This window comes from Acanthochromis polyacanthus, chromosome 24, assembly GCF_021347895.1.
Source record: "Acanthochromis polyacanthus isolate Apoly-LR-REF ecotype Palm Island chromosome 24, KAUST_Apoly_ChrSc, whole genome shotgun sequence".
In the NCBI taxonomy this organism is placed as follows: domain Eukaryota; kingdom Metazoa; phylum Chordata; class Actinopteri; family Pomacentridae; genus Acanthochromis; species Acanthochromis polyacanthus.
Genome location: NC_067136.1, coordinates 5,339,459 through 5,482,173, shown reverse-complemented (window position 1 = coordinate 5,482,173; position 142,715 = coordinate 5,339,459). Strand labels below are relative to the sequence as shown.

General features: G+C 44.4%; 6 protein-coding genes and 2 long non-coding RNA genes across 81 annotated transcripts in view; 6 read left to right on the top strand and 2 right to left on the bottom strand.

Moving 5' to 3' along the window:
* Positions 1-30,363, bottom strand: part of LOC127532550 (uncharacterized) — a 34,288-nt gene extending 3,925 nt beyond the window's left edge. Inside the window, exons 1-5 of one of the 4 annotated variants that reach the window (XM_051944376.1) lie at positions 30,248-30,363; positions 11,283-11,765; positions 7,103-7,606; positions 6,447-6,846; positions 4,715-4,789 (exon numbers count right to left, since the gene is read on the bottom strand). In XM_051944376.1, coding sequence (XP_051800336.1) covers positions 4,715-4,789; positions 6,447-6,846; positions 7,103-7,606; positions 11,283-11,756 — 1,453 coding nt within the window. In that variant the 5' untranslated portion in view covers positions 11,757-11,765; positions 30,248-30,363. The other 3 variants (XM_051944375.1, XM_051944378.1, XM_051944377.1) reach the window with 3 other exon arrangements.
* A 128-nt stretch (positions 30,364-30,491) lies between these two features.
* Positions 30,492-38,035, top strand: LOC127532558 (tumor necrosis factor receptor superfamily member 19-like). Of its 50 annotated transcripts, none has more exons than XM_051944413.1 (10): positions 30,492-31,146; positions 32,317-32,392; positions 33,473-33,592; positions 33,961-34,062; positions 34,178-34,214; positions 36,483-36,568; positions 36,658-37,038; positions 37,090-37,129; positions 37,161-37,342; positions 37,394-38,031. In XM_051944413.1, the coding sequence occupies exons 1-7, from the start codon at positions 31,132-31,134 to the stop codon at positions 36,672-36,674; spliced, it is 453 nt and encodes a 150-aa protein (XP_051800373.1). In that variant the 5' UTR covers positions 30,492-31,131; the 3' UTR covers positions 36,675-37,038; positions 37,090-37,129; positions 37,161-37,342; positions 37,394-38,031. The 50 variants fall into 50 exon arrangements, 49 of the variants coding, with proteins under 49 accessions (XP_051800373.1, XP_051800386.1, XP_051800385.1 ...); XM_051944426.1 differs by lacking the exon at positions 37,090-37,129 and having other exon boundaries at positions 37,141-37,180; positions 37,212-37,342; positions 37,394-38,030; XM_051944425.1 differs by having other exon boundaries at positions 37,212-37,342; positions 37,394-38,030.
* Positions 38,036-39,849: 1,814 nt separating this feature from the next.
* Positions 39,850-47,535, top strand: LOC110969589 (2-acylglycerol O-acyltransferase 2-A-like). Of its 2 annotated transcripts, none has more exons than XM_051944397.1 (9): positions 39,850-40,083; positions 42,759-42,937; positions 43,059-43,119; positions 43,245-43,388; positions 44,643-44,773; positions 45,271-45,314; positions 45,403-45,587; positions 46,082-46,190; positions 46,920-47,535. In XM_051944397.1, the coding sequence occupies exons 1-9, from the start codon at positions 39,990-39,992 to the stop codon at positions 46,972-46,974; spliced, it is 1,002 nt and encodes a 333-aa protein (XP_051800357.1). In that variant the 5' UTR covers positions 39,850-39,989; the 3' UTR covers positions 46,975-47,535. The 2 variants fall into 2 exon arrangements, with proteins under 2 accessions (XP_051800357.1, XP_051800356.1); XM_051944396.1 differs by having other exon boundaries at positions 39,853-40,083; positions 45,403-45,493.
* A 140-nt stretch (positions 47,536-47,675) lies between these two features.
* On the top strand, positions 47,676-56,176 carry LOC127530211 (TSC22 domain family protein 4-like). 2 transcript variants are annotated; one of them, XM_051944399.1, is made up of 6 exons: positions 47,676-48,679; positions 51,126-51,257; positions 52,918-53,623; positions 53,866-53,999; positions 55,258-55,306; positions 55,573-56,176. In XM_051944399.1, exons 3-6 carry the CDS (start codon positions 52,958-52,960, stop codon positions 55,726-55,728), a joined length of 1,005 nt encoding a protein of 334 aa, XP_051800359.1. In that variant the 5' UTR covers positions 47,676-48,679; positions 51,126-51,257; positions 52,918-52,957; the 3' UTR covers positions 55,729-56,176. The 2 variants fall into 2 exon arrangements, with proteins under 2 accessions (XP_051800359.1, XP_051800358.1); XM_051944398.1 differs by having other exon boundaries at positions 47,852-48,679; positions 55,255-55,306.
* Positions 56,177-66,507: 10,331 nt separating this feature from the next.
* On the top strand, positions 66,508-97,571 carry LOC110969588 (phosphatidylinositol 4,5-bisphosphate 3-kinase catalytic subunit alpha isoform-like). 3 transcript variants are annotated; one of them, XM_051944369.1, is made up of 28 exons: positions 66,508-66,917; positions 79,127-79,254; positions 79,649-79,752; positions 79,831-79,993; positions 80,089-80,298; positions 80,814-80,881; positions 81,000-81,128; positions 81,270-81,323; positions 81,528-81,637; positions 81,722-81,863; positions 81,962-82,047; positions 83,927-84,032; positions 84,508-84,660; positions 84,745-84,876; positions 85,278-85,402; positions 86,459-86,540; positions 86,776-86,940; positions 89,004-89,107; positions 89,238-89,352; positions 89,659-89,730; positions 91,269-91,375; positions 91,606-91,727; positions 93,305-93,383; positions 93,476-93,646; positions 93,730-93,847; positions 93,977-94,128; positions 94,363-94,511; positions 94,690-97,571. In XM_051944369.1, the coding sequence occupies exons 2-28, from the start codon at positions 79,170-79,172 to the stop codon at positions 94,812-94,814; spliced, it is 3,228 nt and encodes a 1,075-aa protein (XP_051800329.1). In that variant the 5' UTR covers positions 66,508-66,917; positions 79,127-79,169; the 3' UTR covers positions 94,815-97,571. The 3 variants fall into 3 exon arrangements, with proteins under 3 accessions (XP_051800329.1, XP_051800331.1, XP_051800330.1); XM_051944370.1 differs by having other exon boundaries at positions 66,509-66,917; positions 89,253-89,352; XM_051944371.1 differs by lacking the exon at positions 81,270-81,323.
* On the bottom strand, positions 84,005-84,368 carry LOC127532573 (uncharacterized). The gene is made up of 3 exons (XR_007940077.1): positions 84,282-84,368; positions 84,159-84,248; positions 84,005-84,125 (listed from the first exon to the last, which is right to left on the bottom strand). It is a non-coding gene; the product is annotated as an uncharacterized LOC127532573 (long non-coding RNA).
* A 3,212-nt stretch (positions 97,572-100,783) lies between the features above and the next one.
* Positions 100,784-135,543, top strand: eif4e2rs1 (eukaryotic translation initiation factor 4E family member 2 related sequence 1). Its single transcript, XM_051944406.1, has 7 exons — positions 100,784-100,948; positions 107,592-107,682; positions 108,730-108,864; positions 115,365-115,469; positions 115,613-115,765; positions 120,776-120,912; positions 135,293-135,543. The coding sequence occupies exons 1-7, from the start codon at positions 100,932-100,934 to the stop codon at positions 135,330-135,332; spliced, it is 678 nt and encodes a 225-aa protein (XP_051800366.1). The 5' UTR covers positions 100,784-100,931; the 3' UTR covers positions 135,333-135,543.
* A 1,788-nt stretch (positions 135,544-137,331) lies between these two features.
* On the top strand, positions 137,332-140,528 carry LOC127532568 (uncharacterized). Of its 18 annotated transcripts, none has more exons than XR_007940055.1 (5): positions 137,338-137,432; positions 138,141-138,206; positions 139,067-139,132; positions 139,330-139,395; positions 140,418-140,528. It is a non-coding gene; the product is annotated as an uncharacterized LOC127532568 (long non-coding RNA). The 18 variants fall into 18 exon arrangements; XR_007940054.1 differs by lacking the exon at positions 137,338-137,432 and adding an exon at positions 137,502-137,596; XR_007940064.1 differs by lacking the exon at positions 137,338-137,432 and adding an exon at positions 137,502-137,596 and having other exon boundaries at positions 139,067-139,165.
* Positions 140,529-142,715: the final 2,187 nt, after the last annotated feature.

Sequence of the window (142,715 nt, the reverse complement as noted above, 5' to 3'; positions counted from 1 at the left end):
ATGTTTTATCTCATTATAATTCTGTACTGTTCTCAGAGAATCACCTTTGAATGTGGAAAAGAGCTGCACAGTGTAACAGGATGGATTGATTAAAATGTGATTAGAATAAAAACTAAAAAGCATTAAAACATCAGCTTGATAACAGAAATAGTCTTTGTAACAGTGTTTTGGTAAATGATCACTTCTGGTAGCAGTCTGTTATAATCAGGTTACATTCTGAAATTTTTATCACCATTTAAAGGTATTTTTATGTTTAACTGTAAATTACAGTCTGCTGTCTCACACTGACCACAAATCACAGACATGTTAGTCTTTATAACTTTGAATCTGTTTGTCAGATTTTCTCTTTTCTATTGTTCCACCTGCTGACAGAAAACACTGTTACCATAGCAACAGAATCTTTCTCAGTCTAAGGTTGGTATAGTGTTGTTCTGTAAAGTTATTATACAGGTGATGATGTGTGGCATGTGGAGCTTCTTATTGTTTCATAGTGAGTTAAATCCCATCAGATTCATCCTGTAGCACTGACAGGACTTTTAGCTCACATCCTTTAATTACATCCATTAAACCAGAGATAACATTTATTAAGAAACGTCACATTAACACGTAAACTAGAGACGTACGGCAGCTTAAAAAAACACCTAAATAATTAGATCTATAACTAGAAGTTTGACCAAACTTGGACCGCCCGGCGACAAAGATGACCCCTGTGACCTTGAAAATGAGGTCACGGTCACCAAATGCGAACTTGACCTGTGTCTTATTATGGTACACCTGTGTACCAAATATGGTGAGGCTACGTCAATGTTTTATGGAGTTATCGCGCGGAAACCAAAGCGTTACAGACAAACAAGCAAGACCATGCAGCTGAAAACAATACCTTCTGGAAAACGCAGTTTTGCCGGGCAATAAAAATATATGTTATTGATCACTGAGGATGTACAGCAGAAACACCCTGCTGACTGTCAATCAATCAATCAATCAATATATCTATAATAATATACACTAACAGCAGAAACACCCTGCTGTCTGTCGATCAATCAATAGATCTATAATAATATACACTAACAGCAGAAACACCCTGCTGAGTGTCAATCAATCAATCAATACATCTATAATAATATACACTAACAGCAGAAACACCCTGCTGACTGTCTATCAATCTTCTTCTTCTTCTTTTCCTTTCAGCTTTTCCCTTCAGGGGTCGCCACAGTGAATCAGTTGCCTCCATCTAACCCTGTCTGCTGCATCCTCTTCTCTCACACCAACTACCTTCATGTCCTCTTTAACCACATCCATAAACCTCCTCTTTGGTCTTCCTCTAGGCCTCCTGCCTGGCAGTGGGAAACTCAGCATCCTTCTACCAATATATTCACTCTCTCTCCTCTGGACATGTCTGAACCATCTCAGTCTGGCCTCTCTGACTTTATCTCCAAAGCCTCTAACATGTGCTGTCCCTCTGATGTCCTCATTCCTGATCCTATCCATCCTGGTCACTCCCAAAGAGAACCTCAGCATCTTCAGTTCTGCTACCTCCAGCTCTGCCTCCTGTCTTTTCCTCAGGGACACTGTCTCCAGACCAAACAACATGGCTGGTCTCACCACAGTTTTGTAAACCTTTCCTTTCATTTGAGCTGAAACTCTTCTATCACACATCACACCTGACACTTTTCTCCAGCCGTTCCAGCCTGCCTGTACACGCTTCTTCACCTCTTTTCCACACTCTCCATTGCTCTGGACTGTTGACCCTAAGTACTTAAAATCCTCCACCTTCTTGATCTCTTCTCCCTGTAACCTCACTCTTCCACTTGGGTCCCTCTCATTCACACACAGATACTCCGTCTTGCTGCGGCTAACCTTCATTCCTCTCCTTTCCAGGGCAAACCTCCACGCCTCTAGCTTCTCCTCCACCTGTTCCCTGCTCTCACTACAGATCACAATGTCATCTGCAAACATCATAGTCCATGGAGACTCCTGTCTAACCTCGTCTGTCATCCTGTCCATCACCATAGCAAACAAGAAGGGGCTCAGAGCTGATCCCTGATGTACTCCCACCTCCACCTTGAACTCCTCTGTTACTCCTACAGCACACCTCACCACTGTCTTACAGTCCTCATACATGTCCTGCACCACTCTAACATACTTCTCTGCCACTCCAGACTTCCTCATACAAAACCACAGTTCCTCTCTGGGCACCCTGTCAGAAGCTTTCTCCAGATCTACAAAGACACAATGCAGCTCCTTCTGACCTTCTCTGTACTTCTCTATCAACATCCTCAAAGCAAATATTGCATCTGTTGTACTCTTTCTTGGCATGAAACCATACTGCTGCTCACAGATGTTCACCTCTGCCCTTAGTCTAGCTTCAACTACTCTTTCCCATAGCTTCATCGTGTGGCTCATCAGCTTTATTCCTCTGTAGTTGCCACAACTCTGCACATCTCCCTTGTTCTTAAAGATGGGCACCAGCACACTTCTCCTCCATTCCTCGGGCATCTTCTCACTATCTAAGATCCTGTTAAACAACCCAGTCAGAAACTCTACTGCTACCTCTCAGAGACACTTCCATACCTCCACAGGTATATCATCAGGACCAAGTGCCTTTCCACTCTTCATCCTCTTCAGTGTCCTCCTCACTTCATCCTTACTAATCTTTGCTACTTCCTGGTCCACAACAGTCACCTCTTCTACTCTTCGTTCTCTCTCATTTTCCTCATTCATCAACTCTTCAAAGTACTCTTTCCATCTTCCCATCACACTATTGGCACCTGTCAACACACTTCCATCCTTATCCTTTATCACCCTAACCTGCTGCACGTCCTTCCCATCTCTGTCTCTCTGCCTTGCCAACCTGTACAGATCAGTGTCTCCCTCCTTACTGTCCAACCTAGCATACAAGTCATCATAAGCCCCTTGTTTGGCCTTTGCCACCTCTACTTTCACCTTACGCTGCATCTCCCTGTACTCCTGTCTACTCTCTTCAGTCCTCTCAGTGTCCCACTTCTTCTTAGCTAACCTCTTTCTCTGGATCCATTCCTGCACCTCCTCATTCCACCACCAAGTCTCCTTATCTCCTTTCCTTCCAGATGACGCACCAAGTACTCTCCGACCTGTCTCCCTGACCACATTTGCTGTAGTTGTCCAGTCATCTGGAAGCACCTCCTGACCATCCAAAGCCTGCCTCAACTCTTTCCTGAAAGTCATACAACACTCTTCCTTTTTCAGCTTCCACCATTTGGTCCTCTGCTCTGCCTTTGCCCTCTTCATCTTCTTCACCACCAGGGTCATCCTACACACCACCATCCTATGCTGTCTGGCTACACTCTCACCTACCACTACTTTGCAGTCACTGATCTCCTTCAGATTACACCGTCTACACAAGATGTAGTCTACCTGTGTGCTCCTACCTCCACTCTTATAGGTCACCCTATGTTCCTGCCTCTTCTGGAAGAAAGTATTCACTACAGCCATTTCCATCCTTTTTGCAAAGTCAACCACCATCTGTCCTTCTGCGTTCCTCTCCTGGATACCAAACCTGCCCATGACCTCCTCATCATCTCTGTTTCCTGCACCAACATGTCCATTGAAGTCTGCACCAATGACAACTTTCTCACTTCTAGGGATGCTCTGCATCACTTCATCAAGGTCCAACCAGAATTTCTCCTTCTCCTCCAGCTCACATCCTACCTGTGGAGCATACCCACTAACAACATTGAACATCACACTTACAATTTCTAGCTTCAGGCTCATCACTCAATCTGACACTCTTTTTACCTCGAGGACATTCCTAACAAACTCCTCCTTCAAGATAACTCCTCCTCCATTTCTCTTCCTATCTACACCATGATAGAACAACTTGAACCCTGCTCCTAAACTTCTAGCTTTACTACCTTTCCACCTGGTCTCCTGGACACACAGTATGTCCACCTTCCTCCTCTGCATCATGTCAACCAGCTCTCTACCTTTTCCTGTCATAGTTCCAACATTCAAAGTCCCTACTCTCAGTCCTAGACTCTTGGTGTTCTTCTTCTCTCTCTTCCTATGAACACACCTTCCTCCCCTCCTTCTTCGACCAACAGTCGTCCATTTTCCACCGGCACCCTGTAGGTCGACAGCACCGATGGCGGTCGTTGTTAACCCGGGCCTCGACCGATCCGGTATGGAAGTCATACATTTGATTTGGCCAAAGTTTTACATCGGATGCCCTTCCTGCCACAACTCTCTGTATTTATCCGGGCTTGGGACCGGCACAATAAGACACTGGCTTGTGTCCCCTTGCGGCTACATTCTATCAATCAATCAATCAATAAATCTATAATAATATACACTAACAGCAGAAACACCCTGCTGACTGTCTATCAATCAATCAATAGATCGATCCGGATCAATACCCGTTGGTTCCTGCAGGTCTGTCTCTGTTCTTCTGTTCTCTGAGCTGGTCCATGAAGACATCAGGAGCAATGATCTGAGAACATCAACGGATCCATCCCTAAACCCTGAAGAACCACCAGGACCAGGTCAGGACTCACCTTCTGGTCTGAGGTTGGACCAGGACCGGGTCAAGACTCACTTTCTGGTCTGAGGACCGGGTCAGGACTCACCTTCTGGTCTGAGGTTGGACCAGGACTGGGTCAGGACTCGCCTTCTGGTCTGAGGACCGGGTCAGGACTCACCTTCTGGTCTAAGGTTGGACCAGGACCGGGTCAGGACTCACCTTCTGGTCTGAGGTCCTTCTGGGTGGTGGTCTGGACCAGACGTTTCTTCAGCTTGGTTCCTCCCTCTGGAGCAGCTGCAGGAGAGACGTAGATGGAGTTAAACATCTTTAGACCGTTCAGAAGGCCCTCTGAGCAGACGCTCTGAAGGCCCTCTGAGCAGACGTTCTGAAGGCCCTCTGAGCAGACGTTCTGAAGTCCCTTTGAGCAGACGTTCTGAAGGCCCGCTCTGAAGGCCCTCTGAACAGATGTTCTGAAGGCCCTCTGAGCAGACGTTCTGAAGGCCCGCTCTGAAGGCCCTCTGAGCAGACATTCTGAAGGCCCGCTCTGAAGGCCCTCTGAACAGACATTGTGAAGGCCCTCTGAACAGATGTTCTGAAGGCCCTCAGAGCAGACATTCTGAAGACCCGCTCTGAAGGCCATCTGAACAGACGTTCTGACGGCCTGCCCTGAAGGCCCTCTGAGCAGACGTTCTGAAGGCCCGCTCTGAAGGCCCTCTGAGCAGACGTTCTGAAGGCCCGCTCTGAAGGCCCTCTGAGCAGACGTTCTGAAGGCCCTCTGAGCAGATGTTCTCAAGGCCCTCTGAGCAGATGTTCTCAAGGCCCTCTGAACAGACGTTCTGAAGGCCGTTTGAGCAGACGTTCTGAAGGCCCTCTGAGCAGACGTTCTGAAGACCCTCTGAGCAGACGTTCTGAAGGCCCTCTGAGCAGACGTTCTGAAGACCCTCTGAACAGACGCTCTGAAGGCCCTCTGAACAGACGTTCTGAAGGCTCTCTGAGCAGACATTCTGAAGGCCCTCTGAACAGACGTTCTGAAGGGCCTCTGAACAGACGTTCTGAAGGCCCTCGGAACAGACATTCTGAAGGCCCTCGGAACAGACGCTCTGAAGGCCCTCTGAGCAGACGTTCTGAAGGCCCTCTGAACAGACGTTCTGAAGGCTCTCTGAGCAGACGTTCTGAAGGCCCTTTGAACAGACGCTCTGAAGACCCTCTGAACAGACGTTCTGAAGGCTCTCTGAGCAGACATTCTGAAGGCCCTCTGAACAGACGTTCTGAAGGGCCTCTGAACAGACGTTCTGAAGGCCCTCGGAACAGACATTCTGAAGGCCCTCGGAACAGACATTCTGAAGGTCCTCTGAGCAGACGTTCTGAAGGCCCTCTGAACAGACATTCTGAAGGCCCTCTGAACAGACGTTCTGAAGGGCCTCTGAACAGACATTCTGAAGGCCCTCGGAACAGACATTCTGAAGGCCCTCTGAACAGACGTTCTGAAGGTCCTCTGAGCAGACATTCTGAAGGCCCTCGGAACAGACATTCTGAAGGCCCTCTGAACAGACGTTCTGAAGGGCCTCTGAACAGACGTTCTGAAGGCCCTCGGAACAGACATTCTGAAGGCCCTCTGAACAGACATTCTGAAGGTCCTCTGAGCAGACGTTCTGAAGGCCCTCTGAACAGACATTCTGAAGGCCCTCGGAACAGACATTCTGAAGGCCCTCTGAGCAGACGCTCTGAAGGCCCTCGGAACAGACATTCTGAAGGCCCTCTGAGCAGACGTTCTGAAGGTCCTCTGAGCAGACGTTCTGAAGGCCCTCTGAACAGACATTCTGAAGGCCCTCTGAGCAGACGTTCTGAAGGCCCTCTGAGCAGACGTTCTGAAGGCCCTCTGAGCAGACGTTCTGAAGGCCCTCTGAACAGACGTTCTGAAGGCCCTCTGAGCAGAAGGTTCTGGTCCTACCTGGGTCTGGGCCTGGGTTCTGCAGCCCCAGGTTGTCCCACTCCCTGTCCAGCATGTAGTAGAAGTCGGTGGTCCTGGCCGCTGCCTCCCAGTCTCCGTCCAGCAGATTCTCTCCGATGGCGATCTCACACACCGTCTTCAGCGTGGTCTTCACCGCCAGAGGAGGACGGCTCCACCGGTACCCGGCCGCCTTCCTGGAGGCCGCCAGCGCCAGGCTGAGCCGGCCCGGGGCCAGAAGGTCCTGGAGATTCTGGACCTCAGAGTCCAGGGACTTGGCTGCCAGCAGCAGCCGACCCAGTTCCCTCAGCTTCTGGCTCACGTAGTCATACCTCCTCTGGAGGCCATCCTGGTTCCCCATCAGCTTGTTACCGTACTTACAGATCAGCCAATCAGACTTCGCCTGGACACAGAGAGGCAGACAGGTAGGGAGACAGGAAGAAAGGTAGGCAGGGAGACAGGTAGGTAGGGAGACAGACAGGAAGACAGGCAGGTAGGGAGACAGAAAGAAAGGTAGGCAGGGAGATAGGTAGGTAGGGAGACCGGTGTACAGACAGACAGCCAGGTAGGGAAGGAGACAGGGAGACAGAGAGACAGAGAGAGAGACAGACAGGTTTACAGGCAGACAGGTGTACAGACAGACAGGTGTCCATGGGTACCTGGTGGGACACGTTGTCCTGGTTCATGCGGTGCAGGATCTCGCTGCAGCTCTCTGAAGCTCCACTAGAGATGGGGAGGAGGCGGGACGCTGCTGCCTGGACTCTGGTCCTTTTTCTGGGCCTAGAGGCTGCCGGTTCAGAGGACGGGTTCTGGTCCTCTCCGGAGTCAGAGGTCCCGGGACGTTTGGATCCTCCATCAGAACCACTAGTCTGCTCCGTGGTGGGCACGTCTGAGGGCTCAGGGGACGTGTCCTCTGACATACCTGTGGCCGGGTCAGAGGACGTCTCTGTGGATGGGTCAATGGAAGGGTCTCTGGACGTCTCTGTGGACGGATCTCTGAACGGGTCGATGGACAGCTTCTTCCTACAGGACACCTGGTGCTTCCACAGGTCGGCCCTCAGGAAGAACCCCAGACACAGAGGACAGGGCAGGTAGTTCCTGGCATCCACGTCCTCTGAGGGCTGACGCCACGGGACGATCTCCCCACTGCCCTGTCTGATCACCTGGAGACAGACAGAGAGACAGGTAGACAGGGAGACAGGTAAAGAGGTCAGGAGCCAGGTAGGAGGACAGGTAGACAGACAGGTAAACACAGGGATTAAAGTGAAAAATAATAATCCTAATCCTGAACTTAGGTTCTCTCTCACTAGTCATAACTTCAGATGATAAACTCCAGGTGACAGTAACACCTGGACAGGTCAGCAGGAGGAGGTAGTTCTCCATCTGACTACAACATGATGCAAATATATTATTAATAACCAATCAGTTAAAGACATGGAAAAGGACATTTATTCACCTTATGACAATATCTGCTCTATTTACTCTGAAATACAATTATGTAAACAGCTAGAGTGAAACAATAAAAGTAAATATAGTTTATAACAGCAAACTGTAGTTCAGTTCAAATAATAACACAAACATTAAGAACTGGTGACTGAAATAATCAGAAATAAGAAAATAAACAGATACAATTTACTACAGTTAATAAAAACATGTACCGTGTTACTAGAACTGCTCATTAATCTGTTTATTCTCTCTGACATCTTTCTCTTCCTCTCTAGGTGATGAGGTCATGTTCACCTTTCTGTCTGCCAGATGTGGAGCTCCTCTGGAAACATGAACACATCCAGACAGGTGTCCAGCTCTGACTAGAGGATTCATCGTGTTTAAATAAAACACATTTACTGATCTGTTCAGGTAGTCTTTTCTTAATGCTGCTGCTCTGCCAGCTGTATTTATAGAACCATGAAGATCTGACAGTTTACACAAAACATTTTATCTTCAGATTAACGAGTGGCTGAGATCCGGTGAACGTGTTCTGTAAGGAACGAGCACACGCGTGTTTTAAATCCCAAACCGGTCAGTCTGATATGTTGTAGTTTCAGAGGACAGCAGCTCTGACCGCTGATGTGGTCCAGAAACACCACACTCCTTCACTTACCTACACCAGCTACCAAAGGGTTTTGTCTGTTTAACTCTAACAACCACACCAAGAACCTTTGATTTTTAGGTGGAGTTATGTGACGATCGGCGTCTGTCTGTCTGCAACATTCCTCTAAAACAGACCAACAGATCTGGATGAAATGTTCAGTGAAGCTCAGAAATGACTCAAGGACCAAGTGATCAGATTGTGTGATGCAACTTATAGTCTAGATCCATGGATTGGTTAAAGATTTCTGTATCACAGCGTCACTGTAACCATGACAACCAGTGTACACTACATCAGCTGATTGTGATCCTACTACAAATCCACCTCTGAGAACTAATCAGGACTTATCCATCAGAAATGATATAAAGACTGCTCTCTGAGGGCCGTATGGACTCAACCACAGCTGGATCTCACCGTGTTTCTAAGCCCCGCCCCACTCTGGTCTATTGGCCAGTGATATTAGTTTAGTTGGGAGCACAAAAAAAAGCTAGAGAAGCTCTAAGGGACTGCTTTGAATCAACAGACTGGAACGTGCTTCTGGAAACAGATGAGGACAGTATGAACATTGACAGACAGGTTGATTGTTTTACAGAATACATCAGCTTCTGTAGAGACACAGTCAGACCTGCAAAGACTGTTCGCTGTTTCCCCAATAACAAACCATGGATCACAAGCAACATAAAGGCAATCCTCAACCAGAAAAAACAAGCTTTTAGAGATGGTGACAAAGAACGGCTCAAAGAAGTGCAACATGAGTTGAAGAGGAGACTGAAAGTGGCAAAGATGGAATACAAAAAGAAGATAGAGAGGAATTTTCAACACAGTAACATCCGTGATGTGTGGAGAGGAATCAATACCATCTCTGGACACAACAATAAAAAGAGGAGGGAGCCAATAGTGGGTGATGTAGAAAGAGCTGATGAACTCAACTTGTTCTTCAACAGATTTGACACTGTGGACACACCTACTTCCACTGCTGCTCCTCCTTCTTCTCCTCAACATGTGGAAATCCCCACTATAGCTCCTCCTTCTTCTCCTCCGTCTACTACACGTCTCCATTGTGTAGGACTGTGCTGCACAACTGTGTCAACCTCTCCACAGGATCTTCAACCTGAGTCTACAGCTGGGGCGGGTGCCTGCTCTGTGGAAAACATCCTGTATCGTACCGGTACCAAAAATCAAATGTCCGGCTGAACTAAATGACTACAGACCTATTGCTCTGACCTCACACATCATGAAAACTCTGGAGCGGCTGGTTTTACGTCTCCTGAGGCTTGAGGTCAAAGACAAACTCGATTCCTTGCAGTTTGCATACAAAGAACACATTGGAATGGATGATGCCATCCTCTTCATGCTTCACCGTGCCCTGTCTCATCTGGAGGAACCTGGAGTTTATGTGAGAATCATGTTCTTTGATTTATCAATGGATTCAACTCCATCCAACCCACCATCCTCAAAGACAAACTCACAGAGATGGGAGTGGATCCTTCCTGTGTTTCATGGATCACAGATTACCTGACAGGAAGGCCACAGTTTGTCAGGCTGGGGAACTGTGTTTCTGGGACATTAATGAGTAGTACTGGAGCTCCACAAGGAACAGTCCTGGCTCCATTCCTGTTCACTCTGTATACATCTGACTTCAAATACAGCACTGAGTCCTGCCACATTCAGAAATACTCTGATGACACTGCTATCGTGGCATGTATCAGAAATGGACATGAAGCTGAATACAGAGATCTGATAAGTGCCTTCAGTGACTGGAGTCACAGAAACTGCTGCTACTCAACGCCTCAAAGACAAAGGAAATGATCATAGATTTCCACAGATCCAAACCCCCTCTTCAGCCAGTGAACACTTGTGGACATGGAGATGGTGACATCATATAAATATTTAGGTGTCCACCTTGATAATAAGTTGGTCTACAAATGTAGACTTCATCCACAAAAAGGGCCAGAGCCGACTTTATTGCCTCAGAAGACTTTGATCTTTAGACATCTGCAGTAAGATGCTGCAGATGTTTTATCAGTCTGCGGTAGCAGGTGTCCTGTTTTATGCTGCAGTCTGCTGGGAGGCAGCATAAAGCAAAAGGATACAAGGCGTCTGAACAAACTGATTAAAAAAGCTGCTCTGTCTTTGGAATCACATTGAACTCATTGGAGGATGAGGTGGAGAGACGGACACTGAGAAAGATGGAGGCCATTCTGACAAACATGGATCATCCACTTCACATCTGCCTCAGAGAACAACAAAACACCAAAGGACAGCTCATATCCCTGCAGGACTGGAAGATTCAGAAAGACTTTCTCCCATCAGCAATCAGACTGTTTAAATCTAAAGTAAACAGATGAGAACCCTGACAACTGAATTTCCCTTCAGGGATAAATAAAGTGATTCTATTCTAAAAGCTGCGTTACCCTCATTCCACTGGTAGATTACTATTCGTAATGTAGTCTTTTTTTCTTTTGGAGCAAAACACTGGAAATACTTTAAGTCATGCAGAGAGACAGGTAGACAGACAGGCAGGCAGGTAGACATGATGGCAACACCTTTGACCAATCGCTCTTGAAGCACTTTTTGCACTCACTACAGGTTTTTCCTTATGTCTGAATTCTTGCTTGTGTTGTACGTGGCTTTGGAAAAAAGCATCAGCTAAATGAAACTGTAGAATTGAGAATTGTAGACAGACAGGTAGACAGACAGGTAAACAGGTAGACAGACAGGTAAACAGGTAGCCAGACAGGTGAGCTGACCTCGATGTTGTGCAGGTAGTTGCCTCTACAGCGCAGGTGTTCCAGCAGCAGGTGACGCTGTTTGGAGCCTGTGGGCAGGGCACTGGCAGCGACTACTTCCAGTTCGTCGGCGTGCTTCCTGAGCAGGTGTCTGGCGATCTTCACTTGCGGCCGGCGACAGAACACACAGTACTGCTTCTTATCCCAGCGCCGCTTCCCTCCGCTCCATGTCCTCTTCACCGTCACGCCCTCCTTCTCCTCTTCCTGGCCCCACCTCTTCTGCTTCTGGCCCCGCCTCTTCTCTGTGGGGCCCCGCCTTTTCTCCACAGGGCCCCGCCTCTTTCCTCTCTGACTCCGCCTCCCCAGGGCGCGGCGGCGGGGCTGACGGGAGGAGATCTTCACCTCTTTGTCTGGAGGAGCCGTCTGGTCCTGGACATCCATCCTGTTCACCATGGCAACATCAGCCTGGTCCTCCATGGTAACCGCTGTTTCCATGACGACCTGCTGGTCAGACAGGTGAGGTTTAGTCCTCGTTTATTACCAGTTTGTCATTATTATCATTATTATTATTAATATTAAATGGTAAATGGTTGTATTTATATAGCACTTTTATCCAACGCTTCACATGATACGTCACATTCACACATTCACACACTGATGGCGGAAGCTGCCATTCAAGGCGCTAACCACGACCCACCAGGAGCAATTAGAGGTTAGGTGTCTTGCTCAGGGACACCGCGACATGAACACAACGGGCCGAGGATCGAACCGGCAACCAAAGTAAAAATCACCAAAGTAAAAATCACCACAGTAAAAATCACCACAGTAAAGATCACCACAGTAAAGATCACCACAGTAAAAATCACCACAGTAAAGATCACCACAGTAAAGATCACTACTGCTTCTTATCCCAGCACCGCTTCCCTCCGCCCGTAAACAGCACAACTCACCTTTGAAGGCTCAAAACTAGTCACAGATGAAAATATTAGGGCTGGACCCGAATATCCCGAATATCCGTTCGCTATGGTACTATCCGGATATTAATTTGGTATCTGAATATTCGCCCCCCCCCCCGCCGCCGGACGTCACCAGGCGGAAAGAATATGCTGCGTTACTGTCTTCCCTCCGCCTTCTGCCCACATCGGCTCATCTCGTCCTGTGATCACATAAACATATACACATATATGTCTATAACATATACACACATATGTTGATGTGATCACCCCCTCCTCCCCCCAGACAAAAATATTTGGAGCTCGTCCTTCGGCCCATTTCGGCTCATTCCACCGTGTTCTTCGGCTCATTTCGGCTCCTCCATTCGTGTTTCTTACCACCACCCGAATGTCTGGGTGGCTGCCGACTCCGAAGCCACGCTTCACTTCGTTGCATAAACACGAGACAAGATGCTGAAGACCGGTGTTTTCTGAATTCTTCAGTTTAACTAAAGACTAAACGAGGGCAAAATGTGGACCCGGGAGACCAGACGAACGGATCCGACTATTCGGGCCGTCTCCGCTGCTGCGCCGCCGCACGAACCACACGAACGGATATCCGGATATTCGTCTTTAATAGGGCCCGAATATTCGGAGGCCAGAAACCACTATTCAGGCCAGCTCTAGAAAATATTCCACAAAAAACGGCCATAATCCAACCTTGGACATCCAGACAAAACAAGCCAGTAAAATATTTTGTCCAAACCATGTCTTGAAATCAGCAAATCCACAAATGGCTAGTTTTCGTGAACGTGCACCTTGCGTGTCCCATATTTGGGATAGGCTCCAGCAGCCCCCTCAACCCTCATGAGAATCTAAGCTTTCCATGGGTGTATAATGTTTTTATTCGGGATGGTTCGATCCGATCCGCTGGATCGATATCAAATTCAATCCAGACCAAAATGACTGCATCGAGCATCGGAGTTTTTTTATTAGAACTCGTTCGATCCGATCCATAAGCCCAATCTGTCTCATATATCCTCATCTTGACTTTTCACGACATGCCGTAACACAGACGAGCTGTTGCCATGGTTGCCATGTGCCCGTGTTTTCGACACGTGAGCAGAGAGTGAACAGAAGCCTGCAGAGGCTGTGGGCTGTCTGTCGTGTGGAATTACAAACGGAGGAGAAAAGTAAAATAGCTGAGTGCAACGTTTGCAAAATGAGTGTCTCAAGGGGTGGCAGCAAAACCGGACATTTTAACACAACGAACTTAATAAAGCATCTGCAGAAGCATCATGGAAAGCAGTACAGAGACTTTTACAGGCGAGTGCGAAACAAAAAGTGAACCACGGCAGCCATCGTTGCAGGAAGCACTACAGAAGAGTACAAAACTCGCTCCAACGCCAAAATATAACAGAGAAAATTGTTGAGTTCATTTTGCTGGATGACCAACCACCTTGTGTGGTGGAAAATGTGGATTGTTGTAGTATTTTTTGCATGAACGTGTGTGCCTTACGTTTCACTCTGTGGCCACTTGACGGCTTTTCTGTTGTACGTTTACTGTTTTTTTGTTGTTGTTTTCTACTGTTTTTCGGGTTAAATGTGATTAGGTAGTGAACTGTGGGCATGTTTTCGTGTTAAATATGATGAGGTGACAGGTCTCTCCTCCTCTAAACAGCATCAGAAGGAGATCCTACGCTGCTCTCAGCTTCACTCGCATGAGAACGTTAGGACAAGGTTTAATCCCCAGATATTGTTTATATTCCATCAGTGTTGTACACGTGTCAATAAAATAATTGTTCACTGTGTTTTACATACAGTACAACATCAGCGGCTGCATGCAAAAGAAGAAAGACACTAGATTGGTCTATCACTGTTTACCCTTGTTTTTCTGTTTTTGTTTTGGTGCAGCAAATCAGGTGTATAGCCTAGATTTTTATTGTTCTGATTGTGTGTCTTGAGAAGCCATGTGTAACTTACTGAGTCCTACCTACATTGTTCTAGTGGAGATGCTATTATTTTATGTTAATTCATAAAATTATTTATTGCAGCCTTGCAATACCATTGAGGTGTAATGTGACTTTTCTGTTTATACACTGGGATTATTAACCCAGGAATACTGATCAACCACTCTCTGGACCCTTCAGACACCCCTTCAGATCACTTGAAACACATCCACACCACTCCGATGATCTTCGTTTCACTAATTGTGAGACTAACCTACTAACCCACTAACCTGGGTGTCATGATTGATGACCAGCTGACCTTTAAGGTCCACGTGGCCTCAGTTTCTCGATCTTGTCGTTATGCCCTCTACAACATCAGGAAGATCAGACCCTTCCTGACCCAACAGGCCACACAACTTCTGGTTCAGGCTCTTGTGATGTCACGCATTGACTACTGCAACTCTCTTCTGGCAGGTCTCCCTGCATGTACAGTCAAACCTCTACAGATGATCCAGAATGCAGCAGCACGTCTGGTCTTCAACCAGCCCAAAAGAGCTCATGCCACTCCCCTGTTCATCTCTCTTCACTGACTTCCAGTTGCAGCCAGAATCAAATTCAAAACTCTCCTCCCGGCTTACAAAACATTTACAAGAACGGCCCCAGCCTACCTGGATTCCCTGATCCAGGTCTACTCCCCTTCACGCCCACTTCGCTCTGCATGTGAGAGACGCCTGGTGTTCCAGCCCAGCATGGCTCGATATCTCTAGCCAGACTCTTCTCCTCTGTTGTTCCCAAATGGTGGAACAAACTACCAAACTCTGTGCGTTCTGCTGAGTCCCTTTCTACTTTTAAGAGACAATTGAAGACTCAATTGTTCAGAGAACACCTAGGCACTTAATCTGACTCCACCTTAGGGGTAGAATAAGTCAGGTGGTCCAAAACCCAGCATTTATTTAGCGCTGACAAAGATTTAAAAAAAAACAAGGGGGGGGGGGGGGGGGGGGGGGGGGGGGGGGGGTTGGCAATTCTTCTGCAACTTGATGGCAACACCTTTGACCAATCACACTTGAAGCACTTTTTGCACTTACTGCAGGTTTTTCCTTATGTCTGAATTCTTGCTTGTGTTGTACGTCGCTTTGGACAAAAGCGTCTGATAAATGAAACTGTAGAACTGTGAGACTATTGGCAACAATTTGATGGACCTCTATTGAATCAGACCATTAAATTAAAAAGGGGGTAAATAATTATGCAAACAATTACTTTCATTTATGTAATTTTCTTTCATTAACATTACTTTATAGAAATCTGTTTTCACTTTGATATTAAAGAGTTTTTCCAATAAATGTTTTTGTTAAAAAAGCTAAATTTTATTGACCATGATTGATTTATGAAAGCAATAAAAGGGTAAAACATCAAAGGGGGTGAATACTTATGATAGGCACTGTGTATATATATATATATATATATATATATATATATATATGTCACACCATTTTTTTCCTGATTATATGTATATATAATAACTTTTCATTGTGCAATTGTGGTAACGGATATTTACATTTTTATTTTCAGCCTCAGAAAATAGGAAGCCACCAGCTCGCAGGGAAGCTTATCCTAGTGAGATGCCCCAAGCATATGGAGAAGATCAATGTTCCCCCCAGAAGGAAGGACCAGTCTCAACACCAAGTACATCAACACTGGATCACAACTACACAGTTGAAAGCAGCCCCAGGACACTGAAAAGAACGTTAGATCATGCTGTAGACAATCTGGACAATGCAAGAAAGAAGTTGAAATTTTCCAATCAGAAGGTACGCAGGTTAAGAAGACAAGTTCTCTCCCTTAAAACACTTGTCAAAGAAATCTGACAGCGAAAACCAATTACAGATGGAGGGGCAGAAGTGCTTGAGAAGACCTTTTCTGGAATACCTCGTGAGGTAATGAGACGGCTTCTAGCTCATAAGGGGAAAAAACAAGTAAAAAAAGCTTTTCTCCTCTACTTTGGTCATTTGCTCTCACACTACAATTCTATTCCACCAAGGCTTACAACTATGTTAGGTCAACTTTCAACTTAGCATTGTCACATCCAGCAACCATCAGAAGTTGGTACAAAGGGATCAGTGGTGACCCTGGGTTCACAGATGAGGCATTCACGGCACTGAAGGCAAAGGTTGACCAGGCAAAGCGAGAAAATAGAGAAGTTGTATGTCCTCTGATGAGATGGCCATAAAGAAGCACATTGAATGGGACGGAAGGAAATTTTCTGGATTTGTAGATGTTGGGACTGATATAGACGATGACACTACACCGATGGCAAATGAGGCACTTGTTTTAATGGTTGTCTGCCTCAATGATAACTGGAAAGCTCCCTGTGCATACTTTTTAATACAGGGAATGTCAGGAAGTGAACGGGCGAATCTCATAAGGCAGTGCCTCATGAAGCTGCACGATGTTGGAGTGCAAACTATTTCGCTGACATGTGATGGCCCTTCATGTCACTTTAACATGTTTACAGATCTTGGAGCCTCATTGGATGTGACCACTATTGTTCCCTTCTTTGACCACCTAGTTGGGTCATCTACGATGGTTCCGTACCGTTGAGCTTAAAGGTTCGTTTCTCGGTGGATTCGTCATCTGTGAAGAATAAATAAAAAAATTTGGCCCCCATGCCCCTCACGAAAATGTGGGCATAACCCGTGAGCACTGCAAATCCAAAATGGCTGCTGTGAGCTATTTTGAAAAATATCTTTTCAGTGGTTTGGCCTACAGAACCCCACAATATATGGTTTCTGACAATTTTTGGGTTCAGGAATTCATATTTGATGTTGATTTAAGGATTGAACCTGTTTTTGACCTTCAAATCCAAAATGGCTGCCGTAAAATCCAGGCATGGATGAAGGATTTTGATGCAGAGCCCTTTAACATGTCAAAACCTACACTAAGATCCCTACAGTCAGGCCTTGTCGCCTCACCAGATTTAGTTCAGGACCTGAGAACTGCACTTCTAGATGGCCAAGCTCAGGTGGAAGCCTTCCTGCAAGAGCGAGTGTTCACAAAGAGTAAGCCTCTAAGTGCAACCCTTCACAGGAATAAGAGGCAAAATTTTGCCAGTGAACAGATCTGTGCACCGTCTGGGGCACCCATGAAGGTGGCGCAGATGGAAAAGTCAGGGCTCGCAGCTCTTATAGATCTTGCAGAAGGGTCAGGTATGATCCAACTTGAGTCAGCCCTTGAGAGAAGAGTAACTGAAGAGTGTCTCTCGCTCTATAATGTAGATGGGTCTATCCGTAAGACTGTGAAGAGCAAGTTGTTGCAGCTGTTCAATTTCGACCCCGTGACTGAGAAACCACAAGACTATATCAGCCTTGTGGACATGGGGCTGATATGGAGGCTAGCAACTCCTACACCCGAGGACCGTGATGGTAGGAAACGAGATGGCTCAGAGTACACTTGGAGTGACTACCTGGACAAGATATCTGCTATCATACTCTCACACCACAAAGATGCTCAGCAAATTATACTGGTAAATGACCGGTATGACCTTCCCTTCTGCATCAAGGATGATGAGCATGATCGACGGGCAGAAAGACATACACACATCCCAAACGTTTTCCCCAAGCCTGAAGATGCATTCCCAGGAGCTGCTGAATTCAACAGACTAATGGTCAGGAAACAAGGTCAGACTGCAGAAGCTTGTGAAGGAACAATTGAAATCACCAGTGACTTCTCAGCGTGACATCACATACTGCGAAGGAGAGACATCCACTGACTTCAGAACCAGCAAAGTCAGTGAAGACTATGCCTTCAAGCATTCAGAGGCAGACACGATGCTTCTTTCAGCCTATGCCACACTGAGGACCAGAACTATGCGGAAGCAGTTGTACATGTTATTCCCGAACTGAAGTGCGCCGATTTTGATATGTGCCCTGCTTGGGGCAAGAGAAACCATGAGTCGAGCCACGGAGATCGGGAGGAGAGCGAGGGAACTGGGCGGAGGCATCGCCACACACGCCGCTCACCTGAGCCTCAGAGTGGGGACGGTACGGGTTGCTGGCGGCGGAAGTGCAGACACCAAGGGAAGCGGGAAGGGCTGCTCGTGAAGCTACGTAGCCGCCCGTCGAGGATTCCGCTGCCATCCATCTACCTGGCAAACGTCCAGTCACTGTCCAACAAGACGGATGACCTGTTGTGCTGCATCAACACCCAGCGCGAGGCCCGGGAGTGCTCCGTGTTGTGCCTGACCGAGACATGGCTTCACAGCAACGTGCCGGACTCTACTTTCCAGCCACCTGGTTTCTCCGTTCACCGCTCGGACAGAGTGGAAAAGCGGACCGGGAAATCGAAGGGAGGAGGTGTGTGCCTTCTTATTAATGAAAGCTGGTGCACGGATTGTATCATCGTTAACAAAACATGTAACGCTAACCTGGAATGCTTGGCTGTGAAGTGCCGCCCCTTTTATCTCCCCCGGGAGTTCTCTGTGTTGCTTCTGGTGCTGTTTACATACATCCACGGGCGGATTCTTCCGCTGCTCTGGCTGAGTTAAGTGACATCTTACATAAATTTGAGAACTCTCATGCTAACGCCGCGGTTATAGTAGCTGGTGATTTTAACAAATGCAATCTTAAAACTGTTATTCCCAACTACTATCAGCACATTAAATACCCTACTAGAGGAGCGCATTTTCTGGATCATTGTTACAGCAACGTCAAGTCTGCTTATCGGTCGAGCCTCAGACCAGCTTTTGGAAAATCTGATCACTCCTCTGTACTCCTTCTTCCTACCTACATACAGAGGAGCAGACAATCAAAGCCAGCTCTACAGACTGCCCAGTGCTGGACAAAAGAGAGTGAAATTAAACTACAAGGGTGCTTTGATGCTACAGACTGGTCTGTGTTTCATTCAGAGGATTTGGATGAATACTGTGAAGCTGTCACTGGGTATATTGAATTTTGCACTGACTGCTGTGTTCCTAAGAAGGTAATTAAAAGACATGCTAGTCAGAACCCTTGGATTAATGCTGATGTAAACATTAAAATTCAACAGCGGAATGCGGCTTTTAAATCTGGTGATGCTGTTGCTTATAAGCTATCCAGATATTCTTTGGAACATTCCATAAAAGCTGCAAAGCGTGCCTATGGGCTCAAGTTAGAGGGACATTTCATGCAGGGGGATTCACAACGCATGTGGAGGGGCCTGAACTCCATTACTTCCTGGAAACCAAACGGAGGATCCGCTGTGATTTCTGACCCCTCTTTGCCTAACAAACTTAGTCAGTTTTATTGCCGCTTTGAAACTGAGGACATTGAACCTGTTGTTTTTTCTGCTTGTAATGTGCAGTGCAGTCAAGGTTTTACTGTTCTCTAGGAGGACGTCCAGAGGGTTTTGTCTAGGACCAAGGCTAGGAAGGCACCTGGACCAGATCGCATTCCTCCACGTGTCCTTAAACTGTGCTCTGAGCAACTTGCTCCTGTTCTTACAGACCTTTTTAACATGTCACTCAGGCAGTGTACTGTACCACTCAGCTTCAAGAGGTCAATCATAATCCCTGTGCCCAAGAAGACACTTGAGACATGTCTGAATGACTATCGGCCAGTGGCCCTCACATCCGTTCTCATGAAAACCTTCGAGCGTTTGGTGTTGGAGTATATTAGAGATCAGATACCTCTGTCTGTGGATTCGATGTAGTTTGCATACAGACAAAACAGAAGTGTTGAGGACGCTATTTCCTTTGCTTTGAACTCTGTCTATAAGCATCTTGACAAAGGGAAATCATATGCAAGAATGCTTTTTATAGATTATAGTTCAGCTTTTAACTCGATGGTCCCATCAAAGCTTGTTCGCAAGCTGAAATCTCTTGAACTAGATGATACCATTTGTAAGTGGATTTTAAATTTTTTAACTTGTCGACCACAAAAGGTCAAAATCAATGGCTGTATTTCTGATGAGTTATGTGTCAGTACTGGTTCCCCACAGGGATGTATTTTAAGCCCACTGCTGTTTACCTTGTATACACATGACTGTAAAATATCGCATGAGAGTAATGTGATAATCAAATATGCAGATGATACAACCATCATTGGACTTATTAGTTCAAACGACTAATCACATTACCGAGAAGAGGTAGAGAATGTTGTTTGCTGGAGTAAAGAAAACAACTTGTTGTCAGGGCTCCCTCCTCACCCCCGTCCTTCCCACCTGACATCCCCAAATACCCCTTTTCCCCCATCTGTTTCCTCCCTTTCATGCTTCTCTCCCCCTCTCCTGTTCCTCTGCCCTGCCTGTCTTGCCTGTCTCCCATCCGCTCCTCTGCCCTGTCTGTCCTGCCTGTCTCCCATCCGCTCCTCTGTCCTGCCTGTCTCCCATCTGCTCCTCTGCCCTGTCTCTCCCCCTGCAGTTCGGTGCCTGAGTGGAGTCTAGCTTCTCAGCTGACTCCACTCAGGCAATCAACCACCTCCACGGCTCCCGGGCAGCTGACAACCATCACACTAATGACTCACCTCTACAATAAGTACCGGCTCAGCCTTCCACTCCCTGCCAGAGTATTGATCAAGAACTACTCAGTTCAGTTTGCTCTCGAGCCTCTGCAAGATCTGTTTTGAGTTTCGGCCGTGTTTCTAACATTGTTTTCTCCTGTTTCTACTCAGTCAGCTGTCCGTGATCCCCCGTCATCCTCCTTTCCCTCCGGCTCTCCCCGACAAGCCTTCACCGGTTTCTCCTGCCTGGACCCCCCACTCCTGCCTGGCCCCCCCACTCCTGCCTGGACCCCCCACTCCTGCCTGGACCCCCACTCCTGCCCGGAACCCCCCGCTCCTACACCCTGGTTTTCCCCCACCTAGCCACCATTTTCACTCCCAAACAATAAATCACTTGCATTCAGCCAGCCCTGGTAGTGTGGCTTTCTGCTCGGGTCCACCCGCTCGCCGTGACAGAATACTCTGGCCAACAAACGGACCCGGAGAGCCCACTACCGGGGTTTGGACCAACCCTCTCCCCTCCACAGCCCTCGCCGTCCTCATAAACTGGAATCCCTCTGCTCTGCTCCTCGTCTCATCGGCCCCCCAGTGAGTTATTCTCCTTTTTTTGTTAAACCTAGCCAAGTGCACCCCACCTCTCGCGAAATCATGTATGCGGAAGCCCCTCCTGGTAATCTCCTAGGGTAAATCCACCAGACTCTCTGAAAACTCTGATATTGACCTGTAAATTATGCAGCCATCCCAGAACCCAGCAGGCATCCTGTCCAGTACCCAGAACTCTCCCCTGATGGTTTTTTCCTCCAGCGTGGAAAACAGTATATATTTTAAAACCATTAGTGACTTATGGCAGAAATGGAAGCGGGACCCAAAAAATATTACGGTCACCTTGGGTCGCAGAATTGCAGCCCAACGACCCTGGTTGATGGACCACTTACCAGCTGAAATTAAGGACTTTCTGGAGACCCCCCTTCCATACCAGACTATTCCTGACTCGATATTCCACCATCCCTGTACTGCACCCACCAGTCTGCCCGTCTCTGAGCGAGTCGCACCTTCAGGTAGCACCCCACCCGGCAGCCAACCAGAGTTTCTTTCGCCACTAACCACAACTTCACCGGCAGAGAAGCCTGCCTGTCGTAGGCCAAACGCCCAGAAGCGTCGTGGTCCTCCAGCTTCAGCTCTGGAGGGTCCCTGCACCTCCACTTCTCCTAAGCAGGGTGACCCAACTGCCGCTCCCAGCCCAGGAGGACCTGGTGGCGCTCCCTCACTTCTGGAGACCCTGAGAGCGGCCTCTGCAGTCGCAGAAAGGCTGTCAGCTGCCTTACCCCGACTTGGAGGGTCCGAGGCCGTCTTCCCCACCTATGAGGCAATCAGCGCTTTCATCACCGGTTTGGAGGGGCTCAAGGTTAACTATGCAACCCATGGGGAGGTACTAGCTACCTTTTTAGAACCCAGGACGTTTACATCCTTCCTGGAGGCCTTGGCTAATGCTTCTTCTGCTCTGGAAGGACTTGATGCCGCCCCACTCCCTGCACCTGAGGTTAGGCAACAAGCCGCGTCACTCCTTTCAGTTCCTGTGGGGACCATTGGCCTGCCTTCTGTCCTTAAGGGGTCCCCAGCTCAAGCCTTGCTCTTGGAGGATCCTCTGCCCCCGGAGGGGCTCCAGTCCCCGGCTACCGGCTCCGCCCCCGGAGGGGCTCCAGTCCCCGGCTCCTGCTCCGCCCCCGGAGGGGCTCCAGTCCCCGGCTCCTGCTCCGCCCCCAGATTCAGTTCCCGCGGAGGTCGACGACGCTCCGCCCCCAGATTCAGTTCCCACGGAGGTCGACGACGCTCCGCCCCCAGATTCAGTTCCCGCGGAGGTCGACGACGCTCCGCCTCCAGTCCCCGCGGAGGTCGACGACGCTCCGCCTCCGCTCCCGAGGACTTCGGCTGCCTTTGAAAGGTTTAAAACCTCCCTCGAGCCCCCTAAGAGGCTCTGCGCCTCCCCTCCAGAGCTGCCCCCGGAGGGGCCCCTGGATCCTGCGCCACCCCCGGAGGGGCCCCTGGCCCAGTGTTCAGTCCTGCCCCCGGAGGACCCGCCGGACCCGGCTCCGCCCCCGGAGGACCCACCGGACACGGCTCCGCCCCCGGAGGACCCACCAGACCCGGCTCCGCCCCCAGTCCGGCCTCCAACCCAGTTGTCTGTCCGGCCCCCGGGCCGTCCGCCGGAACGGACTCTCCGTCCTGCCCGTCCACAGCCAGTCCGGCCCCCAGGCCGCCCACCGGAACGGACTCTCCGTCCTGCCCATCCACGGCCAGTCCGGCCCCCAGTCCAGTTAAATCCAGCCCAGAGTCCCCTTTAGTCCCTCTCCCATTTCTGTCCTTCCTGTCCCCCATCCTTCCTTCCCTGCCAGCCTTTCTAGTTTCCCCTTTGGGCCCTTCCAGTTTCCCCTTTGGGCCCTTCCAGTTTCCCCTGTGGGCCCTTCCAGTTTCCCCTGTGGGCCCTTCCAGTTTCCCCTGTGGGCTCCTGGCTGCCCTTGGTAGCCGGGGGTTCTCACCCCGGCTGGCTCCATAGGGCGCCAGGAGGCGCCCATTGAGGGGGGGTACTGTCAGGGCTCCCTCCTCACCCCCGTCCTTCCCACCTGACATCCCCAAATACCCCTTTTCCCCATCTGTTTCCTCCCTTTCATGCTTCTCTCCCCCTCTCCTGTTCCTCTGCCCTGCCTGTCTTGCCTGTCTCCCATCCGCTCCTCTGCCCTGTCTGTCTGTCTGGTTGTCTCCCATCCGCTCCTCTGCCCTGTCTCTCCCCCTGCAGTTCGGTGCCTGAGTGGAGTCTAGCTTCTCAGCTGACTCCACTCAGGCAATCAACCACTTCCACGGCTCCCGGGCAGCTGACAACCATCACAGTAATGACTCACCTCTACAATAAGTACCGGCTCAGCCTTCCACTCCCTGCCAGAGTATTGAACAAGAACTACTCAGTTCAGTTTGCTCTCGAGCCTCTGCAAGATCTGTTTTGAGTTTCGGCCGTGTTTCTAACATTGTTTTCTCCTGTTTCTACTCAGTCAGCTGTCCGTGATCCCCCGTCATCCTCCTTTCCCTCCGGCTCTCCCCGACAAGCCTTCACCGGTTTCTCCTGCCTGGACCCCCCACTCCTGCCTGGACCCCCCACTCCTGCCTGGACCCCCCCCCCCCCACTCCTGCCTGGACCCCCCACTCCTGCCTGGACCCCCACTCCTGCCTGGACCCCCACTCCTGCCCGGAACCCCCCGCTCCTACACCCTGGTTTTCCCCCACCTAGCCACCATTTTCACTCCCAAACAATAAATCACTTGCATTCAGCCAGCCCTGGTAGTGTGGCTTTCTGCTCGGGTCCACCCGCTAGCCGTGACACTTGCTTCTAAACACTTCAAAAACTTGTGAGTTGATTATTGATTTTCGTCACAAGAGAAACCATTTGCCCATTACAATTCAGGATACTGAGGTGCAGATTGTTGAAAACTGTAAATTTTTGGGTGTCACTCTTTCAAATGATCTGAGTTGGAACTCAAATACTACCAGCATTGTTAAAAAGGCTAAACAACGCCTCTTCTTCTTGCGCAAACTTAGAAATTCACCCAAAATATGAAGATTCTTTTAAACTTTTATCATTGTGTGATTGAAAGTGTGCTAACCAGCTCTTTCATTGTGTGGTTTGGTAATCTCACCTTGAAAGAAAAGAAAGCTTTGGACAAAGTGGTCTGTTCAGCCAGAAGGACAATTGGCTACACCTTGCCGCTCCTGGAGGCCACATATAAAGCGACTCTTAAACCGAGCTTTACAGATTGTAAAGGACTCCTCAGGCCATCCTGCCAGGACCATGTTTGAAGTCCTTCCCTCAGGGAAAAGATATCGCTCAATCAAATGTACCACGTCTCGTCACTTTAAGAGCTTCTTCCCACAAGCTGTGATCACTTTAAATAATGTATCTTGTTTTTAATATGTTTTTATTTCTGTTCCAAACTATTTATTGGTTTTTAGCATTTTACTTTTAGGTATTTTATGTGGCATTGTTTGTTATGTTCTCTGTTATGTTATTGTTTTACTTTCTTCTGTACTGCTGTTGTTTTTTAGATGTTGACAGTGCACTTTGAGCTCTTGCACCTTTTTTCCAATGTGGTTTTATACTGCAAATGGCAAATAAACTTGAACTTGGACAATGAGGACACTGATGTGTATGTCCAAGCAGCCTATTTGTCACAACAACTCAAAGGCGATCTGCTGATGAAACACAAGAATATCTTAGTCAACTGCTATGCCATGCATTCAGAAGAAGTTGCAGAAATTATTATCCCTTTCCATGTCATCACAAGCAGTGATCACACTTCAGCTTTTTATGGTCATGGAAAAAAGCCACTGTTACAAAAGGTAGCTGCAAATTCTGAAGCAAGAAATTTCCTTAAGCAAGTAGGCAACAGCTTGGTGCTGAAGGACGAAGTGAAAGCTGATATGCGGTCCTTTGTCCTCTCCTACATTTATGGTGAGGGTACAGATGTTACATGTGGTCAGGCAAGAGCTTCAAAGTGGAACAAGCTGAAGACGAAGAGCATGATCTGCCTCCCACCTGATGATGACACCTTGTCTCATCATCGAGAGAGGACAAATTACCTCACATATTGCCAGCTACATTACAGTCTGACTGAGCATCCCTCTCCCATTGGCTTTGGATGGCAAATGGTAAATGGGAAGTGCAGACCAGTGCGGCACACCCTTACCCCCTTACCCCAGCAGCTCTGTTCTCGATGTCCAGGTGTGAGTGGGGATGAGAGTGATGATGAAGAAAGTGAGTACGGAGATTCTACTGACTCAGAAGAAGATGAATCAGTGTTCCAGTAGGTCTCTTCCTGCATGTACTTTTGTTAATCAAACAGCAGTCTGCATCAGCTTTGTGCTTTGGAAGTGAAATGGAAGGTCCATCCTACCACTGCTTCTGCTACATATTTTCTATCAAACAACAGTCTTCTTTGCCTTTGACCTTTGGAAGTTAAATGGAAGGTCTGTCCTACCATTGCTTCTGCTACAGCCTTTTGATCTGAACTTACTTAGTGCTTATAAATTCTGCTTTGCTCTGTGGTATGGAAGTTAAACAGAGGTTATCCCCATCTAGCTGTTTCTTCTCTTGCTACTTAGCATATTCACAAACATCTACTTTACTGTAAATTTCAAGATAAACAAGCAGTAAAATCCAAGATTATCATACTGAAGGTCACGGGAGAGTAAAGAGTAGCCATTCATCTTTGATATGTCAACATTCTAACATTTTAGTAGGCAAGTACCATATCTAGAAAGCTAAGTTTTTGTTCAAATATATTACAAAATAAAAAAAACAAACAAACAAAAAAACAAAAACATAAAAACACCAAAAACCCCTTGTCAAGTCGTAAATACTGGGCCTCATCGTGGCACAAGGGTGAACACCTAAAGTGGTGGCTAACAGCAGTATTACGCATTTTTACATTTTCAATTTCCTTGAGTCTTTATGTTTGCTAAACTTTTTTGTTGCGCCTTTCATCACATCAAACCTTCAAGCAAACACTAAATACTTATCCTACAACTTTAAAAAGTCCAAGAAACTATCCACGTTTGAGCCATGTGGTTAAAAAAATAGAGATCATTTCTGATATTAATGATGGCGGCCAATTTGGATTTTATGGTGGCCATTTTGAATTTGAAGGTCAAACACAGGTCCAATCATTAAATCAACATCAAATATGAGATCCTGGACCCAAAAAATGTCAGAAACCATATGCTGTGGGGTTCTGTGGGCCAAACCACTGAAAAGATATTTTCCAAAATAGCTTGCGGTGGCCATTTTGGATTTGCAGTGCTCACGGGTTATGCCCACATTTTCGCGAGGGGCATGGGGGCCAAATTTTTTATTTATTCTTCATAGATGACAAATCCACCAAGAAACGAACCTTTAAGCTCAACGGTCACGGAACCATCGTAGATGACCCAACTAACCCATCGGATAGCACTCGCAAAGTTTATATCATGCTCGATATCTGCCACACGCTCAAGTTGATACGGAACACCCTGGCATCATCAAAAATTTAGGGCTGCAACTAACGATTATTTTAATAATCGATTAATCGGCCGATTATTTTTTCGATTAATCGATGAATCGGATAAAAAAAATATTTTTAATTTCCGCCTCTTTATTCAGAAAGATTTGGAATGACAGAACAAATAAGATCATTGTAGTGAAGCCTTCATCTTCAACCATCAGAGGCCTCATGTCAGTGACGTTCATGTTGAGGATGCTCTCAGTCAAACAGCTGCTTGCTGTGGTGGACATGATGTCTTTCTATCATAAAGTCTGTTAATGTAGTTCATCCTGCCTCACTCCAACACAGACCAGTGTCTTCACTCAGACTGTCAGAAAATTAAAACTTGAGGCTTAATCTTCAAATTATTACCACATAGTGTGCAAGTTCCATTTATTTGTAATGCATATCCAAACCCTGCTTACGCTGATTAAAGTGAAATAAAAAGCATCTCTCACAGTCACGCATGCCCTATCACTGTCATTAATCAGTTAATAAGCTAACCCTAGCATCAGACAAGCTACCAGAGAGACTGATGTTACGTTTCCTCACTTTAAAACAGAGCAAATGTAGGATAATGTAGTGACTTAAGGTGTGTGTCCACGAGATGCGACACATCACATGTGACCGGTTGGTGCGTTTCCAGCTGTGATCCGGTGTGTTTAACTGCAGCTCATTTTTATAAAGTAGACTCTTCTACTGTCCTTAAACATCTAAACTAGCCGTCGGTGAACTAAAACCAGGACAGGTTCAGCTGCTGCACAGATTATGTCTCGTCTCAAATGCTTTAGAAATACTTTTCCCTTTAGTGTTTTCAAAATAATAGAGAAAGTTTGTGGCCCAGCCACTGTGTTTATCAGACTCATCTACCGGACCGTCAAGCTGAAAGCGCGGTCACGTGACCACATAGAGGCCCGCTCACAGCAGTGCGATTTTTAGATGCGTGCATTCACATGTAGTGGACACGCAGCATATCTTTGTTTTGTGAAGCGTTTAATGCTCCCATACTTTTGAGGACTTCGGTCAAACTGTTTTCTCCGTGCTGGTCATGTTGCATTTGTTGAATTTACTTTCCTTTGAAAATACCTCCTCTGCTCTGCCTCCACCTCGCTCTGTTCAACTCGCTCTGCAGGTGAAGTAGACGGCTCTGCGTCATGACGAGTGACGTATGAATCACGATACACAATGAATCGATAATGCAGTTCGTTGTCAACGCTTTTAATAATCGATTATTATCAATTTTATCGATTCGTTGTTGCAGCCCTACAAAAATGATTAAAGACGAGCATGGTGAAGATGTGAAACGGAGCTATTTCGAAGAGCTACATAAATTACAAGATAAAGAGGGTCTTCAACTTGGCAACAAACTCAAATCTTCCCATATTATGTGGCAGAAGCAAAAGATGAAGGTGAACCTAGCAGCACAAACCCTAAGCATGAGTGTAGCAGATGCTATGGAGTTTTGTCGCGAAAATCTTGAATTGCCCCAGTTTCAAGGCTGCCAGACAACAGCTAGATTCATCCACATCTTTGATCGCTTATTCGATCTGCTTAACAGTCGAAATCCAGTAGCCAAGGGGTATAAAGGACCAATGAGAGCGAGTAACCAGAAGTTCTGGGAGCCATTCCTGGATGAGGCTGAGACCTACATATCTCAACTTAAAGATGTAAATGGTCACCTCATGACAGGCAGCCAGAAGAAAACTCCTTTCATTGGATTCCTGAGTGCTATTACAAGTATCAAGTGCCTTTTCCAACAGCTTGTTACTGGTGAAAATCCACCCTTGAAGTATCTGTTGACATACAAGCCTAGCCAGGATCACGTAGAGCTCTTCTTTGGTGCTGTATGGTCATCTTGCGGCTGCAACAATAACCCTAATGCGTGACAGTTCACAGCTGCATATAAACGTCTCCTCATGCGCCATGAAATAAAGGGGGCGAATGTCAACTATGAGATGCTGGACAACACATCCTTTATGTGACGAGTGATTCCACCACAATTAACGATGCAACAAGCGACACTTTCAATGTTTCCCTTGCAAAGCGGTATGATCCAGATTTTCCATCATCACTACGTTTTGATGATGCCACTGATGTTTCAACAGCACCAGTCATCCCAGCTTTGTCTGCATACAAGGAAGCTGCTGTAGGCTACATTGCAGGATATGTCGTGAAAATGGCTAAAAGAAGGATTTTATGCCCAACTTGCACTTCTGCCATCTGACAGCAGCTTTATATGTGACTTGATCGCCAAAAAAGACAGAGGTGGCCTTCTGAAGCCGTCACGTGATGTTGTGACTGTTTGTGAGTCAACAGAAAAGTGTTTCCAACGAATTCTGGCTGCAAACAGTGGAAAAGTGCCTCAAAGAAGAGGAATTGTGGACGTGATTACATCTGCTGTTTAGAATGAGGTAGCTATAAACGCTGTATTTGATTCACTTTACCCTCACATGTTTGACTACACCCCAGAAAACAATCATGTTTTCAGCCGAATTAAATCCTCTCTAGCTGTTACTGTAAAATGCGCATGCACCACATTGCTAAATCACACACAGAGAGGATGACAGGAGAAAAAGTAAGAAAACAGTTTTTGAAACTAGTTCTCTTAAACACCAGTAGAATGTGATATGTACAGCTAGGCCTACATGTAACTTTATTGTATTTATTAATTTTGTTATTCAGTTGTATTTGCTTGTTTCTATTGCTGTGTGTTATTATCTTTTTATCATATTATATAAACACGTGTACATTTGCGTGTTTTACATGTATATTGAATAATATAATATTAATCTGTTCCTGTAATAATGTGAAAAACAGGTTATTTCACTTAAATAATACTGTGAACATATTAAAACTTTAAGTTTATTGCATAACAAAAATAAAACATTATTTGAATTTAAAACAAATCTGTTAATATTCATTTTGCATAACCAGAAAACAGTTTCATTGTGCATATAGTACTGTACAGTACTGATTACTGGAACTAAAGCAAGTGTCTGGTTTTTATAGTCCAAGTAGTTTGTTAATATTTTTGCCTAAAGTTGAAGACATCTCTAATTCTCCCCTCTATATTATTGACATAATTATAATAAGCTAAAGACACGCAGAATTTATTTACAAGAAATAATAGTTGAGGCTGTTATTAAGCAGGCCTTCACATAAAACTAAATGCCTAAGCCAAAGCCCGGGACTCTGCACTACTGCTTATTGGGGGCCGTAGTATGGCTGCTAGCCCAGCCCCGCTTACCTCAAAGTTGAGCTGCCCGCTTAGTCAGATGCAACATCCAGGTTCTATTTATAGATCAGTGCACCTGACGCAGGTGAGGCACAGAGGACGCGGACTGGGAGCGCGCGGAGGTCAGAGGAGGGCGTGTCCGATAATGGAAGCTTATTTACCGTTAGCCTGACAGCAGCAGCTAGCGGCTAACCGGAGGCTAACCGGAGCATCGGTAGCATTCAGCAGCTAGCGGGCAGATACCGGACCCGGTGAGCGCGGAGACAGAACCGAAGCCAAACCGGACAGCGGCTAACTAACGGACCGAACCAGAACCCTGGAAGGAGCCTCACCTGGAGGAGCAGAATTCTTCTTCTGTTCTTCTCTTCTGCAGCTTCGTCTTCTTCGGAGGTCTGAGTTCAGACAGCATGCTGCTACTCCTCTGGTCAGCTGGAGTACTGCAGTAAAGAGATGACTGTTCCCTCTGCTCAGCCATAGTACTGCAGTAATCAGATTACTGTTCCCTCTGGTCAGTCAGAGTACTGCAGTAATCAGATTACTGTTCCTCTGGTCAGTTAGAGTACTGCAGTAATCAGATTACTGTTCCTCTGGTCAGTCAGAGTACTGCAGTAATCAGATTACCGTTCCCTCTGGTCAGTAAAGAGTACTTCAGTAATCAGATTACTGTTCCCTCTGGTCAGTAAAGAGTACTGCAGTAATCAGGTGGAACTAGACCAGATGGAACCGGATCACGGAGATCAGGTTCTTCACCTGCACCTCCAATCAGAGAAGTCAGGAAATAATTTCACTGAAGGAGTTTATTTAACAGATCAGAACTTTTCAGTGAGCTTCAAGACGTCCAGAACCAGGACCAGAACCAGAACCAGAACCAGGAGCAGGAGCAGGAGCAGGAGCAGGAGCAGGACCAGAATCAGGACCAGAACCATGACCAGGACCAGGATGTTACATGTTGATGTTTCTGTGCAGCACGCGTGTGTTTCCTTCTGTTGTGTTTGTAACAGGGCTTGACTGTAAACACTCAGCTGATAACGGAGGTAACTACAGGTCACACACACACACAAACACACACACTCAGCACTCGGCTTTGCTCCCTTCCGGTATTGGTCTGACGTCAGGGCGTGCTGGTTGTCATGGTGACCGTATAAACAGGGAGCGGCTCACGCTCATAAAAGCCTGCAGGAGTCTCTGCTCTGTCTGATCTGCGCGAGACGAAGAGATGGACGGACATCAGGTGAGTGAGGAACTGCTACCTGTTACCTGTTAGCTGTAAGCTGTTGCCTATTAGCTGTTACCTGTAAGCTGAAAGCTGTTAGCTGTTAGCTGTTAGCTGTTACCTGTTGGCTGTAAGCTGTTAGCTGTTATCTGTAATCTGTTACCTGTAAGTTGTTACTTGTTATCTGTAAGCTGTTACCTATTAGCTGTAAGTTGTTTCCTGTTAGCTGTAAGCCATTACCTGTTACCTGTTAGCTGTAAGCTGTTATCTGTTAGCTACAAGCTGTTAGCTCTTAGCTATTACCTGTTAGCTGTTAGCTGTTACCTGTTACCTGTTACCTGTAAGCTGTAAGCTGTAAGCTGTAAGCTGTAAGCTGTAAGCTGTTACCTGTTAGCTGTTAGCTGTTACCTGTTAGCTGTAAGCTGTTACCTGTTATCTGTTAGTTGTTACCTGTTGGCTGTGAGCTGTTACCTGTTACCTTTTAGCTGTTACCTGTTACCTGTTAGCTGTTACCTGTTACCTTTTAGCTGTTACCTGTTACCTGTTAGCTGTTACCTGTTACCTTTTAGCTGGTACCTGTTACCTTTTAGCTGGTACCTGTTACCTTTTAGCTGTAAGCTGTTAGCTGTTATCTGTTAGCTGTAAGTTGTTATCTGTTAGCTGTTAGCTGTAAGTTGTTATCTGTTAGCTGTTAGCTGTTAGGTGTAAGTTGTTATCTGTTAGCTGTTACCTGTTAGCGTGCGGTCCGATGCGGGATCATTGATTAGTGATCAGAGGGATTAATGATCAGTGATGAGGCGGATCAGGTATCAGACAGGTGTTGTGCACTCAGCTGGTTCTGGTCATTCCACTTTGTTCAAACTGGACCCGGTTCTGACACCAGGCAGACTGCAACCCCAGAATGAGTTCTAAGGGGAACAAAAAGAACCAGCTGGTCCTACTGGTCCAAGTTCACTGTGATCTGGACATGGGTATGTGCAGAGGGGGCGGGGCCTCCTCAGGTATGCAGGTGATGGGTCACTGCACTGTTTCCTGATTTCTAGGAAACAAACACACAAACACACACACACACACACACACACACACACACACACACACACACACACACACACACACACACACACACACACACACACACACACACAGCCACCAGGTGTTGTGTGTCTGATATGAAGATTGTGTTTCCAGGTGAGCGTTCTGTGTCTACTGCTGGAGATGATAGTGATTGGACGGAACACTGCGTCATGTCCTCCCTGTCAACCAGGTCTGTGTCTGTCCTCATGGTTAGCGTGTCTGTCCTCATGGTGTGCGTGTCTGTCCTCATGGTGTGCGTGTGTGTCTGTCCTCATGGTGTGTGCATGTGTGTCCTCATGGTGTCTGTCCTCATGTTGGGTGTCTGTCCTCATGTTGCATGTCTGTCCTCATGTTGGGTGTCTGTCCTCATGTTGGGTGTCTGTCCTCATGTTGGGTGTCTGTCCTCATGTTGGGTGTCTGTCCTCATGGTGTCTGTCCTCATGGTGTCTGTCCTCATGGTGCGTGTCTGTCCTCATGGTGCGTGTCTGTCCTCATGGTGCGTGTCTGTCCTCATGGTGCGTGTCTGTCCTCATGGTGTGTGCATGTGTGTCCTCATGGTGTCTGTCCTCATGTTGGGTGTCTGTCCTCATGTTGGGTGTCTGTCCTCATGTTGGGTGTCTGTCCTCATGGTGTCTGTCCTCATGGTGCGTGTCTGTCCTCATGGTGCGTGTCTGTCCTCATGGTGTGTGCATGTGTGTCCTCATGGTGTCTGTCCTCATGTTGGGTGTCTGTCCTCATGTTGGGCGTCTGTCCTCATGTTGGGTGTCTGTCCTCATGGTGCGTGTCTGTCCTCATGGTGCGTGTCTGTCCTCATGGTGCGTGTGTGTCTGTCCTCATGTTGTGTGTGTGTGTCTGTCCTCATGGTGTCTGTCCTCATGGTGCGTGTGTGTCCTCATGGTGTCTGTCCTCATGGTGCGTGTCTGTCCTCATGGTGCGTGTCTGTCCTCATGGTGTCTGTCCTCATGGTGCGTGTCTGTCCTCATGGTGCGTGTCTGTCCTCATGGTGCGTGTCCTCATGGTGCGTGTCTGTCCTCATGGTGCGTGTCTGTCCTCATGGTGCGTGTCCTCATGGTGCGTGTCTGTCCTCATGGTGCGTGTCTGTCCTCATGGTGCGTGTCTGTCCTCATGGTGTCTGTCCTCATGGTGCGTGTCTGTCCTCATGGTGTCTGTCTGTCCTCATGGTGTCTGTCCTCATGGTGCGTGTCTGTCCTCATGTTGCGTGTCTGTCCTCATGGTGCGTGTCTGTCCTCATGGTGTGTGTCTCCTGCAGGTTTCTTCTTGGTCCAGAACTGTTCCCTCCGTAGTGGTGGGGGTGGGGTGGGGATCCGGTGTCAACCTTGCACTGACTGTTCAGGTAAACTCACCTGTTCAGGTAAACTCACCTGTTCAGGTACAGTTTTACTAAATGAATTCATGTCCTTCTAGTTTTCTCCTTTTCCTGCTCAGATTCATTTACCAAAAATAAACCAATGATCATTTCAGTTAAAGAGAAACTAGATTCCTGTAAAGTTAAAGTTATTGGCAGGTGATTGGTTGATTATTGGCTGGTTATTGGATGATCAGGACTCTGTGGTCTGGTTGGTGGTTGGTTATTGATTGGTTATTGGTTAGTTAGGGTTACGACTCTGTAGTCTGGTTATTGATTGATTTTTGACAGGTTATTGATTGGTTATTGACTGGTTATTGGCTGATTATTGGATGATCAGGACTCTGTGGTCTGGTCGGTGGTCCAATCGTTCTGTCTTCTGTGTCCTCCAGCTACTCATCAGGAAACTGAGGTTGAGTGCTCGAAGTTCTCCGATTCTGTGTGCAGAAACCAAACCACCAGCGCCATGACGGCAACATCTGCAGGACCTCCAGGTGAGCTCACCTGAAGCAGCATGCTTCCTGTGACATCACAGTCAACTGAAAGCTTTCTGGCTGAGCTCCTCATGACTCTTCTCCTTGTTCTCTGTCCTCCTCCTCCTGTCTACAGTCTCTCCTCATGACACGTGGCTCATCCTCAGTGTGATGTAAGATTCAGTCCCCTGTAATCTGCTGATTCTCTAATCACTGAAGAAACTCCAATCTGTCAGCAGGAGGATGGCACAGTTCATATTTCTGGGGGAATAGACGGGAAATAAAAGCATCTTAAAAGTGAAGTCACTTTCTGAGTTGAATATCTCCAGAAACGGAAAACAGTTTCCAGTAGATTCAAATGATTGAATGGATTAAGCAGAGATCAGAGCTGTCATTATTTCAACATAAAAATAGAAAACTGGTCTGGTGTCTCCATAAAGCTCCATCCAGACTGGTCTATGGTCTCCATAAAGCTCCATCCAGACCGGTCTGGGGTCTCCATAAAGCTCCATCCAGACCGGTCTGGGGTCTCCATAAAGCTCCATCCAGACTGGTCTATGGTCTCCATAAAGCTCCATCCAGACCGGTCTGGGGTCTCCATAAAGCTCCCTCCAGACTGGTCTGGGGTCTCCATAAAGCTCCCTCCAGACTGGTCTGGTGTCTCCATAAAGCTCCATCCAGACTGGTCTATGGTCTCCATAAAGCTCCATCCAGACTGGTCTAGGGTCTCCATAAAGCTCCATCCAGACTGGTCTATGGTCTCCATAAAGCTCCATGCAGACCGGTCTGGGGTCTCCATAAAGCTCCCTCCAGACTGGTCTGGGGTCTCCATAAAGCTCCCTCCAGACTGGTCTGGGGTCTCCTTAAAGCTCCATCCAGACTGGTCTAGGGTCTCCATAAAGCTCCATCCAGACCGGTCTAGGGTCTCCATAAAGCTCCATCTAGACTGGTCTATGGTCTCCATAAAGCTCCATCCAGACTGGTCTGGGGTCTCCATAAAGCTCCCTCCAGACTGGTCTGGGGTCTCCTTAAAGCTCCCTCCAGACTGGTCTATGGTCTCCATAAAGCTCCATCCAGACCGGTCTAGGGTCTCCATAAAGCTCCATCCAGACCGGTCTAGGGTCTCCATAAAGCTCCATCCAGACTGGTCTAGTGTCTCCTTAAAGCTCCATCCAGACTGGTCTAGGGTCTCCATAAAGCTCCATCCAGACCGGTCTAGGGTCTCCATAAAGCTCCATCTAGACTGGTCTATGGTCTCCATAAAGCTCCATCCAGACTGGTCTGGGGTCTCCATAAAGCTCCCTCCAGACTGGTCTGGGGTCTCCTTAAAGCTCCCTCCAGACTGGTCTATGGTCTCCATAAAGCTCCATCCAGACCGGTCTAGGGTCTCCATAAAGCTCCATCCAGACCGGTCTAGGGTCTCCATAAAGCTCCATCCAGACCGGTCTAGGGTCTCCATAAAGCTCCATCCAGACTGGTCTGGGGTCTCCATAAAGCTCCCTCCAGACTGGTCTGGGGTCTCCTTAAAGCTCCATCCAGACTGGTCTAGGGTCTCCATAAAGCTCCATCCAGACTGGTCTATGGTCTCCATAAAGCTCCATCCAGACTGGTCTGGGGTCTCCATAAAGCTCCCTCCAGACTGGTCTGGGGTCTCCTTAAAGCTCCATCCAGACTGGTCTAGGGTCTCCATAAAGCTCCATCCAGACTGGTCTATGGTCTCCATAAAGCTCCATCCAGACCGGTCTAGGGTCTCCATAAAGCTCCATCCAGACCGGTCTAGGGTCTCCATAAAGCTCCATCCAGACCGGTCTAGGGTCTCCATAAAGCTCCATCCAGACCGGTCTAGGGTCTCCATCAAGCTCCATCCAGACCGGTCTAGGATCTCCATAAAGCTCCATAAAGCTCCATCCAGACCGGTCTAGGGTCTCCATAAAGCTCCATCCAGACCGGTCTAGGGTCTCCATAAAGCTCCATCCAGACTGGTCTAGTGTCTCCATAAAGCTCCATCCAGACCGGTCTAGTGTCTCCATAAAGCTCCTACTGTCTATCTACAGATGGATCCATGTTTCCACTGAAATCCAGTCTTTGGTCCTCATTTCTCCAAAAGAATCTGATGTGTTAAAGTTTTATTTCTCATCATAATGAACTCTTAAAATGACTTCCTGGTTAAGATGTTTTTGGGTTTTTTTTTAGGGTGAAAACAGAAAAATTCTCAGATCTGAAACCTAAAATCAGTGAATCATTTGACAGATCTTAGGTTTGGGTCTGAACTAATGAATGTGCAGCAGTCTGGTGTTTCAGCTCTTTAAATCTAGACCTAGTTAGTTCACCTCTGCAGGTAGAACTCCTGTCCTAACTGCTGACGGCCTCTGATTGGCTGCACAGATGGATGGGCTGATCTGATTGGCTCTGGCTAACGTTTGGTGTGTTTGTCTCTGCAGATCTTTCTCCGTCTTCCTGATCCTGCTGCTCAGTCTGTCTCTCGCCCTGCTGGCCTGCAGAAAGCAGCACGGCAACAAGCACCCTGGTAACAAGCTCCTCCCCCAGCCTCTACCTGCTCCCATCAGATAAGAGGCCCCGCCCACCCTGGCACTCACCTGGCTGTTTTCTGTGCAGGTCTGAATGTGCCCTGACTGGCGAGGCTGCAGCTCTGAAGGAAAATCATTCCACCGTCTCCTCAGCGTCCCTGCTGGAGGAAGCTGATCCAGGTGCTGATCCAAGTCCTCATCCAGGTGCTGATCCATTTCCGGATCCAAGTCCTCATCAAGGTGCTGATTCAAGTCCTGATTCAGGTCCTGATCTAGTTGCTGATCCAGGTCCTGATCCAGATCGCCACAACCCAGGACCTAGGGTGAAAGAACATCTGTAGTCCAGGTGTTGACCAGGCCCAGTCCAGTCTGACCGCCTGAGTACAGGTGAAGCTGCTTTAGTCCAGGTGTAGTTCAGGTCTAGTTGGTTTAGTCCAGGTGTAGATGGTTTAGTCCAGATGTAGTTCAGGTCTAGTTGGTTTAGTCCAGGTGTAGATGGTTTAGTCCAGATGTAGTTCAGGTCTCGTTGGTTTAGTCCAGGTGTAGTTGGTTTAGTCCAGGTGTAGTTCAGGTCTCGTTGGTTTAGTCCAGGTGTAGTTGGTTTAGTCCAGGTGTAGTTCAGGTCTCGTTGGTTTAGTCCAGGTGTAGTTGGTTTAGTCCAGGTGTAGATGGTTTAGTCCAGGTGTAGTTCAGGTCTAGTTGGTTTAGTCCAGGTGGAGATGGTTTAGTCCAGGTGTAGTTGGTTTAGTCCAGGTGTAGATGGTTTAGTCCAGGTGTAGTTCAGGTCTAGTTGGTTTAGTCCAGGTGTAGTTGGTTTAGTCCAGGTGTAGATGGTTTAGTCCAGCTCTTGGTCCAGACATTTCAGAAGCAGTCTAGCATAAGCAGACCTGTGTCTTTTGTTAGCCAATCAGATGGAAGAACCTGTGTGCTGTGACCTCACCGTGTGCAGAGTGTCATACATGTAGTTTCTGTCAGAGACACGTTGTCTCCTCCTGCTGGTGGACTCTCCTCTAGAAGTCCTGCAGATGTTCGGTTCTCCAGTTTCCCAGAATGCACCTGTCTTCCTGCACAGTCGCAGCAGCCGAGAGGAAAATCAGTGGAATGATCCTTTATCTGTATTCATGTATGTGTGAGACGTAACCATGGTAACAGCTTATTTGACAACATTAGTTTACTGGGATCACAGTAACTGCAGTCTACTGTAGCCATGGTTACAGCAGTTAAACATAACCATGGTAACAGTTTTATTCATGTTTATATGATCATACAGCTATGATATTTAGTTTATTTATGTTATTATTAACATACAGCTGTTATATTTAGTTTTAATATTTTTATTAACATACAGCTATGATATTTAGTTTATTTATGTTATTATTAACATACAGCTGTTATATTTAGTTTTAATATTTTTATTATCATACAGCTGTTATATTTAGTTTATTTATGTTATCATACAGCTGTTATATTTAGTTTATTTATGTTATTAACATACTGCTGTTATATTTAGTTTTAATATTTTTATTATCATACAGCTGTTATATTTAGTTTATTTATGTTATTAACATACAGCTGTTATATTTAGTTTTATTTCTATTTTTATTAACATACAGCTGTTATATTTAGTTTTATTTATGTTATTATTAACATACAGCTGTTATATTTAGTTTTAATATTTTTAATAACATACTGCTGTTATATTTAGTTTTAATATTTTTAATAACATACTGCTGTTATATTTAGTTTTAATATTTTTATTAACATACAGCTGTTATATTTAGTTTTAATATTTTTATTAACATACAGCTGTTATATTTAGTTTTAATATTTTTAATAACATACTGCTGTTATATTTAGTTTTAATATTTTTATTATCATACAGCTGTTATATTTAGTTTATTTATGTTATTAACATACAGCTGTTATATTTAGTTTTATTTCTATTTTATTAACATACAGCTGTTATATTTAGTTTATTTATGTTATTATTAACATACAGCTGTTATATTTAGTTTTAATATTTTTAATAACATACTGCTGTTATATTTAGTTTTAATATTTTTAATAACATACAGCTGTTATATTTAGTTTTAATATTTTTATTAACATACAGCTGTTATATTTAGTTTTAATATTTTTATTAACATACAGCTGTTATATATAGTTTTATTTATGTTATTATTAACATACAGCTGTTATATTTAGTTTTAATATTTTTAATAACAAACAGCTGTTATATTTAGTTTTAATATTTTTAATAACATACAGCTGTTATATTTAGTTTATTTATGTTTTTATTAACACAGCTTTAGTTTTATTTCTTTATGTTGCTGCCAACACTGTAACTGTAACATTGTTTGTGAGACTCAGACGTCGGTGTTTTAAAGAAGAACTCAGTTTATTTCTACCAGACGTTTGTTAAATCCACAGAGTGGGCAGATCTGTGACGACGGCAGCGTGTTTAATGGATAAAACTTTATTGTGAATAAATCATGTTTAATATCTTCTGTTTACTGTTAAAGACTTTATTCACAATATATGGTGTTTAATGATGGATCAAAACTTTATTGTGAATAAATCGTGTTTAAACTTCCTCTTTTTGCTGCTGAAGCGTTCTTTCGTCTCAGTTTCACAACCGTCTGTTTCTGAGGATTATGAGTCAACAGCTGCAGTTCACTGGGACTTCTGGTCACAGAGCACACACACACACACACACACACACACACACACACACACACACACACACACACACACACACACACACACACACACACACACACACACACACACACACACACACAGCGTTGCCATGACGATGTCACACACTTCCTCACTCTCTGACATCGTGACCAGAGTTCAGCCTGTCTCAGACTGATCAGGTTATTGATTATTGCTGAGATTTAAATGTGTTGATTTGATCACAGCTTCAACCTGAACACTGCACTCATTAACAATAGATCGATCACTCCTGACCACTATTGATCACTATTGATCACTGATTCTGTCACAGCACATACTTCATACTTCATATTTTATACTTCATACTTTGAACCTGAAACTGCGCTTTCATCTGCAACTCCTCGTGTCCGTAATATGAACGCGCCCGACTCCACGCTCGCTCCCGACATATTTCGCCACGAGCTGCGATTGGCTAAGAGGAACCCACCCAGGGGGCAGGGCCCGGCGCGCATGCGCAATGCTGGAGTGGAGTAACAGCGTGTTGAAAGTTTTTTTTTATCAGTTTGTGTTTGATTAAAGAGGAGAGAATAGACAGACAGACAGGCGGGCAGGCAGGCAGGCAGACAGGCAGACAGGCACTCAGGCACTCAGCAGCTCAGCAGCTCAGCAGCTCCGACATCCACACGGAGGCACCGGGACGACGCAGCGCTCCAAGCCGGGCAAAGGAGCGCGACCGCCGGCATGAAGATCGAGTTCGCCCCGCTGAACATCCCGCTGCGGAGGAGGCTGCAGACGGCCGCCGTGCTGCAGTGGATCTTCTCCTTCCTGGCTCTGGGTAAGATCACTCTGGTTGTTGCAAACTGTTTTAGTTCAGGGGCTACATTCTGCCAAGTTTCATCTCAAATGGACCGGACCAGTAAAACCACAGAATAATAACCTCTAAATAAATAACCACAGCTACTAATGGTTCCTTTGTTTTAGTGCAAAAAGTCCATTCCGAAAATTTAAGGAAGTATCTTTTTACAAAACATTATGAACAACCTGAATTTTTTTAAAGAGAAATAAGTTCAGTTTCAATATTCATCCTCAGTTTATCATTTCCTCATTACAACTTCCAGATCACAGAGTGTCTACAAAGAAACACAACATTTAGTCACCTGGACCTGAACCATGGAGGATTTACTGGAGGATCAACACGAGACAAAGAAAGACAAAAAACAAGATAATATATTACAAAAATTAGACAAAAATAAAAAATGAACAAATGACACAAGCGAGACAAAAAAGACACAAATGACAATAATGAGACCAAAAACAACGAATAAAGTGAAACCCAAAATGACAGAAAGCAACAATCTAGTATTTTACTTGATGATCAGAACAACTTGTCATGCTTCATAAATTATTTTGTCTTCTCTATAATTTTGACACTTTACGTTGTCGTCCCAGGGGCACATTGGACCCTCTGGAGGGCCACTTTTGGCCCTCAGGCCTCATATTAGACACCCCTGGGTTATTGATTACTGCTGCTGAGGACTGGTTATTGATTATTCATTGACTGCTGGAGATCCAGTGAAGGAGATAAACTCAGCCTGACCTTCTGTCAATCTCTGATCATCACATGGAGGAACCAGAACCAGGGTTCTAGATCAGGTTCCAGCAGTAGAACCAGCCTGGTCGAAGCCTCTGATGTTCTGCACATCTACAGAACTCCTTCAGAGAAAAGACTGCAGATGTTTCCAGCTGCTCCTAGAACTCACCTACTGCAGGATGAACCCCTGGAGATGTTCTCCTTTGGTGTTCTCTACACAGAATCAGGATCAGGTACATTATATTGTTCTGACAGTTTACAAAAAACACAAAGTAATGATGGTAGTTACAGATTTAAGATGAACTCAGTGGTTCCACCAGTGTTCTTCTCCTTTAGTCAGGATCCAGTAGAAGAACCTTCTGTTGGTCTCCATCAGTCTGAGCGTTCTTCTTCATAAACTGTTAAACTGTCAGGTTCCTCAGGGTTCCTGATCAACAGAACTGTCCAGGTCCAGACTCTGGTTCTGGATTCAGGTCTGGACTCCTCCAGAACTTCCACCTAGTTGTCTTCAAACCATCTCTGAGGATCTGTGACTGTTTCCTTTATGATGCTGCCTCCACCGTGCTTCACATGATGCTGCCTCCACCATGCTTCATCATGATGCTGCCTCCACCGTGCTTCACATCATGATGCCGCCTCCACCGTGCTTCACATCATGATGCCGCCTCCACCGTGCTTCAATCATGATGCCGCCTCCACCGTGCTTCACATCATGATGCCGCCTCCACCGTGCTTCACATCATGATGCCGCCTCCACCGTGCTTCATCATGATGCTGCCTCCACCGTGCTTCACATCATGATGCTGCCTCCATCGTGCTTCACATCATGATGCCGCCTCCACCGTGCTTCAATCATGATGCTGCCTCCACCGTGCTTCACATCATGATGCTGCCTCCATCGTGCTTCACATCATGATGCCGCCTCCACCGTGCTTCATCATGATGCTGCCTCCACCGTGCTTCACATCATGATGCCGCCTCCACCGTGCTTCACATCATGATGCCGCCTCCACCGTGCTTCAATCATGATGCCGCCTCCACCGTGCTTCACATCATGATGCCGCCTCCACCGTGCTTCACATCATGATGCCGCCTCCACCGTGCTTCATCATGATGCTGCCTCCACCGTGCTTCACATCATGATGCTGCCTCCATCGTGCTTCACATCATGATGCCGCCTCCACCGTGCTTCAATCATGATGCTGCCTCCACCGTGCTTCACATCATGATGCTGCCTCCACCGTGCTTCAATCATGATGCCGCCTCCACCGTGCTTCACATCATGATGCCGCCTCCACCGTGCTTCACATCATGATGCCGCCTCCACCGTGCTTCATCATGATGCTGCCTCCACCGTGCTTCACATCATGATGCTGCCTCCATCGTGCTTCACATCATGATGCCGCCTCCACCGTGCTTCAATCATGATGCCGCCTCCACCGTGCTTCACATCATGATGCCGCCTCCACCGTGCTTCACAGCATGATGCCGCCTCCACCGTGCTTTAATCATGATGCCGCCTCCACCGTGCTTCATCATGATGCCGCCTCCACCGTGCTTCATCATGATGCCGCCTCCACCGTGCTTCATCATGATGCCGCCTCCACCGTGCTTCACATCAGAGTCTCCACATGTGAACTCTCGTAGACACTTAATTGGAGCTTTTTCCATCAGAATCTTTCTCTTTGTCTCCATAAAGCTTTGACTGGTGAAGAACAGACAGCAGTTGTTGGATGAACAGTCTGAAGCTGAAACTCCTTCAGAGGAGTCATAGGAGTCTTGGTGGCCTCCCTCTCTCGTCTCTGTCTGATCCAAATATCAGAATGTTAGTTTGTTCTGGTGCAAGTTTGATTAAAGAGTTGGATCTTGATGTAAGTCACCTGTCTGTCTCTTCCTGTCTGTCTCTACCTGTCTGTCAGCTCAGTGCTGTCTTGCTGGCTTCGTCCTGCTGGCTCTCTCTGATTGGTGGTTGCTGGCTCTGCTGTATGCTGGTTGGCTGTGGCTGGACTGGGACACGCCCACCAGTGGGGGTCGGCGGTCCGGTTGGATCCGGAGCTGGATGGTGTGGGAATACTTCAGGGACTACTTCCCCCTGAGGGTGAGACCCTTCATTAATCCCACTGATCAGTTAGTCTGCTTACTGATTATTGATCCATGGTTAGTGATGATTGATTTCTGGTCACTGATTATTGATTACTGATTACTGATGATGTCTGCAGCTCATCAAAACTGTTGATCTGGATCCAAAGAAGAACTACATCTTTGGATTCCACCCACATGGTGAGAGACACACCTGTCTGCCTACATTATTAACCTGTCTGTCTGTACCTGTCTGTCTATTGACCTGCCTCTACCTGTCTGTCTGCCTCTACCTGTCTGTCTGCCTGTACCTGTCTGTGTTCCAGGTGTGCTGGTTGCCGGGGCGTTTGGTAACTTCTGTACGGAGGCTACAGGTTTCTCTCGGCTGTTTCCTGGACTCACTCCTCACCTGCTGATGCTGCCGTTCTGGTTCAGGGTTCCACTCTTCAGGGATTACATCATGTCTGGAGGTACTCGCCTGTCTGTCTGTCCACCTGTCTGTCATGTCCATGTGTTGCCATAGTAATGTGGTGACTCCTGCTCCGTGTGTTGCCATAGTAACGTGGTGATCCCTGCTCCGTGTGTTGACATAGTAATGTTGTGACCCTGCTCTAGATGTTGCCATAGTAACATGGTGGCCCATCTCTAGATGTTGCCATAGTAACGTGGTGACCCCTGCTCTAGATGTTGCCATAGTAATGTGGTGACCCCTGCTCTAGATGTTGCCATAGTAACGTGGTGACCCCTGCTCTAGATGTTGCCATAGTAATGTGGTGACCCCTGCTCTAGATGTTGCCATAGTAACATGGTGACCCTGCTCTAGATGTTGCCATAGTGACGTGGTGACCCATCTCTAGATGTTGCCATAGTGACGTGGTGACCCATCTCTAGATGTTGCCATAGTAACGTGGTGACCCCTGCTCTAGATGTTGCCATAGTAACGTGGTGATCCCTGCTCCGTGTGTTGCCATAGTAACGTGGTGACCCCTGCTCTCGATGTTGCCATAGTAACGTGGTGACCCCTGCTCTAGATGTTACCATAGTGACGTGGTGACCCATCTCTCGATGTTGCCATAGTGACGTGGTGACCCCTGCTCTAGATGTTGCCATAGTAACGTGGTGACCCTGCTCCGTATGTTACCGTAGTAACGTGGTGACCTCTGCTCCTGGTTTCGTCAGGTCTGTGTACAGAACAAACTGGGCTGCAGGTCAGCAGGAGGAGGTAGTATCAGGCTCTTTGATTGGCTGACGGACCTCGCTGTCCCCAGACGTCCTCTGCTCGGTGTGTGGACTTTCTGATGTCCTAACCTGAGGACAGAGCTGGATCATGTGACTCCCTGTGGTCCTGATGGGATCTAGATGAAGACAGTTGTCATGTTCTGAGGGTTCCTTCAGTTCCTCTGAGTTCTCCAGTCAGTGTTCTGCTGGCTGTAGAGGAGATCCAGGTCACTACTACTACTACTACTACTGTTAGTCAGCTGTTGTGTTTTTTCATATTTCTACTCCTCATACTCAGATATTTCCTGATCTGTTTTTCCAATATTGTTCCAGATTTAGACCTGATGAGAAATTAGAGAGAAACTTGCACGTTTTTATCTCCAGTAGGTCCTCACACGTTGATCAGAGAAAAAAATCTGATGGAAGAAGATCAATAAAATGAAACACAACCTGAATAACCTGTCTGTCTGTCTCTCTACCTGTCTGTCTGTCTGTGTGTTCTCCAGGTCTGGTGTCCAGCTGTAAGTCCAGTCTGTCCTACCTGGTCAGTCGTCCTGGAGGAGGAAACGTTGCCGTCATCGCAGTGGGCGGAGCTCCAGAATCTCTGGACGCCAGACCAGGAGCTTTAACACTACAGGTACCTGAGACGTCCTGATTGGATGTTAGGTAAGGACAGACAGCTGATTGGAAATTAGATAAAGACAGACATCTGATTGGATGTTGGATAAAGACAGACAGCTGATTGGACATTAGATAAAGACAGACAGCTGACTGGACGTTAGGTAAGGACAGACATCTGATTGGATGTTAGGTAAGGACAGACATCTGATTGGACGTTAGATGAAGACAGACATCCTGATTGGACGTTAGATGAAGACAGACTTCCTGATTGGACGTTAGATGAAGACAGACATCCTGATTGGACGTTAGATGAAGACAGACATCCTGATTGGACGTTAGATGAAGACGGATATCCTGATTGGACGTTAGATGAAGACAGACATCCTGATTGGACCTTCAATGAAGACAGACATCCTGATTGGACCTTAGTTGAAAACAGACAGCTGATTGGACGTTAGATAAAGACATGTTCTTGTGTGTCGTTCACTTGGTTGAATCTCATTTGTTTTCCAGGTGCGGAACAGGAAGGGCTTCATCAAACTGGCTCTCAAACACGGGTGGGTGGAGCTTGTAGAGGAGGCGGGGCACAGGTTGCAGCTGGGAGGCGGGGCTAAACGGCTGCTTACTGTGTTTGTGTTCCTGCAGAGCTCAGCTGGTTCCAGTGTTTTCTTTTGGAGAGAACGAGCTGTTTGATCAGATGGAGAACCCGACCGGATCCCCGCTGAGGAGGCTGCAGGTCAGAGGTCCCCATGGCAACCACAGTAGTAAACCAGCAACCATGGCAATGAACCAGCAACCACATTCATCACCCAGCAAGCAACCAGCAACGAGTATAACCAACCAGCAACCACAGTAGCCAACCAGCAACCACATTAACCAACCAGCAAACACAGTAGCCAACCAGCAAACACAGTAGCCAACCAGCAAACACAGTAGCCAATCAGCAACTGATATCACCAACCAGCAACTAGTATAGCCAGCCAGCAACCACAGTAGCCAGCCAGCAACCACAGTAGCCAGCCAGCAACTCATATCACCAACCAGCAACTAATGTAACCAACCAACAAATAATGTGACCAACCAACAACTAATATAACCAACCAGCAACTAATGTAACCAACCAGCAACTAATGTAACCAACCAGCAACTAACATAACCAACCAGCAACTAATATAACCAACCAGAAACTAACATAACCTACCAGAAACTGATGTCACCAACCAACAATTGATATCATGAACCAACAACCACATTGTCCAACCAGCTGCTCCCTGTGTGTTGCCTGGTAACTAACAGTGATTATGGGATGTCTTCCTGTCCACAGAACCGACTGCAGTGCATCATGGGAGTTGCTCTGCCGCTGTTCCACGCCAGAGGAGTTTTCCAGTACAGCTTTGGATTGATTCCCTACAGGAAGTCCATCCACACCGTCGGTACGGCAACGCCACAGCAACGCACCGGACCAATAACCTGGTTCATTGATTATCTGATCATTAGTCTGGTTCATTGATTATCTGATCATTTGTCTGGTTTATGGATCTCCTCGTCAACAGTCAGAGGACATTAGTGTACACAGCATAGTTTAGCATCAGGTAGAAATAGTTAGCAGCTGGGAGCATAAGTTAGCAACAGGAAGCATACGTTTGTAATAGGTAGCAATATTTAGCAACAAGAAGCATAAGTTAGCATCAGTTAGCAATAATTAGCAGCAGGAGGCATAATTTAGCACCAGATAGCAATCGTTAGCAGCAGGATGCATAAGTTAGCAACAGCTAACATTAGTAAGCAGCAGGAAGCATATATTAGCAACAGTAAGAAGCAGCAGAATTTATTCTCAGTTAGCATCATTTAGCTTCAGTTTGCATTATGCAGCTTCAGTTATCATTGTTTAGCTTCAGTTATCATTGTTTAGCTTCAGTTAGCATTATGAAGCTTCAGTTAGCATCATTTAGCTTCAGTTAGATTATTTAGCTTCAGTTAGCATCATTTAGCTTCAGTCAGCATTATGCAGCTTCAGTTATCATTGTTTAGCTTCAGTTAGCATTATGAAGCTTCAGTTAGCATCATTTAGCTTCAGTTAGATTATTTAGCTTCAGTTAGCATAATTTAGCTTCAGTTAGCATCATTTAGCTTCATCAGTTCTCTGTGTTCTATCTCTCCAGTGGGGAAGCCCATCCCGGTCACTCAGACTCCGAGTCCCAGCAGAGACGACATTGAGAGTCTCCACAAAGTTTACATGCAGAGTCTGACCGACCTGTTCGAGGAGCACAAACACACCTACGGGCTGGACGAGCATCAGCACCTCACCTTCATCTGACACCTGAGGACACCTGAGGACACCTGCAGCCTCATGGACTTCTGAAGGCTTCACTGATTTAATGAGGCATGCTAACTAGTGTTTGATGCCAAAGACAAGTTTTATCGCGTTTCTCTGTAAAAACATTACCTCAGATGATTGACAGGTGAGTTATTACAGGTGTGGTGTGACATCATAGAGGATGTTACATTGTGATTGGTTGGCGTGGACATAGGAAATGGTAACTGTTAGCTTCCTGTGAACTTCTTGTTAGCTCTCTGTTACCTCCTTGTTAGCTACCTGTCAGCTCCCTGTTAGCTACTTTAACTTTCTGTCTGGTCTCAACAACAGAAACTGGATGAAGCTAACTGTTAGCTACCTGCTAGCTACCTGTTAGCTCTCTAGATGAAGCTAACTATTAGCTCCCTAGATGAAGCTGTTGCTAAATATTTCCTCACAATAAACTCAAACCTGGAATCAGATGGCATGTTTACTTTGAATCAACCTTTGCTCACACCTAGTTTGCTTTCACAACATGTTTACCTAAATAAAACTTTATTCAAATCCTTGTTTCATTAAAAACATTTAATGTAAATCAAACTTTATTTACATTGTTTATATTCACATTTACTTCAAATCGACTTTTATTTACACCATGTTTACATTCACATGTTTACCTAAATAAAACTTTATACACATGATTATTACAGTAAAACATTTGATTTAAATACAGCTTCACTGCATTTTTTATATTCACAGCATTCCTTTTAAATAAAAGTTCATTTACATTGTTTATGTTTACAACATTCTTTTTAAATCAAACTTTATTTACATTGTTTATGTTTACAACATTCTTTTTAAATCAAACTTTATTTACATTGTTTATGTTTACAACATTCTTTTTAAATCAAACTTTATTTACATTGTTTATATTTACAGCATTCCCTTTAAATCAAACTTTATTTACATTGTTTGTATTTACAACATTCCCTTTAAATCAAACTTTATTTACATTGTTTATAATTACAACATTCCCCTTCAGTCAAACTTTAATCATGTTTAAAATAACAACACTAAGTCGAGGAACAAGTCCAGCTCTGACTCTGGTCCACCTCTGGTTCTGGTCCAGCTCTGGCTCCGGTCCAGCTTTGGCTCTGGTCTACAGTCGGTTCCACCAGATGCTCTGGGTCAGAACCGGACCTAAGGAGGAGGAGGACCGTGAAGGTGTTTACTGCGCGCTCATTGGCTGCTGAACGGAGACGCGCACAGAGGATGGAGAGGAAGAGGAAGAGAGAGGAGTGAGGAGGAGTAGTTCTGGAGGAGAAGCAACAGCAGAAGCAGAAGGAGAAGGAGAGCAACTCCAGCTCAGAGGATCCGACAGAATCACAACAAAGCCCGTAGGAGAACAACCGGAAGTTCACTTTCAAACTTTATTCTCGCAAAACTCTGTGCGCGCTCCCGAAACCTTTGGCTGCTCCCGGGCTGTGTCGCGCATGCGCTGTGCGCAGCCTGTTGTTCTGAATAATGGACCGATTGTGTCACCGGGCTCGGTGGTGACGTCACCGGCCGCTGATCCGAATCAGGACCAGCAGGACACGGGAACGCGCCTCGGCTCAGCGCGTGAACGTGAGTGTTTACCTCGTTGACGTCACATGTTGTGATTTACTGTTGATTTATTGTTTGTAAACAAACTTAAGTAACAAAGTGAAAGTACTTTTACTGTAGAGAACTTTTATCAGAGTTAAAGTACTTTTACTGTGGAAAACTTTTATCAGAGTTAAAGTACTTTTACTGTGGAGAACTTTTATCAGAGTTAAAGTACTTTTACTGTAGAGAACTTTTATCAGTGAAAGTACTTTTACTGTAGAGAACTTTTATCAGAGTTAAAGTACTTTTACTGTAGAGAACTTTTATCAGAGTTAAAGTACTTTTACTGGGGAGAACTTTTATCAGTTAAAGTGCTTTTACTGTGGAGAACTTTTATCAGTGAAAGTACTTTTACTGTAGAGAACTTTTATCAGTGAAAGTACTTTTACTGTAGAGAACTTTTATCAGAGTTAAAGTACTTTTACTGTAGAGAACTTTTATCAGAGTTAAAGTACTTTTACTGTGGAGAACTTTAATCAGAGTTAAAGTGCTTTTACTGTGGAGAACTTTTATCAGAGTTAAAGTACTTTTACTGTGGAGAACTTTTATCAGAGTTAAAGTACTTTTACTGTAGAGAACTTTTATCAGTGAAAGTACTTTTACTGTAGAGAACTTTTATCAGAGTTAAAGTACTTTTACTGTGGAAAACTTTTATCAGAGTTAAAGTACTTTTACTGTGGAGAACTTTTATCAGAGTTAAAGTACTTTTACTGTAGAGAACTTTTATCAGTGAAAGTACTTTTACTGTAGAGAACTTTTATCAGAGTTAAAGTACTTTTACTGTAGAGAACTTTTATCAGAGTTAAAGTACTTTTACTGGGGAGAACTTTTATCAGTTAAAGTGCTTTTACTGTGGAGAACTTTTATCAGTGAAAGTACTTTTACTGTAGAGAACTTTTATCAGTGAAAGTACTTTTACTGTAGAGAACTTTTATCAGAGTTAAAGTACTTTTACTGTAGAGAACTTTTATCAGAGTTAAAGTACTTTTACTGGGGAGAACTTTAATCAGAGTTAAAGTGCTTTTACTGTGGAGAACTTTTATCAGAGTTAAAGTGCTTTTACTGGGGAGAACTTTTATCAGTGAAAGTACTTTTACTGTAGAGAACTTTTATCAGTGAAAGTACTTTTACTGTAGAGAACTTTTATCAGTGAAAGTGCTTTTACTGTGAAGAACTTTTATCAGAGTTAAAGTACTTTTACTGGGGAGAACTTTTATCAGTTAAAGTGCTTTTACTGTAGAGAACTTTTATCAGAGTTAAAGTACTTTTACTGTCGAGAACTTTTATCAGTTAAAGTGCTTTTACTGTGGAGAACTTTTATCAGAGTTAAAGTACTTTTACTGTAGAGAACTTTTATCAGTGAAAGTACTTTTACTGTAGAGAACTTTTATCAGTGAAAGTACTTTTACTGTGGATAACTTTTATCAGAGTTAAAGTGCTTTTACTGTGAAGAACTTTTATCAGAGTTAAAGTACTTTTACTGGGGAGAACTTTTATCAGTTAAAGTGCTTTTACTGTAGAGAACTTTTATCAGAGTTAAAGTACTTTTACTGTGAAGAACTTTTATCAGAGTTAAAGTACTTTTACTGTAGAGAACTTTTATCAGTGAAAGTACTTTTACTGTGGAGAACTTTTATCAGAGTTAAAGTACTTTTACTGTAGAGAACGTTTATCAGAGTTAAAGTACTTTTACTGTGGAATTTTCTGTTGTCTCTTTGTGGCAGTTTTATGTCTAATTTTTGGTGTTTTACGTCTTGCTTTTTCCCATTTTATGTTTTATTTTAGATTTTTGCATCTTGTTTTGGCTTTTATGTCTCATTTTTTCCTGTTTTATGTCTAATTTTTGTTGTTCTTACGTCTTGGTTTGGCTGTTCTATGTCTAATTTTAGTTTTTTTGTGTTGTGGAATTTTTAAGTGGTTTTGGTTCATGTTCATGAATGGTGATGAGGTGTAGAGTGGTGATGTCGTGATGAGGTGTATAGTGGTGATGAGGTGTATAGTGGTGATGAGGTGTATAGTGGTGATGAGGTGTAGAGTGGTGATGAGGTGTAGAGTGGTGATGAGGTGTAGGGTTAGATGACGTGTAGAATGAGGTGTAGGGTTAGATAAGGTGTAGAGGGGTGATGAGGTGTAGAATGAGGTCTAGAGTGGTGATGAGGTGTAGAGTGGTGATGAGGTGTAGAATGAGGTGTAGAGTGGTGATGAGGTGTAGGGTTAGATAACGTGTAGAATGAGGTGTTGGATGGTCTGACTGCAGGTCACTCTGCTGTCAGGGTATTCTGAGGTGCAGCAGACTGTTCTGACTGCCTTCTGGGTGAAATGCAGCACAGAATGCGACTGACTGCGGTCTGAACGGTTAAATTCCTGCAGGACCTGAAGTGCCACAAACACTCTGTGACTCACGTTAATCCATGTTGTGCAACAGGCAGCAAACTGAAGCAACCAGCAGCAGAAGCAGGAAGCAGCAGCAGCAGAAGAAGAAGACCATGAGACGAAGGCTGCAGGACCAGAGACACTGACGGGACACAGACAGAGAGACAGACAGACGGGATGTGTGGTGAGACAGTTTCCTGCCTTCACTGTGTTGTGTCTGGATTTAAATACACTGAGGTCACACAGCTTCCACCAATCAAATCACTTGTTCAGCCACTAATCAATCAATACGACCTGATCACAGCTTTTCTCCTTACTGTGGGATTGTTGTTGTTAAAATGTTGTGTTTGTTGTCAGATGACATCATAAAATCAGTATTTAAATGAAGCTACTGCTGATTAGAATGTTAGCAAGTTAGCATGTCGCCTGTTTCATCCTTGTTCTGCCGTCAGACAACAGACACATCTGGAACTGAGAGGAGCTGTAGTTCAGTAGTTTAATGAGCATGGAGAGCATTGGATAGGCTATCACATGCTAACAGAAGCTAAAAGATGTTAGCAGAAGTTAACAGATGTCTGACAACAGACACATCTGGAACTGAGAGCAGCTGTAGTTCAGTAATTTAATGAGCATGGAGAGCATTGGATAGGCTATCACATGCTAACACATGCTAACAAAAGCTAAAATATGCTAGCAGAAGTTAACAGATATTTGATAACAGAAACATCTGGAACTGAAAGCAGCTTTATTGTAGTTTAGCTGGATTAGAATGTAGTCAAATGAGCACAGAGAGCATAGGAGAAGCTGACACATGCTAACATATGGAACCAGAAGCTAACAGATGCTCACAGATACTAACAGAAGGAAACAGATGTGAACAAGTAAATAGATGCTAACAGTTGCTAACGGATAAAACCAGAAGCTAACAGATGCTCACAGATGCTAACAGATGGAAACAGATGCAAACAGATGGAAAACAAAGTAAATAGATGCTAACAGAGGCTAACAGATGTCTGACGCCAGAAATATCTGGAGCTGAAAGCAGCTTTGTCGTAGCTGGATTAGAATGTAGTTTAATGAGCACAGAGAGCAGTAGAGAAGCTAACAGATGCTAACATATGGAAACAGAAGCTAACAGATGTAAACAGAAGATAAAAGATAGAAACATAAGCTAACAGATGTTAACAGAAGCTAACAGATGGAAACAGATGCAATCAGATGGAAAACAAAGTTAATAGATGCTAACAGATGCTAACGGATAGAACCAGAAGTTAACAGATGGAAACAGAAGCTAACAGATGCTAACAGAAGATGTCTGACAACAGAAACGTCTGGAGCTGAAAGCAGCTTTAATAGCTGGATTAGAATGTAGTTTAATGAGCACAGAAAGCAGGAGAGAAGCTAACAGATGCTAACAGATGTAAACAGAAGATAACAGATGGAAACAGATGCAATCAGATATAAAACAAAGTTAATAGATGCTAACAGATGGAAACAGAGGCTAACAGATGTCTGACATCAAACTCTACTCAGTTCCAACTAGCTTAATGTTCTGGATCATCTGAAGAACCTGGTTAGGAAGTAAACAACAGAAGAAAACAACATGTTGCTTTGAATGTCAACATTTCTAATCGGGCTTTAAAGCTTCAGTGATTACACGAAATTAGTCACATGACCAGTAGCATAGTCATGCTTGTTTTTGTTTGTGTCTTTATGTGTGTATATATTTGTTTTTGTTTGTTTGACTGTCTGTTTATGCAGAACACAACTGTTTTTTGAACAAACTCCTGAGTGACACGAACACGTTCCTTATTTGTTTGTGTCTTTATGTTTGTGTGTTTCAGTGAGCCTGTAGAGCGTGTGTGTGTGTTTGTGTGTGTGAGGATGAGTGGCGGTAAAAAGAGGAGTGGCTTCCAGATCACCAGTGTGACCTCAGACTTATACCAAAGTCCAGCCGGCCAATCATCTCCCAGCGTGGTCCTGTCCGTCCTCCAATCAGACGCCTCCTCCTGCAGCTCTCAAGGAAGCTCCTCCCAGCCGACCACGCCCTCCCCGAAGAGGAAGTATGTCTCCCATGATGCTGCGGGGCAGGGGGCGGGGTTATCCTCCAGGTTCAGGGTGGTGAGGCTGGCAGTGGGTGGGGCCGGCGGCGGGGGGCGGGGCGAGTCATATCGCCGAGGGCGATGGACATGTATGGAGTTCCTGGAGAGACAGTCAGGGGCGGGGTTCAGGCGGGTGATGGACAGCATGAGACACGCCCACTCGCTGGAGTCTCTGGAGATGATTGGCCGAGACAGAGACACAGGTGGAGTCCACTCCCGGGACATCCCCCACCTCCTGGCTCAGCCAATGAGAGGGGTGGAAGGGGCGGGGCTTGTTTTGCGCAGCGGCCCACCTTCACCGACACACGAAGAGCCAATCAACATCCGGCTGCTGGACCGCAGGGAGCCAATGAGAGTGCAGGGTTTAGACTCCACCCCTCCACCGCCTTCTCCCCGCCCACGAAATGTCCCTCCTCCTCTACGATTGGACGTAGACGCTGCAGGACGGGTACACACACACACACACACACACACACACACACACACACACAATATATATACACACATACATAACAAGATAATCCTAAATATATACATAAGATACATACATATATATATATGTACACACGTACACACTCAAAAATGTACATTTTAAATGTTAAAATGTTCAAAGTCTCACCTGTCTGTCTCTCTGTCTCCCTACCTGTCTGTCTCCCTACCTGTCTGTCTCCCTACCTGTCTGTCTGTCAGTCTGTCCTCCGGCTGTCCCACTCTCAGCCCAACTCCCCCCCTGCTGGACCGTACCATCCCTCTGTGACCCCTATCCAGACTCCTTCAGCCTTCAGTCTGGACCAAACCATCTTCAGCCTTCCGGGGGACGCCAGGTGATGCTTTGTTGTTTACCTGAGGTTGTTGTTTTTACAGTGTGCTGTTTGTTTGATTGTGTTGTTGTTGATATGTTTTTAATTGGTTGCTGCTGATTGGTTCAAGCAGCTGGACAGGTCTCCTGTTGTGTGATTGGCTCAGAAGGGTGTGATGTCATGCAGTTGTGTGCAGGTGTTCAGGTTGAGGCTGCTGCAGTCACAGAGAATGAATGAGGCTCTGTGTGTGAGTGGGCAGGAGGAGAATGTCCCCGCAGCCCTCCCATTGGCTGACCATGAGTGGGCGGGAGCTGGAATGAGGCAGCAGCCAATCACAGAGCAGAGAGTAGGAGGGAGCTGGAATGAGGCAGCAGCCAATCACAGACCAGAGAGTAGGAGGGAGCTGGAATGAGGCAGCAGCCAATCACAGAGCAGAGAGTAGGAGGGAGCTGGAATGAGGCAGCAGCCAATCACAGACCAGAGAGTAGGAGGGAGCTGGACATGAAAGCCTGGGGTGTCTCCGTCTTCTAGAAGATCCTCTGAGTCCAGTCTGAAGACAACATCTGGACCTTCACAGCTGCTCCTCATTGGACGAGGCTCTCTGAGCAACCAATGAATGATATGATTGCCCGATAGTGGACTGACAGGGAGATCTGATTGGCTGAAGATGTATGCTGGTTTAAAGAAGATGATGCCAGGTCAGCAGGTCTCTGACTCCGCCCCACATCCTCAGCGGCGTCCCCCATCGACCCCGCCCCTTCCTCTGAGGACACGGCTGCTTGTTGCAAAGCAACCAGAGACGACTGTGGTGTTACGGGACCGTAGGAAGGTCAGAGGTCACGTCTCAGGTGTGCGTGAGTCCTGGCCCACAACGACGACTCACAGGTGTCTGGCTCCGCCCTCCAGAACTCAGCCAATCACAGAGGTCCAACCCAGACTGACCAACCAACCACGACCTCTCAGGCTGCCAGCCCCGCCCCCTGCTGCCCCTCACCCCCATTGGTCAGTCCCTGGGCAGGACTCCAACTCCACCATGATGTCACTGCTGCTGTTCTGCCACAGGTAACCACGGCAACCAGGTGCAGGGGTGGAGCTTCTTCTACAGACATGCTCAGATTGGCCTGGAGGTCATCAGATTGATTATTGATCACTGATTGATACATGTCGTGATACCTGTCTGTCTCTGCCTGTCTGTCTCTGACCTGTCTGTCTGTCTGTCTGTCTGTGTGTCTCTGACCTGTCTGTCTGTCTCTGACCTGTCTGTCTCTCTGTCTTGCAGTAGTTCCAGTAACAGTCTGACCGCCATCGACAACAAAATTGAACAGGCCATGGTGAGTCTGATATCTGCTGTAGTTTACTACTGAGGAGCTAGATCTCCATGGTAACTGATGCTGAGGAGCTAGATCTCCATGGCAACTGATGCTGTAGAGCTACAGCTCCATGGTAACCGATGCTGAGGAGCTAGGTCTCCATGGTAACTGGTGATCTGAAAGTTACTAAAACCACTGAATGAAGCTGTTACGGCAACCTGCATGCATCCAGCTCCTTATACAGACTCCCCATAAATCTGTTTTAACGTTTGTTTACATGTGTGTAGGACCTGGTGAAGAGTCACCTGATGCTAGCTGTCAGGGAGGAGGTGGAGCTTCTGAGGGAACAAATCAGAGACCTGCAGGAGAAGAACCAGCAGCTGGAGAGAGAGAACCACATCCTGAGAGCCCTGACACACAACCTGAACACAATACAACGCTGATACACAACACAACTTGAGCAAAACACAACACTGATACACAACACAACACAACCTGAGAACAACACAACACTGATACATAACACAACCTGAGAACAACACAACACTGATACACAACACAACACAACTTGAGCACAACACAACACCGATAGACAACACAACCTGAGGACAACACAACCTGAGCACAACACACTGCAACACAACATGACCACTATACAACGCTGACACACAACACAACTCAACCTACACAACACTGATACAACCTGCACACATCCTACACACCTGATCACCAGGTGCTGTTCCTCTATGGATGTCATCATGGTAACAAGTGCGACTGTTGAGGAGCCTGGTTACCGTGACAACAGGACTGTTGGTATCAGTTTCAGGTGTTCTGAGTGACGATGATGAAGGTTAGAGTGTAATAAATTAATAAAGTCTAACTGCACAACAAGCTGCACTTGCTGCTGTTTGTTTGTTTACGACTGGCTGGTGTTTGTTTATGTTTGTTTATGACTTGCTGGTGTTTGTTTACATTTGTTTGTTTACGACTGGCTGGTGTTTGTTTATGTTTGTTACGACTAGCTGGTGTTTGTTTACATTTGTTTAAAACTGTCTGGTATTTGTTTACATTTGCTTGTTTACGACTGGGTGGTGTTTGTTTACATTTGTTTGTTTACGACTGGCTGGTGTTTGTTTACATTTGTTTGTTTACAACTGGCTGGTGTTTGTTTACATTTGTTTGTTTACGACTGGCTGGTGTTTTTTTATGACTGGCTGGTGTTTGTTTCCATTTTTTGTTTACAACTGGCTGGTATTTGTTCATGTTTGTTTGTTTACGACTGGCTGGTGTTTGTTCATGTTGTTTGTTTACAACTGGCTGGTGTTTGTTTATGCTTGTTTATGACTGGCTGGTATTTGTTTATGCTTGTTTATGACTGGCTGGTGTTTGTTTACATTTGTTTGTTTACGATTGTCTGGTGTTTGTTTATGTTTGTTTATGACTGGCTGGTGTTTGTTTATGCTTGTTTATGACTGGCTGGTGTTTGTTTACATTTGTTTGTTTACGTTTGTTTGTTTACGATTGTCTGGTGTTTGTTTATGTTTGTTTACGACTGGTTGGTGTTCATTTACATTTATTTGTTTACAACTGGCTGGTGTTTGTTTACAGTTGTTTGTTTATGACTGGCTGGTGTTTGTTTGTTTGTTTGTTTGTTTATGACTGGCTGGTGTTTGTTTGTTTGTTTTCGACTGGCTGGTGTTTGTTTACATTTGTATGTTTACAACTGGCTGGTGTTTGTTAATGTTTGTTTATGACTGGCTGGGGGGTATTCCACGAAGCTGGCTTAGGTCTAAGCCTGGCTTATTTCGGTCAGCTTCACTAACTTTAGTGAGAGTTTTGTTCCACCAACAAGGCTTAGGGCTAGCCTGGCTTGGTAACCATGGTAACTCAGCCAGAGCGACAAGCCTGGTCCGGGACAGGCTAACAGTCAAGCTTACTTTAGCTCCATGTCAGAGAAGGTTCTGACGAGCTTCAGAAAGACGCCTGTGAACCGCATGTTACACATTAAATTCATCTTGATCTGTAATCAATGATGTTCTTGTTCGGTGACATACATTGAGACCTTTTTTAAATAACGCCGGAATAACCGTGAATCAAACTCTATCATATTACACATTTTGTCACAGTGTGTAACTGTGGCTCAGTGGTTAGAGCGTAGTTAAGTAGATTAAATGTGGTTTTACTTTTCATTGCGCCGTGGGTTTGAATCCACCAGCGGTAAATACTTGGAAATATCTGATTTTCTTTCTTCTTTCACCCTCAAAGTTCAGTCAACACGTAACAGGAACAGGCACAGATTGTGTTAAAATAAGCAGGACACAACAGCCACAGTTTTCCATAAAGAATACCTTCCTTTGACCAGCGGTCCAATCTGATCATGATGAGAATCCAAAGGTGAGGCCAAATGATGAGAGAACTATTTTGTGTACAGCTCATTTGTGTCTTCTCCCTTATTTAAATGTAGGGCACAGTAGCACTATCATCTCTGATAAACATGACATCTCCTCTGTAGGCCTACATGTTTTTTTCTGCTTTTTCATTCAAAGTTTGAGTGTTTGATGAAACATCTCCACATGAAGTTTCCCCTTTTTTCCAAAGTATTCCTCCTTTGGTTTTAGGTGTTACCTGCTGCTTTATTCATCTATGGTGGATATATATTTGTCACATCAAGAACATGAATTAGGCCTACCAGAGTAAAAAGTGAAAACCACCATCACATTACACAAAACCAGGCTGTAGCCTCTTTCTCCCATATATATATATGTTTATACACACATAAAAAAATGTCTTCAATGGGTTTTAAAAGCTTTATTTCATCAGATTGATCTCCTCTGGGCCACAGTAGTGTGACAAACTTCAGGGTGAGGAAAAAAAAGTCATCAACCACTGCAGCTGTGGGTTATCCCTAATCAGTGTCAAAAACTTGCCCTCTGAAAATTAAATTTTCAGACGTGTGCGTGTGTACGCTCAGACTAAGTGCTTCATTAAAAAGAAAATAAACACTTATGCATTTAAACGGTCGGCAATGCTTTGCCAGGCAGCGTCTGGAGCTTTATTTATCAACCGTGTTGCCTTTTCTTGTGATAATCTCCCTGTAGTCCTCGTACAACTCCGTAAGAAGTTTCTGCTCCGCCGAAGAGAAAGTCTCCGCTCTCTTTGTAGACATAATGTCATCATTTCGACGATCGACACGTCGGGGCTTTTTATCTCCCCCGGACGCGCGCTCAGCCGCAGCTTGGATCAGCCTGGCTTGAATAAGCGTCTCTGAAAAACAGCTGAGCCTCGTTGGTGGAACTACTTGCAGCTGAGATTAAAGTTGCCGCTTATTTAAGCCACGCTTACCGGCTGGTGTTTGTTTGTTTATGACTGGCTGGTGTTTGTTTACATTTGTTTATGACTGGCTGGTGTTTGTTTGTTTGTTTGTGTATGACTGGCTGGTGTTTGTTTACGTTTGTTTATGACTGGCTGGTGTTTGTTTGTTTGTTTGTGTATGACTGACTGGTGTTTGTTTACGTTTGTTTATGACTGGCTGGTGTTTGTTTACGTTTGTTTATAACTGGCTGGTGTTTGTTTACAACTGGCTGGTGTTTGTTTGTTTGTTTGTTTATGACTGGCTGGTGTTTGTTTGTTTGTTTGTTTATGACTGGCTGGTGTTTGTTTACGTTTGTTTATAACTGGCTGGTGTTTGTTTACGACTGGCTGGTGTTTGTTTATGTTTGTTTATAACTGGCTGGTGTTTGTTTGTTTGTTTATGACTGGCTGGTGTTTGTTTATGTTTGTTTATAACTGGCTGGTGTTTGTTTACGACTGGCTGGTGTTTGTTTATGTTTGATTACGACTGGCTGGTGTTTGTTTGTTTGTTTGTTTATGACTGGCCGGTGTTTGTTTACGTTTGTTTATGACTGGCTGGTGTTTGTTTATGTTTGTTTATAACTGGCTGGTGTTTGTTTACGACTGGCTGGTGTTTGTTTATGTTTGTTTACGACTGGCTGGTGTTTGTTTGTTTGTTTGTTTATGACTGGCCGGTGTTTGTTTACGTTTGTTTATGACTGGCTGGTGTTTGTTTATGTTTGTTTATAACTGGCTGGTGTTTGTTTACGACTGGCTGGTGTTTGTTTATGTTTGTTTACGACTGGCTGGTGTTTGTTTGTTTGTTTATGACTGGCTGGTGTTTGCTTACATTTGTTTGTTTATAACTGGCTGGTGTTTGTTTACGTTTGTTTATGACTGGCTGGTGTTTGTTTATGTTTGTTTATAACTGGCTGGTGTTTGTTTATGTTTGTTTACGACTGGCTGGTGTTTGTTTGTTTGTTTGTTTATGACTGGCCGGTGTTTGTTTGTTTGTTTATGACTGGCTGGTGTTTGTTTATGTTTGTTTATAACTGGCTGGTGTTTGTTTACGACTGGCTGGTGTTTGTTTATGTTTGTTTACGACTGGCTGGTGTTTGTTTGTTTGTTTGTTTGTTTATGACTGGCGGGTGTTTGTTTACGTTTGTTTATGACTGGCTGGTGTTTGTTTATGTTTGTTTATAACTGGCTGGTGTTTGTTTACGACTGGCTGGTGTTTGTTTATGTTTGTTTACGACTGGCTGGTGTTTGTTTGTTTGTTTGTTTATGACTGGCCGGTGTTTGTTTACGTTTGTTTATGACTGGCTGGTGTTTGTTTGTTTGTTTATAACTGGCTGGTGTTTGTTTACGACTGGCTGGTGTTTGTTTATGTTTGTTTACGACTGGCTGGTGTTTGTTTGTTTGTTTGTTTATGACTGGCTGGTGTTTGCTTACATTTGTTTGTTTATGACTGGCTGGTGTTTGTTTACGTTTGTTTATGACTGGCTGGTGTTTGTTTATGTTTGTTTACGACTGGCTGGTGTTTGTTTGTTTGTTTGTTTATGACTGGCCGGTGTTTGTTTACGTTTGTTTATGACTGGCTGGTGTTTGTTTATGTTTGTTTATAACTGGCTGGTGTTTGTTTACGACTGGCTGGTGTTTGTTTATGTTTGTTTACGACTGGCTGGTGTTTGTTTGTTTGTTTGTTTATGACTGGCCGGTGTTTGTTTACGTTTGTTTATGACTGGCTGGTGTTTGTTTATGTTTGTTTATAACTGGCTGGTGTTTGTTTACGACTGGCTGGTGTTTGTTTATGTTTGTTTACGACTGGCTGGTGTTTGTTTGTTTGTTTGTTTATGACTGGCCGGTGTTTGTTTACGTTTGTTTATGACTGGCTGGTGTTTGTTTATGTTTGTTTATAACTGGCTGGTGTTTGTTTACGACTGGCTGGTGTTTGTTTATGTTTGTTTACGACTGGCTGGTGTTTGTTTACGTTTGTTTATGACTGGCTGGTGTTTGTTTATGTTTGTTTACGACTGGCTGGTGTTTGTTTGTTTGTTTGTTTATGACTGGCCGGTGTTTGTTTGTTTGTTTATGACTGGCTGGTGTTTGTTTATGTTTGTTTATAACTGGCTGGTGTTTGTTTACGACTGGCTGGTGTTTGTTTATGTTTGTTTACGACTGGCTGGTGTTTGTTTGTTTGTTTGTTTGTTTATGACTGGCGGGTGTTTGTTTACGTTTGTTTATGACTGGCTGGTGTTTGTTTATGTTTGTTTATAACTGGCTGGTGTTTGTTTACGACTGGCTGGTGTTTGTTTATGTTTGTTTACGACTGGCTGGTGTTTGTTTGTTTGTTTATGACTGGCTGGTGTTTGCTTACATTTGTTTGTTTATGACTGGCTGGTGTTTGTTTACATTTGTTTGTTTGTAACTTTAGCCGCGTGTCCACTAATGCATTTTTCCCGCACGGCAACGTACCGCACCTGAACATCTCACGGCCGGCGGGCGGTCACTAGTGGACCACAGCATGGTCACTGACCGAGCTTTCAGCTGACAGTCCAGCAGATGAGTCTGATAAACACAGCGGCTGGACCACAAACTTTCCCTTTTATTTCTAAAACACTAATGGTTACCATGCGTGCTCAGATCCAGCTGTTAGAAGCTTCTCCTCCACAGTGAACTGTGTTCAACACCTTCTTTAAGCTCCTTTCCTGCCCCTGATTGGACAAACGCATCGACTCGGGCGCTGGTCTGCTCCTGGATTTCAAACCGGACCAACATGGCGGCTCGGCTGCAAATTTTGTCTATTATTACAAAACACTTCAGGGAAAAGTATTTCTGAAAGCATTTGAGGAGAGAAATAATCTGCAGCAGCTGAATGTGTCCTGGTTTTATTTCACTGATGGTTTAGATGTTTGAGGACAGTTTCAGGATGTGTGGAATCTCTGCTCTACTTTATGTAAATGAGCTGCAGGTAAACACACCTGATCACAGCTGGAAACACCCCACATGTGGCATTCTGGTCCGGTTGTGGTGCCTTTCCATCTGTGATCCGGTGTGTTTACCTGCAGCTCATTTACATAAAGTAGACTGGACTTCTACTTTATGTAAATTAGATGCAGCATGCAGAGATTCCACGCATCCTGAAACTGTCCTCAAACATCTAAGCATCAATGAAATAAAACCAGGACAGATTCAGCTGCTGTAGATTATTTCTCACCTCAAATGATTTCAGAAATACTTTTCACTGAAGTGTTTTCTAAATTAAAGGTAAATCAGACTCATCTGCTGGACTGTCAGCTGAAAGCTCGGTCATGTGACCATGCTGTGGTCCACTAGTGACCGCCCACCAGCCGTGCGATGTTCAGATGCGGTGGGTTGCCGTGCGGGAAAATCACATTAGTGGACACGCACCTTCAGACTGTTTGTTTGTTTGTTTGTTTGTTTGTTTACACCTCTGATGTAATAATATCCACTGAAGAAACAAACGGACCTTGGAGGAAAGTTCTGAGCAAAAGTCAAAGCAGCTTCTTCAAATTTTCACTGACACATGACCGGAGGTAAATAAATAACAACAAACTGAACAAAACATGTAAACAATGCCAACAGTGATGCTGAGGTCATAGTGACGTCACACATGAAGATCAAATGTAGAAGAGATGTTCCAGAGATGTTTCAGAGATAATTAGGGTCCGAGCACCGAGGGTGCGAAGGACAGGCGGTGCCAGGGCACCGACTGTCCAAGGCACCAGCGGTGCCAAGGACCCTATTGAAACCCTAGGGTTTATTATTATTATTATTATTATTAGGGTCCGAGCACCGAGGGTGCGAAGGACAGGCGGTGCCAGGGCACCGACTGTCCAAGGCACCAGCGGTGCCAAGGACCCTATTGAAACCCTAGGGTTTATTATTATTATTATTTTTTTTTTTTTTCTCCCGTAAAGTAAATTGGCTTTTTGGCGGCCTTATCATGAACCAAAACGCGTGAAATTTGGCATGCACATCAGGACTGGCGAAAAATTTGATATTTTATGGGAGTTGCGCATGTGCGTGGCAAAATGGCTCTATAGCGCCACCTGCAAACTTGAAAAAGTAGTCATTAGGCCAACTGCCACAATGTTTCATGTACAGCTACAATATTTGGTGGGCATATGCAGAACATCTGGACACACCAAAAAGTCAATTACAGCCACGCCCTAAACCCAACAGGAAGTCGGCCACCTTCAATTTGCTGTAAATTTTTCAAACTTAATCGCTCCTCGGGAAATGACTTGCCTTTTTGGCGGCCTTATCATGAACCAAAACGCGTGAAATTTGGCGTGCACATCAGGACTGGCGAAAAATTTGATATTTTATGGGAGTTGCGCATATGTGTGAAAAAATGGCTCTATAGCGCCACCTGCAAAATTGAAACAGTGGTCATTAGGCCAACTTCCACAATGTTTTATTTACAGCTACAATATTTGGTGGGCATATGCACCACATCAGGACACACCAAAAAGTCAATCACAGCCACACCCTAAACCCAACAGGAAGTCGGCCATCTTGAATTTGCTGTACATTTGTCAAAATTTATAGCTCCTAGTGGATAAGTCTGAGAGAACTGAAATTTGGCCAGTACATGCACCAGACCTTTCTGATGAAAAGTTATCAAAAACTCAACCAGAAGCCAAAAGGTGTGGCCATGGCGGAGCCTCAAACAACTGATCCTTCGCCATGAAACAGGAATTGGTGTCTAATTCTTCTCAACATGCTCCAATCTGCCTGAAACTTTACATGTATGATGACAGTCCTGTCCTGATGTCATCCACATAGGGATATTCATTGACAGTCATAGCGCCACCTTGTGGTTTCAGGAAATAGACATCTTTTACACTTTCATGCCCTATTGTTACCCGGTTGATCATATTCACTTCAAATGCAGTGACAACAGCCTAAACACATTGATGATGCATCCCAGTGAAAATGGTGACTTGTCATCAAAGGGCGTGTCTGTGGCGGCCAAACCAATTTCCATGTTTCGCCATGAAAATTTAACGATTCATATCTCAGCTGAACAACATCCTATCTGCCTCAGACTTCACATGCTGGATACCAGGTCCAGTCTGAACACATCCACACTCATAAATTTTGAAAAAGTCATAGCGCCACCTGTTGGTAATAGTAAGTTTAAGGCCTTATATTTTCAGGTACAATGGTCCCAAACTTGGTGATATCATGCTGGAAATTGGTCAGTCGAGTCTTCACCTCTTGACAATCACACACTGTGAAGGGTGTGACATTTCATGTAACGCTGTTGCCGTAGCAACCAAATATCGCCATGAAAAACAAAGCCCTTTCTGACAGGTTAGGAATACTCCAATGCTCACAAAAATTACCACACACATCACCATTGACCCAAGGAACAACACTGTATGCATCTCGGCACTGCACATGCTATAGCGCCCCCTACAGTATTTTTAACAAACAGCCCCCCCAGCACGTTTCACCTACATCCATGAAATTTGGGAGGCTTATAGAGCACATCAGGACGCACAAAAAAGCCTCTTGGAGCCATGTCCTAAACCCAACAGGAAGTCGGCCATCTTGGATTAATTGTGAGATTTTTGATGATTTTTCTCATTTTTGAGAGTTAATACCTCCTAGGGGATAATTCCAGGAGACCTGAAATTTTGTCAGTCCACACAGCAGGACTTGGTGATGAAAAGTTATCAAAAGTTTAACCAGAAGCCAAATGGCGTGGCCATGGCGACCATCAGCGTTTTGATGCTTCGCCATGAAACATCAACTGCTGTATAACTCTCCTCTGCATGCTCCAATCTGCCTCAAACTTTCCATGTGTGATCACAATCCAATCCTGATCACATCTACAGGCCAACAGACACTCTCAGTCGCAGCGCCACCTGTTGGAGGGACAGTAAATGCTGTATAACTGGCCTCTACATGATCAAATCAGCCTGAAACTTTTCATGAGTGATCAGAGTCCAACCCTCATCACATCCACTGTGTGAAATACACTCTGAGTTACAGCGCCACCTGGTGGATAGACAGGAAATGCTCTATAACTGCTCTGAACATGCTACAGTCTGGCTGAAATTTTACATGTATGATTGGACTCTGGTCCAGATGCGATTCAGAGGCCGACATACACTCTCAGTCACAGCGCCACCTGGTGGACATGCGTGGATTCACGACCAGCGTGGATGCGAGGACCCGTCCATCGCTGCTTGCAGCTTTAATTCAAAAATGTTTCTACATTCTGAGAAGTCAGAGTTGACCTTCAGTTTTATTTTTAACGTCTCTGATCTATCTGGTGTTTGTCTGGAATCACAGCAGCTTTGAAAAAACAACAAATAGAGCAAGGAGATGGATTAATCTGTGGTGGCACAAGCTCCGCCCCCTGTACACACACACACACACACACACACACACACACACACACACACACACACACACACACACACACACACACACTCACAGAAATACAAAGAGAATCTGGAAAACAACAACAGGATTAAGATTATCAGAGTGTGTGTGTGTGTGTGTATTTAGTGATCAGGTTGTGGCTATACTTGTGGGGACCAAATGTCCCCACAAGTATAGCCACATGTTGTTGTTACTGAAAAAGTAAAAGTGCAAAAACGTTTCTTTGGGGTTAGGGATTGTTTAGTCTGGGTTAAGGTTTGGTTAAGGTTAAGGTTAGGGTTAGGGGTTAGATATGAATGGGAGTCAATGGTATGTCCCCACAATGACAGGAATATACAGTATGTGTGTGTGTGTGTGTGTGTGTGTGTGTGTGCGTGTGTGTGTGTGTGTGTGTGTGTGTGTGTGTGTGTGTGTGTGTGTGTGTGTGTGTGTGTGTATAGGTGTACTTGCTACATGGTGAGGACCATTTTCTGCATTTAACTATCAAAGTGAGGACATTTTTACAAAGTGAGGACATTGTGGCCGGTCCTCACTTTGAAACAGCCATGTTTGAGGGTGAAGACTTGTTTTTAGAGAACAGGTATGAATTGAGGTTTGGTTAGGGTTAGGGTAAGGATTAAGTTTAGGCAATCAGTTGTGATGGTTAAGGTTAGGGTAAGGCTCTAGGAAATGCATTACGCCTATGGATGTCCTCACTAAGATAGAAGTAGAAGAGTGTGTGTGTCTGTGTCTGTGTGTCTTTGTGTGTGTGTCTTTGTGTGTGTGTGTGTGTGTGTGTGTGTGTGTGTGTGTGTGCCCATGTTTGTCCTTGTGGGGACCTCATTTCGGTCCCCACAAGTTTAAACAGTGTTTTCTTGGTCATGTTGTTGTTACTGAAAAAAGTAAAAGTGCAAAAACGTTTCTTTAGGGTTAGCCATTGTTTTGGTCTGGGTTAGGGTTAGGGTAAGGATTAGGGGTTAGATATGAATGGGAGTCAATGGTATGTCCCCACAATGATAGAAAAACATAGTGTGTGTGTGTGTGTGTGTGTGTGTGTGTATTTAGTGTGTGTGTGTATTTAGTGTGTGTGCGTGTGTGTAACCATGGTAACGTCCAGCTGTTGCTCCAGCAGTGTGTCTGGAGTTCAGCTGACAGTCTGAGCAGGAACTCACTGTGCTCTGATTGGTCACCTGCGGAGCCCACACCTTGATGACATCATCAGGTGTGTGTCAGGGTGTACCTGCTGCAGAGACGGTCTACAAGCAGAGGTCCCACTCCCACAGAGATCCAGAGGTCAGATCTATCCTCCGTCTTAGTTCTTGGTTTCAGGACGTTAGTGCAGTAAATCTACTTCCTGTCTGTGTAATCCTCAGCTCTAACTGAACCGTCTCCATGGCAGCAGCAGGGCATTGTGGGTAATGTAGTCTGTTCCTGCTGCTCCTGTCTCAGAGCTGCTGGCCCTTTAAGAGAGAGGATGGGCCCCTCCTCCACCCCCACCTCCTCCTCCATCCTCCTCCTCCAGCAGCACATTGTTCTACCGGCAGCAGCTTCATCCTGTTACTGTGGACCAGGACAGCAGACAGGCAGAGAGACAGACGGACAGAGAGACAGAGAGACAGGCAGACAGCCAGAGAGAGAGACAGGCTGTAAGTGTCTCTCTGTGAAGCAGCACTGAGCAGGGCGGCGACTGATGGATCCACCGGCTGCTATATGAACGGAGACAAAGACAATCAGACGTTAGGACAGACGTGAGGACAGACGGGAGGACAGACGTGAGGACAGACGTGAGGACAGACGTGAGGACAGATGGGAGGACAGGAAGACAGACGGGTGTCCAGGCAGACAGACAGGTGGGCGATATGAGCGGAGGAATGCGTCTGTGGAGCAGCAGGCAGCCCAGGTGAGAACAAAGACTCTCTTCTTCTTCTTCTTTGGTTTCACGTCTCGGTGATGCTCCCGCCGCTGTTGTCATGGAAACCATATGATAGTCTGATGTCATGGTGAGGAGATTCTGACGACGCTTCAGCTCTTCCTGTTTCACAACAAACTCGCCTGCTTACTGTTTACCTGAGGGACGCAAACAAACATATGACATCATCATTAAACACCTGTTCCCAGCTGTCAATCAATCAATCCATCAATACAGTGATCAGAGGTCACATGACTCCCTCCTCCTGCTCTCATTGGATCTTTGGTTTGTTCTCCAAACACAACTTTTTGTTCTGTGGAACTTTATCGACACCTGATCCTGTCAACAGAACTTTATTTACAACTTTCAGGTCAGAGTGTTTTCTGCATCAGCTGATCGATATTGAGGATCAATAACAACCAGAACATGATCCCAGAAAGGTCCGGGTTCTCCTGGAGATGGTTCTGGTTCTGGGTCAGACCTTAGATCTGATTCTAAATAGAAACCAACGGCTTCTTTAAAAGAGCCGGTCAACAGGAAAATAAGAGGAGGAAGCCCACTTCCTGACACACAACACAGGAAGCACACACACACACACACACACACTGACACACACTGACACAGAGCGCGCGCGTGTGTGTGTGTGTGTGTGTGTGTGTGTGTGTGTGTGTGTACTTGTACTTGCTACATTGTGAGAACCATTTTCTGCATTTAACTATCAAAGTGAGGACATTTTTACAAAGTGAGGACATTTTGGCCGGTCCTCACTTTGAAACAGCCATGTTTGAGGGTGAAGACTTGTTTTTAGAGAACAGGTATGAATTGAGGTTTGGTTAGGGTTAGGGTAAGGATTAAGTTTAGGCAATCAGTTGTGATGGTTAAGGTTAGGGTAAGGCTCTAGGAAATGCATTACGCCTATGGATGTCCTCACTAAGATAGAAGTACAAACATGTGTGTGTGTGTGTGTGTGTGTGTGTGTGTGTGTGTGTGTGTGTGTGTGTGTGTGTGTGTGTGTGTGTGTGTCCTACTTTCTTTGTTTGACGGCTCGGCTGCAGAAACACAAAAGGCTGCAGAACAATGAGACGTGTGACGCTAGAACATGTTGACGGACGCTAAGACACAAACAGCAGGAAATAAACAAAAGTAAACAAGAACAACTTACAGAGAGTGGAACAGTGAGAGAACATCCAGGAGAACGAGAGAACATGGCAGCAGAATGTCTGACATGTTTAATGTCACAACTCGCCTTACTGGACGCTAAGCTGCACCATCAGAACTCCTCAGATGGAACCTGATGTTCTCTGGAGGTTCCCCATACAAAACACGTTCTACAGGTTCTTTAAATGTAACACATATAAAACACACACTGGATGTGTGGAACATTTAGAACATTTGGAACACTGGTGGAAGACTTAGAACATTTAGAATATGTGGAACATTTAGAATATGTGGAACATTTATAATATATGGAACATTTAGAACATACAGAACATTTAGAACATGTGGAACATTTATAATATGTGGAACATTTATAATATATGGAACATTTAGAACATGTGGAACATTTAGAACATGTGGAACATTTATAATATATGGAACATTTAGAACATGTGGAACATTTATAATATATGGAACATTTAGAACATACAGAACATTTAGAACATGTGGAACATTTATAATATATGGAACATTTAGAACATGTGGAACATTTAGAACATGTGGAACATTTATAATATATGGAACATTTAGAACATGTGGAACATTTAGAACATGTGGAACATTTAGAATATGTGGAACATTTAGAACCTTTAGAACATATAGAACATTTAGAACATAATGAACATTTAGAATATGTGGAACATTGAGAACAAATGGAACATCTAGAACATGTGGAACATTTAGAACATGAGGAACATTTAGAACATAAGGAACATGTGGAACATTTGGAACACTGGTGGAAGACTTAGAACATTTAGAATATGTGGAACATTTAGAACATGTGGAACATTTAGAACATAAGGAACATTTAGAACATAAGGAACATTTAGACCATTCAGAATATATGGAACATTTAGAACCTCTAGAACATGAGGAACATTTAGAACATAAGGAACATGTGGAACATTTGGAACACTGGTGGAAGACTTAGAACATTTAGAATATGTGGAACATTTAGAACATGTGGAACATTTAGAACATAAGGAACATTTAGAACATAAGGAACATTTAGACCATTCAGAATATATGGAACATTTAGAACCTCTAGAACATATAGAACATTTAGAACATAAGGAACATGTGGAACATGTGGAACATTTAGAACATAATGAACATTTAGAATATGTGGAACATCTAGAACAAGAGGAACATTTAGAACATAAGGAACATTTAGAACATAAAGAACATGTGGAACATTTGGAACATTTAGAACATGTGGAACATTTAGAACCTCTAGAACATATGGAACATTTAGAACATGTGGAACATTTAGAACATGAGGAACATTTAGAACATAAGGAACATGGGGAACATTTTGAACATTTTGAACACTGGTGGAAGACTTAGAACATTTAGAATATGTGGAACATTTAGAACATGTGGAACATTTAGAACATAAGGAACATGTAGAACATTAGGAATATGTGGACCATTTGGAAAATTTGGAACATTTAGAATGTGGAACATTTAGAGCATGTGATTCACTTAGAACATTTAGAACATGGAAAACTTTGGACATTTAGAACATGTGATTCACTTAGTACATTTAGAACATGGGAAACTGAACATTTAGAACATGTGATTCACTTAGTACATTTAGACCATTTAGAACACGTGGAACACTTAGAACATTTGGAACATGTGGAACATTTAGAACATAACATTTAGAACATAAGGAACATTTAGAATATATGGAACATTTAGAACCTCTTGAACATATTGAACATTTAGAACATAAGGAACATTTAGAACATAATGAACATTTAGAATATGTGGAACATTTAGAATATGTGGAACATCTAGAACAAGTGGAACATTTAGAACATAAGGAACATTTACGCCAATCGGAGGTCACCAAAATTAGCGTGGCATCGGTGTGTACTTTCGCCAAAACCATGTCGGACTCTGTAGTTTTCTCTGGACCCTTGCCTGATCTGACCAGCGATGACATGTTTAGCCGCATGTCGTCGTTTCGCCGCTGGTTGTCTATGTGGTGTCCATCAAACGACGTGGGCTTTATAGATAATTGGAGCTCTTTTTGGGGAAAACCTGGTCTGATTAGGAGAGACGGCATCCATCCCACTTTGGCTGGTGCAGCTCTCATTTCTAGGAATATGGCTGATTTTATTAGAACTCCTAAAGCATGACAACCCAGAGTTAAGACCAGGATGCAGAGCTGTAGTCTTACACACCTCTCTGCAGTTTCCTCACAGCTGTCACCCTCCAGTAATTCAGTTAACTTTATTGAGACTGTGTCTGTCCCCCGACCACCAAAATTCAATAAATTACACAAATCAAAAATATACAAAAGAAATAGTAACCACAAAAATTTAATAAAAATTAATACCACTATTTCAACAGAGCACAGAGACAGGAAAATTAAATGTGGTCTGTTAAATATTAGATCTCTCTGGTCTAAATCTCTGCTAGTAAATGAGTTGATAACTGATCACCAGATTGATTTGTTCTGTTTGACTGAAACCTGGTTGCAGCAGGAAGAATTTGTTAGCCTAAACGAATCAACTCCCCCCAGTCATATTAACTGTCATATTCCTGGAATCACAGGCCGAGGAGGAGGAGTAGCAGCAATCTACCATTCTAGTTTAAAATTGAACCAGAGACCTAAACCTGATTACAGCTCATTGGAAAATCTCACTCTTAGTCTCTCTCATCCAAATTTGAAAGCTCAGAAACCAGTTTTATTTGTTGCTATATATCGTCCTCCTGCTCCTTATTCTGAGTTTTTATCTCAATTCTCAGACTTTTTATCTGAATTAGTGCTCAGTTCAGACAAAGTTATTATTGTGGGTGACTTTAACATTCATGTTGACGTAGACAGCGACAGCCTTACAACAGCTTTTAATTCATTATTAGACTCAATTGGGTTTTCTCAACATGTAAATAAACCAACTCATAGTTTTAATCACACTCTTGACCTTGTCCTGACTTATGGCATAGAAATTGAAGAGTTAACAGTATTTCCCCAGAACCCTCTTCTTTCTGACCATTTTATGATAACATTTCAATTTAAAGTAAAGGATTGTTTAGCAGCTGAGAACAAATATCATTACAGTAGGTGTTTGTCTGACAATTCAGTATCTAAATTTAAGGAAATAATACCCTCACTGTTTACTTCAGCAACATTTACTGATAAATCAGAAGGCAAATATTATTATTTTACCCCCACAGAAGTGGATTATTATGTTAATAATGCTTCAGCCTCACTGCGTACAACTCTTGATAGTGTTGCACCTGTAAAAAAGAAAGTTATATCTCAGAGAAGACTTGCTCCTTGGTATAATTCCAGCTGCGGACTTTAAAGCAGGCATCCCGAAAGCTGGAAAGAAAGTGGTATTCCACTAATTCAGAGGAAGTGTATGTGGCTTGGAAAAATAGTCTAGTAATCTATAAAAAAGCTCTTCGTAATGCCAGGACAACTTATTATTCATCTTTAATAGAGGAGAACAAGAACAACCCTAGGTTTCTCTTTAGCACTGCAGCCAGGCTGACAAAGAGTCAGAGCTCTGTTGAACCTTGTATTCCTTTAGCTTTAACCAGTAACAACTTCATGAGCTTCTTTACACATAAAATAGTTCTGATTAGAGATCAAATTAATCTGGCCCTTCCTACAAATGTCACAGATGCTTTTGAATTGGCTGTTAGACCTGATGAATCTTTAGAATTCTTCACTCCTATATGTCTCTCTGAACTAATTTCAACAGTTTCTACATCCAAACCATCAACATGTCTTTTAGATCCTATCCCAACTAGACTCTTCAAGGAGATTTTACCTTTAATTAATTCTTCAATGTTAGATCTGATTAATCTCTCTCTAGTAACAGGCTATGTACCACAGGCTTTTAAGGTTGCTGTCATCAAACCTTTGCTTAAAAAGCCCACTTTAGATCCAGATGTGTTAGCTAACTATAGACCGATATCCAACCTACCATTTCTCTCTAAAATTCTGGAAAGAACAGTTGCAAATCAATTATGTGAACACTTACAAAGGAATAATTTGTTTGAAATGTTTCAGTCAGGCTTCAGAGTGCATCATAGCACAGAAACAGCTCTAGTGAAAGTTACTAATGACCTTCTCATAGCATCAGATAATGGACTAGTCTCTATACTTGTTTTGTTAGATCTTAGTGCAGCGTTTGACACAATCGACCACAACATTTTATTACAGCGTCTAGAACATTCAATTGGCATTAAAGGGACAGCACTGGACTGGTTTAAATCCTACTTATCAGATAGGTTCCAGTTTGTGCATGTCAACAATAACTCTTCTGAGCATACTAAAGTTAATCATGGAGTTCCTCAGGGTTCTGTCTTAGGACCGATACTTTTCACATTATACATGCTTCCTTTAGGCAATATTATTAGGAAGCATTGTATTAACTTCCATTGTTATGCAGATGACACACAATTGTATTTATCTATGAAGCCAGATGAAACTGATCAGTTAGCTAGACTGCAAGATTGTCTTAAGGACATTAAAACCTGGATGACTTTTAACTTCCTACTGCTAAATTCAGACAAAGCTGAAGTCATTGTATTTGGCCCCAAACATCTTAGAAACTCGCTTTCAAAGCAAATAGTTACTCTGGATGGCATCACATTGGCCTCCAGTACTACTGTGAGGAATCTTGGAGTTATTTTTGACCAGGACATGTCCTTTAACTCACACATAAAGCAAGTCTGTAGGACTTCCTTTTTTCACCTGCGTAATATTGTAAAAATCAGGAACATTCTGTCTCAGAGTGATGCAGAAAAATTAGTTCATGCTTTTGTTACTTCCAGGCTTGACTATTGCAATTCCTTATTATCGGGTTGTCCAAATAGTTCTCTCAAACATCTACAGTTGATCCAAAACGCTGCTGCGAGAGTACTGACAGGAGTTAGCAAAAGAGATCATATTTCCCCTATACTTGCTTCTCTTCACTGGCTTCCTGTTAAATCCAGAATAGAATTTAAAATCCTTCTTCTGACATATAAAGCTCTAAATAACCAATCTCCATCATATCTTAAAGATCTGATAGTACCTTATTATCCTAGTAGAACTCTTCGCTCTCAAGCTGCAGGCTTACTTGTTGTTCCTAGAATTTCTAAAAGTAGAATGGGAGGCAGAGCCTTCAGTTATCAGCTCCTCTCCTGTGGAACCTGCTCCCAGTTTGGGTTCGGGAGGCAGACACCCTCTCTATTTTTAAGAAAAGGCTTAAAACGTTCCTTTTTGACAAATCTTATATTTGGGGCTGACTGGGTGACCCACAGGGGTTCGGCTTGTGTCTTCATTTGCACAGCTGACTCCCTCTTGGACGTCCCTTCGTTCTGCCCCTAGTCATGCTGCTATAGGCCTATAGGCTGCTGGGGGACTTTTCTTGACGCACTGAGCCCTTCTCTATCTACCTTTACATTTAATATGTATACCGTTATTGCAGTACATTCACTCTGTTTCCCCCTGTGCTATTTCTCCGAGTGTCCCTGGTCCCAGAGCTGGATGCTTCAGATCTGCGGTTGATGTTCCACCAGCTGGTCCAGTCTCCACCATGTCCACTGTGGGATGCTGCTGCTGACCTTCCTCCAGCCCTCTGCTTCCAACTCCCCTTTTCCACCAGTCAACTCTGCATTGCCTTCACTTTACTGTTATGCTAACTTACATACTGTTTGAATTTTACTGCTAGCTATGTATGGAGTATGTTTAATGTCAGAGCCGTACATCATAAGAGTAAATTATGAGTCAGTTTTCAATGTTAGCTTATACTTTGTCTGTGTCACATATCCTGTCATACATGTATCCAAATGTGTGTTGTGTTTTCCTTGCTTTCCCACCCCTCCCTCTTCTCCCATCCCTCCCCCTTGCCCTCTTCTGTCCTTCTCAACCCGCCCGGCCAGCAGGCAGATGGGTCCCCCCTATCTAGAGCCGGGTTCTGCTCGAGGTTTCTTCCCTGTTAAAAGGGTGTTTTCCTGCCACTGTCGCCTTTGGGCTTGCTCTGGGGGTCAGGCATTTGGGTTCTGTAAAGCGTCTTGAGACGAGTTGACTGTAATTGACGCTATATAAATAAAATTGAATTGAATTGAATTGAATTTAGAACCTCAGGAACATTTGGAACATGTGGAACATTTAGAAGATTTAGAACATTTAGAACATAAGGAAAATTTAGAACATTTAGAATATATGGAACATTTAGAACATGTGATTCACTTAGAACATGTAGAACATTAGGAATATGTGGACCATTTGGAAAATTTGGAACTTTTAGAATGTGGAACATTTAGAACATGTGATTCACTTAGAACATTTAGAACATGGAAAACTTTGAACATTTATAACATGTGATTCACTTAGTACATTTAGAACATTTAGAACACGTGGAACACTTAGAACATTTAGAACATGTGGAACATTTAGAACATGTGGAACACTTAGAACATTTAAAACATGTGGGACATCTAGAATATTTGGGACCAGAGAGCGTCTGTTGGTTGAACCTTGGGGTCTGTGGAGCTCAATCAGGCACCACCAGAAGGAGTAACACAGGGCCACCATCCAGTAGGCCTACCACCAATAGGGATGGAAATCAAGGTTTGGTGCCATGACCACTGGGCAGGAGGTAGGAGTGAGTGTCTAGGTGCACCGCCCCCTGGTTGGGTAGACTGGCTCTGGGGATGTGAAATGTCACCTCACTGGGTGGAAGGAACCTGAGCTGGTGGAGGTAGAGTGATTCCGACGAGATATAGTTGAGCTAACCTCCACACACAGCAAGGGTTCTGGAACCAGAATCCTGGAGATGAGTTGGAGTCTCTCCTTTTCTGGAGTTGCCCAGGGTGAGAGGTGTCAGGTGGGTGTGGAGATAATCACAAGCCCCCGGCTGAGCGCCGCTTTGTTGGAGTTCTCCCTGGAGAACCAGAGGGTTGCCTCTCTGAGACTTCATGTTGCAGAGGGGAAAACTCTGACTGTTGTCTGTTCTGATGCACCAACAGCAGTTCAGAGTGTTCGGCCTTCTTGGAGTCTCTGGGTGATTCCTGGAAGGGGTACCGCCTGGGGACTCCATAGTTCTCCTGGCGAACTTCAACGCTCACGTGGGCAACGACGGAGAAACCTGGAGGAGGTGATTGGGAGGAACGGCCTGCCCGATCTGAACCTGAGTGATGTTTAGTTATTGGACTTCTGTTCTAGTCATAGATTGTCCATAACAAACACCATGTTGGAGAAGAAGGTTCTCATTAGTGTACCTGGTACCAGAGCACCTTAGGTCAAAGGTCCATGATGGACTTCGTAGTCGTATCATCAGACCTGCAGCCATATGTTTTGGACACTCAGGTGAAGAGAGGATAGAGCTGTCAACTGATCTCCACCTGGTGGTGAGTTGGATCTGATGGAAGACTGCCGGACAGACCTGGTAAACCCAAACGTGTAGTGAGGGTGACCTGGGAACATCTGGTGGAGGACCCTGTCTGTGGGGTTTTCAATTCCAACCTCCAGAAGAGTTTCTCCTGCATCCTGGGGGAGGATGGGGACTTGGAGTCTAAGTGGTCCATGTTCAAAGCCTCCATTGCAGAAGCAGCTGTTAGGAGCTGTGTTCTGAAGGTCACTGGTGTCTGTCATGGTGGAAAACCAAAAAACTGCTGGTGGACACCAGCGGTGTGGGAAGCTGTCACAATGCAGAAGGAGGCTTTTAGGGCAGCTGTGGATCAGGTGGTAGAGCGGGTCGTCCAATGATCGAAGGATCGGCGGTTCGATTCCCGCTCTCGCCTAGTCATGTGCTGCATGCCGAAGTTTCCTTGGGCAAGATTCTGAACCCCGAAATGCCTACCAGTGACTGTTCCACTGGTGTATGAATGTATACTGACTGATGTTGCAGGTTGATTAGCAACCTGTACATTAGTGTGTGAATGTGTGTGTGTCTGGGTGAATGGGAGCAATTGTTGTAAAAGCGCTTTGAGTACTCTGATGAGTAGAAAAGCGCTATATAAGCGCAAGTCCATTTTAGGGCTTGGCTGGCTCAGGGGTCGTTGGGGACATTGTCAGGTGGTGGAAAGAGAACTTGGCATTGGGTACGGTACCTGTGGAGTGGCAGACCGGGGTGGTGGTTCCCATCTTCAAAAAGGGGGACCAGATGAGTTCCAACTATCAGGGTATCACACTTCTAAGACTCAGTTTCCTCTAGGATGCTGAAAGGGAGGCTCCGACTGATTGTAGAACCTCAGATTCAGGAGGAACAATGTGGATTCCATCCTGGTCATGGAATGGTGGATGAGATCTTTACTCTTGCTGCTGCTGAGGGGTATTGGGAGTTGGACCTGCCAGTCTACATGTGTTTTGTGGATCTGGAAAAGGTCTACAACCGTGTCCCCTGAGGACCTATGTGGGGGTATTGAGGGAGTATGGGGTACCAGACTCTCTGATACGAGCCATTCGGTCCTTGTACAACCAAAGTGAGAGCTGTGTCCACATACTCAGCACAAAGTCAGAGATGTTTTCAGTGGGTGTTGGACTCCTCCAGGGCTGTCCCTTGTCTCTGATTCTGTTTGTGGTCTTCATGGATCTCAAAGATCAGCCGGGGTGGGGAGGGTGTCTGGTTAGAGGACCTCAGGACTGTATTTCTGCTTTTTGCAGATGATGTTGTTCTGTTGGTTCCTCAGACCTTCAGCAGCACTGGAGCAGTTTGCAGCCGAGTGTGAAGCGGTGGGGATGAGGATCAGAACCTCTAAGTCTGAGGTCATGGTACTCTGATGGAAACTGGTGGATTGAAAAACACAAAAAGCCGTCACAGCCCTCTTCTGGACCCCCTGCAGTTCGCCTACAGAGCCAACAGGTCTGTGGACGACGCCGTCAACCTGGCTCTCCACTTCATTCTGCGGCACCTGGACTCAGCAGGAACCTACGCCAGGATCCTGTTTGTGGATTTCAGTTCTGCCTTTAATGCAGTCATCCCTGCTCTGCTCCAGGACAAGCTCCTCCAGTTGAGTGTGCCTGCCTTCACCTGCAGATGGATCACAGACTTTCTGTCTGACAGGAAGCAGCATGTGAAGCTGGGGAAGCAAGTCTCCGAGACCAGGACCATCAGCACTGGCTCCCCCCAAGGCTGTGTTCTTTCCCCACTGCTGTTCTCCCTGTACACCAGCAACTGCACCTCCAGGCACCAGTCCGTCAAACTCCTGAAGTTTGCAGATGACACCACCCTCATTGGACTCATCTCTGATGGGGATGAGTCTGCTTACAGACTGGAGGTAGACAACCTGGTGATCTGGTGCAGCAGGAACAACCTGGAGCTCAACGCCCAGAAGACAGTGGAGGTGGTGGTGGACTTCAGGAGGAACACAGCCCCCCCTGCTCCCATCAAGCTCTCAGACTCCACGGTGCTCACCGTGGAGTCTTTCCGCTTTTTGGGATCCATCATCTCCCAGGACCTGAAGTGGGAGATGAACATCACCTCCATAACCAAGAAGGCACAGCAGAGGATGTACTTCCTGAGGCAGCTGAAGAAGTTCAACCTGCCAAAGACTATGATGGTGCACTTCTACACGGCCATTATAGAGTTCATCCTCTCCTCCTCCATCACCGTCTGGTACCCTGCAGCCACTGCTAGGGACAAGAGCAGGATGCAGCGCATCATCCGCTCTGCTGAGAAGGTGATCGGATGTAACCTGCCATCTCTGCAAGATATGCACACCTCTAGGATTTTAAGGCGTGCAACCAAGATCACCCCTCTCACCCTGGACACAAACTTTTTGAACCCCTCCCCTCAGGCAGGAGGCTGCGGTCCATCAGGACTAAAACCTCTCACCACAAGAACAGCTTCTTCCCCTCTGCTGCATCGCTGATAAACACTGCCCGTGCCACTGCAAATCAGCTCTGTTGACTACATTAATTACTACTGCATAGTAACTGCACATGCCTGTCTATTTTATCCATATTTCCTACATCTCTTACTTACTATTTTATTTGTACTTGCACCAAGAGCACCATAGAAAATTCCTTGTAAGTGTAAAAACCTACTTGGCAATAAACCACATTCTGATTCTGATTCTGATCCCTCTGGGTTGTGGGGAGTTGCTTCCCCAAGCAAAGGAGTTCAAGTATCTCAGGATCTTGTTCATGAATGATGGAAAATGGAACTAGCGATGGACAGGAGGATTGGTGCAGCATCAGCAATAATGAAGGCGTTTTACTGAACCGTCGTGGTGAAGAGGGAGCTGAGCCTCAAGGAGAAGATCTCAATTTGCCATTCATCTACATTCCAACCCTCACCTATGGTCATGAGCTCTGGGTAGTGACCCAAAGAATAAGATCATGGATACAAGTGTCTGAAATGAGCTTCCTCTGTAGGGTGTCTGGGCTCAGTCTTAGAGATAGGAGGAGAAGATCAGACATCTGGAGGGAGCTCAGAGTAGAGCTGCTGATCCTTCACCTCTGAAGGAACCAGTGGAGGTGGTTTGGACATCTGATTCTGATCCTCCAAGGAGAATTCCTTTGGAGGTTTTCTGAACACGTCCTCCTGGGAGGAGATCCCGAAGTAGAACCAAAACTCACTGGAGGAATTATGTATCTCGTCTGGCCTGGGAACACCTCGGGAAGAGCTGGAAAATGTTTCTGGGAGGAGAAACGTCTGGAATGACCTGCTTCATCTGCTGCCTCCATGACCCGATCCCTGATAAGAGGAAGAAGATGGATGGATGGATGGATGGATGGATGGATGGATTAATGATGAATGATGGATGGATGGATGGTAGATGGATGGATGGATGGATGCATGATGGATGGATGGATGATGGATGGATGGATGGATGGATGGATGATAGATGATGGATAGATGGATGGTAGACGGAACATTTAGACTATGTGGGACAATGATAAAATGGGCAGACTGGCTTTAAGTTATTGGTTTTACTGGTGTTGATTCATCAAAGAAACGGGGTGCTGTGTTTCTACCAACAATCTGGTCTGTCTGTCTGTCTGTCTGTCTGTCTTACCTGTCCAGGTAGCCAGCGCTGAGGTGAGGCAGCTTGTGATTGGTGGTTACCATGGCACCCAGGCCGTCCTCAGGGGAATTATGGGGTCTCCATCTGATGCCTCCTCGGATCCTGGTGGATTGTTGCCTCCCCAATGGTACCGTTCTATTCTATAATAATCTACTGCATTTCTACTGTGTATTTCTACTGCTTTTTCATAGTATCTCTACTGTGTATTTGTCATACGTTTTTATAGTGTTTCTACTGTGTTTTCACTGTTTTAACTTTATTTTTACTGTGCATTTCTACTGTGTTTTTATAGTATTTCTACTGTGTATTTCTACTTTGTTTTTATAGTATTTCTACTGTGTATTTCTACTGCGTTTTACTAGTATTTCCAGTGTGTATTTCTACTGCATTTTCATAATATTTCTACTATGTATTTGCACTGCGTTTTCACTGTATTTCTACTGTGTATTTCTACTGCGTTTTCATAGTATTTCAACTGTGTATTTGTACTGCATTTTCACAGTACTTGTACTGTGTTGCAGGGATGATGGTGAGTCTGGAGTGTCTCAGGGAAACTCCCCTCATCAGCATCAAGCAGCAGCTCTTCACTGAGGCCAGGAAGTATCCTCTGTACCACCTGCTGCAGGTAGCCCCGCCTCACCTTTAGCCCCGCCCCCTGCCCACCGCTGGCTGCAGCATTAACCTCTGCTCTCTGATTGGCCAGGAGGAGTCGTGCTACATCTTTGTGGGTGTGACCCAGGAGGCAGAGAGGGAGGAGTTCTATGATGAGACCCGGCGCCTGTGCGACCTGCGACTGTTCCACCCCATCCTGAAGGTCATTGAGCCGCTGGGCAACCGGGAGGAGAAGATCCTAAACCGGGAGATCGGTGAGACACGCCCCCAGCCACACCCTGATGAGGTCATCAGGTGGTGAGGTCACTACAGGCTCCGCCCCTCCCAGACTAACGCTGCCCTCCTGCAGGCTTCGCCATTGGGATGCCGGTCTGTGAGTTTGAGATGATGAAGGACCCAGAGATCCAGGACTTCAGGCGGTCCATACTGAGCGTGTGCAGAGAGGCCATGGAGGAGAGGGAGGGGGGTGGGGCCCACAGCCAGGCGCTCTACGTTTACCCCCCCAACGTCGAGTCCTGCCCCCAACTGCCCCAGCACATCTACAGCAAGCTGGACAAAGGTGGGATCTGCCCCATGGTACACCTGTCTGAATATGTTTGTTTTTATCTGTCTGTCTGAACCTGGGGCTGCAGAGTGGCATAGTGGTTGGCACTTTCGCCTTGCAGCAAGAAGATCCCCGGTTCAAATCCCGCCCTGGTCCTGAGATCTTTCTGCATGGAGTTTGCATGTTCTCCCTGTGCATGCGTGGGTTTTCTCCGGGTACTCCGGCTTCCTCCCACAGTCCAAAAACATGCTGAGGTTAATTGGTTACTCTAAATTGTCCGTAGGTGTGAATGTGAGTGTGATTGTGTGTCTGTGTATGTAGCCCTGTGACAGACTGGTGACCAGTCCAGGGTGTCCCCTGCCTTCACCAGAGTCAGCTGGGATAGACTCCAGCACCCCCCATGGCCCTAGTGAGGATAAAGCGGTGTATAGAGGATGGATGGATGGATGGATGTCTGAACCTCTGTCTATAACCTGTCTCTCTGAACCTGTCTGTCTATAACCTGTCTGTCTGAACCTGTCTGTCTGCAGGCAGGCTGATAGTGACCATCTGGGTGATCGTGTCTCCGTCTAACTCCAAACAGAAATACACTCTGAAGGTAAAGCTGCTTCATGTCCTGCTCTGTAGGACGGCAGAATGTCTCGTTCTCGTGCTGGGAACACTTTCCTCTGACTGAGGAGAACCAACACTTCTTCCTCACCTGTGTCTGTGTGCAGGTGAGTCACGACAGTTTACCTGAGCAGCTGATCGCTGAGTCCATCAGGAAGAAGAGCCGATCGATGCACCTTTCACCTCAGCAGCTCCGCCTCTGTGTGCAGGAGTACCAGGGCCAGTACATCCTGAAGGTACACCTGTCTGTCTGCCTGCCTGCCTGCCTGCCTGCCTGTCTCCCTGTCTGTCTGTCTCACCTGTCTGCCCGTCTGTCTGTCTCACCTGTCTGTCTGTCTCACCTGTCTTACCTGTATCTCTGTCTGTCTGTCTCTCAGGTGTGTGGCTGTGATGAATACCTGTTGGAGAAGTTTCCTCTCAGTCAGTACAAGGTAAGAACAAGAAACACTGAACTCCACCAACCACCTGTCTGTCTGTATGTCTGTCTGTATGTCTCTCTTCCTCACCTGTCAGTCTCCCTGTCTCTCTGTCTCTCTGTCTCACCTGTCTGTCCCCCTCTCTGTCTCCCTGCCTCACCTGTTTGTCTCCCTGTCTCTCTGTCTCACCTGTCTGTCCTCCTGTCTGTCTCCTTGCAGTACATCCGGTCCTGCATCATCGTGGGACGTCTTCCTCACCTGATGCTCGTGTCCAAAGACAGTCTGTACTCCCAGCTCCCGGCCTCGGGCTTCGTCACGCCGTCCTACAGGTAGGCCATCGGTGGCTGTGACTGACAGGCGTGACGGCCAATCCAGAGGCAGCTCAGGTGTGAGGTGTGGTGTTTGTGTTTCAGCCGTCGGACGCCTCAGCCGTCCCCCTGTCCAGGAGGAGGAGACGGAAGTCCTCCTCGATCCCTGTGGGCCTTCAACACTCTGCTGAGGGTCCGACTGCTGTGTGCCACCTACGTCAACGTCAACATTCGGGACATCGACAAGGTCTGTCTGTACCTGTCTGTGCCTGTCTGTACCTTTCTCTCTGTCTGTCTCTCAGTGGTGGTCCAGTGAGAGTGAACCTGCTGTTTGTCTGTCTGTAGATCTATGTGAGGACGGGGATCTATCATGGAGGAGAACCACTCTGTGACAACGTCAACACCCAGAGAGTCCCCTGCTCGAACCCCAGGTAAGGACACCTGTCTGTCTGTCTCACCTGTCCACAGGTCCATTTCTGAGGGATTTGTGAGGGAGACCAACGAGGACAAATGAGGATTCTTCTCATTTGTTCCAATGAGCAGGATCTCTGTTTTGTCAATGTTTAGTTTTAGGAGGCTCGAGGTGAACCAGGATTTTATTTTAGACAGACAGTTGGTGAAGGAGGAAGTTGGGAGTGTGGAGCTGAGTTTATGGATAGATAGAGCTGGGTTTACTGAATAGATAGAGCTGGGTTTACTGAATAGATAGAGCTGGGTTTACTGAATAGATAGAGCTGGGTATCATCTGCATAGCAATGGAAATAAATGTTGTATCTACTGAAGATATTACCAAGGGGAAGGAGGTAGATGATGAAGAGAAGGGCCCCAGTACAGAGCCCTGGGGGACACCTGAAGAGACGGGGGAGAACTGCGAACAGAAGGACTTGAGGTGGATGAGTGTGTCCTGAGAGATATGAATGAAACCAGTCCAGTTTGTACAGTGATTCCAACGGAGGATGGTCTATTGAGGAGGATGGAGTTAGAAATTGTGAGTAATCCAGAATCAGCTGGTACTGTAGGAGAAGATGATTGGTGATTTCTATGAGAGCAGTTTCTGTACTGTGGCGGACACCAGACTGGAATAGAAATGGAGTTGGGAAGCAAAAGTTTTTTCAAGGATTTTGGAGATGAAGGGCAGGTTAGAAATTTGCCGAGGTTGTTGAAGTTGTTTGATCTGAACCAGATTTCTGGAGGATTGGGGAGACAGCTGCAGTTTTAAGAAGAATGGGAACAATTCCAGGACAGAGAGGAGTGGATGATGGCAGTTATGAGGAGGAGCATTGAGGAGAGACGGGATATAACCAGAGCTGTTGGGAGGGGATCTAACTGACATGTGAAGGGCTTGGATTTTAGGAATGAAAACAGTGAGCTAGTGTTATCATCATTGGAGTGGATGGGACTGGAGTAGTGGTCAGATTTGGTTTGAGTGACTGAGTCCTTGTGTCAAAATATGCGAGTTTTGTGAATTTCTTTGTGGATTGTGAGACCAGTTTTTCTATGAAGTCACTCAAGATGACGACATTTGGTTTCATGGACCGGAGTTCAGGGGTAAACCAGGGGGCAGTTTGTGTGGAGGAAACGGATCGAGTTTTCAATGGAGCGAGGGAGTTGAGGATGTCCTTTAGTCCGCTGTTGTATTGGCAAACCAGTTGATCAGTGGAGGAGTAGTCAGGAGTCAGAAAATAGTCCATACTGGGGGGGAGGGTGTCCAGATTAATGTCTTTGAGATTCCTGAATGAAACATGTTGGCTTGGTTCTGGAAAGGCAGAGTGTGACGGGGAATGATAGGAGGAAGTGGTCCGATATGTGACGTTCATCAGATGTACAGTTGGATGGGGTAAGACCAGAGCAGCAGACTGGATCCAGAGTGTTTCCTTTTGTGTGGGTGGGAAAATCAATGATCAATGGGGGCGGTAGACTGTAGTGGCACTAGTGGGAGTGGGAGCAGGCAGTCTGCAGGTTGTACACTGGAAGGAGGCAGGGATACTGGCAGGACTTTCCACTTCTCACTGTAAATTATCACGAGACCACCTCCATCACCTGAGCTAAGTGGTTGACAGATGTAAACAAAGCCATGCAGAGTGGAGTCACTAAGGTGAGAAAAGTCATCAGGATGGTCCCAAGCGTCAGGTCAACACAGAAAATCCAACCTATGGTCAGTGAGGAGATCCTGGAGGAGATGATCCCTGTTGGTGAGAGAGAGGATGTTAAGACATATGACATCTACCTGTCTGTCTGTCTGACTGACTGACTGACTGACTGACTGACTGACTGACTGACTGACTGACTGTCTGTCTCACCTGCCCCCAGGTGGAATGAGTGGCTGACCTATGACATCTACCTGGCAGACCTCCCTCGTTCAGCCAGACTCTGTCTGTCTATCTGCTCTGTGAAGGGAAGGAAAGGAGCCAAGGAGGTAGGAGAGCACACAAGGACATTCATGGAGACGTAGAGAGAGAGGGATTAAACTGTCCACCTGTCTGTCCTCCTGTCTGTCCTGTCTGTCCACCTGTCTGTCCTCCTGTCTGTCCTGTCTGTCCACCTGCCTGTCCTCCTGTCTGTCCTGTCTGTCCACCTGCCTGTCCTCCTGTCTGTCCTCCTATCTGTCCTCCTGTCTGTCCTGTCTGTCCACCTGCCTGTCCTCCTGTCTGTCCTGTCTGTCCACCTGCCTGTCCTCCTGTCTGTCCTCCTATCTGTCCTCCTGTCTGTCCTGTCTGGCCTCCTGCCTGTCCTCCTGTCCTCCTTTCTGTCCTGTCTGTCCTCCTGTCTGTCCACCTGTCTGTCCTGTCTGTCCTGTCTGTCCTCCTGTCTGTCTACCGGTCTGTCCTGTCTGTCCTCCTGTCTGTCCTGTCTGTCCTCCTGTCTGTCCTGTCTGTCCTGTCTGGCCTTAGGAACACTGTCCTCTGGCCTGGGGGAACGTCAACCTGTTTGATTATAAGGACATCCTGGTGTGTGGTAAGGTAGCTCTCAGTCTATGGCCCGTCCCTCATGGTCTGGAGGACCTGCTCAACCCCATTGGAGTCGCTGGTTCAAATCCCAACAAGGTTAGTGATGTCATTCTGGTGGACAAATGATGACTGATCAATGACGGTTCTCTGATCAATAACTGATCAATGACTGCTCTGCAGGAGACTCCGTGTGTGGAGCTGGAGTTCTCCTGGTTCAACCAGACTGTGGTGTTTCCTGATGAGCAGCAGATAGAAGAACATGCTAACTGGACCATCAGCAGAGAGCTGGGCTACAACTACTGTCATGGACTGGTAGGACATTAGTATAAATATAAATATAAATAACAGAGCTGGAATACAGCTACTGTCATGGACTGGTAGGACACACACACAGGACATACTATATATATATATATATATATATATATATATATATATATATATATAATTATTATATTATGTATAGTTATATATAGGGACAAAGAGACAACATGTTAATATAATAAAAATCTCCCTCCCTCCCTACCTGTCTCTTTTTCTACCTACTTGTCTCCCTCACCTACCTGTCTCTCTCTCTACCTGTCTCTCTCTCTCTACCTGTCTCTCTCTCTCTCTCTACCTATCTCTCTCCCTACCTGTCTCTCTCCCTTCCTGTCTGTCTCTCTCCCTACCTGTCTCCCTCTCTCCCTCCCTACCTGCCTGTCTGTCCTCAGAGCAGTCGTCTGGCCTGTGACAGCAGTGTTTCAGCAGCAGATGCAGAGCAGCTTCGTTCTCTTTGCTCCAGAGATCCTCTCTATGAGCTGTCAGAGCAGGAGAAGGACTTCCTCTGGAGACACAGGTGAGACAGAGGTGAGGGCGGGGCCTAATGAGCAGACACAGGTGAGGGCGGGGCCTAATGAGCAGACCCAGCTGAGGGTGGGGCCTAATGAGGAGACACATGTGAGACATAGCTGAGGGCGAGGCCTAATGAGCAGACACAGGTGAAGGCGGGGCCTAATGAGGAGATACAGGTGAGACCAAGCTGAGGGCGGGGCCTAATGAGCAGACCCAGCTGAGGGCGGGGCCTAATGAGGAGATACAGGTGAGACCAAGCTGAGGGCGGGGCCTAATGAGCAGACCCAGCTGAGGGCGGGGCCTAATGAGGAGATACAGGTGAGACCAAGCTGAGGGCGGGGCCTAATGAGCAGACACAGGTGAGGGCGGGGCCTAATGAGGAGAGACAGGTGAGACACAGCTGAGGGGAACAGTCTACACAAATGCAGACTTTTTTGACCAATAACTGATTATTGTCCACACCTGTCTGTCTGACTGTCTACCTGTATGTCTACCTGTCTCTCCACCTGTCTCTCCACCTGTCTCCCTACCTGTCTCTCTACCTGTCTCTCCACCTGTCTCCCTACCTGTCTCTCCACCTGTCTCTCCACCTGTCTCTCCACCTGTCTCTCCACCTGTCTCTCCACCTGTCTCCCTACCTGTCTCTCTACCTGTCTCTCCACCTGTCTCTCCACCTGTCTCCCTACCTGTTTCTCTACCTGTCTCTCTACCTGTCTCTCCACCTGTCTCTCCACCTGTCTCCCTACCTGTCTCTCTACCTGTCTCTCCACCTGTCTCTCCACCTGTCTCTCTACCTGTCTCTCTACCTGTCTCTCCACCTGTCTCTCCACCTGTCTCTCCACCTGTCTCCCTACCTGTCTCCCTTCCTGTCTCCCTACCTGTCTCTCCACCTGTCTCTCCACCTGTCTCTCCACCTGTCTCCCTACCTGTCTCCCTTCCTGTCTCCCTACCTGTCTCTCCACCTGTCTCTCTACCTGTCTCCCTTCCTGTCTCCCTACCTGTCTCTCCACCTGTCTCTCTACCTGTCTCCCTTCCTGTCTCCCTACCTGTCTCTCTGCAGACATTACTGTGTAAACATCCCAGAATCTCTTCCTAAGCTGCTTCTGTCTGTCAAATGGAACTCCAGAGACGAAGTATCCCAGGTACAACCCCAACAATCAGTCACCATGGTTACCAAGGCTGTTTCAGTCTCACTCACCTGTTACCTGTCTGTCTGCCCCTCATGCTCCTCCTGGTCCTGGTCCTCCTGGTCCTGTTCCTCCTGGTCCTGGTCCCCCTGGTCCTGGTCCTGGTCCTGGTCCTGGTCCTGGTCATGGTCCTGGTCCTGGTGCTGGTCCTGGTCCTGGTCCTGGTCCTCCTGGTCCTGGTCCTCCTCAGATGTACTGCTTGCTGAAGGAGTGGCCTCTGATGGAACCTGAATCTGCTCTGGAGCTTCTGGACTGTAACTTTCCTGATCCGATGGTCAGAGAGTTCGCTCTGCGCTGCCTGGTGCAGGGTCTGACGGACGACAAGCTGTCGCAGTACCTGCTGCAGCTGGTTCAGGTACGCCTCCACCTGTACAGATGTACATATACCTGTACAGGTATGCACACCTATAGAGGTACGCTTACACCTGTACAGATACGCTTACATCTGTACAGGTATATACACACTTGTACAGATGTACATACACCTGTACAGGTACGCCTACACCTGTACAGATGTACATATACCTGTACAGGTACAGTGTCTTGTGAAAGTATTCGGCCCCCTTGAACTTTTCAACCTTTTGCCACATTTCAGGCTTCAAACATAAAGATATAAAATTTTAATTTTTTGTCAAGAATCAACAACAATTGGGACACAATCGTGAAGTGGAACGTAATCTATTGGATATTTTATATTTTTTAACAAATAAAAAAACTGAAAAGTGGGGGGTGCAATATTATTGGGCCCCTTTACTTTCAGTGCAGCAAACTCACTCCAGAAGTTCAGTGAGGATCTCTGAATGATCCAATGTTGTCCTAAATGACTGATGATGATAAATAGAACCCACCTGTGTGTAATCAAGTCTCCGTATAAATGCACCTGCTCTGTGATAGTCTCAGGGTTCTGTTTAAAGTGCAGAGAGCATCATGAAGACCAAGGAACACACCAGGCAGGTCCCAGATACTGTTGTGGAGAAGTTTAAAGCCGGATTTGGATACAAAAAGATTTCCCAAGCTTTAAACATCTCAAGGAGCACTGTGCAAGCAATCATATTGAAATGGAAGGAGTATCAGACCACTGCAAATCTACCAAGACCCGGTCGTCCCTCTAAACTTTCACCTGGAACAAGGAGAAGACCGATCAGAGATGCAGCCAAGAGGCCCATGATCACTCTGGATGAACTGCAGAGATCTACAGCTGAGGTGGGAGAGTCTGTCCATAGGACAACAATCAGTCGTACACTGCACAAATCTGGCCTTTATGGAAGAGTGGCAAGAAGAAAGCCATTTCTCAAAGATATCCATAAAAAGTCTGGTTTGAAGTTTGCCACAAGCCACCTGGGAGACACACCAAACATGTGGAAGAAGGTGCTCTGGTCAGATGAAACCAAAATCCTACTTTTTGGCCACAATGCAAAACCATATGTTTGGCGTAAAAGCAACACAGTTCATCACCCTGAACACACCATCCCCACTGTCAAACATGGTGGTGGCAGCCTCATGGTTTGGGCCTGCTTTTCTTCAGCAGGGACAGGGAAGATGGTTCAAATTGATGGGAAGATGAATGGAGCCAAATACAGGAGCATTCTGGAAGAAAACCTGTTGGAGTCTGCAAAAGACCTGAGACTGGGACGGAGATTTATCTTCCAACAGGACGATGATCCAAAACATAAAGCCAAATCTACAATGGAATGGTTGACAAATAAACGTATCCAGGTGTTAGAATGGCCAAGTCAAAGTCCAGACCTGAATCCAATGGAGAGTCTGTGGGCAGAGCTGAAGACTGCTGTTCACAAACGCTCTCCATCCAACCTCACTGAGCTCAAGCTGTTTTGCAAGGAAGAATGGGCAAGAATTTCAGTCTCTGGATGTGCAAAACTGATAGAGACATACCCCAAGCCACTTGCAGCTGTAATTGCAGCAAAAGGTGGCGCTACAAAGTATTAATGCAAGGGGGCCCAATAATATTGCACACCCCACTTTTCAGGTTTTTATTTGTTAAAAAAGTTTAAAATATCCAATAAATTTCGTTCCACTTCACGATTGTGTCCCAATTGTTGTTGATTCTTGACAAAAAATTAAAATTTTCTATCTTTATGTTTGAAGCCTGAAATGTGGCGAAAGGTTGAAAAGTTCAAGGGGGCCGAATACTTTCACAAGGCACTGTATGCACACCTGTACAGGTACGCTTACACCTGTACAGGTATATACACACCTGTAAAGATACACATACACCTGTACAGGTACACTTACACATGTACAGATGTACATACACCTGTACAGGTATGCACACCTGTACAGGTACGTTTACACCTGTACAGGTACACTTACATCTGTACAGGTATGCTTACACCTGTACATGTGTGTCACCATGTTCTGACACCTGTACGTGTTGCTGAGCTGACCTTTGTGTTTCAGGTGTTGAAGTATGAGATGTACCTGGACAATCCTCTGGCTCGCTTCCTCATCAAGAAGGCTCTGACCAATCAGAGGATCGGACACTTCTTCTTCTGGCACCTAAAGTCAGTTTACTTACACACCTGTATCTGTTTGGTTAGTTAGTTCGTTAGTTCGTTAGTTAGTTCGTTAGTTAGTTAGTTAATTTGTTCATTCATAGGTGTGTTTGTTTGTTTGTTTATGCTCTGGTAACAGGTTCTGTTGTCACAGGTCAGAGATGCACAACAAAACTGTTTCTAGACGGTTTGGTCTGCTGCTGGAAGCTTTCTGCAGAGCCTGTGGCATGTACCTGAAACACCTGAACAGACAGGTGAGACCTGAAACACCTGAACAGAAGGGTGAGACCTGAAACACCTGAACAGACAGGTGAGACCTGAAACACCTGAACAGACAGGTGAGACCTGAAACACCTGAACAGTCGGGTGAGACCTGAAACACCTGATCTGTTCATCTACAGTCTGATGGATCCATGACGCCTTTCAGAACTAGTGTTCACTGAGTCATGAATGAATGTGTAGTATTTTCTAATAATGTTTATTACTGTGTGTGTATTTGTGTGTATTTGTGTGTGTATTAATGTGTGTATTTGTGTATATGTATGAATTTGTGTGTACAGGTGGAGGCGATGGATAAACTGGTGAATCTGACCGACACACTGAAGCAGGAGAAGAAGGATGAGACCCAGAAGGTGAGGAACAGACTCATCCAGTGATATGAAAAGTATTTGCCCCCCGACAGAATCGTTCAGTTTCTGGATATCTGTCACCTAAATGTTCCACATCATGACATGAAACTAGTTTAATATTTAGATATAATATGAAGAGATAAGATTAAAGATAAACAAGAAAACACAAAATGCAGTTTTTAAATGATGGTTTTATTCATTAAAGGTTAAATTCTATCCAGAACATCTTGCCCTATGTGAAAAAGTAATCGCCCGCTGAGCTACCAATCCACCAAAGGACCACATTCATTGGCCAGTTGGGTTCAGGTTCTTCATCCAGACCTTCAGATGGTTCCTGCCAGGCTGGTGGAACCTAAACATCACTAGATAGAACCTGTCTTCATTGTGAAGCAGCTGAAGAGTCTCAGAAAGCAGAACATGATGCCACGTTCTACAGAGATTCAAGAACAGATGAGGATCAAAGTCATGGATGTTCATCAGTCTGGAGGGTTCCAAAGCCACTGCTGAGGTTCTGGGACTCCAGAGAACCTCAGTGAGAGACGATATCCACACATGAAGAAACATGGAACAGTGGAGAACCTTCAGGAGTGCACCAATGACCAACACTTCTCCAAAGAAGATCCATGTCTAATCCAGGAGGTCACAGAAGAACCCAGAGGAACATCTAAAGATCTTCAGACCTTACTGGCCTCAGTTAAGGTCTGTCTACATGGTTCCACAATAAGAAGACTCTGGAGGAAATGGATCCATGGGAGAATTAAAGATCAAACCTCTACTGACCTAAAAGATCATAAAGGTTCCTCCAAGACTTTAGGAGAACATCCTGTGGACTGATGAGTCAAAGGTGGAACTTTCTGGAAGACATGGGTCCATTCTATCTGGAGTAAAAATAAAAAAGATCATGGTACCAGCAGTGGAACATGGTGGTAGTGAGATGGTTGGAGGACCTGGGCAACTGGTCATGAATTCTGCTCTCTATCAGAAGAACCTCCTAGAGAACATCTACCATCAGCTTAGGACCTGAAGCTCAACACTGATGGATCCAAAGAACACCAACAAGTCCACCTCTGAGCAGCTCAACAAGAACTAAATGAAGGTTCTGTCGTCAAAGTCTGGACGTGAAGATGCTGGTTGAAGACCTTCAAAGATCAGCTGATGTTCTAAAATCATCTGATGTGACTGAATTAAAATTGTTCTCCAGAGAAGAGTGGACAAACGTTCCTCCATGGATGTAGAAGATGATCCCAGCTGGAACAAACATTTACCTGCTGCTGTCAAACCAGTTGGTAGGTTCAGAGGGGCAATTACTTTCTCACAGGTTTTCAACAAATCATCAATAAACCATCATTTCAAACTGTATTTAGTGCTTAGGTCTAATATTAAATATATCTAAATATTAGTTTGATGATTTGGAACATTTAAGTCTGATATGCAGGAATAAAAGACTTCTATAGGGGGCAAATACTTCTATCACGATGTGGTACATCTGACTCTGTGATTGACTGATGCTGATGCATTGCTGTCTTGTGATTGGTTGTCAGACCCAGATGAAGTTCCTGGTGGAACACATGTCTCGTCCAGACTACATGGAGGCTCTGCAGGGCTTCGTGTCTCCTCTGAACCCAGTCCACCAGCTGGGGAACCTCAGGTAACGACCCAGCTAACCAGCTAACTAGCTAACAGACTAACGGGCTAACCAGCTGAGCAGCTAACCGGATAACTATCTAACCAGCTCACTAGCTGACCAATTAACCAGTTAACTAGCTAACCAGGTAATTAGCTAACTGTCTAACCAGCTTCTCAGCTAACTTACCTAACCAGCTAACTAGCCCGCTAACAGTCAGACAGGTGCGTGCCAGTAACTCAGGTGTGTTTCAGGCTGGAGGAGTGCAGGATCATGTCGTCAGCAAAGCGCCCCCTGTGGCTGAACTGGGAAAACCCCGACATCATGTCTGAGCTGCTCTTCACCAACAATGAGATCATCTTCAAGAACGGAGACGGTAATGAGCTCAGCGCTGGCCCTAGCAGGGGATTGTGGGTAATGTAGTGTATTACAGTGGTGGAGAATTGTAGGTAATGTAGTGTGTTACAGTGCTGGGGGATTGTGGGTAACGCAGTGTGTTACAGTGCAGAGGGGTTGTGCGTAATGTAGTGTGTTACAGTGGTGGAGGATTGTGCGTAACATAGTTGTTACAGTGCTGGGGGATTGTGGGTAATGTAGTGTGTTACAGTGGTGGAGAATTGTAGGTAATGTAGTGTGTTACAGTGCTGAGGGATTGTGCATAATGTAGTGTGTTACAGTGGTGGAGGATTGTAGATAATGTAGTGTGTTACAGTGGTGGAGGATTGTAGGTAATGTAGTGTGTCACAGTGGTGGAGAATTGTAGGTAATGTAGTGTGTTACAGTGCTGGGGGATTGTGGGTAACGCAGTGTGTTACAGTGCAAAGGGGTTGTGCGTAATGTAGTGTGTTACAGTGGTGGAGGATTGTGCGTAACATAGTTGTTACAGTGCTGGGGGATTGTGGGTAATGTAGTGTGTTACAGTGGTGGAGAATTGTAGGTAATGTAGTGTGTTACAGTGCTGAGGGATTGTGCATAATGTAGTGTGTTACAGTGGTGGAGGATTGTAGATAATGTAGTGTGTTACAGCGGTGGAGGATTGTAGGTAATGTAGTGTGTTACAGTGGTGGAGGATTGTAGGTAATGTAGTGTGTTACAGTGCTGGGGGATTGTGGATAATGTAGTGTGTTACAATGGTGGAGGATTGTGGGTAACGTAGTGTGTTACAGTGCTGAGGGATTGTGCGTAATGTAGTGTGTTACAGTGGTGGAGGATTGTAGGTAATGTAGTGTGTTACAGTGCTGGGGGATTGTGCGTAACGTAGTGTGTTACAGTGCTGGGGGATTGTGGGTAATGTAGTGTGTTACAGTGCTGGGGGATTGTGGATAATGTAGTGTATTACAGTGCTGAGGGATTGTAGGTAACGAAGTGTGTTACAGTGGTGGAGGACTGTAGGTAATGTAGTATGTTACAGTGCTGGGGGATTGTGGGTAACGTAGTGTGTTACAGTACTGAGGGATTGTGGGTAATGTTGTGTGTTACAGTGGTGGAGGATTGTAGGTAATGTAGTGTGTTACAGTGGTGGAAGATTGTGCGTAACGTAGTGTGTTACAGTGCTGGGGGATTGTGAATAATGTAGTGTATTACAGTGCTGGGGGATTGTAGGTAATGTAGTGTGTTACAGTGGTGGAGGATTGTAGGTAATGTAGTGTGTTACAGTGCTGGGGATTGTGGGTAACGTAGTGTGTTGCAGTGGTGGAGGATTGTGGGTAATGTAGTGTGTTAGTGGTGGGGGATTGTAGGTAATGTAGTGTTACAGTGCTGGGGATTGTGAGTAATGTAGTGTGTTGCAGTGGTGGAGGATTGTGGGTAATGTAGTGTTACAGTGCTGGGGGATTGTAGGTAATGTAGTGTTACAGTGCTGGGGGATTGTGGGTAATGTAGTGTGTTACAGCAGTGGAGGATTGTGAATAATGTAGTGATTGTGGGTAATGTAGTGTGCTTTGTGTGTTGCAGACCTGCGTCAGGACATGCTGACGCTGCAGATCATTAAGATCATGGAGAACATCTGGCAGAACCAGGGTTTGGACCTGCGGTGAGACACTGATATCATCAGTGACACGCCTCTGACATCATGACTCCCGTGGCTAACAGAGTGTGTGCGTGTGTGTGTGTGTATGTGTGCAGCATGCTGCCGTACGGCTGTCTGTCCATAGGAGACTGTGTGGGTCTGATCGAGGTGGTGAAGAACAGCTTCACTATTATGCAGATTCAGTGTAAAGGAGGCCTGAAGGGGGCGCTGCAGTTCAACTCTAACACTCTGCACCACTGGATCAAAGACAAGAACCGCGGGGAAGCGTTAGTACCCGTCTCTCTGACCACCTGTCTGTCTTTCTGTCTGACTGTCTCACCATCTGTCTGACCACCTGTCTGTCTCTCAGGTATGACCGGGCCATAGACCTGTTCACCAGGTCTTGTGCAGGTTACTGTGTCGCCACCTTCATCCTGGGAATTGGTGACCGTCACAACTCCAACATCATGGTGAAGGAAAACGGACAGGTGAGCTGATGACTCCTTCCCCTGATCAATGGCTCCTCCCCTGACTCCTCCTCTGATAAATGGCTCCTCCCCTGACTCCTCCCCCTGACCAATGGCTGCTCCTCTGACCCCACCTCTTCTCTTCTTCAGCTGTTCCACATCGACTTTGGTCACTTCCTGGATCACAAGAAGAAGAAGTTTGGCTATAAGAGGGAACGTGTCCCCTTCGTCCTCACGCAGGACTTCCTCATCGTCATCAGCAAAGGAGTCCAGGAGTCCACCAAGACCAAGGAGTTTGAAAGGTGTCCCCTCAGTCCACCTGTCTGTCTCACCTGTCTATCTTACCTGTGCAGGTTCCAGGAGATGTGCTATAAGGCCTACTTGTCTGACCACCTGTCTGTCTCACCTGTGCAGGTTCCAGGAGATGTGCTATAAGGCCTACCTGTCTGACCACCTGTCTATCTTACCTGTGCAGGTTCCAGGAGATGTGCTATAAGGCCTACTTGTCTGACCACCTGTCTGTCTCACCTGTGCAGGTTCCAGGAGATGTGCTATAAGGCCTACCTGGCCATCCGGCAGCATGCCAGCCTCTTCATCAACCTGTTCTCCCTCCTGTTGGGATGTGGGATGCCAGAACTGCAGAGCTTTGATGACATTGCGTACCTGAGGAAGACCCTCGCCCTGGGTGAGACAGACACACAGGTAGACAGGTGGTCAAGTAGACAGACTTTACTTCAAAAAGAAAGATATTAATGGAAACTCAACCAAATGGTGACAAACACCTGAACACATCTTTGACTGTACCTGTCTGTCTTTCTGTCTGACCACCTGTCTGTCTGTCTGTCTGTCTGTCTGTCTCTCAGAGAAGAGCCAGCAGGAGGCGCTGGAGTACTTCACCAAGCAGATGAACGATGCTCACCATGGAGGCTGGAGCACCAAGATGGACTGGATCTTCCACACCATCAGACACATGCCCAACGAGCACTGACATCCTCCAGATCCACGGAGAACAACTCTGGACTGGCACAGTAATCAGATCACTGCAGTCATACTCAGTGATCTTCTACCAGTGTGTGATCTTCTCCTGCTGGACTATTCCTCCTCTTCATCTAGAAATGTCTTCAACACCTCCTGACCTCATGCAGCCCCAGATCATCATACCGCCACCTCCATGCTTCACTGTCAGGACTATGATCCACTGTGGTAGTCCTGGTCAGTGGAGACAAAAGAAGAACCACAAAGAGACACGAAACTACCACAGACACAAAACAACCATAAAGAGACACAAAACGACCACAAAAAGACACAAAACAACCACAAAAAGACACAAGACGACCACAATGAGACACAAGACGACCACAGAGACACAAGACGACCACAAAGAGACACAAAACAACCACAAAGAGACACAAAACAACCACAAAAAGACAAAAAACAACCACAAAAAGACACAAGACAACCACAAAGAGACACAAAACAACCACAAAAAGACAAAAAACAACCACAAAAAGACACAAGACAACCACAAAAAGACACAAACTGCTCTCCACTGTGGTCCTGGTCAGGTTCTTGCCAACATCTGGACTCCATCTGAACCAGAAGTGTTTGTTTTCTCTGCTGTTCTGCTTAAAGTAATCTGATTACTGTGGGGGATCCAGTCAGCTGGTATTGTGTGTGTGTGTGTGTGTGTGTGTGTGTGTGTGTGTGTGTGTGTGTGTATAAATCACATCTCTCTTCTGTACATAGCACACGTATTTATCATGGAACACACACCTGTAGCACACGTGTGTCCGTTTACTGCACTAACTGAGGACGACGAAGACGATGAAGACGATGATGTTGTCTGATGTCACGGGTTTCAGCCTCACGTCGTCGTGTCGGTGGGACGGTTGTCATAGTAACGTGAATCTCAGGGTGGTGGTGAACGTCTTCCAGTTAGCATGTTAGCTCTGCCAAACTTTATAAGCTTTATTGAAACCAGCAACATGAACACTGGGTCACTGTGAGAGCAATAAAACCTCCAATCACTGATCAGTACCTTTTGACAATCAGGAGCTCTGACCAATGGGAGGGCAGGGCTGTGGGCGGAGTCATCAGCGACCAATCAGCTTTCTAATGTGAACAAATAATTCTCAACATTTACGTGTTTATGATCTGCTAACAGAGACTTTTCAGCAGGTTTTTAAACCATATTTTAAACTGTTACAGTAAAAGTTCTTCCTGTGAAATGATTCTTCAAATATTTGCACCTTTCATTCGTCCCTCAGTGTTTCTGAATATTTAAAGTCTTTCTGAATATTTAAAGTGTTTCTGAACATTTAAAGTGTTTCTGACACTAACAGACGCCGTCCACAGCTGCTATCCAGTCAGCTCCAGGCTAGTTCTGAAGTATTTCTGAGTGTTTTTGGAGTATTTCTGAGTATTTTTGGAGTATTTTTGAGTGTTTCAGGGAGAGCTGATTTCCTCTGAACTGACATATCATCAGGTGTATCAGGGATCAAAGACAATCTGAACCAATCAGCTGCTCGCTCAGTCACTGGGTCCAATGCTAAGCTAATTAGCACTGTTAGTCTGTTAGCTCCGTCACTGTGTCTAATGCTCAGCTAATTAGCAGTGTTAGTCTGGTCGCTGAGCCAATGTGTCCAATGCACTATGCTAAGCTAGTCAGCACTGTTAGCCTGGTAGCGCAGTCACTGTGTCTAATGCTAAGCTAATTGGCAGTGTTAGTCTGGTAGCTGAGCCAATGTGTCTAATGCACTATGCTAAGCTAGTAGGCACCGTTAGCCTGTTAGCTCAGTCACTGTGTCTAAGACATTATGCTAAGCTAGTCAGCACCGTTAGCATGTTAGCTCAGACACTGTGTCTAATACACTATGCTAAGCTAGTTAGCACTGTTAGCCTGTTAGCTCAGTCACTGTGTCTAATGCACAACGCTAAGCTAGTTACCACTATTAGCCTGTTTGCTCAGTCACTATGCTAAGTTAGTTAGCACCATTAGCCTATTAGCTGGGCTGCGGCTCCATAGTTAATACTGAGCTCAGCTGCTGCACTGGAACAAGGAATTCTGGGTAGCGTTAGTTAGCATAGTGTAGCATCAGTAGAAGCCCCGCCCCTCCTGCCTCATTGGCTGCTATTCTCAATGGGCAGGGCTAGACACTGACAGGGTGATGACGCCCAGTTTTAATGTGAAGGTGTGTTTGTTCCTGCTCAGGTAGTCAGGCTAAGCCCCGCCCACACCTGTCAGTAACCATGACTACCGGTCGGGCGGCACAGACCCGCCCCCTGCTGCATGCTGATCATTCAATGGTTCATGACATTATGACCATGCTGGTTGCCATAGTGACTGTGTTTCGCTGTGATCGGTGTTATTGATTGTTTGCTGAACTGATGTATTGATGATTGATCGGTGTCTTTACAGCCTGATCACTATTGATTACTGATCATTATTGATTTCTGGCAAGTATTGATGATCAATCGGTGTTTTTACAGCCTGATAACTATTGATGATTGATCAGTGTATTTACAGCTTGATCACTTTCTTCATGTTGACTATTGATTTCTGATAACTATTGATGATTGATCTGTGTATTTACAGTCTGATCACTTTCTTCATGTTGACTATTGATTTCTGATAACTATTGATTGTTTGAACCAATCCTCCCGCTGTGGGGGCGGAGTCACGCTGCAGGTGTAGCAGCACCTGTTGGTCTGTGAGTGTTGTCATGGAAATAAAGGCTGGACAGCTGCTCTGTGTTTGGTCTGCTTGAAGGTTCTTCAGGACAGCGCCGCCTGCTGGGGAGGAACCCTAACCCTGGATGAGACACAGAAGGTGTTAAAGATGGCTGAATCCCAAACCGCCCCCTACACACTCCCCCTACACTGCCGAGTGTCACTCCAAAAGAAGTCACACTCACAGCTGTGGAGGGCACCTATTATTGAAGGGGGAGGGTATAAATACGATGGTCAGGAATGGGACGCCCTGTCGCCTCACCGGAAAACGGAAGACGTCATCGCCATGGTAACACAAAGACGCCTACTGTCATGGCTGTAGCGCTGTGGCACAGGTTGCAGGCAATGATGTAGGGGCTACATTCTGCTTCAAATAATTTGAAGTCATCCCACATGTTTTCCAATCCTATTATCTGGCATTTCAAATCCAACAAATGAATGAATAAATGAATTCTGTCAGTTGTGTTCAAATTTTAAGGTGTCAGGGGGTGCACAATTAAATCAAACGTCAGCAGAGAAGAAGATTTGTTTCTTTTGATTTATCTTTTTTCACCACTGTTTTTGTGATGTTCTGTCAGTGTGAAAAAGGCGTGGGCAGAGCCGGCTCTGGACATCAGGGGGCCCGAAGCAGAATCACTTTGTGGCCCTGCCTTGCGGTGGTTAGTAGAGTATTGCCATCGCAAACCAGCAACTGTATGGAAAACCTTACACATTTTGTTTGTATTTGATTTTAATTTGCTGGGACACAGTAATTTTGCTGCGTAGACAAAGTAAAGCTTACAGATTTGCCACATTTCTACTGCAACTTTGTTACTATTGAAATCCTTATAAATATATATATATATATATATATATATATTAGGAAGATAAAATAGAAGACTAAAAAAATCACATCAAAGCAGTTCTGTAAAAGTATGTTTTTAAAAGTGACTTAAAAGAAGCAGCAGACTCTGTACGCCTTATCTCCCCTGGCAGGTCGCTATAAGGTCGAGGAGCTCGGATGGCATGTATAGCACCACTTCTAAAACTGCATTAATCGTCCAAAAACTCATTAGTTTCCCCAATATTTCATCATGGTCTCCTGAAGCACTGTTTGGATCAGGAAAGCCTTCTGGGTGAGTATATTGTTCTACTTCATCCTACAAACAATGTGAAAGCTGCAGGAACCGAGCTTAATCTTAATCTATAATATAAGAAAACACATCAATATAGAAGCTGTCTGTACCTAGAAATTGACCGCGCAGCTAGCTAAACAGCGCTAGCATTAGCAACAACGATTTGGTTACCGTCAGCTGAGCTGAATATATCAAGGACAACAAGTGCATTTAAAAATGAGACTCACGATCATAGTATCCACAAAACAATCAACTGATGTTTTCAAAAATTACCTTGCGTATCTCTCTTTTGTTCGTCCTCCTTCTTCTTTTTCCTTTTTTCCACACCTGAAGGATAAACTAGCTTCCTCTTGTTTTTTTTCTGTTCTTCTTCTAAACATCCTCCTTGATGCCAGTTTTTGATCAACCAACCAAATATTTTGACACATGTCTGGGGCTGCAGCTGCCACCCAATCAGCGACACTGAACTTACAACGTGTGTTGGGTGGTTGCCAGGTCAGTCCGAAGCAAGTAATGTTAGATGGCAGTCTGTGGGTCAGCCCATCAGACACAGTCAATTCGGGGGCCCCCAAGTGGCGGCGGTACCCTAAGCAGTCGCTTAATTCGCGTATAGGGAGAGCCAGCCCTGGGCGTGGGAGAAATAATGGACGCATGTGGAACTTACATCAATATGTTGTTTCCTCCTCCATTTCAACATTGTACTTCCCGAAAAAGTTGTCCAGAGTGAGCATGGATGCAGACTCGCTATTTAAGGGCTGAACAGTCCACTCTCCCTCCGCACTACTCGGTTTGGGACGGCCCTTAATATGGAGGACCCTCCACGGGAACGCGCAAACGGAGGGGTAGTGTGTAGGGATAGTGTGTAGGGGGCGGTTTGGGATTCAGCCGATGAGTCCAGGACAGGTGGAACACTGTAACCTGCAGGTACACGGTCAGACAGCGGCAGTGTGGCCCCATCTGGTGGATGAAAGCCGACAGTAACAGGAAGTGTTCCAGTGTTTAAAATGATTCCTATTAATCACCTTATCCTTCGTGTCGTCCTGCAGGTCAGAATTGACCCTTCTTAAAGTTTGAAAATGTGGAGAAAATACATATTTTCACAGAGAAACTTCTGATGTCCACATTTTCAACATTTTTGGGATTTTTTTAAAAACATTTTTAGGTGAAAAAAAAAAGAAATATTAAAGATGTTTCTTTCAAAACATTCACATAAAAATCCCTGGATTTTGGTTAATTTTTATGTGAATGTTCTTAAAGAAAATATCAGGAGTTTTACTGACATATGTGTAATCACTTCATATATTTTATGATTTTTTGGAAGATTTTTACTCATTTATTGAAAATATTTACAAGAATTTTCTTGCCAAATTTGAAGAATTTTTTAAAATAAACATTTTTAAGGGAAACTTTTAAGGAATTATTGGAATTTTCTTCGTGAAGGTTTTGCAAATTTTCAGAAATTTGGGGAATTTTTTTTGCTGATTTTTTGGATTTTTATCGACGAAGGAAACAATATTTTTTGGTGCCTGTAAATGAAGACAACAGGAGGGTTAAACACCATAATAGAACCAGCAGAGTATAACAGAACATTAAACAGCTTCTGTTATATTTAGAACAAAATGTAATAAATAATATAACTGTTTACAATAACATAAAATACTTACAATAATATAATGTATTATAACAGAATAACATACTCACATTATTGTTTTTATTTACATTTGCTCTGTTACAATAACAAAAGATGTTAGAATTTACTGTTTGTTTTCTTTTTATGTATAATATATTACATATTTGCTCTATTAGTTATCAGTTATGTTAATCAGCGACATTATAATGTTAACAGCAGAACCTCAGAGGAAAAATACTGATTTTATTGGCTGTTAATGAGGCAGATAAATACTGAAAACACACTTTCATTGTATACATACTGTGTAGTATTCGTGTATACTGACTACTACTGATTGCATATATGTACTGTGTAGTATTAATATATACTGAGTACTACAGAATGTATATTTACTGTGCAGTACTCATGTACACTATGTACTACTGACCCTATATTTGCCGTATGCGAACAAAGAAATGCTTTGTCCCTTCTCACCTCCCGTCCGCTGCTCCCGCACATGCGCAGTGCCGTTAGCCGTTAGCCGCCGTGGTGAGCCTCGGAGTGGAATCAGAAGGAATAAAACGGAGCCAGAAAACCCGAAATACGGAGAAGAACAGCAGAAATCCGGAGGAGCCGGTGTGACGGAGGAGACATGAACCAACTGGAGCGGTGAGACTCCCGGTGAAGCGGGAAATAACCGGAAATCCACCGGAACACACCGGGGCGCTGACAGCTAACGGCGAGCAGCTAGCCTCCACTTTTATTCATTTAAACTTTATTGATAAAGTTACTGGTTAACAGGGCTCTGACCCGCAGTAATCTGATTACCTGGAAAACACTGCGTTACTTCTCATCGACAGAGTTTTAACCTGCTGTTTCAGAGAAACTAGACGTTTAGATGAGGGTTATTTCTGTTTGTGTGAATTAAAGCTGCTGCTCAGTAACAACAACAATAATAATATCAATAGTAATAATGAACCTAGTTCAAATATGAGGATTTATTTACATATCATTAATGATAATAATTAATAATAATAATAATGATGATGTAAAACTCCGGTTAAACAGGAGGAGTTGTTTTATATTATTATTAATAATGATAATAGTAACATCAAACCTGGGTTAAACCATAGACTGTATATATAGTGGACGTAGCATCTGGCTCCAGAATTGAAGCCAACCCGGAAGTGTCAAAAACTTGCAATATCACGCCGTCCTCTAGGGTTGGCTCCAAAAAGCTTTTTCTCCATAGACCCCAATTCATTTTTGGAGAAAATAAAATTAGATAGACTGATTTTCTACTGCTCAGGATTTTTTTCCCGTTAGTTTTCATGGTCAAAATGAGAGATCAGGTGGCCGATCTTAAAATAAATCAATACTGAATTTTAAATAAATCGTTAAAGTTGGCGGAGCCAGGGGGCGTGGCTATACTTGATAGACAGCAACAGAAGCCTCTGCGGTAAAATGTGGGCGGGATAAGAGAGTCCTCAGCCAATCCTGCCCCAAGTTGCTCTCCGGTCCAGCCTGTTTGATGAGGCTTTTTACATCACTGGCTCCAAAAAATCCAAAACGGCGACCAGGAAGTAGCAAAATTTTTTTTTTTTTTTTTATTTTTTTTTTTATTATTATTAACATAAAGCATCAATTTACAGAACTTTTACAGAGCTGATGACACTTCTAAAACACACATTTCATTTCAAAATGACAGAGGTGATTATTCCAGGAGTAAATAAAATACATATATTAAAAAAAAAAAAAAAAAAAAAAAAAAAAAAATCCATTTCAGAGGTTTACAGAGTTTAGGAAATGTCATAAAAACAGAATAAATGCAAAAGCTGAGCACATCAATGGTAGAATATAAATTCCATAAAATATGTTAATTAAGGTTTAACATTTCATTTAGCGTGTCAAACACAGGAGTCCAGCGATGGTTACTCTGACAAATAACATTTAAAGAGGTTAAATAACTTTTCATTTCATTCTTAAAACAAGACACAGAAGGTTTACAGTTTTTCCATTTACATTTGTGAATATGGTATTTACCCATAAGAAAAATTATATTTAGTGCCTGGGTAACTATATTATTGGGACCATCCATATATATTAAGACTTGAATATTTGAGAAAGAGTCCAAAGTATCTAGCGGCAACCAGTCTGAAATGTCTTGCCAAAACTTAAAAGTGACATTGCAAGAAAAGAATAAATGTTCAGATGTTTCAGGACTTTCTTTGCAAAATTCACAAGACTCTACTTCAAACTTAAATCTCCTCCTCAGAGTTTCTGCTGAGGGGTAAAAATTATTCAATATTTTGAACTGCATCTCTTTTATTTTTGGCAAGACTGGCCATTTGATAAACTTGAAATATTTGCCTTCGACTTTCGTTTCACTTTCAATGACATTAATAGAAGATTGAATTGTAAATTCATGAAATAATTTAGATTTCAATAAATTGCCCATCACTAATTTATTACATTTTTTATCATTTAGAGGCACGTCATTAATCTTCGGCTCTGGTAAACTGATGGTTACACTATTTGTTTTTATGGTGTTTTGTATCATATTTTTAAGAGGGATTGGAACTGATTGACATATGCAGAGGGATAACGCAGGAGAACATGTTAAGTCAAATTTCCTCATAAATATATCGCTTTGCAGAAAATTACCAGAATCATCCATTAAATCAGTTACAAATAGAATATTTTTCTCAAACCATTCCTGGATAAAAAGTGTTTTCCTATTACGTGTAATGGTCCTGTTATTCCACAAGGTGGATCTGTGTGGAGAGAAATTGTGAGTAAATATCATTTTCCAGTAAGATAAAATTTGTTTGTGAAAGTCAGAAAGTTTGAGTGGTAGTTTTGTAATGTCAAAGTCACATTTCATCAAAAATTCAATCCCTCCTACTTTGAGAAATAAAGATTTAGGTATGTGAAACCACATTGAATCAGAATTATCAAGAAAAGCTTTAAGCCAGTTTAGCTTAAGTACTCCTAGAAAACTTTCAAATTCTATTGCCTTCAATCCACCATTGGTATAGTCTTTCATTAACTGAGTTTTTTTAAGATAGTGTGTTTTGTTTCTCCAAATAAAATTGAATAAACTAGTATTGACCATTTTAATCATTTTGGGAGATATATAAAGAGCTTGGCAAGGATATATCAATTTAGACAAACCTTCTGTTTTTGAGAGCAAAATTCTTCCTAATATTGAAAGATCTCGTGATAGCCAGTAATTCAAAGATTTCCCCATTTTATCAATTTTGGCTTCAATATTGCATTGCTGTCTTTTAATTTTGTCTTTTGTTAGTGTTATACCCAAGTATTTAACTTCTGTTTTAACAGGAATGGATTCAAGATTAGACTCAGCACATGTAAAGAGGGGAAGCAATTCACACTTTTTCAAATTTAGAGATAATCCAGATGCTTTTGAAAATATTGAAATTACTTCTATAGCTTTCTCGATCATAGTTTTGTCCTTTAGGAAGATTGCAGTATCATCTGCGAATTGACTGATTTTAAATTCATGACCCAAAAAGTTAATACCTTCAATTGGAGAGTGATTTAAGATTAAATAGGCCAGCATTTGTGTACATAAAATGAATAAACTAGGGCTAATACAACATCCTTGCCTTATACCACGAGTTATTGTGATTTGTGGAGTTAATCCAGGGTTTAAAGAGATGTAGCTGTTTATATTTGTGTAAAATAGCTCTATAATTTTACAAAATTTCTCTCCAAATCCTATTCTTTTTAGAGTATAAAAAATAAATTCATGTTCTACCGTGTCAAATGCTTTAAAAAAATCTAAGAATAGTATAAAGCTTTCAGTCGGGATATAAGATTGGTAATCTATCATATCTGCAACCAACCTTATGTGGTTATGGATATGTCTCCCTTTAATGAAGGCCGATTGATATTCTCCAATAATTTTATTTAAAATTGTTTTAAGTCTGTTTGCAAATGTCAATGCAAGTATCTTATAGTCAATGCATAGTAATGTTATGGGCCTCCAGTTGTCTAAAACATGCAGGTTTTTGTCTGGTTTAGGTATTAAAGTAATTAGCCCAGTTTTCATTGTAGAGGACAATTGACCTTGACTTATGCATTCCATAAATGCTTTATATAAAAGATATTTAATATTTTCCCAAAAATGTTTGAAAAATTCAACAGTTAGGCCATCTATTCCTGGTGCTTTTCCATTTTTCATTTGTTTTAATGCTATCTCCATTTCACTTAAGGTTATTTCTTTGTTAAGAAAATCATTATCATCAGCACTTACTTTTATAATATCACCTTCAATTACTCTAAACATATTTTCACACTCATTCTTTTTAAAATCAGACTGATATAAGTGATTGTAAAACGTCCATATTTCTTTTGAGATAAGAGTATCATCATCTATTTCAACACCATTAACTTTAAGTTTTGTAATCTTCTTTTTTGATTGTCTGTGTTTTTCAAGGCTGAAGAAATAGGATGAGCTTTTTTCCCCTTGTTCAATCCAGTTAGCTCTTGACCGTATATATGCCCCATTGGCTTTCAGTGAGTATATGTCATCTAGCTGAGATTGTAATAGCCGAAGTTGTGCTTCATTTTCTGCTCTTTGGTCATCTTGTAATAACAGGTTGATTTTATTAATAATTTCCTTTTGTTTTTGCTTTCTAGATGCATTAATTTTCTTCCCAGTGTCAATGGCAATTTGTTTGGCCTGAAACTTAAGCCATTCCCATTTGCATATATTGGTTGTGTCCAATTGTTCAATTTCCATAATGGTTGATTTTATTTGGTCACAAAAGGCTTCATTCTTCAACAAAGTGTTGTTAAACTTCCATGTGTTTTGAGATATATGACGAGGTTTAGATAGAACCAAATTTAAGTTTACCATACAATGGTCTGTAAGCGGGGATGCTGAAATATTGCAGTCAGTCACCTTATTACATAAATTTCTTGATATTAGCCAATAATCTAATCGTGAACATTGACCATTGCCTGCTGAATTAAGCCATGTAAATTGTGTTTTACCAGGGTTAATAAGTCTCCAATAGTCACATAAGTCTAGGTTAGAACATAGATCATTTATAGAGTCACAGTAGGTAGGTTGTGCATAACGATGAGGTATTCGATCCAACCATGAATTTGGAGCTATATTAAAATCACCGCCAATAATCACACTATCTGCTCTAAAGGTGTTTTTCCATTCTGTTACAGAGTTACAAAGTGTGGCATACATATTTCTATTTGTTGTAAAAACATTGTATCCATAAACACAAAGTAGAATAAATCGTTTGTCATTCTCTACTTCTACAACTACCATTAACCAGTGACCGTCAGTATCTTTTTGGTGATCAATAATGGTGCCTGGAAATTTATTAAATAAGATCATGACCCCTGCAGAGTGTGAAGTCCCATGTGAAAATAATAGAGAATCCCCCCATTGATTTTTCCAAAATTTTTCGTCATTTGAACGTGAATGAGTTTCTTGGAGAAATAGACAATTTGCTTTTTGGTCTTTACAATATAGAAAAATAGCTTTGCGTTTTACGCTGTTCTGTAAACCTCTAACATTTAAAGATAATAAGGAAATAGACATTAAAGAAAGAAAACAAATAAAGCTAAATAGGAAAAAAGAAAAAGATAGATCAGAATTTGATTAAATTGGATTGTTGTAATAGATTGTACTATTATAACCACTACCTAAAGCGGGAACATTATATTTGTGTCCAAGAATATATGGTACCAAAATAACTATGTGAACAGTTTTAAACTAAGTTGTAATGCTTTACTATTTCAACAAATGACAACATTGAGAAAACTTTCAGAACCAGTTTCCTGTAAATCCTTTGCTCAAGAGAACACAATTATTAGGGCTCAACTATTTGGCCCTCAATAACGGCATACCCTTCTTTCAGAAAAGCTTTCTTCCCAAGTCTTTTGGCTTCCTTGACTTTAGGATATAGCTTGGCTCGAGCTTCCCGATCCTCCTTGCAAAAGTCCTCCTTGAACTGAAAGTTCATCTCTCTGCAGACTCTCGCCTCTTTGGATTTCTTCCACACCTCATCACGGACAGTGCGCATTGCAAAATGGATGATGATTGGCCTCGGCATCCTGTTGGTTGCTGCGCTGAATCTTCCAATCCGATGAACAGTGTCCACTGTGTCGCGCAGTTTCTCTATTGACATCGGGACCACACGTGTAAGGATCCCTAGCACCACCTCTCTTGTGTTTTCATTTTCTTTTTCAGTGAGGCCAGTGATCCTGAGATCCCATCTTCTTTTGTAACGTGCTTGTTCCAAGCACATTTTCTTCAGTGACGCGTTCTCTTGTTGCAAATCCACAATTCTCTCTTGTAGATGCCCGATGTCCTCTTGAGTTTTGTGTACAGATTTGTTAACCGCCTCGAGTTTGTCTTCGAGTGCCGCCAAGCGCTCATCCTGCTTGTCAAATCTGTCAACCAGGGACTGGATAGCTTCAAGTAGAGTTGCATTAGTTATTTCCTCAGTTACCTTTTCTTTGTCACCTTTTGTTTTAGTCTTTTTGGCATCCGGGCTGGCAAGGGGAGTGTGATCATGGCGGGGTTTAGGACGTTTTCCTTCTTCCATAGGCTCAACTTCAACTTCTTTCGCGGCCATTGGGGTGCTGTTGATGTAGTTGTGATCGGTTATCCTAGCAACGGGCACTCGGCTTCGGCTAACATTAGCCATTTTCTCAGTAATGCTTTTATAGAGATCAGGACGAAGAGATGAGTTAAAACAAAACTCACCACGAAAGAGTCTATAAAATTGTGAAACTCCTGGTACCAAATATGTCAAGATTTACAGTCTTTGGACAGAAGACAGGTTAAAAATTGTCTGCTCCCGCAAAAGTCCAGCCGCTCACTCCGCCATCTTCCTGCTCCCCATCAGGAAGTAGCAAAATCCGGGCTTCATTTTCTCGGCATTGAAACCAACGGGTGACGTCACGGTTAGTTTACGCCTGGGTTAAACAGGATAATTTCTTTACATATTATTATTAATATTAATGCAGAAACATGTCGATGTTTCACAGATTAAATTACCTTTATAGTCAAACCTTTATTAATTAGATATTAATAAGGAAATGCAATTACAAGCAATATTAAATAAACAAACTGAGTTAAAACAGAAAATGAGATGAAATACAAAGAATCAGTGAAGACCAGCTGGTAGATCTGAGGACCTGGTTTCAGAGACTGATTATTGATTGATTGATTGATTGATTGATGGATTGATGGATTGATGAGTGTGTGACTCTCATTCATTGATCCGTAAACTGACCGGGTTCTGGTGTGTTTTAGTCCTAGAGACGAGGAGGACCAGGAGGACGCGGACTGTCACCATGACAACAGCGACGGCACCAACAACAACAACAACAACAACCGACGCAAGGTCAGACTGTTCAGCAGCACTGCTGTGTACTAGTACTTTATACTAGTTTACTGTGTAGAATGATGACAGAGTGTGTTACTGTGTGTATAACAGGTTGTGTTACTGTGTGTATAACAGGTTGTGTTACTGTGTGTATAACAGGTTGTGTTACTGTGTGTATAACAGGTTGTGTTACTGTGTGTATAACAGGTTGTGTTACTGTGTGTATAACAGGTTGTGTTACTGTGTATAACAGGTTGTGTTACTGTGTGTATAACAGGTTGTGTTACTGTGTGTATAACAGGTTGTGTTACTGTGTATAACAGGTTGTGTTGCTGTGTGTATAACAGGTTGTGTTACTGTGTGTATAACAGGTTGTGTTACTGTGTGTATAACAGGTTGTGTTACTGTGTGTATAACAGGTTGTGTTACTGTGTATAACAGGTTGTGTTACTGTGTGTATAACAGGTTGTGTTACTGTGTATAACAGGTTGTGTTACTGTGTGTATAACAGGTTGTGTTACTGTGTGTATAACAGGTTGTGTTACTGTGTATAACAGGTTGTGTTACTGTGTGTATAACAGGTTGTGTTACTGTGTGTATAACAGGTTGTGTTACTGTGTGTATAACAGGTTGTGTTACTGTGTGTATAACAGGTTGTGTTGCTGTGTATAACAGGTTGTGTTGCTGTGTATAACAGGTTGTGTTACTGTCTATAACAGGTTGTGTTACTGTGTGTATAACAGGTTGTGTTACTGTCTATAACAGGTTGTGTTGCTGTGTATATAACAGGTTGTGTTACTGTGTATAACAGGTTGTGTTGCTGTGTTTATAACAGGTTGTGTTACTGTGTGTATAACAGGTTGTGTTACTGTCTATAACAGGTTGTGTTACTGTCTATAACAGGTTGTGTTACTGTCTATAACAGGTTGTGTTACTGTGTGTATAACAGGTTGTGTTGCTGTGTATAACAGGTTGTGTTCTGTCTATAACAGGTTGTGTTACTGTGTGTATAACAGGTTGTGTTACTGTGTGTATAACAGGTTGTGTTACTGTGTGTTACTACAGACGGTGTGTCCAGCAGCAGGAGAACACCCCCTCCAGTACAACTACACCTTCTGGTACAGCAGGAGAACCCCGACCAGACCGGCCAGCTCTCTGAGCTACGAGCAGAACATCCGACAGATCGGAACCGTCGCCTCGGTAACTACACACTCTTCAAATACTAACACACACATACTAATACACACTAATACAAACGTTAAATACTAACAGACACATACTAATACACACGTTAAATACTGACACATGTCCCCAGTCCTTCCTGAAGGTACTAGTACTCAGCAGTACTGTGATCATCAGCTCCTCCTCTGGTCCTCTGGTTCTCTCTGACCTTTGAGATTCAGTCATTACATGCAGTACTTGTTCTGGGACAGTATTTATGTTGTATTGCAGTACTTCTTCCTCCTGCTGCTGTTGGAGTGGTTTGGTTCTGGTAGGTCTGAACGCAGTGGTTCTGGACAGGTCTGAGGTCAGTGGTTCTGGTTCTGGTAGGTCTGAGGTCAGTAGTTAAATGCTAAATGGTTGTATTTATATAGCGCTTTTATCCAAAGCGCTTTACATGATACGTCACATTCACACATTCACACACACATTCACACACTGATGGCGGATGCTGCCATGCAAGGCGCTAACCACGACCCACCAGGAGCAATTAGGGGTTAGGTGTCTTGCTCAGGGACACCTCGACATGAGTACGATGGATGAGGATCGAACAAGACGGCCACTCTACCGACTGAGCCATGCCGCCCAGTAGTTCTGGTTCTGGTCAGGTCTGAGGTCAGTGGTTCTGGTTCTGGTCAGGTCTGAGGTCAGTGATTCTGGTTCTGGGTCCGGATGATCAGCTGGTCTGCAGGTTTAATAACAGCTGGTTCTATGTGTGATTGATTATTGATCAGACCTGAGCAGTGGATCACTGAGGCTGCTGTAGTGATTAAAGGTGACCAGCAGGGGGAGCTGCTGCAGCACTGATAACTCTAAGGATGAACAGCTGTCTACTGTTAGAATCAGAATCGGTTTTATTGCCAAGTAGGTTTTTACACTTACAGGGAATTTTCTCTGGTGCTCTTGGTGCAAATACAGATAAAATAAAATAAAATAGTGAGTAAAGAGATGTAAGGAATATGGATAAAATAGACAAGGTATTTACAGTTACTATGCAGTAGTAATTAATGTAGTCAACAGAGCTGATTAGCAGTGGCACAGGCCGTGTTTATCAGCGATGCAGCAGAGGGGAAGAAGCTGTTCTTGTGGCGAGAGGTTTTAGTCCTGAGTGACCGCAGCCTCCTGCCTGAGAGGAGGGGTTCAAAAAGTTTGTGTCCAGGGTGAGAGGGGTTGGCCAAGATCTTGGTTGCACGCCTTAAAAGCCTAGAGGTGTACAGAACCTGGAGGGATGGCAGGTTACATCCGATCACCTTCTCAGCAGAGCGGATGATGCGCTGCAGCCTGCTCTTGTCCCGAGCGGTGGCTGCAGGGTACCAGACGGTGATGGAGGAGGAGAGGATGGACTCTATGGGAGACGCCAGTGTTTACAAACAGTGACGTCACGAAGTCACGTGATTACCGCGCTGGTTGGCAAGAGGAACCAGAGGAACAATGGCTGATGATAACAATGCGAACTATCCTTCCGTGAAATTGTCCGATTATGCTCAATCCTTATCACCTGAGGCCTGACAAAGATACGTGAGTAAGCTGAGATATCCCTACAATTTGAAGACTGGGCGGGTTGACGATCCTTCATTGTGGCCGGACATTTCCTTCACCGACATTTATTTTTACTTGATTGACACCGCTGGGCAGTTCACCCACCCAAAAATATATAATTATGAATTAAAAATAATATATCTTCTGTCAATCTTCAACAAGATGTCAAAGAAACGTCAAGAAGTTGCTGTATTTTTTGTCTGCAGTATGGCTTCTATGTAACAGTAACAGACCCACAGCATTGGTGATCGAAAATAGGACAATTCTAAAAAACGATCGCTAGACACATACAGAAACAAATATGGTTACAAACAGGAGGCTGCTGGCTTAAGGAGATGTTATTGAATATGCTTCATTCGACTTTAGTAAACTTTCATCGCCTAAAAAGCGATCGGTAACACATGACAACACCGAACCAAACCGAAAGTGTAGAGATCGCTTCACGCGAAGGATGCGACACTAAATCAATATCTTTTGGTAAATAAGCTCAAAATTGGACGTACTAAACATGCTACACTGTTGAATAGTTTACCTGAAGAAAAGTGGGAGCCACAAACACGATCTCTGCTGCTTTCCTGTTGATGGCTGAAGCCACCGCCATCTTCTCTCTCCTGACATCGGTATTCGGTGAAATTTCAAGCCTGATCCCGTCTCAAAACGCTTCGTACAACCAACAACTACACACGCTATTACCATTGTGGTAAATACATGTGCAATTTCATTCATGAAAAGCGATAACTTTACGCATTTGTTTCAAACCCGATACCGTTCTCGTAGCAAGCCGTTATGTTACTGCCGGTTCTTGCCAACCAGCAGCGGTCTTGTACCACGTGACCATAACAAATGACGACATGCTGGCGTCTCCCATAATGGCCGTGTAGAAGTGCACCATCATAGTCTTTGGCAGGTTGAACTTCTTCAGCTGCCTCAGGAAGTACATCCTCTGCTGTGCCTTCTTGGTTATGGAGGTGATGTTCATCTCCCACTTAAGTTCCTGGGAGATGATGGATCCCAAAAAGCGTGTTCCTGTGTTCCTCCTGAAATCCACCTCCATCTCCACTGTCTTCTGGGCGTTGAGCTCCAGGTTGTTCCTGCTGCACCAGGTCACCAGGTTGTCTACCTCCAGTCTGTAAGCAGACTCATCCCCATCAGCGATGAGTCCGATGAGGGTGGTGTCATCTGCAAACTTCAGGAGTTTGACGGACTGGTGCCTGGAGGTGCAGCTGTTGGTGTACAGGGAGAACAGCAGTGGGGAAAGAACACAGCCTTGGGGGTAGCCAGTGCTGATGGTCCTGGTCTCAGAGACTTGCGTCCCCAGCTTCACATGCTGCTTCCTGTCAGACAGAAAGTCTGTGATCCATCTGCAGGTGAAGGCAGGCACACTCAACTGGAGGAGCTTGTCCTGGAGCAGGGCAGGGATGACTGTATTAAAAGCAGAACTGAAATCTACAAACAGGATCCTGGCGTAGGTTCCTGCTGAGTCCAAGTGCTGCAGAATGAAGTGGAGAGCCAGGTTGACGGCGTCGTCTACAGACCTGTTGGCTCTGTAGGCGAACTGCAGGGGGTCCAGAAGAGGGTCTGTGATGGCTTTTAGGTGAGGAAGCACAAGGCGCTCAAAAGACTTCATCACCACAGAGGTCAGAGCGACAGGTCTGTAGTCATTAAGTCCAGTGGGTCTTGGCTTCTTCGGAACAGGGATGATGGTGGAGGTCTTGAAACAGGCTGGAACGTGACATGTCTCCAGTGATTCGTTAAAGATGTCAGTGAAGACTGGAGACAGTTGATCAGCACAGTGTTTCAAGGTGGAGGGGGAGACAGAGTCAGGTCCTGCTCCTTTGCGGGGGTTCTGCCTCTTGAATAGGCTGTTACCGTCTCTCTCCTGTATAGTGAGCTGGATTCTCGCGGGGCTCTGAGCCCCTGCTGGGGGGGGGGGGGGGGGGGGCTCTGAGGCCTTGCTGGGGTGTGGGGTATGGGACCGGTGTGAAGAGGTGGGCTGGAGGTGTGAGGTGGGGGGATGGGGTCGTCAGCTGACCATTGCCTTTCAAAGCGACAGTAGAACTCGTTCAACCGGTTTTCTTGGCGCAGGTTGTTGGTGGAGTGGGGGAACAATGGCTTGTAATTGGTTATTTTTTGCAAGCCTTTCCAGACAGAAGCGGAGTCGTGAGCAAAGAACTGTTGTTGGAGTGACTCTGCATACTGCCGTGTAGCAGCTCTCACTGCTTTGTCAAACTCACGCTTAGCTGCCCTGAAGCTGTCTCTGTCCCCACTTCTGAACGCCATTTCCTTCTCCAGCCTGAGTGTTCTGAGTAGGGCTGCAACTAATGATTATTTTAATAATCGGTCGATTATTTTTTTCGATTAATTGATGAATCAGATAAAAAAACATTTTTAGTTTCCGCCTCTTTATTCAGAAATAGAAGATTCGGACTGACAGTAAATAAGATCATTGTAGTGAAGCCTTTCTCTTCAACCATCGACAGAGGCCTCACTTCAGTGACGTTCATGTTGAGGATGCTCTCAGTCAAACAGCTGCTTGCTGTGGTGGACATGATGTCTTTCTCATCATGAAGCCTGTCAATGCAGTTCATCCTGCCTCACTCCAACACAGACCAGTGTCTTCACTCAGACTGTCAGAAAATTAAAACTTGAGGCTTAATCTTCAAATTATTACCACATAGTGTGCAAGTTACATTTATTTGTAATGCATATCCAAACCCTGCTTACGCTGATTAAAGTGAAATAAAAAGCATCTCTCACAGTCACACATGCCCTATCACTGTCATTAATCAGTTAATAAGCTAACCCTAGCATCAGACAAGCTACCAGAGAGACTGATGTTACGTTTCCTCACTTTAAAACAGAGCAAATGTAGGATAATGCAGTGACTTAAGGTGTGTGTCCACGAGATGCGACACATCGCATGTGACCGGTTGGTGCGTTTCCAGCTGTGATCCGGTGTGTTTAACTGCAGCTCATTTACATGAAGAAGACTCGACTTCTGCTGTCCTTAAACATCTAAACTGGCCGTCGGTGAACTAAAACCAGGACAGGTTCAGCTGCTGCACAGATTATGTCTCGTCTCAAATGCTTTAAAAATACTTTTCCCTTTAGTGTTTTCAAAATAATAGAGAAAGTTTGTGGCCCAGCCACTGTGTTTTTTTAGACTTATCTACCGGACTGTCAAGCTGAAAGCGCGGTCACGTGACCACGTAGCGGCCCGCTCACATCAGTGCGATTTTCAGATGCGTGCATTCGCATGTAGTGGACACGCAGCATATCTTTGTTTTGTGAAGCATGAAATGCTTCCATACTTTTGAGGACTTCCGTCAAACTGTTTTCTCCGTGCTGGTCATGTTGCATTTGTTGAATTTACTTTCCTTTGAAAATACCTCCTCTGCTCTGCCTCCACCTCGCTCTGTTCAACTCGCTCTGCAGGTGAAGTAGACGGCTCTGCGACATGGCAAGTGACGTATGAATCGCGCAACACAACGAATCGATAATAAAATTCGTTGCCAACGCTTTTAATAATCGATTATTATCGATTCGTTGTTGCAGCCCTAGTTCTGAGCTTTGCGGTGAACCAGGGTTTGTTGTTGTAAATCACCCTAGTGCGTGAAGTTACACAGCTGTCCTCACAGAAGCTGATGTATGACATCACCGCGTCTGTGTAGACTCTTCCACCAGATTGTTGGTGAAGTCTTAAAAACATCCCAGTCATGCCTGTAGCTTCCCCTCAGCATCGCTGGTCCACTGTTTTGATGTCCTTACTACAGGTTTGCAGAGTTTTAACCTCTGCCTGTAAGCAGGAATCAGATGGATCATGATGTGGTCAGATTCTCCCAGCGACGCACGGGGGACGGCATGATAGGCGTTTTTAACGTAACTGGTGTAACAGTGATCCAAAGTATTCTCCTCCCTGGTGGGCCATTTAATAAACTGTTTATATCTGGGGAGTTCGTGAGTGAGATTTCCCTGATTAAAGTCACCAAGGACGATAATCCGAGAGTCCGGGTTTTTTGCTCCACACACTGTATCTGGTTGGCTGGAGCGCACTGCGCCTCCTGCGTGCTGCCAGCTGGCGGGATGTAAACACCGACCAGAATGAATGAAGCAAACTCATGGGGCGAGTAGGATGGTTTGCAGTTAATGATGAGTGATTCCGGGTCGGCTGAACAGTGTTTCTGGATCACAGTCACATCGTTATTCCAACTACAGCTGATGTAAAAGCAAATACCTCCGCCATTTCTCTTGCCAGAGAGATCCGCTTGCCGGTCCGCTCTGAGAAGTTGGAATCCCTCCAGCTGCAGCGCAGAGTCCGGTGTATTCCCACACAGCCAGGTCTCCGTGAAGCAGAGGGCAGATGAGGATGAGAGGTCTCTATTTTTACCCAACTGTAATTGAAGTTCGTCCATTTTATTGCCCAAAAAACGCACGTTAGAGAGAAAAATTTTCGGCAGTGGAGTACGATGTCCGCGTCGGCGAGAACACACAAGCACCCCGGCTCGTTTCCCCCTCCTCCGTCGTCTCCAGCAAATAGTGTTGGCAAGGGTGAGCGCAATTCTGACCAGAATGTCCCATAAATCCACAGATGATGCCATGAATGTGGGAATTAGATCTGTTGGGGTTGTAGCCCTGATGTTTCGGAGTTCATCTCTGGTGAAAGACCTTCTGTTTTCATGGCAAAAAATAAAACTATCGCACAAAACAAGACAAAACAGAGCGCACCAAAGTACCGTGGTGGCCGTCCGTGGCACCATCTTGAAAACTTGAAACTTGAAAGACAGGGAGGGATGATCAATAATCACTAATCAGAGGTTACTGATGGTTTAGGACACTGGAGATAAGAGATCAATTAGTCCTGTCTGTCTGTAACTTGTCTGTAACCTGTCTGTCTGTAACCTGTCTGTCTGTAACCTGTCTTTCTGTGTGTGTTTTTCCAGGTGGAGCAGTTCTGGAGGTTCTACAGCCACCTGGTCAGACCAGGAGACCTCAGTGGTCACAGTGACTTCCACCTGTTCAAGGAGGGGATCAAGCCCATGTGGGAGGTACCAGTACTGCAGTAATACTACAACCAGTACTGCAGTGTTCAGCAGTACTCTAATACTATGTGGGAGGTATCAGTACTGCAGTAATACTACAGCCAGTACTACAGTGTTCAGCAGTACTCTGATACCGTGTCCTCCTCCAGGACGAGTCCAACCGCAGTGGAGGGAAGTGGATCATCCGTCTGCGTAAAGGTCTGGCCAGCAGGTTCTGGGAGAACATCATCCTGGCCATGCTGGGAGAACAGTTCATGGTGGGAGAGGAGATCTGTGGAGCTGTGGTGTCCATTCGCTTCCAGGTACTACTACCACTACTATTACCAGTACTACTACTACTGTTACTGTACTAATACTGTAGTAATACAGCTGCTGTGGAGCCGTGGTGTCCATCTGCTTCCCTCCACCAGACTGGACTCCTATTGGTACCAGAACCACTGAGTTCTTCTGGAGCTGCTGAACCATCTTCAGATCTGTTCACCAACATATCCTCCTCTCCTCCTCCCTTGTCTAACATCTCAGGACCAGACCTCCACTGGTTCAAGTTCTATCTCTTAGGAGAGCCTTCAGAGTATCTTGGAGGGTAGAAGTGTCTGAAGTTCTCAGTCTATCTACAGGGGTTCCTCCAGGGTCAATCTATCTCCAGGGTTCCTCCAGGGTCAGTCTATCACAGGGGTTCCTCCAGGGTTCCTCCAGGGTCTGTCTATCTCCAGGGTTCCTCCATGGTCAATCTATCTCCAGGGTTCCTCCGGGGTCAGTCTATCTCCAGGGGTTCCTCCAGGGTCAATCTATCTCCAGGGGTTCCTCCAGGGTCAATCTATCTCCAGGGGTTCCTCCAGGATCATTCGATCTCCAGGGGTTCCTCCAGGGTCAGTCTATCTCCAGGGGTTCCTCCAGGGTCAGTCTATCTCCAGGGGTTCCTCCAGGGTCAGTCTATCTCCAGGGGTTCCTCCAGGGTCAGTCTATCTCCAGGGGTTCCTCAGGGGTCAGTTTATCTATAGAGGTTCCTCAGGGGCAAGTCTATCTTCAGTGGTTCCTACGTGGTCAGTCTATCTCCAGGGTTCCTCCAGGTTCAGTCTATCTCCAGGGTTCCTCCAGGGTCACTCTATCTCCAGGGGTTCTTCAGTGGTCAGTCTATCTCCAAGTGTTCCTCAGGGATCAGTCTATCTCCAGGGGTTCCTCCAGGGTCAGTCTATTTCCAGGGATTCCTCCAGGGTTAGTCTATCTCCAAGGGTTCTTCAGGGGTTAGTCTATCTCCAGGGGTTCCTCCAGGATCACTCTATTTCCAGGGGTTCCTTCAGGGTCAGTCTATCTCCAAGGGTTCTTCAGGGATTAGTCTATCTCCAGAGGTTCCTCCAGGATCAATCTATCTCCAGGAGTTCCTCAGGGGTCAGTTTATCTATAGAGGTTCCTCAGGGGCAAGTCTATCTTCAGTGGTTCCTACGTGGTCAGTCTATCTCCAGGGTTCCTCCAGGTTCAGTCTATCTCCAGGGTTCCTCCAGGGTCACTCTATCTCCAGGGGTTCTTCAGTGGTCAGTCTATCTCCAAGTGTTCCTCAGGGATCAGTCTATCTCCAGGGGTTCCTCCAGGGTCAGTCTATCTCCAGGGGTTCCTCCAGGGTCAGTCTATCTCCAAGGGTTCTTCAGGGGTTAGTCTATCTCCAGGGGTTCCTCTAGGGTCAGTATATCTACACTAGGTTCCTCCAGGATCAATCTATCTCCAGGAGTTCCTCAGGGGTCAGTCTATCTATAGCGGTTCCTCAGGGGCAAGTCTATCTTCAGGGGTTCCTACGTGGTCAGTCTATCTCCAGGGTTCCTCCAGGATCTGTCTATCTCCAGGAGTTCCTCAGGGGTCACTCTATCTCCAGGGGTTCCTCCAGGGTCAATCTATCTCCAGGGGTTCCTCCAGGATCAGTCTCTGTCCAGGAGTTCCTCCAGGGTCAGTCTATCTCCAGGGGTTCCTCCAGGGTCAGTCTATCTCCAGGGGTTGCTCCAGGGTTAGTCTATCTCCAAGGGTTCTTCAGGGGTTAGTCTATCTCCAGGGGTTCTTCAGGGGTTAGTCTATCTCCAGGGGTTCTTCAGGGGTTAGTCTATCTCCAGGGGTTCCTCCAGGATCACTCTATTTCCAGGGGTTCCTCCAGGGTCAGTCTATCTCCAAGGGTTCTTCAGGGATTAGTCTATCTCCAGAGGTTCCTCCAGGATCAGTATATCTACACTAGGTTCCTCCAGGATCAATCTATCCCCAGGAGTTCCTCAGGGGTCAGTCTATCTATAGCGGTTCCTCAGGGGCAAGTCTATCTTCAGGGGTTCCTCCAGGATCAGTCTCTCTCCAGGGGTTCCTCCAGGGTCAGTCTCTCTCCAGGGGTTCCTCCAGGGTCAGTCTATCTCCAGGGGTTCCTCCAGGGTCAGTCTATCTCCAAGGGTTCTTCAGGGGTTAGTCTATCTCCAGGGGTTCTTCAGGGGTTAGTCTATCTCCAGAGGTTCCTCCAGGATCAGTATATCTACACTAGGTTCCTCCAGGATCAATCTATCCCCAGGAGTTCCTCAGGGGTCAGTCTATCTATAGAGGTTCCTCAGGGGCAAGTCTATCTTCAGGGGTTCCTCCGTGGTCAGTCTATCTCCAGGGTTCCTCCAGGGTCAGTCTATCTCCAGGGGTTCTTCAGGGGTCAGTCTATCTCCAAGTGTTCCTCAGGGTTCAGTCTATCTCCAGGGGTTCCTCCAGGATCACTCTATCTCCAGGGGTTCCTCCAGGGTCAGTCTATCTCCAGGGGTTCCTCCAGGATCAGTCTCTCTCCAGGGGTTCTTCCAGGGTCAGTCTATCTCCCAGCGGTTCCTCCGGGGTCAGTCTATCTCCAAGGGTTCCTCCAGTTTCAGTCTATCTCCAGGAGTTCCTTCATAGTCATTCTATCTCCAGGAGTTCCTCCAGGGTCAGTCTATCTCCAGGGTTTCCTCCAGGATCAGTCTATCTCCAGGGGTTCCTGCGGGGTCAGTCTGTCTCCAGGGGTTCTTCCACGGTCAGTCTATGTCCAGGGGTTCCTCCGGGTTCAGTCTGTCTCCAGGGATTCCTCCAGGGTCAGTCTATCTACAGGGGGTTCCTCCAGGATAAGTCTTTCTCCAGGGGTTCCTCCAGGGTTAGCCTATCTCCAAAGGTTTCTCAGGGTTTAGTCTATCTCCCGAAGTTCCTCGGGTTAGTCTATCTACAGTGGTTCCTCAGAGGTTAGTCTATCTACAGGGGTTCCTCGGGTCAGTGCTTGTTCCTCTTCTTCTCAATAAACACAGTAAACCTCTCCCATGGTTTCGCCACCTTCTCCATGCTAATGATACCCAGCTCACACCACACAGATCTCATCTTGCTTTGGATGAACAAATGCCACCTTCTCAGCTCCTTGTCCTTCCAGCCAGTCCCTCTATTCAGCAAGAAATCAACATCTAGCTGGAATCAACTCAGGCCCTCAGAGTGCTCCAGGAACTTGGCTTCATGATGGATGACCATCTAACCTTCAGGGTTCTAGGGCTGGACCCGAATATCCGAATATTCGTTCCTGTCTGAACATGCAGCTCCTGGTCCAGGTCTCTAACATCAAGTTCTCACTGGAGGCCTCCCTTCATGGAGGTCAGATCTGTGCAGATGATCCAGAACACAGCAGAACGTCTGGTTTCCATCCAGAAACATCTCATGTCACCCCGCTGATCAGAACTTTAAATTAGAATGAAAACATCACCTCCTGAACTCTCATCCGGATCCACAGTCCCTCCAACCAAAGGTTCCTGGTCCATCTAGATCTACACACCTCCAACCAAAGGTTCCTGGTCCATCCAGATCTACTGTGTGTTCCAGATAATTATGCAAATGTGATTTTTCGTTATTGTGAAGAGGCTTTTTGCTTAATTTTACTAAATCTGCTTTTTTACTTTTGCAAAGGCCTATTGTGAGCATTATTTGGTAATTTTGGAATATTTTAATTATTTAGAGGTGTAATAATCCAATTTTCTAGAATATGACTGTTCCATATAATTATGCAAGTCAAATAAAAAAATAAACAAAGTTCAATTTTAAAAGAAAACAACACATTAATTTTATACCAACAAGTATATAACATGATAATCTTTATTTTTTAAAACAATATTCAACAATGGTATAATAAAAAACAACAATTTTAAACAATATTTAATTGAAAATGTGTTTATCACATGTTGATATAACCGCCTTTCTTCTGCAATACTTTAACCAGTCTAGAATCAACTGAGCATGTGAGCTTTTTGAAGGTTCTTGCTTGTGGTCGATGTTGCTCTCCAAAGACTGTCCTTAGATTGACGTACAACTGCTGTTTGAGAATTGCCCAAAGATTCTCTATTGGGTTTAGATCTGGTGAAGCAGGGGGCCATGTCATCAGGCCTTGGTCCTTGGTCCTTGAAATGCTTCTTGGCCAGCCACTCTTTTGTGTATTTGGAGGCATGTCGTGGCGCATTGTCCTGCATGAAGATGATGCTCTTCTTGTAACTGGCAGGCTTTGATTTGTACCATGGTATAAAATTTTGTTCCAAGAACTTGGTGTAATTTTCCGAGTTCATGAACTCGGAAAATTACTAAAAAGATTATCATGTTATATACTTGTTGGTATAAAATAAATGTGTTGTTTACTTTTAAAACTGAACTTTGTTTATTTTTTATTTGACTTGCATTATTATCTGGAACAGTCATATTCTAGAAAATTGGATTATTACACCTCTAAATAATAAAAATATTCCAAAACTACCAAATAATGCTCACAATAGGCCTTTGTAATAGTAAAAATGCAGATTTAGTAAAATTAAGCAAAAAGCCTCTTCACAATAACAAAAAATCACATTTGCATAATTATCTGGAACACACAGTAGAGTCCCTCCAACCAAAGCTTCCTGGTCCATCCAGATCTACACCCCTCCAACCAAAGGTTCCTGGTCCAACCTTCACACCAGCTGGACTCTTCTCCTCTGTGGTTCCTCAGTGGTCGAACTAGTTAATAAACTGTGTTCAGTCTTTAAGCAAAGACTAAAACCAGATCTTCACAGAACATCTTTACACCTGAGAGACTGCAAAATTAGTAGTAAATAAGCCCTATACTTCCTGTAGACACCATGTCTCTATTATCTCACTAGAACCTGTTCTATCTTCTCTGACTCGACCTTGATTTGGTGGATCTACTCTGACATGGACATCTTTGGATAAAAGCATCTGCTAGTTTGAACTGTAGAACTGTATGTCATACACATTGAACTGTTCAATCCATGATACATCCCATAATACTGATGATCTGTCTGTCTGCCTGTCAGGAGGACATTCTGTCAATCTGGAATAGAACCTCCAATGATCAAACAACAACATCCAGAATCAGAGACACTTTGAGACGAGTCCTGAACCTTCCAGCCAACACCATCATGGAATACAAGACCCACAATGACAGCCTCAGGTACTACTGCTACTACTACTACTACTACTACTGCTACTACCATCATGAAGTACAAGACCCACAACGACAGCCTCGGGTACAAGGACTACTACTACTACTACTACTACTACTACTACTACTACTACTACTACTACCACCATCATGGAGTACAAGACCCACAATGACAGCCTCAGTTACTACTACTACGACTGCTACTACTACTACTACTACTACTACTACCATCATGGAGTACAAGATCCACAATGACAGCCTCAGATACTACTACTACTACTACTATCATCATGGAGTACAACAATCACAATGACAGCCTCAGGCACTACTACTACTACGACTACTACTACTACTACTACTACTACTGCTGCCATTGATGTTTGGTAGGTGGTAGTAGGCAGACCAGGTGATGTTTGGTAGGTGGCGGTAAACAGACCAGGTGATGTTTGGTAGGTGGTAGTAGACAGACCAGGTGATGTTTGGTAGGTGGTAGTTGACAGACCAGGTGATGATGATGTTTGGTAGGTGGTAGTAGGCAGACCAGGTGATGATGATGTTTGGTAGGTGGTAGTAGTAGGTAGACCAGGTGATGATGATGTTTGGTAGGTGGTAATAGGTAGACCAGGTGATGTTTGGTAGGTGGTAGTAGACAGACCAGGGGGTATTCCATGAAGCTGGCTTAGGTCTAAGCCTGGCTTATTTCGGTCAGCTTCGCTAACTTTAGTGAGAATTTTGTTCCACCAACAAGGCTTAGGGCTAGCCTGGCTTGGTAACCATGGTAACTCAGCCAGAGCGACAAGCCTGGTCCGGGGCAGGCTAACAGTCAAGCTTACTTAAGCCCCATGTCAGAGAAGGTTCTGACGAGCTTCAGAAAGACGCCTGTGAACCGCATGTTACACATTAAATTCATCTTGATCTGTAATCAGTGATGTTCTTGTTCGGTGACATACATTGAGACCTTTTTTAAATAACGCCGGAATAACCGTGAATCAAACTCTATCATATTACACTACACATTTTGTCACAGTGTGCAACTGTGGATCAGTGGTTCGAGCGTAGTTAAGTAGATTAAATGTGGTTTTACTTTTCATTGCGCCGTGGGTTTGAATCCACCAGCGGTAAATACTTGGAAATATCTGATTTTCTTTCTTCTTTCACCCTCAAAGTTCAGTCAACACGTAACAGGAATAGGCACAGATTGTGTTAAAATAAGCAGGACACAACAGCCACAGTTTTCCATAAAGAATACCTTCCTTTTACCAGCGGTCCAATCTGATCATGATGAGAATCCAAAGGTGAGGCCAAATGATGAGAGAACTATTTTGTGTACAGCTCATTTGTGTCTTCTCCCTTATTTAAATGTAGGCCACAGTAGCACTATCATCAAATGACATCTCCTCTGTAGGACTACATGTTTTTTTCTGCTTTTTTCTTCAGAGTTTGAGTGTTTGATGAAATGTCTCCACATGAAGTTGCCCCTTTTTTCCAAAGTATTCCTCCTTTGGTTTTAGGTGTTACCTGCTGCTTTATTCATCTGTGGTGGATATATATTTGTCAAATCAAGATGAATTAGGCCTACCAGAGTAAAAAGTGAAAACCACCATCACATTACACAAAACCAGGCTATGTTGTAGCCTCTTTCTCTCATATATATGTATACATATATATATATATATATATATATATATAAATATATATATACAGGGATGAGAATTTTCCGCGGATCCGTGGAATTCCGCGGATTTTATCATTGCCAGGGTCATTCTTGTGAATCGTATAAATTCGAGGAGAAATTTTTTTTGGGGGGTGAGGTATGTTTATGGTCGGCGAGTCGTAATATCGAACGGCTGCTAATATCCACCGCGCTGAATGCTAGCCGCCACTCAGTGAGAGCAGTCATGTACAGTACTGTACATGACTGTCGAATCACCATGAAGTGTAGAGTCCAGGGATGGGAATTTTCCGCGGATCCTCTGATTTCCGCCGATTTCATTTCAAGTTTGAACACTTTAATGTCGCTGATACTCCCGCGAGATGGTAACGACGTTAACGATAGCTTGTTAACGGCGATTGTAAACGGCCCAGCGATTGGAAGTCGCTGCACCGCTGCTGCCGCCGCCGCACACGTATCCCCCCCCCCAACAAGTTTCCGCTGGAATCAGATATTGCTGATCCCATCCCTGTATGTGTATGTATATATATATATATATATATATATATATATATATATATATATATATGCATATATATGTTTATACACACATAAAAAATGTCTTCAGTGGGTTTTGAAAAGCTTTATTTCATCAAGATTGATCTCCTCTGGGCCACAGTAGTGACAAACTTCAGGGTGAGGAAAAAAAGTCATCAACCACTGCAGTTGTGGGTTATCCCTAATCAGTGTCAAAAACTTGCCCTCTGAAAATTAAATTTTCAGACATGTGTGCGTGTGTACGCTCAGACTAAGTGCTTCATTAAAAAGAAAATAAACACGCATTTAAACGGTCGGCAATGCTTTGCCAGGCAGCGTCTCGAGCTTTATTTATCAACCGTGTTGCCTTTTCTTGTGATAATCTCCCTGTAGTCCTCGTACAACTCCGTGAGAAGTTTCTGCTCCGCCGAAGAGAAAGTGTCCGCTCTGTTTTTAGACATAATGTCATCATTTCGACGATCGACACGTCGGGGCTTTTTATCTCCCCCGGACGCGCGCTCAGCCGCAGCTTGGATCAGCCTGGCTTGAATAAGCGTCTCTGAAAAACAGCTGAGCCTCGTTCGTGGAACTACTTGCAGCTGAGATTAAAGTTGCCGCTTATTTAAGCCACGCTTACCGGCGTAAGCCCAGCCTGTTTTAGCCAGCTTCGTGGAATACCCCCCAGGTGATGATAATGTTTGGTAGGTGGTAGTAGGCAGACCAGGTGATGTTTGGTAGGTGGTAGTAGGCAGACCAGGTGATGATGATGTTTGGTAGGTGGTAGTAGGTAGACCAGGCGATGTTTGGTAGGTGGTAGTAGGCAGACCAAGTGATGTTTGGTAGGTGGTAGTAGGTAGACCAGGCGATGTTTGGTAGGTGGTAGTAGGCAGACCAAGTGATGTTTGGTAGGTGGTAGTAGGCAGACCAGGTGATGATGTTTGGTAGGTGGTATGTAGAAGCCCATTACATAATAACAACCCATAACGTAATAAATTTTGGCCTTTTTAAAATGTAATAGGCCCATAACGTAATAACTGACCAATAACGTAATAAAAGTCCTGAACCTATAATGTAATAACTTTTGACCAATAACGTAATAACTTATTACGTTTTTGGCCGGTTATTACGTTATGGGCCTGATGCAAAAAAAACTTTAAAAATGTAGTAACTGACCCGATAACATAATAACCAGCCAAGAGTGTAATACATTTGCCCTTTTTGACAATGTTACAGGCAAATAACATAATAACTGACCGTAATATCGTGTAGCATATCAGTTATTACAGTTATATATAGGTATTAGTTTCATGGGTAAATGGGTACATTTTTATTTAAAGTACAATATACAGATACATTTCAGTAAATTTCTGTTCAATTCATTATGGTTATGAAAATAGAATAGGCATACACAAGATCACAATGACCCTTTTTTGTGTGTGTGTTGATATTTACAGTTTTTTTTTACATAGAAACAATAACTGTCCGATAAAATAATAAAGTTTTTGAACCAATCACATAACTTTTGACAGCGCCGCCCGACGACCGCCCGAACCAAATCAATTTAGCATATATTTCGGCCTGACCCGACCCAAAATGCCGGGTACCCGTCGGACCCCGTCGGGTAGTCATGCCCGGTGAGAACTCTACCTGGTACTCAGTCAGTCTGAGAGTCTGCCTGTCAGTCAATCTATCGGTCTTGGTCTTTCAGTCAGCTCAGTACTGCTTCTCTAACCCCCACCCACCCATAGAGCGAGGCGCAACAATAGGATAAGACAGGTATTCATGACTGACACACCACTACGGCTCTCGGCCACCGTACGTACAGTGGGGAAAATAAGTATTGAATGCGTCAACTTTTTTCTCATCACATTTATTTCCAAAGATGCAGTTCAAACAAAATTTCTACCAGACATTGATATTAACTCAAATACTCCACCCATGAAAAGAAATCATGACATTCAAGTCCATGAATAATGATTATGTGGAATTAAGTACAATAACACAGGAAAAAAGTATTGAACACACCATGGAAAGGCTGTATACTTTGGCAAGGAAATGCACCATACCACCTGAAATCTGTCAATAATTATTACTTGAACTTCCAATTAGTGCAAACCAACATCAGCTGGGCTAGAGCAAATTGATGGTCCTGTAAAAAAGGTCGTTTTTTCACCAAGCAGTTAAATACGACACACCTCATGATGGGTAAAGGCAAAGAGTTCTCTGAAGACATTCACAACCTGATTGTTGCTCAGCATCAGAATGGAACTGGTTACAGACTTATATCAAAGCACCTGAATATTCCAGTCAGCACCGTTGGGGCCATTATTCGCAAGTGGAAGAAGCACCACCTTACCATCAACAGGCCACGCACAGGAGGTCCTTGCAAGATTTCTGACCAGGGAGTCAGAAAGATAGTCAGACTAGTACTCAACGAGCCAAGGACCACCCTGAAAGTGCTCCAGAAAGACTTGGAGGCAGCAGGTATAATGGTTACAGAGAAAATGATAGGCAATGCACTCCACCGCCATGGCCTCAATGGACGCTCAGCCCGCAAGACTCCATTCCTCAAGAAAAGACATGTTGAAGCTCGTTTAAAGTTTGCTAAAGAGCATCTTGAGAAGCCTGTAGAATACTGGGAGAATGTTGTCTGGTCAGATGAGACCAAAATTGAACTTTTCGGCTGTCATACTACATACCATATTTGGAGGAGAAATGGCACTGCACATCACCCAAAAAACACTATACCAACAGTGAAGTTTGGAGGTGGAAGCATCATGGCATGAGGTTGTTTCTCATCTCATGGTATTGGCAAACTTCATATAATTGACGGAGCAATGAATGGAGCCATGTATCGGGAAATTCTTGATATGAATCTGCTGCCATCCACCAGGATGATGAAGATGAGACGTGGCTGGACCTTCCTGCAGGACAATGATCCAAAGCCCACGGCAAAGTTGACTCTCAAATGGTTTCAAAAAAGAAAATCAATCTGTTAGAATGGCCTAGTCAATCACCTGACTTAAATCCAATTGAACATTTGTGGAAAGAACTAAAGAAAAGGGTTCACCAGAGGGCACCAAAGAATATTCAAGATTTAAAGACAATCTGTGCAGAGGAATGGGCTAAAATCACACCTGAGCAGTGTGGGCGATTAGTTAAAACATACAAGAAGTGTCTGGAAGCTGTCATTGCAAACAAAGGCTTCTCCACCAAGTATTAGATGAGTCTCAGTTAGCGTGTTCAATACTTTTTTCCTGTGTTATCTCACTTAATTCCACATAATCATTATTTATGGACCTGAACGTTGTGATTTCTTTTCATGTGTAGATTATTTGAGTTAATATCAATGTCTGGTAGAAATTTGGTTTGAATTGCATCTTTGGAAGTAAATGTGATGAGAAAAAAGTTGACGCGTTCAATACTTATTTTCCTCACTGTATATGTTTTGGGTATCATATTGAGAATGTATAGAGAGTTAACTACCGTAGCATCATTAAAGGTACAAGGAGAATTTTTTTGCTCATAAAAAAGTCTCATATTAATGTGGATGAATCTTCGTTACTTCCACATATTAATGCCCCCACGTTCGATTTAAGAATTATTTTGGCATTGTAGTAATTTGTAATTTATTATTTCGTGGGCAACTCGCACAGAATTTCCGGTGAGTAGGAGCGATGTACGGCAAATCATGCATTTGCATGCGCAGACAAAGAGTAGCAGACCGGAGCTATTTGTTGTTAGCATACAATTATTTTGTGTGTGTTGCCTGCGATGTGTGGTTCGTAGACTATGGGGTTAGTTTGACTGTGACTGGTTTGTGACTAACTTTGTGGCAAAAACACTGTGTGGCTTTAGGCTAATGTAACATTAGCTTGGAGCTAAGCTATTTGCTATGGCAAAGCGGCTTTGACAGCTCGATTTTACAACATTAGACCACAGAGTCATTTACATGCGTTGTTGTGAAGAACACAACCAAACTGGACGAGTTATTATACGCTCGTTTTGCTCGTTCAATAATGTTTTCAACTCCGCCGGCTTCCCTGAGGCTTGCTCGCTCGTCTACGATGGTTTGCGACAGTGCGTGTGGAGGCTCGTGGGAAATGTCGTGTGAAAACACTTCTGCGAGAAATCTTCCTCATTCCACCTTTAAGTAAATTTCATGTATTTTACAGATCTGCCACAATGCGAATACTCCAGACAATCTTTGTCCTCTCCTGGTTCATCTGGATATGTGCAGGACGTGGACAAAAACAGATGTCAGATGAAACTTATGATGTCATTCTCAGTGCACTCAAGGGGGAATTTAACATTCCCGTAGCTGAAAGATCCAGGACCCAGCGTGCTGCCCTTGTCCAACTGTGGCGGCATAGACAACATTACGCCCTCAGTGAGGATGGCCAGACAATTACATTCAATGGAAAACAGGTTGCAAGGAAATCCACCATCGCTGTGGTTGTGAACCAGGTGCTTGATGACACTAAAGGCTCTGGTGCACGGAAACTAAACATCCCTCTGAGAGAAAAATACTCTGGCATCAGTCGAGCTAATGTTCAAGACAAATTGGATAGGTCAAGACGCTACCAACTGCATAAGGCTAGGTTTGAAAACAAACCCCTTCCCAAACCTATTAAAGCCAAAGCAGTTCAAGTTCGTCACCAGATCGACCTTGTTGACATGGGAAGATGGAGAGTCAAGCATGGCAGAGTCACATACAGGTACATCCTGACTATAATAGATGTATTTAGCAGATACACCTGGCTAAGACTTCTGGAGAATAAACAAAGTGCTTAGATTGCCAGACACCTTGAGGATGTCTACACTGAGCATGGTCCACCAAAGGTTATCCAGTATGACCAAGGAAAGGAATTCAAAGGTGCAGTACAAAAACTCAAGGAAACCCATCAGGTGAAAATAATTCAGAGCTCTCCATATCATCCCCAGAGCCAGGGTAAAGTGGAGAGTGTGCTCAGAAAAAAAAATCATGTATGACTTAGTCAACTATCAACAAGGAGGAGTCAACTGGGTCAAACATTTGCCAACTTATGCCAGGATGATGAATGAAGACCCAAAGGAGGTTTTAAGTTGGATGTCTCCTTTTCAGGTGTACCGCGGACAGAAAAGCCATCAATTGACCAATAGGTTAACAGGCTCTGAAGCTGAATTTTGTGAGGAAGTGTATACTACACCAAACACTGCCCACCCAAAAGCATAGGCTTTTGTTTGAAAATGAGCGAGTAAAGCTAAGGAGTAGGGCACAAAAGGCAACACTGCGCTGCGCACGGCGGATGACTTCATCAAGACATATTGAACCATCCATATATATGATAAATGACAACGTGTTGGTCAGAGTGAAGAGTGGCAATCACAGAGTTACAAAAAGACATTTTGTTACACCAGGTGTAGTTCTGAAACGAAACCTTAAGTTGCACAAATATAAGGTTCAGTTTCAGATGCCAAATCGCCACACTGCAGTACAAAAGTGGTTTTCTGTGTCTGATGTCACCAGTGTAACAAGACGACAAGAAAAGTAGCGCCCAAAGTCTCAGCCCAAAACAGTTAAACGGGTGCACCTGCGAATTCCTTATACACATGAGGATCGATTGCAGTTCTTTGAGTCATCCAATCTGAGCATTCGTTTAGATCCAAGGCCAGATGGCAGTTGCCAATTTGCTGCTATTGCTGACCAATTGGCTACTATTGGAATATTTCAGTCTGCATCAACATTGCGCAAAGAAATTGTGGCAGATTTAACAGTTTCTCCATATGGAATCAATGGGACACGCCTTTCACAGTATGTCGAGGGAACATGGGAAGATTACTTGTAGATGATGGCACTAGATAGTACATACGGAGACCACATAACTGTTCAAAGAGCAGCCCAGATATTCAATGTTCAGTTTATTATTCTTTCAACTCTTGGTTCAGATGCAACCACTGTTATCTCACCATCTGGTAATTTTTGTGAAAGCTTGCCAGTCTTGGTTCTTGGCCATTTTGCAGAGGGACATGGGGAGCATTATGTAAGTTTAGATGGACCCATTTTTCCTTACATTCAGGCCATTCATGAGGCACAGATGCATCGATTGCCTCTTGGAATTAACTCCCAACCTGGTCCTGACACTGAACCCTGCCCTCAGTCCAACATATCCCTCCTGTCCTACAACGAAGATGGCTCTCAGACTAACACAGAACCTGGCCCTATGTCTGGCACTGACCCCGAGCCCATGTCTGATATTGAACCCTGCCCTCAGTCCAACACTGCAATCTGCCTTCTATCTGACAATGAAGATGGCTCTAACACAGAACCTGGCCCTATGTCTGACATTCAACCTGAGCCCATGTCTGATACTGAACCCTGCCCTCAGTCCAACACTGGTATCTGCCTCCTGTCTGACAATGAAGATGGCTCTCAGTCTGAAGCTGGCCCTATGTCTGACACTGAACCCAGCCTTCAGTCTGAAATTGAAGATGGCTCTCTCTCCAACACTGAACCCAGCACTGTGCCTGATGTTCAAGTTCAATCTGTGACCAACAATTTGCCTGCATCACTCACCACGTCATCCGATAACTCTCCGAATTTGCCCATAGAAATCCTATCAAGAATAATTGCCTGTGCTCTCAGTCAAGACAAGTCCATGTTGGGAACATTCAATCGAGTCTCAGCCTTGTTCCGCGACCTAGCTGCGCCATATCATCCCCAAGTTTACATCAGAGAGAGACTTGCAGAAGATTTGGAACTTGACAAAAACGACGATTCTTCCATTAGTGTTATGAAACTCTACAGGGCTTCTGGACACAACAGTTTTCTCAGTGCCCGTCTTAAAGAGCTGTTTGGAAAAGACAAAAGATGGATGAAAGCCTGGATTTTGCTAAGCCATGTGGCATTTGGCCACTACAAAATCAAGGACATCTTTTGGAAGAAGTGAGGACCATTATTAGTTGGTCTGTGTGTGTGTTTGTTTTTTTACTGTAAAGGGCTGCTTGACGCAGCAGTGGTCTTTAAGAGCTGTTTGCTAAAGAAAAGTTGGTGTGTTTTTTCAAAAATAATTTGAATTAGATTTTTTTTATGTTTAAATGGAAGAAAAGGGAACAGTAATCCTAATTATTTTTGTGCTCAGGTTAAATATGTTCAGTTCTATTGTTCTATTGTTCAGTTCAGGATCTAAAGTTGTTGAGACCAAAATTCAATTTTGTTATTTATTTGTTATACAAGCCATAACAAATATAGTAGATTTAAGAAACAACTGTTACAGAGTTTTAATAAAGATTGCATTTTTCATGACAAGAATGAGTACTTTTTTGAGGCACTAACTGATATGCTATACGCTATTATGGTCAGCTATTATGTTATTTGCCTATAACATTGTCAAAAAGGGCAAATGTATTACACTCTTGGCTGGTTATTACATTATCTGTTCAGTTATTACATTTTCAAAGTTTTTTTTTGCATCAGGCCCATAACGTAATAACCGGCCAATAACGTAATAAGTTATTACGTTAATGGTCAAAAGTTAATACGTTATAGGTTCAGGACTTTTTATTACGTTATGGGTCGTTATTACGTTATGGGCTTCTACATGGTAATAGGTAGACCAGGTGATGTTTGGGAGGTGGTAGCAGACAGACCAGGGGATGTTTGGGAGGTGGTAGTCAACAGACCAGGTGATGGTGATGTTTGGTAGGTGGTAGTAGGTAGACCAGGTGATGTTTGGGAGGTGGTAGCAGACAGACCAGGTGATGATGATGTTTGGTAGGTGGTTGTAGACGGACCAGGTGATGTTGATGTTTGGTAGGTGGTAGTCAACAGACCAGGTGATGATGATGTTTGGTAGGTGGTAGTAGACAGACCAGGTGATGTTGGTAGGTGGTAGTGGACAGACCAGGTGATGGTGATGTTTGGTAGGTGGTAGTAGGTAGACCAGGTGATGCTGATGTTTGGTAGGTGGTAGTCGGCAGACCAGGTGGTGTTTGGTAGGTGGTAGTAGGCAGACCAGGTGGTGTTTGGTAGGTGGTAGTAGGCAGACCAGCTGATGATGATGTTTGGTAGGTGGTAGTAGACAGACCAGGTGATGATGATGTTTGGTAGGCGGTAGTAGACAGACCAGGTGATGTTTGGTAGGTGGTAGTAGGCAGACCAGGTGACGTTGGGTAGGTGGTAGTAGGCAGACCAGGTGACGTTGGGTAGGTGGTAGTAGGTAGACCAGGTGATGTTTGGTAGGTGGTAGGTGGTAGTAGGTAGACCAGGTAATGTTTGGTAGGTGGTAGTAGGTAGACCAGGTGATGTTTGGTAGGTGGTAGTACGCAGACCAGGTGATGCTTGGTAGGTGGTAGTAGGTAGACCAGGTGATGTTTGGTAGGTGGTAGTAGGTAGACCAGGTGATGTTTGGTAGGTGGTAGTAGACAGACCAGGTGATGTTTGGTAGGTGGGTCATTCCAGGTGAAATGACCAGATATTCCTTGGGGGTGTTGCTGCACCATTTTCAAATTAGTCCTAGATTTGTATACCATTAGATAGTCAAAAAAGTACTTCCTATGCAAAATTGTAGGCCTGTAGCTCAAATAGTTTCTGAGTTGTGGGGGTCTGAAATTTTCAGAATTTGGGCTATAAAAAGCCTTTCCAGTGTTTTTTGCATCTTTAAGTGGTTATTTCTCAGCCTCTAGACATACCAGAGAGCTGTGAGTTGGTAAACAAGGCCTCTGCATGTAGCTAGTGCCCCACAAACATCCCCAGGTGTTTCCCTACACTCTGCAGGCTGTGGGGGCTTGCTAAAAATGCTAAAAATGAAGAGACACCTACTCACGAGTGGAGTTTGGGACTTTAAAAGTACTAGAAATACTGCACAGAAGTGTTCTAACACCCCTGGGTTCCATTCTACACAAACTTGTGTGATAACTTAGCAAACTGGAGCTTTCTAGGTACCTCAGTTTGGAAAATATGAGCTCCCAAAGTTGGACGAGATTTTAAATTGGCTATTTTGGGGGGCAAAAATCTCAATGTGGGACAGGTACCAGAGACCCCAAATTTTTCTACAAGACAGTTCCATCTGTCTTCTATCACTGTACAAAAAAGCAGCAGGGTTATATTTGTAGTTACTGAGATATTCTTACTCAAAATGGTATGGGTAATGTCAAAATCGTTTTTTGCTTTTCACTACTTTAAATTGGGATACAAGTATTAGTAGTCATTCCAATGGTAGTATTATGTATATTTTGTTCTTTTTGAAATGTTAGTTGTTAAAGGTGACTACCTTCAAAAAGTGTAATGGTATAACTTAGGTATAAATAAGTTGTAACTGAGGTATACCTAAGTTATAACTTATAACTTAGGTTTAGGTTCTTTTGCTTGTAACATGACATTGTACAATTAAATTTAACATGTTTAATCCCACTGCACTGATACTGTAAAATTCAACATTATTGTTGTATTTTTAAATTAATCAACCATAAACTACTACAGAGCTCCCTGAATTCACGTTAGTACATGTAATTTGGATGTGTATGTTATAATTACATGTATGCATTGCAAATGGGTGTCAACATGTCATGATATCTACAGGTATGGCTCTAAACTAGACCTTGTGACACAAAAAGGGCATTATACTTTTTGAAGGTAGTCACCTTTAACAAAGAACAAAACACACATAATACTTCCATTGGAATGACTACTAATACTTGTATCCCAATTTAAAGTAGTGAAAAGCAAAAAACGATTTTGACATTACCCATGCCATTTTGAGTAAGAATATCTCAGTAACTACAAATATAACCCTGCTGCTTTTTTGTACAGTGATAGAAGACAGATGGAACTGTCTTGTAGAAAAATTTGGGGTCTCTGGTACCTGTCCCACACTGAGATTTTTGACACCAAAAATAGCCAATTAAAAATCTCGTCCAACTTTGGGAGCTCATATTTTCCAAACTGAGGTACCAAGAAAGCTCCAGTTTGCTAAGTTATCACACAAGTTTGTGTAGAATGGAACCCAGGGGTGTTGGAACACTTCTGTGCAGTATTTCTAGTACTTTCAAGGTCCCAAACTCCACTCGTGAGTAGGTGTCTCTTCATTTTTAGCTTTTTTAGCAAGCCCCCACAGCCTGCAGAGTGTAGGGAAACACCTGGGGATGTTTGTGGGGCACTAGCTACATGCAGAGGCCTTGTTTACCAACTCACAGCTCTCTGGTATGTCTAGAGGCTGAGAAATAACCACTTAAAGATGCAAAAAACGCTGGCGAGGCTTTCTATAGCCCAAATTCTGAAAATTTCAGACCCCCACAACTCAAACTATTTGAGCTACAGGCCTACAATTTTGCATAGAAAGTACTTTTTTGACTATCTAATGGCATGCAAATTAGGACTAATTTGAAAATGGTGCGGCAACCACCATCTGGTGAAACCACACGGAATGACCCAGGTGGTAGTAGGTAGACCAGGTGATGTGTGGTAGGTGGTAGTTGGTAGTTGGTAGACCAGGTGGTGTTTGGTAGGTGGTAGTAGGTAGACCAGGTGATGGTATGTAGGTGGTAGTAGGTTCACCAGGTGGTGTTACTGAGGCAGGCTTAGACCAGGTGTGAAGGGAGGAGGTCCAGTAGATATGAGGATGGATTTCTGGATAAGTTCTGTGATTTCAGAGATTAGGGAGCTGGAAGGAGGAGGATGAATGGATGGATGGAACAGGGTTCTCACCAGGATTTTTTTTCAGCGTAACAGCAGGTCCTCCTGCACGTGCGCAATAGACGGGAACGCGCATGTGAGCATGCGCAATAGACGGGAACGGGTCAATCGACAGGAAAGTACGGCTGAGGTGGGGAGACATAAATTAACCTCGATAGGCACCCAGTCGATTTAAAACAAACACACATGGCGTTATCTGTCAAAATAACAGCGCAGCGGCCCTAATCACAGTGTTAACCCTTCCTGTTCGGCCCGTGGTCAGGAAGCCCGGGGTTAACCCCCTTCACTTCCTCAGCAGCCGTAGAGGCAAAGACACAGGAGCCCAGCCGTATGGAAGAACACTGCAGCCTTTATTGTCTATAAACAGCGGCTGAACCGCAAGTACCGTCCAACCCAGAACTACACACCTCTCCACCTCTACCGACTGCCGTCTCGGGCTGCATTCAAGGTCGCTTGGACATCTCGCTCTCCCCCTCCCTCCCACACACACGCTGCTCTCTCTCCCTCTCCCTCTCTCATGACGGAGCCACACACTCTCATAACAACAGCGTAATCTTTGAAATGCGCTGGCGTAGCGGCCCTAATCACAGCGTAATCTTTTAAACTGAGCGTAACGGCCCGTTACGCTGAAATGCGCTGGCGAGAACCCTGATGGAAGTCTGCTGAGATGCTGAGGTGAGGGTTTGAACCAAGGTTCTGGTGGATTCTCTGGAGTTTTGTCGAGAACAAGAACACGATGGAGTTGTGGAAGGAGGCTGTGTAAAGGGGAGGATGGAGAGAGTCCTGGGGTTGGTGATGGTGTTAAACATGAAGACCAGTGACTTTGTGTTCCTTCATTAGCAGAAGTTACACTGGAACAGTAGTGGTTTGTGTTTTAAATGGAGTCCCTGTAAAGTATGATGTGGTTTTTGTACATTTCTGTCTGAATACTGAGACCAGTTTTTCTGTCAAGTCTCTCAAGTTGCCGACCTTTAGCTTTAGAATATTCTGGAGTCCAGTAATGAGAACCAGTTGATCAGGTGGATAGATGGTGGAAGTCATTGCTCTCCTAGAGGTTCCTGTCCTAATGGAGTCTGGAACCCAGTAGATCCACTCTGCTCCTCCAGGTCCCCTTGTGGTCTGAGATGAGGTCTAGTATAGGATCTCATGGTCTACAGTCTGGTCTGGGTGAATCCTGGTCCTCATCCTGTAGTCTGAGGTCCAGTAGGGGGTCCAGGTCTGGGCTGGATCCTGGTCCTCACCCTGTGTTCTGAGGTCCAGTAGGGGGTCCAGGTCTGGGCTGAATCCTGGTCCTCTTCCTGCCCATCATGTGAGTCTTGAAGGATTCTGGAGGACCAGGACCTGGTGGAGTATTTGGACTCTGCACCAACCACTGAAGTCTGCTCTGGGTGTGCTTTATTGATCAGTATTGATCATGATTGACCAGTATTGATCAGTTATTGATCAGTTATTGATCATTATCGACCAGTATTGATCATTATCGATCAGTATTGATCTGGGATACTAACGTTCTCCATGTTCTGTTTCAGGGACAACTCAAGCTTCAGGAACACCAAGATCTCCCTCTGAGGACCAATCAGGACTCAGCATCACCTCAGAGAGTGTGTGTGTGTGTGTGTGTGTGTGTGTGTGTGTGTGTGTGTGTGTGTGTGTGTGTGTGTGTGTGTGTGTGTCATTACAGTGACTGGACTGAAGCTGGTTATTGATGTTGATCAGTGATTGATTAGTGATCAGTCTGTATGTGTGTTGGTGTAAATAAAGCTTTGAATTCTCCAGGTGAGTGCTGCTGGTTGTGGGTTGTTGTTATAAAATGATGGTATCTGATTTCACACAGCAGTCCTACCAGCCTGTAGAGAACTGGGATACCAGGACGTTAGCTCATGTTTATCATGTTATTACTGTATTATCCAGTACTTTATGTGTCTGTTTGAAGCTGCTCCTCCTCCTTACTCTGTTCAGGTGGTTCCTACTGACAGTAGAACTTTGACTAGAGAGACGACTCTGAGAATAATGTGGAGAAGTCAGGACCCCTCTGGAGAATTCTCCTGACAGTTTTGGTCCTTTCAGGTGGACACCAGTTTCTCTCCTCTGGACAGGTTGAAACCATGGTGGAGTCAATCCGTCCAGAGGAAAGACCTCGGTCTGAGTAGGTGGGAAAGAAGCCAGTTGCTGCTGACCAGAGGAGGGTGATGGATCCAGAAAAGAACGAGTGTCTTCAAGTCAGAGGTTGGCCAGTTTGATTTGTCTCCTTCCAAGATACAGCATGAGGAACCTGAAGTCCTTTGTTCTAGTGTGGTAGAACTTCAACCTTTGAGCCTGGGGAGGACAATGAGCTACTGTTAAATACTGTTTAAACATGTTGAGGAATGAGACAATAAAACAAGAAAATATGAGATCTACTGAGAGGAAGAAAGTTAGTGGAGACGACAAATGCATGCATGAAACTGATAAGAACAAAACAAAACATTTAAAACGGAACAAGAAATCTAATTTGATGTAAAACTTGATGAACAACAGTGCAACGAACCAGTGGATGAAATGGAGATGAGTGTGAGGGAGATGGGAGGAACAGGAAGGATCAGAAGCAGTGAATAAAGGGAGACATGGGTGGAGGAGTCTTACAGAAGAACAGCTACCAGAGGAGAACCAGGCATTACTGCACATATGCAATATTCACCTCTTTATTAGTGCTGCTTATAAGTCAGCTGATGTTTTTCAAAGCAAAGCCTGACGTTTATTTAATTCTTTAAGTGACTTTAGTTTTCATTTTAACTAGTTTAAATGATGTATACTCCTGCTTTATCAATCAATCAATCAATCAAAGTTTATTTATAGAGCACTTTACAACACTCATGGTGACCAAAGTACTTTCCAGTTAAAAACAAACATTAAAATAAGAAATAAACGCAGATGAACAGAAAGCAACAACAGAGCATATCAGGAAAATAAAATTAGATAAAACGGAATAAAATGTCACCACATTACTGTGTATTAAAAGCCAGTCTGAAAAGATATGTTTTTAGCCGTGCCCTAAACAAGCCAAAGTCAGTGATGGTGTGAATGTCAGGGGGCAGTTTGTTCCAGAGTCTTGGCCCAGTAAACTGAAAAGGCTTGATCCCCCCAGTGTTTAAACCTGACCCTAGGGGCTTCCAGAAACAGCTGGTTAGAGGACCTGAACTCCCTGTTTGGGTTTCGGACAGAATGAAGCTCCGTTATGAAACTAGTATATGTACTTTATGTTTGTCAGACAGTAAGCCTTATTTTCTTTACAATTCAAGAATATCTGTCTTTTTTGAAAGTACAGGATACTGAATGTTACATACTTCTAGTGGTTTTAGCTAAAATATACAGATGTCTTCATCATTTCTGAGTGTTTTATGAGTTACGGACAGAACATGAGTCCATGTTTTATAGGTTTATGGACAGAACATGAGTCCATGTTTTATAGGTTATGGACAGAACATGAAGTCCATGTTTTATAGGTTATGGACAGAACATGAGTCCATGTTTTACGGGTTCATGGACAGAACAATGAGTCCATGTTTTTAGAACATGAGTCCATGTTTTAGGGTTATGGACAGAACATGAGTCCATGTTTTACGGGTTATGGACAGAACATGAGTCCATGTTTTATAGGTTATGGACAGAACATGAGTCCATGTTTTATAGGTTATGGACAGAACATGAGTCCATGTTTTACGGGTTATGGACAGAACATGAGTCCATGTTTTATAGTTATGGACAGAACATGAGTCCATGTTTTACGGGTTATGGACAGAACATGAGTCCATGTTTTATAGGTTATGGACAGAACATGAGTCCATGTTTTATAGGTATGTGACAGAAACATGAGTCCATGTTTTTAATAGGGTTATGGAGCAGAACATAGAAGTCCATGTTTTACGGGTTATGGACAGAACATGAGTACCAATATTTACGGGTTATGGGACAGAACATGAGTCCATGTTTTTACGGGTTATGGAACAGAGAACATGAGTCCATGTTTAATAAGGGTTATGGGACAGAACATGAGTCCATGTTTTACGTATGATCTATGGACAGAACATGAGTCCATGTTTTTAGGTTATGGACAGAACATGAGTCCATGTTTACGGGTTATGGACAGAACATGAGTCCATGTTTTACGGTTATGGACAGAACATGAGTCCATGTTTTAACGGGTTATGGACAGAACATGAGTCCATGTTTTATAGGTTATGGAAGAACATGAAGTCCATATTTTACGGTTATGGACAAACATGAGTCCATGTTTTACGGGTTATGGACAGAACATGAGTCCATGTTTTATAGGTTATGGACAGAACATGAGTCCATGTTTTAAGGGTTATGGACAGAACATGAGTCCATGTTTTATAGGTTATGGACAGAACATGAGTCCATGTTTTATAGGTTATGGACAGAACATGAGTCCATGTTTTATAGGTTATGGACAGAACATGAGTCCATGTTTTACGGGTTTATGGACAGAAACATGAGTCCATGTTTATAGGTTATGGACAGAACATGAGTCCCATGTTTTACGGGTTAATGGACAGAACATGAGTCCATGTTTTACGGTTATGGACAGAACATGAGTCCCATGTTTTACGGGTTATGGACAAGAACATGAGTCCATGTTTTATAGGTTATGGACAGAACATGAGTCCATGTTTTTACGGGTTATGGACAGAACATGAGTCCATGTTTATAGGTTATGGACAGAACATGAGTCCATGTTTTATAGGTTATGGACAGACATGATCCATGTTTATAGGTTATGGACAGAACATGAGTCCATGTTTTTACGAGTTATGGACAGAACATGAGTCCATGTTTATAGGTTATGGACAGAACATGAGTCCATGTTTTATAGGTTATGGACAGAACATGAGTCCATGTTTTATAGGTTATGGGGACAGAACATGAGTCCATGTTTTATGGGTTATGGACAGAACATGAGTCCATGTTTTTATGGGTTATGGACAGAACATGAGTCCATGTTTTATAGGTTATGGACAGAACATGAGTCCATGTTTTACGGGTTATGGACAGACATGAGTCCATGTTTTTACGGGTTATGGACAGAACAGAGTCATGTTTTATAGGTTATGGACAGAACATGAGTCCATGTTTTATGGTTATTGGACAGAACATGAGTCCATGTTTTATAGGTTATGGACAGAACATGAGTCCATGTTTTATGATTATGGACAGAACATGAGTCCATGTTTTATAGGTTATGGGACAGAACATGAGTCCATGTTTAACGGGTTATGGACAGAACATGAGTCCATGTTTTATAGGTTATGGACAGAACATGAGTCCATGTTTTACGGGTTATGGACAGAACATGAGTCCATGTTTTATAGGTTATGGACAGAACATGAGTCCATATTTTACGGGTTATGGACAGAACATGAGTCCATGTTTTACGGGTTATGACAGAACATGAGTCCATTGTTTTATAGGTTATGGACAGAACATGAGTCCATGTTTTACGGGTTATGGACAGAACATGAGTCCATGTTTATAGATTATGGACAGAACATGAGTCCATGTTTTATAGGTTATGGACAGAACATGAGTCCATGTTTTATGGGTTATGGACAGAACATGAGTCCATGTTTTACGGGTTATGGACAGAACATGAGTCCATGTTTTTAGTTATGGACAGAACATGAGTCCATGTTTCTGGGTTATGGACAGAACACGAAGTCCATGTTTTATGGGTTATGGACAGAACATGAGTCCATGTTTTACGGGTTATGGACAGAACATGAGTCCATGTTTTTACGGGTTATGGACAGAACATGAGTCCATGTTTTACGGTTATGGACAGAACATGAGTCCATGTTTTATGGGTTATGGACAGAACATGAGTCCATGTTTTATAGGTTATGGACAGGAACATGAGTCCATGTTTTATGGGTTATGGACAGAACATGAGTCCATGTTTTTATGGGTTATGGACAGAACATGAGTCCATGTTTTACGGGTTATGGACAGAACATGAGTCCATGTTTTATAGGTTATGGACAGAACATGAGTCCATGTTTCATGGTATGACAGAACATGAGTCCATGTTTTACGGTTAATGGACAGAACATGAGTCCATGTTTTTACGGGTTTATGGACAGAACATGAGTCCATGTTTTATAGGTTATGGACAGAACATGAGTCCATGTTTACGGGTTATGGACAGAACATGAGTCCATGTTTTACGGGTTATGGACAGAACATGAGTCCATGTTTTATAGGTTATGGACAGAACATGAGTCCATGTTTTACGGGTTATGGACCAGAACATGAGTCCTGTTTTATGGTTATGGACAGAACATGAGTCCATGTTTTATAGGGTTATGGACAGAACATGAGTCCATTGTTTTATGGTTATGGACAGAACATGAGTCCATGTTTTATGGGTTATGGACAGAAACGATGGCCATGTTTTATAGGTTATGGACAGAACATGAGTCCTGTTTTATGGTTATGGACAGAACATGAGTCCATGTTTTACGGGTTATGGACAGAAACATGAGTCCATGTTTTATGGGTTATGGACAGAACATGAGTCCCATGTTTTTATGGGTTATGGACAGAACATGAGTCCATGTTTTATGGGTTATGGACAGAACATGAGTCCATGTTTTATAGGTTATGGACAGAACATGAGTCCATGTTTTATGGGTTATGGACAGAACATGAGTCCATGTTTTATAGGTTATGGACAGAACATGAGTCCATGTTTTATGGGTTATGGACAGAACAGAACATGAGTCCATGTTTTACGGGTTATGGACAGAACATGAGTCCATGTTTTACGGTTATGGGACAGAACATGAGTCCATGTTTTATAGGTTATGGACAGAACATGAGTCCATTTTTTATGGGTTTGGACAGAACATGAGTCCATGTTTTATGGGTTATGGACAGAACATGAGTCCATGTTTTATCGGGTTTGGACAGAACATGAGTCCATGTTTTAGGGTTATGGACAGAACATGAGTCCATGTTTTACGGGTTATGGACAGAACATGAGTCCATGTTTTATGGGTTATGGACAGAACATGAGTCCATGTTTTATGGTTATGGACAGAACATGAGTCCATATTTTATGGGTTATGGACGAACATGAGTCCATGTTTTAGGGTTATGGACAGAACACGAGTCCATGTTTATGGGTTATGACAGAACATGAGTCCATGTTTTTATGGGTATGGACAGAACACGAGTCCATGTTTTATGGGTTATGGACAGAACATGAGTCCATGTTTTATAGGTTATTGGACAGAACATGAGTCCATTGTTTTATGGGTTATGGACAGAACATGAGTCCATGTTTTATGGGTTATGGACAGAACATGAGTCCATGTTTTATGGGTTATGGACAGAACATGAGTCCATGTTTTACGGGTTATGGACAGAACATGAGTCCAGGTTTTACGGGTTATGGACCAGAACATGAGTCCATGTTTTAGGTTATGGACAGAACATGAGTCCATGTTTTATGGTTATGGACAGAACATGAGTCCATGTTTTTACGGGTTATGGACAGGAACATGAGTCCATGTTTTACGGGTTATGGACAGAACATGAGTCCATGTTTTACGGTTATGGACAGAACATGAGTCCATATTTTATGGGTTATGGACAGAACATGAGTCCATTGTTTTATGGGTATGGACAGAACATGAGTCCATGTTTTATAGGTTATGGACAGAACATGAGGTCCATGTTTTATGGGTTATGGACAGAACATGAGTCCATGTTTACGGGTTATGACAGAACATGAGTCCATGTTTATGGTTATGGACAGAAACATGAGTCCATGTTTTACGGGGGTTATGGACAGAACATGAGTCCATGTTTTATAGGGTTATGGACAGAACATGGAGTCCATGTTTTACGAGTTATGGACAGACATGAGTCCATGTTTTACGGGTTATGGACAGAACATGAGTCCATGTTTTATTGGTTATGGACCAGAACATGAGTCCATGTTTTATGGGTTATGGACAGAACATGAGTCCATGTTTTTATGGGGTTATGGACAGAACATGAGTCCATGTTTTATGGGTTATGGACAGAACATGAGTCCATTTTTATGAGGTTATGGACAGAACATGAGTCCATGTTTTATGGTTATGGACAGAACATGAGTCCATGTTTTATGGGTTATGGACAGAACATGAGTCCATGTTTATGGGTTATGGACAGAACATGAGTCCATGTTTTATGGGTTATGGACAGAACATGAGTCCATTTTTATGGGTTATGGACAGAACATGAGTCCATGTTTTATGGGTTATGGACAGAACATGAGTCCATGTTTTACGGGTTATGGACAGAACATGAGTCCATGTTTATGGGTTATGGACAGAACTGAGTCCATGTTTTACGGGTTATGGACAGAACATGAGTCCATATTTTATGGGTTTATGGACAGAACATGAGTCCATGTTTTACGGTTATGGACAGAACATGAGTCCATGTTTCATGGGTTATGGACAGAAACATGAGTCCATGTTTTATGGGTTATGGACAGAACATGAGTCCATGTTTTACGGGTTATGGACAGAAACATGAGTCCATGTTTTATGGGTTATGGACAGAACATGAGTCCATGTTTTATAGGTTATGGAACAGAACATGAGTCCATGTTTTACGAGTTATGGACAGAACATGAGTCCATGTTTTATGGGTTATGGACAGAACATGAGTCCAGTTTTATGGGTTATGGACAGAACATGAGTCCATGTTTTACGGGTTATGGACAGAACATGAGTCCATGTTTTTATGGGTTATGGACAGAACATGAGTCCATGTATTTTTATGGTTATGGACAGAACATGAGTCCATGTTTTATGGGTTATGGACAGAACATGGGTCCATGTTTTTATGGGTTATGGACAGAACACGAGTCCATGTTTATGGGTTATTGGACAGAACAGG

Bases quoted from the DNA above. Each gene is read 5' to 3' on its own strand.
- LOC110969588 (XM_051944369.1), top strand. From the start codon at position 79,170: ATGGCACCCAGGCCGTCCTCAGGGGAATTATGGGGTCTCCATCTGATG. The intron at 89,108-89,237 runs GTCAGTTTACTT...CTCTGGTAACAG, and splicing joins TTCTTCTTCTGGCACCTAAA to GTTCTGTTGTCACAGGTCAG. The intron at 89,731-91,268 runs GTGAGGAACAGA...ATTGGTTGTCAG, and splicing joins AGAAGGATGAGACCCAGAAG to ACCCAGATGAAGTTCCTGGT.
- LOC110969589 (XM_051944396.1), top strand. From the start codon at position 39,990: ATGAAGATCGAGTTCGCCCCGCTGAACATCCCGCTGCGGAGGAGGCTG. The intron at 42,938-43,058 runs GTGAGACCCTTC...TGATGTCTGCAG, and splicing joins GGGACTACTTCCCCCTGAGG to CTCATCAAAACTGTTGATCT. The intron at 45,315-45,402 runs GTGGGTGGAGCT...GTGTTCCTGCAG, and splicing joins AAACTGGCTCTCAAACACGG to AGCTCAGCTGGTTCCAGTGT.
- LOC127532558 (XM_051944410.1), top strand. The intron at 32,393-33,472 runs GTCTGTGTCTGT...TGTCTCCTGCAG, and splicing joins ATGTCCTCCCTGTCAACCAG to GTTTCTTCTTGGTCCAGAAC. The intron at 34,215-36,482 runs GTAAGATTCAGT...TTGTCTCTGCAG, and splicing joins TGGCTCATCCTCAGTGTGAT to ATCTTTCTCCGTCTTCCTGA.
- eif4e2rs1 (XM_051944406.1), top strand. The intron at 107,683-108,729 runs GTCAGACTGTTC...GTGTTACTACAG, and splicing joins ACAACAACAACCGACGCAAG to ACGGTGTGTCCAGCAGCAGG. The intron at 120,913-135,292 runs GTACTACTGCTA...GTTCTGTTTCAG, and splicing joins ACCCACAATGACAGCCTCAG to GGACAACTCAAGCTTCAGGA.
- LOC127530211 (XM_051944398.1), top strand. From the start codon at position 52,958: ATGAGTGGCGGTAAAAAGAGGAGTGGCTTCCAGATCACCAGTGTGACC. The intron at 53,624-53,865 runs GTACACACACAC...TCTGTCTGTCAG, and splicing joins ACGTAGACGCTGCAGGACGG to TCTGTCCTCCGGCTGTCCCA. The intron at 54,000-55,254 runs GTGATGCTTTGT...TCTGTCTTGCAG, and splicing joins AGCCTTCCGGGGGACGCCAG to TAGTTCCAGTAACAGTCTGA.